Source organism: Heterodontus francisci, chromosome 7 (genome assembly GCF_036365525.1).
Source record: "Heterodontus francisci isolate sHetFra1 chromosome 7, sHetFra1.hap1, whole genome shotgun sequence".
NCBI classification, from domain to species: Eukaryota; Metazoa; Chordata; class Chondrichthyes; order Heterodontiformes; family Heterodontidae; genus Heterodontus; species Heterodontus francisci.
The window spans coordinates 23960230-24104408 of NC_090377.1; the positions used below are offsets into that span (position 1 = coordinate 23960230).

At 42.8% G+C, this 144179-nt stretch overlaps 1 protein-coding gene across 4 annotated transcripts; it reads left to right on the forward strand.

Moving 5' to 3' along the window:
• Nucleotides 1–32801: 32801 nt before the first annotated feature.
• Nucleotides 32802–106541, forward strand: ralba (v-ral simian leukemia viral oncogene homolog Ba (ras related)). Of its 4 annotated transcripts, none has more exons than XM_068034889.1 (5): nucleotides 32802–32887; nucleotides 75981–76141; nucleotides 82392–82600; nucleotides 103967–104144; nucleotides 104570–106541. In XM_068034889.1, the coding sequence occupies exons 2-5, from the start codon at nucleotides 76028–76030 to the stop codon at nucleotides 104687–104689; spliced, it is 621 nt and encodes a 206-aa protein (XP_067890990.1). In that variant the 5' UTR covers nucleotides 32802–32887; nucleotides 75981–76027; the 3' UTR covers nucleotides 104690–106541. The 4 variants fall into 4 exon arrangements, with proteins under 4 accessions (XP_067890990.1, XP_067890991.1, XP_067890993.1 ...); XM_068034890.1 differs by having other exon boundaries at nucleotides 32805–32887; nucleotides 75978–76141; XM_068034892.1 differs by lacking the exon at nucleotides 32802–32887 and adding an exon at nucleotides 43479–43819 and having other exon boundaries at nucleotides 75978–76141.
• Nucleotides 106542–144179: the final 37638 nt, after the last annotated feature.

A 144179-nucleotide genomic window follows, 5' to 3' on the forward strand; every position in this document is an offset into this window, starting at 1 on the left:
CTGGGGAAACGATGCGCAACACTGGTGGGAAAGGGGGAGGAGGTAAGTTTCTTAGTGCGGGAGGGCGGGGGATGGGGTCAAATGAACGTCATGGGTGTCGGGGATGGTGGGAAGGGTTATAGTTTAACATTTGTGCAATTTGTTACGGAGAGGGGGGAAGGTCAGATTGTGAAATTAAGTGTTTTGGGGGAAAGGACAAATCATTAATTTAATTGCTATGGGGGATAGGGGGTGGGAGAGGGGCAAAAGGAATGTATTTATTTATTTTAAATAAATTTCACTTTAAATATTTAAATGTCCCAGTAGGGCTAACAGCCCTTTAAAAATGACATCAGCGCCTGCGCACAGGCAGGTGATGCCATTGCCGGGGAGCCGCCGCACTCGGTATCAGGGCGGCTCTTTGGCGTGCAGGCTGCATGGGCGGGCCATCAGTTTTGATGGCGGGCTTATAGAATTCAGCCTATAGTGCAGACCAGAAGGTTAACTGTGTCGGCTGGTGTGGTCCAATGAGTTGGTACACCTCAGCAGTCCAGCAAACCAGCAGTACATACACTCAGGCTGTCAATTCAACAAAACAAACTCTGCTACTTTTAAACTTTGATGCCTCCTTTTTTTTTATTCATTCATTGGATGTGGGCATTGCTGGTTAGGACAATATTTATTGCCCATCCCTAATTGCCCTTGAGAAGTTGGTGGTAAGCCGCCTTCTTGAACTGCTGCAGTCCATGTGGGGTAGGTACACCCACAGTGCTGTTCGGAACTTAGGAACATAGGAACAGGTGTAGGCCATTCAGTCCATCGAGCCTATTCTGCCAGTCTGTACGATCATGGCTGATCATCCACTTCAATGCCTTTTTCCCACACTACCATCATATCCCCTTATGTCATTTGTATTTAGAAATCTGTTGATCTCTGCTTGAAACATACTCAATGACTGAGCTTGCACTGCTCTCTTGGGTAGAGAATTCCAAAGATTCACAACCCTCTGAGTAAAGAAATTTTTCCTCATCTCTGTCCTAAGTGGCTTCCCCCTTATTTTGAAATTGTGTCCCCTGGTTCTAGACTCCCCAACCAGGGGAAACATCTTAGCTGCATCTACCCTGTCTATCCCGTTAAGTATTAGGAAGTATTAAGTTAGGAAGGGAGTTCCAGAATTTTGACCCAGCGACAGTGGAGGAATGGAGATATATTTCTAAGTCAGGATGGTGTGTTGCCTTTCCAAACTGTTTTACAATTTATAGCAGGTATACCAGAGTAACTGTTCTGATGAAAGGTCAGCAACCTGAAAAGTTAATTTTGTTTCTCTCTCTTCACAGATGCTGCCTGACCTGTTGAGTATTTTCAGCATCTTCTGTTTTTATTTCAGATTTCCAGCATAACTTTCATCAGCTGTGCTTTATAAGAATGTATAAAGAATGGAATAAGAATAGTCCAATCTAGCACATCAAGCCCACTCCTTCCACTGACCATGTACAAACTACCCTGTGATAATTGCTACCCCATTCATTTAATCAATGGAAATCAATGGACTTCAATGGAAATTATCTGTATTGTATCAAATAGAATTGGATTTTCACCCACTATCATGCTTTCAACTGGTCTAATATCAGCTTTTATCAGGTATGACCTATGCTGAAAGTGAGGGCTAAGAAAGGTTGCACAATTTTATAACTCAGCTTTAATTGTCTTTATAAAGGACTTAAAAAGCTCAACACAAATTACCTGCATTAATTTTCATTTCGGCCTGGAACATTGCTGAGTAATTTTCTGGAAAACAGAGCAAGGGCACCACCAATATGCTAACTCACAAGCTATGTTACTTAACAGTATGTGAATATTAACTCATAATACACCAAGGAAATTTAGAACTCTAACAGTCTAAAAATAAAAATAATTTCCAGTTAATGTGATGATGGTAGAGAAGGGACAGTGTGGAATACATATCAACAAATTCACAATAAACTTAATTTCATTTTTTGAAAGGCATAGTTGGGGGTAAAATTGACTTGAAGGGATAGCATGACAGTTACACATCTCTTCGAATTTTCATTCCTATTGATTTCAATGGAAATCAATGGACTTCAATGGAAATTATCCCTATTGTATCAATTAGAATTGGATACATGGTTGATTAACAGGAAGATTAATGGTTATGGAGAGCAAACATGAGTGGGATCAGATAAGGTGTCTCATGTGCTAGAAAATACCGAAGCAGATTTGACCCTTTTCTAGGCCTTACCATTATATGGTGTTATGAATTACAATTTAAGTACATCTTTGGAAAAGACATAAGACGTTGCATCAGATAGATGCAGTTTTTCAAACTGTTTTACAATTTATAGTAGGCATACTAGAATAACTGTTCTGATGAAAGGTCAGCAACCTGAAAAGTTAGTTCTGTTTCCCTTTCTTCACCAATGCTGCTTGACCTCTTGAGTGTTTTCAGCATATTCTGTTTTTATTTCAGATTTCCAGTGTAACTGTTTCTTCAGCTGTGCTTTATAAGAACGTAAAAACAATGGACTGAGAATCTAGCGCATCAAGCCCACTCCTTCCACTGACCATGTACAAACTACCCTGTGGTAATTGCTACCCCATTCATTTAATTGCCCAACAGAATATTCTGCATACATATTCCCTAATTTCAAATGGTAATCAAGCAAAACACCAGCATATTTATCTATCCCAACATCTCCATCCTGGCTCACTGAAATCCACAGAGGACATCTTCTGTTAACTAGCAGCGCAGGGTCTATTGTGTCCTGTCGACCTTTTGTTGATGATTTATGAAATACTCTATTGAAGAGAATGTCCCGGGTGTTTGGTGGACTACTTAACAGCATTTTCCAGAGCTCCACCAGTGAGGAAGAGAGCTTATGTTTTGTGCATGAATTTTATATTATTGTGACAAAGTCATACTTTGGAAAGGCAGAGACAAATCTGCTTTAAGCTGCAGGATAACTGGGGAATTCCTAGACAAACTCCAAAATTTCAGGGCCAGTTCAAATGATTTGTACTTGGAAATCTCCAAAATTAGTTTATTTTAATATAGCAACAGATGTTTCTTCCTAGTTTTCAATGATTAAATATCTGTGTCCCATACTGTGGATTGCTCTGTCAGGTCTTTGCATATTTTCTAAACGCAAACTGGAAAATAACTGTCCAAAAGTGATAAAGGAAAGTACAGCAACTACCTCATAAATCATACAAAAAAGGAGCTGGAATATTGTATGGTTATGAAATGGATTAAAAGTTAAAAGGATTAGAATGGATACTGAGGATTAGACACTCAACTGAACATGGGAGCCCTGAATTCATCTGGAGGTTTTTTGGGACAGATCTGAGATGTGGCAGAATTTCTGCCTGCCCATTGAAGGCTGCCTGACTCTGTTACAAATCCCAGGATTAGGGATATTAGCATATTTTAGATGTGGGTGCTCATGCTATTTTACAGCACAACTGAGAGAAGGGAGAGGGATATTGATGTACAACTCTGCTGCAGCTGTACTGGCCAAAGATCTTAAAAAAACATTTTTTTGAATCTCTGTAATTTCGGATCTGATTGCCATAGGGAGATCAGCCTTCATGAGTTTTATTGGATCCACTTCCATCAGGATCAGGTCCTGGTAAACAAATTAATTCCTCATACAAGCATTCATTGAACTGAGGGCAATGGAGATGGACCAGGTGGGAATTCAGATGAATTATATCATCCTATATGGATTATATCATCAGAGGGTTGTGAATCTTTGGAATTCTCTACTCCAGTGGGCTGTGGATGCGCATTTGCTGAGTATATTCATGACTAAGATCAATAGATTTTTTTTTGGCCACTAAGGGAACTAAGGAATATGGAAATCGGACGGGAAGGTGAAGTTGATGTAAAAGTTCAGCCATGATCTTATTGAATAGTGGAGCAGTATAGATGGGCTGTATGGCCTACTCCTGTCCTATTTTTTATGTTCTTACATTCTGCCAATCCTGGGTCTTTTGCTAACGTTTGCATGGATGGGAGCTGGGGTTGTGAACTCGAATTGGACGTACTCCAGGAGGTTTGATCCTGTTACGTCCAATCTGATCTTTTGATCATGCATGTGCCAAATGATCATCTGACGTTTGACCACAATTTACAAATGTTATTGGATTTACCTTACAAAAGTTGGGTCCCCTATAGTTGAGTGCCTTTGCTTACAGGTTCTATCTTCTTAAACCTGTGCGTAAGTTGGCTTCCTGTTAGCCACAGCCACGCTGATAGCTTCAATTCCAAATCCATTTCCTCTCTCTACATACTTTAATTACCAAGGAAGTGTTAACTTCCACCAGTTCTCACTCTGTGCCTTCCAGGGTCACTGAGAACCAATGATGAAATAATCTTGAGGGAGGGAGACATGTAGTTGAATTCACCTTTAACCAGGAAGCTCCAATTATATTCCCCTATTCTGTCTCAGGTCACTTTTCAGTACCTAACCCAAAGTACCCCAATCTCCATCTATGAGAAAGAAGAAAGAAGGACTTGCATTTATAGAGCACCTTTCACGACCATAGGACATCCCAAAGTGCTTTACAGCCAATGAGGAATGCGACAGCCAATTTGCGCACAGCAAGCTCCCACAAATAGTAATGTGATAATGACCAGACAATCTGTTTTTGTGATGTTGATTGACGGGTAAACCTTGTCCTCGCCTAGCACCCACAAGCTTTCCAGCAGGAGTCACTGGATAGTGTTCAGGAGCAGGAACCCTGCCTGATTCATCCTTTCCTTATCCAAAGGGCACTGAGACCAATTGCAGTCACTACCATTTCCAAAACTGGGTCCTTCCTGATGTGTGTTGCTCAGTATCACACCAGTGCAGGTGCGGCATTCCCATGGTGAACCAGTCATCTTGGTCCTTTGAAAGCCTGGCTGCCAAAGTCTTGTGTGAACTGGTCGAAAAGCATTTGTGGCTCTTCAAAGTTCTCTGCCACTTCCTGGTTTCATCAACAATGCTTGAAGATTACAAGCTGCTGTAGGATTATCTAGACACTTAAACTCTTCCCAATGACTCTTTCCTTTGCCAAATCACTCGCTGATTCCCCTGACACTTTGAGTGGAATCTCCCTGAGGCAGTCTCTTTCCTCTGGACCCTCACCCTTTGTTTTGTTGACCCTCCATTAGATTATTTTCCTGGACACTGTTGCAAGCAACATAGGAGAAAAATCACTGGGGCATTAAAAAAGTTGTTCTTTTTTCTTTTCCCTTGGACACTTTTGTTGTTAAAATATTGGAGATGGGTGTTTGACTGACAGTCAAGAATCATTCAGTTGCGTAATGAACAGTCTTTTCAGTTGGCATGGGAAGTGGTGTGCCATGAGAATGGAGATGTTATCTGACCAAGAGTGGGATAGTGAATGACAGGGCAGTTGCAGTTGGAAGGTCATGCAATGAAACCTCCAGGAGTATGTCCAACCAGAATTGAAAATCCTGAAAAGTTGGAGTTCTGCAATTTATGCTGCATCTATCCCCTCTCTGAACTCAATTATCTGAGCACTGTCTCACTGGAGGCGCTTGCTCAGTCTGTGCCCAACTGCTCAATTACTGGTGCCCTGTGCCATTTGCACAAGAATCAGCCTGGGAGGCTGATAGTGTATAAGGTACACGGTCCCAAGGTTCTTTCTGTGGCTACAAACTTGTTTGCAACTATAATACAAATTAAAATTTAAATTTGCAAGCCCCTGACTGGAAAGACATTTGCATAGTAACTAGCAGAGTTGGAACAAGGGACAAAGGACCATGCCCTGACCCATTTAACCAACAATCGACTTTTGACTACCAGACGTTGAAGATGGGGGGAGCTAGCATTCCAGGTTGACTGCTAAGATAGCAGAATCCACAAACACAGAAGAAGTGGTCAGCAGTTTTAGTCACATGAATAGCTGGCTATTGAGATTTGAACTTCCAACAAGGGACTTGAACTCAGAACGCCGTGTGCTCCTGAAACTAAAGCAGAAATCTCTCCTATCTGCCTACTCCCATCCCCTTCCCACAGAACCGAATCTTGTGAAAACACATGAACCTCAAAGAGAGAAAAATCTCCTACGTGAACAAGGTTTAAGAAAAAAACTGGGCCCCGACGAACAGTAAAACTACCTACAATCAAGTGAGCTCAAAGCACAGTAAACAAGAAACTCTTCTGATATTGCCTCAAATCCCTCTCTACTATATTTTCCTCTCCTCTTTTCTGTCCCTATTTACATGTGTGTATCGCGTGTGCATGCTAGCATGGGTGCGTTGTATATCTGTAGGTGTGAACCGTATTAGAGTCTAAGTTTAAGTAAGTTTAATAAATTTCACTTTTCTCCTTTAAACCTGAGAAAACTTGGTGCATTGGTTTCTTTGCCTTATACTTGGAAAGCTGTGAACAAGGATTCACAAAGGGGAAGCTCAAAACAGTGTGTTTAAAATTAAACCCTGTTACAATAAGACAAGGTAAGGACAGCAAAAGACCCCTAGACCCCTTTCACACTTGGTCGCAACACATAATAATAACTACATTACTGGCAATTCTAGTAGCATTTATAAATGACCCAAGCTGTCTAGGATTAGAGCATTTGCTGCTGGCTTGCTTCAACATCCTCCTGAAAACTCAAGTTGACACCAATTGGATTGTACAATTGAAACCAACTGGAATCAATTTGAATATATCAGTTATCAGCCAACTGAACTGAAAATCAATGGTTCACATACTGTTTGAAATACAAAGTCAACAGACCATTAATTAATGGTGTTTTTTTTTCTAAAATCACAGATTTGCATAGTAGAGGTAACATTTCCCAGGACTTTTCATCAGAACTTGTTAAAATGTTACACCTAACACGTCTTTCTCTTTGATTCACTGATCAAGCTGCTGAATATTTATTGCATTTTCTATTTTTATTTCACTTTCTTTTCACTGTCAATGAAAATAATTCATAATCTATCAGTCATTTTAAAATATTTTTGTGGCCAGTTGAAGTATCATGCAAGAAATCTTGACTTGTGTGTTTTTTTGGTAAACATTGGAATTAATGCTGCAAGTGCTGTACAGTTGATCAAGTTATTGGAATTAAATTTACTATTTTGCATAGGACAAAACTGATCCTGAATCTTGAAATTCCTCTGTGGTCTTATCCCACCATGATCGCTGAAATCTCGTTTCTTTCTACTCTCTTCCTCCTGTTACGTGAGCACTTCTGTTTTTCTGTGTAAAATATGATTAAAGAAATTATAGTTGACTTTTCGACATTGAATCATCTGGAGATTGTTGAAATTTGTGAGTGTTTTTCTGAAAAGGAAGATCAGCAGAAGGTTGACCACAAACATGTTTTTACTGGAAGGCACATGTTTGTAAAGAACCCAGCAGGGGGTTTGTCATGAAGAGTTATTTGCTTATTGACATGTCAGGATTTATGGCTGTTATAGGACTTGCCTCTGGAAAATTTGGTTTCACTTTGAACTGTTAAAAAAGCCAGTTGGTTTGGATAAAAACAGGCAGTTGGAGTTTGCTTACTGACCTGCCAGGAGAAGAAGACCCTGCTTATCTTGCTCTTGAAAAGCAAATCCTTGTATCAAGTTGTACTATGGCCTCCTGTATTTGAAGAAATCCTGAATGTTTGTGGAAACCATGCATCTTTAAAAGAATAAAAGCAAAATACTGCGGATGCTGGAAATCTGAAATAAAAACAAGAAATGCTGGAAATACTCAGCAGGTCTGGCAGCATCTGTGGAGAGAGAGGCAGAGTTAACATTTCAGGTCAGTGACCCTTCTTCAGAACTAGCAAATATTAGAAACGTAAAAGGTTATAAGCAAGTAAAGCGGGGATGGGGCAAGAGATAACAAAGGAGAAGGTGTAAATAGGACAAGGTCACAGAATAGCTGACCAGAAGGTCATGGAGCAAAGGCAAATAGTATGTTAATGTTGTGTTGAAAGACAAAGCATTAGTACAGATAGGGTGTTAATGGACTGAAAATTGAACAGCCACAAATGCAAACATGAAAAAAGTGGGTAAGCAAACTGAACAAACTAAGATGGAATAAAATAAAATAAACACAAAAAAATTTTTAAAAAAGGAAAAAGAAAAAATAACTAAAAATAAAAGTAAAAGTAAAACTTTATGCTCTGAAGTTATTGAACTCAATGTTCACTCCGGCAGGCTGTAGTGTGCCTAATCGGTAAATGAGATGCTGTTCCTCGAGCTTGCGTTGATGTTCACTGCAACACTGCAGCAATCCCAGGACAGAGATGTGAGCATGAGAGCGGGGTGGGGGGGGGGGTGGGGGCAGGGGTGTTGAAATGGCAAGCAACCGGAAGCTCGGTGTCCTGCTTGCGGACTGAGCGGAGGTGTTCCGCAAAGCGGTCACGCAGGCTGCGTTTGGTCTCCCCTACATTGGGGAGACCACATTGTGAGCAGCGAGGAAGGGAAGGGAAGTGTCGGAGATGGACCATGTAAAGGTGAGAGAAGGGTGGAAATTAGAAGCAAATTTGATAAAGTTTTCCAGTTCGGGGCGGGAGCAGGAAACGGCACCGATACAGCCATCAATGTACCGGAAAAAGAGTTGGGGGAGGGGGCCTGAGTAGGACTGGAACAAGGAATGTTCGACATATCCCACAAAAAGACAGGCATAACTAGGACCCATGCGGGTACCCATTGCAACACTTTTTACTTGAAGGAAGTGAGTGGAGTTGAAGGAGAAGTTGTTCAATGTTTAAAAGAACATCTTTAAAAGAACTTTGCATCAAATGTGTGTAAGAACTGAAACTCTGTTGCTGCACACCTGGTGTAAGACCTAAGTGAGGCCTTCTGCAGTTGAATTTCTTTGAACACCTACCAAAACAGACTGTTCATCAACCTTGCCTGGAAAAAGTCCTAGTGACAGCCAATATTCGACTTTGGGATACCTCGCCAAAACAAAGGACTTCCATATTCAGTACAATGTTTTTTATTCCTTCTATTTCTTATTAACAGCTGTGAACAGAAATCCCTTTTTTCTGGTTAACTGGTTTTTGGATGTATGTGAGTGTGTGTAAGGGCTAGGATATAATTATACAGGGCTTTAATATTTTTAAATTCGCCTATATATTTACTTCATTATTGGTTAAGACTTGATTTATAATAAACAGTTAATTTTGTTGTTTGTTAAAGATACCTGGTTGGTGCGCTTTATCCTGGGGACAAATAGAGTATCTAACTGGCTGTTTCGTTAAGTGGGAAAATTTATTGCTATGTTGTGAACTGTGGAGAAGTGGGACTGAATTAACAGTGCACTCCTCCCGCTTCAGTCCTAACACCCCTTCAACTTGAAATATCTTCTTAAAACCTATTCTTCTATGTAATTTCCCTTAACTTCCCTCCCACTTCCTGCATGATGTCATTTCCCCTCCATTCCTCCTATAGTGAGACATTTTCTTATATGAAATGAACTTTTGGCATTTATGCTGTCTCGAGCTTCCTCCCGTCCTTCCTCGTAGGAACATAGTGTAACAAAAGTGCTTCCTTTTTAAAAATATTTTATTTTTTGAGGGCATGTGTTAAAACTGAAAAGATTCCATGGATTTTATTTTTACTAAGTTCACCGAAAGAACACTTGAGATATTGTTTTAAAAACCACCTATGCTGGAAGTCATGTGCTTTGTGCTCAGTAATCAACAGAACCCTTGGTAACCTGGGGAGAAATGGTTACATGGAAGCCACATGTCAAGGTTTATGGAGGTCAGGCGGTCGACCCTCTGTTTGGGGTTTGGACATTGTTTTCAGTTTTGTTGGGGTATGAGCTGTTTGAAGACAGTTGGTGTTTTCCTGCCAAGGAAAAGATAAACCACCCAACTCATTTCCTTCTGTACTTCTTTGAAAAAATCCTGCTAAGATCCAATGCGGAAGAGCTAAAATCCCTGGTGCTGTTCAGCTCCTGAGAAGTTGGAAAAAAAATCCTGCGATTGAATTGTGTGCTGGCAGAAAACCCTGATGCCACATTTCTCCTGGAAAGCCACCCAGAATAATTCTTCACATCTCCAGAACGGACTGCTTCTGAAATGATCCCAGTGACCTGTCTCCGTATACACGGATGCCAGACCAAAAATGGACAACTGACGTCCTTCCATACCTTCTCATTTTTAACAAGCATTTGGCCAAAGTAGTCTTTTTAGTCATTTATTTGTAACAGAGCTCTGTAGAGAGAATTTCTGTATTTTTCCAGTGTGTGATTGTAATTGGGGAACTTAAAAAGGGAACTTTCATATTTCAATCTGTGTGTTAATGCTTTGCTTCATTACTGGTTAAATTTTGTTTCATAATAAACTGATAACTTGGTTTTTATTGAAGAAACCTGGTTGGTGTATTTTACTCTGGGATAAAAAATAGTGTATATGATTGACTGTATTGGTAACCGGGTAAACATTTAAGTATATGTTGTGACCTATGGAGGAGTGGAATTTCTCCCATCTCAGTTGTGAAAATAGAAACATTAGAAATAGGAACAGGAGTAGGCCATTTGGCCCCTCGAGCCTGCTCCGCCATTCAATTAGATCATGGCTGATCTTCCACCTCAACGCCATTTTCCATAGCCCTTGATATCTTTAATATCTAGAAATCTATCGATCCCTGTCTTGAATATACTCAGTGACTGAGCCTCTACAGCTCCACTCTCTGGGGTAGAGAATTCCAGAGATTCACCACCCTCTGAGTGAAGAAATTCCTCTTCATCTTAGTCCTAATTGGCCTACCTCTCATTCGAGATTGTGTACCCTGGTTCCAGACCCCTCAGCTAGGGGAAACATGCTTCCTGCATCTACTCTGTTAAGCACTGTAAGAATTTTGTATGCTTCAAAGAGATCGCATCACATTCTTTGAAACTTGAGAATATAGGCCCATTCTCTTCAATCTCTGCTCATAGGACAATCCCACCATCCTAGGTATCAGTGTGATGAACCTTCATTGCACTCCCTCTATGGCAAGTATATCCTTCCTTAGGTAAGGAGACCAAAACTGTATACAATACTCCAGGTACGGTCTCATCAATGCTCTATACAATTGCAGCAAGTCTTCTTTACTTCTGCACTCAAATCCTCTTGCAATAAAGGCCAACATACTATTTGCCTTTCTAATTGCTTGCTGTACCTGCATGTTAGCTTTCAGTGACCCAGGTCCCTTTGGACATCATAGAACCACAGAACCATAGAAAAGTTATGGCACAGAAAGAGGCCATTCAGTCCATCATATCTGCACCGGCTGAAAAACTAGCCACCTAATCTAATCCCACCTTCCAGCACCTGGTCCATAACCTTGCAGGTTACAACACTTCAGGTGCAGGTCCAGGTACTTTTTAAATGAGTTGAGGGTTTCTGTCTCCACCACCCATCTGGACAGCAAATTACAGACACCCACCACCCTCTGAGTGAAAAAGTTTTTCCTCAAGTCCCCTCTAATCCTTCTACCAATCACCTTAAATCTGTGTCCCCTGGCAATTGACCTCTCCGCTAGGGGAAACAGCTCCTTCCTGTCTACTCTATCTCTGCCCCTCATAATTTTGTACGCCTCAATTAAGTCACCCCTCAGCTTCCTCTGTTCTAAGGAAAACAACCCTAGCCTATCCAATCTTTCCTCATAGGTGCAATTTTCAAGTCCTGGCAACTTTCTTGTAAATCTTCTCTGTACTCTCTCCTGAGCAATTATATCCTTCCTGTAACGTGGTGACCAGAATTGTACACAGTGCTCCAGCTGTGGTCTCACCAGCGTCATCAACACTTCCTAATCTCTCACCATTTAAGAAATAGTCTGCATTTCTGTTTTTCCTATGAAAGTGGATAACTTTAAATTTTTCCACATTATATTCCATTTTTCATGTTCTTGCTCCCTCACTTAGCCTGTCTAAATCTCCTTGAAGGCTCTTTGCATCCTCTTCACATTTCCACCTAGTTTTGTGTTATCAACAAACTTGTAAATATTACATCTGGTTACCACACCCAAATCATTGATATAGATTGTGAATAGCTAGGGGCCAAGCACAGATCGCTGTGGTACCCCACGAGTCAAAACCTGCCAGTCTGAGAATGACCCCTTTATTCCTACTCTCTGTTTTCTGTCCATTAACCAATTCTCAATCTATACCAGTATATTACCCCCAATCCTACGTGCTCTAATTTTGTTTACTAGCCTCCTATGTTGGAAATTATCGAAAGACTTCTGAAAATCCAATTGCACCACATCCACTGGTTCCTCCTTCTCTATTCTAGTTACATCCTCAAAAAACTCTAACAGGTTTGTCAAACATGATTTCCTTTTCATAAATTCATGTTGACTCTGCCCAATCCTACCATAATTTTCCAAGCGTCCAGTTATCATATCCTTTATAATAGATTCTAGCATTTTCCCTACTACTGATGTCATCTAACTCTATCAGTGTAACCCTCCATTCCCTTCTCTCTCACATGCTTATCGAGCCTCCCCTTAAAGGAATCCATACTGTTCGCTTGAACTATTCCCTCTGGTAGTGAGTTCCACATTCTCACCACTCTCTAAATATAAAAGTTTCTTCTGAATTCCCTATTTGATTTCTTGGTCTCTAGGTTTGCTCTTCTCTACAAGTGGAAACATTCCCTTTGTGTCTACTCTATCAAAATCTTTCATAATTTTAAAGATCTCTATTAGCTCAACCTTCAGCCATCTCTTTTCAAGAGGAAAAGCGACCCAGCCTGTTCCAGGTATAAACTAGCACTTTGGGTATCATCCTGCGAAATCTTTTTATGCTCTCTCCAGTGTCTATATATTTTTTATAATATGGCAACCAGAATTGCACACAGCATTCCATGTATGGTATAACCAAGCGTCGATATAAGTTTAGCATAACGGGCTGAATTTTACCAGCCCTTTGACGTCGGGGGTCATGGCAGGTGGCCCCGTAAAATACTTGCGGCAGCGGCCCGTCACGACCCCCGACGCCGAGTAGGCCCCTCCGCATTTTACCGATGGCGGCGAGGCCTCGGTGCGGCCCCCCTCCCCCGCCACTCGGTGGCGAGGCCGCCATTTAAATATTAAAATCAATGAAAAAACATGCAAATCAACTTACCTTGTCCCAGCGGCCGTCCCACGCCGATATTACAGCTGCTGGCCGCAACTCGCACGCCTTCGGAACTCCATTCGGGCAAAGTTGATGATTAGGAAGAAGAGATTTTCCGGTGTGTAAATAACATGAAATGGCCATTGTGGCCGAGTTGGGGGGGGGGGGGGGGGAGGGCGGGAAGGGAGGGGCCTTGATCTGTTAATAAAGTTTTCCATCTTACTTTGTCCACAATGTGACTTTAAAAGTTTAAAGTACCAGTAAGGGCTTGAAGCCCTTTAAAAATGGCACTGGCCCCTGCGCGGTGGCACTGGATGCTGTTGCAGGGACGGAGCAGCCGCCCCCTTTATGCCATCGGGGGTGGCTGCTCCGCCTCCTCCATTTAAATGAGGCCCTGCATGAAATATTGCAGGGGCTCAATGACGGCGCATCTGCGCCTGAAGGCTACCGAGTTAAAAGCGCACCACTGTGATGTGCGGCGCACTAAATAAATTAAGCCCAAATTCTCTACTTTTCAATGTTATCCCTCTAGAAATAAACCATAATACTTGGTTTTCTTTCTATATGGCCTTACTAACCTGTGTCACTACTTTTAGTTTAGTGTGCATTTGTACTTCCAGATCCCTTTGCTTCTCTCCTCCATTTAGATTCTTATTTTCCAAATAATATGTGGCCTCCTTATAATACCTCACATTTATTGGTCTTGAAATTCAGTTGCCAATTGTCTACCCATTCTGCATGTTTTCAATGTCTTCTTGTAATTTTTTGCAGCCCTCCTCAATATTGACTATCCCCTCCACCCCACGCTCGAATTTTGTGTCATCCGCAAATTTAGAAATTGTTATATGGTTGAATTTTATGCAGCTGCTGGGGTCCTGACGCAAGGACAACGCGGAGAGGGAAAACCTGCTTCACCTGTTTGGGGGATGCCCAGTTGCATTTTACGGAATTTAACAGCCCGGTGCTGGGGTCCCTGTCCCTTTAAGGAAGGAGCGGTGGCCACTGATGGAACTGCAGTAAGCCCAGGACCAGGAGCAGCCATGGAGCCTCCGAGCCGAGGTAAGTGGGGGCAGGCTCACCAGGGCCAGTCAGGCAAGCCTCGGTGATGGGTAGGGGTGGGAGGGATGTTGAGGGCAGTGGTGGCACACAGGCAGCCTTTGCCAGGGGCCCTGTGTTGGTCACAGATTGCCCAAGCAGGAGGGACCACCACCACCCTCCCACCCTCCACCAGCCCATACAGAGGCTGCCTGTAGTTACTGGGTGGCCTCCTCACGTGGCAGTGGAATGAGGCCCTTAAGTGATGTCCTCGACCTTCCCAGCCCGTGACTAAATTGAATGTTGTCGGGAATGCGATGGGCATTCCAGCCCCCACCTTCCCTCACAACTTTATGGGCCCCCACACTAATCTGCCCATGTCTAAAGGGCTGATAATATTCAGCCCTATGTTTTTGATTCCTAAGTTTAAATCACTAATATAAATTGTAAATGACAGTGGTCTTAAGACTGATCCTTGTGAGTCCCCACTTTCCACCTTCTGCCTCATTGTATAGCCACCCTTTACCCCAACTCTCCGTTTTCTGTCTTGCAGCCAGCTAAATGGCCTGTTTCTTTCTTGTAAAATCTATGTAATCAAAACCGATTCAGGTTTAGGAAGCAGAGATCTGTTTCAGAAATATATGACTGTGCACTCACACATACTGATCTTTGCACCTTCTTTTGGGTCTTCACCTCCACAGGTCAAGGGAACTGAGTGCATATGAATCTATACATGAAAAGTTAACTTGTTTGTTCTCTATTCAGACTATGATGGGTCTGCTATGTATTCTTAGCATTTACTGTTTTTATTTCAGATTTCTATCTTGTGCACTTTTGTCCCTTTTTATGAATCATCACAACTGAAGCTTTAAAAGAAAATCCAGAGAAGAGAAAATGTGTACTGCGCATGGCACAGAAAGGATCGAACATTGCATTTCTGCTTGTTCTTACCTGCAGCTATTTTTTCAAGACCATACCTTTCAGGTTTGCTGTGCAGAGGCCCAGCTAATGCCTGCCTGGAAGCCTTATTTATTTGGCACTTCTGCAAAAACAGAGACAAATAAAAAGGTGGGGAGGGGGGTGAGGAAATCGATCAGAGGGTTCTCAGGGTCTGTAAGTCATTGCCTATCAAGTGTAACTTAGGCTAAGTATTCACTGACAAGCCAAATAGTCCTAGCGTATGGTAGGGTCACAGGTTAATGGGCTGTTCATTACACATAATTTTTTTTAAATGCTGCATGGGCTTCCTGTTCTACTTTGACTTCTTTTAGTAGAAGGGCCCTACCTAAATGAGCACAGAGCTGTTCATTAGCATGGGAACATGGCTGCACCATTCAATTATCTCAGTCAAGGACTGACTTATGGGGTTAGGAAATGCTCCAAGCTAGCCTCTCTCGATAAATTTAAACTGGATGCTGCTTTAACAAACACTTCATCGAAGGGGCTGTGAGAGGGAGATAGTGCAAGATTATAGAGAGGTAAGGACAATAAGTGACGATTATAGAGGTTCCTCACTTTAGCTGGCCAATGCATTTCAAGTTATGCCCTGCTATCCATTCACCCATACCGGTTTCACTGTGGTTATAAAATTCCAGGTACATCTCATTTTGCCAGGGTGATATTGTGAACTGAAGATCAATTACCTTCTTGGCATGCCAATTTCAATGACTGGATGTTTTTCCATCCTATCACTTTCTTCAAAATTGAAACATCAACTTTCTTTTTCAAAAAAGAATATGCTTCAAATGACTTCCAGATTCTGTAAGAACATAGGAAGACAGATAATGAGGAAATACATAGAGCCCAATCATACCTGTTCTTTTTGCTGACCAGGAGCAAATTACCCTCTCATGAATTTCACACCATGTTATTTAATCACTTGAAGAGTAATTTGACAATCAGTCTCCCTGCCCCTGAGGCAAGAAAATGAAATTCCAGGATATATATTCAACCTTGAAACTTGCATTATTCATTCTTGACTCCTTGCTTTTCACACAATGACAGCGCAGGAACCATTGTGTTCAATAGAGTATTTTATTATCTTAGTCTATCCTTTCCCTTGTAGCTTTCAGTGCTTTGCAAAGATGTTAATGAATACTGCATTAATTGTGTTTACTGGGAATATAATTATACAATATAGACTATCAAGCCTTGCTTGATCTTATAACTTCTGTATTTATAAATCCTAAAGTTTATAATGACACACCAAATTAACCAACCTGTCTGAAATAACACTATCTATGTCTCCTAACAGTTTAGGTGTGAGGAAGGTGGTGTCACAGTGGTAATGTCACTGGACTAGTAATCCAGAGGCCTAGACTAATGCAGGTTCAAATCCCACCACAGCAGATGGTGAAAATTTGAATTCAGTTAATAAATCTGGAATTAAAAGCTAGTCTAATGGTGACCATGAAACAATTATCAATTGTTGTAAAAACATAGGCAAGGATTTTACCCTAGGCAGACGGGAGCTTCCACCTCACCTGGGGATCTGACCTGTGTTTTGTGGGTTGCCGGGCTTTCATTGCTCTGAGGCAGGACTTACACCCGCTTGAGGTAGGAAGAACCACCTAATAGAGCTGCTGGCCAATCAGCAGGCCGGCAGCTAGCTGTCCCGGCAGCGACAAAGGGAGCGGTGGCCACTGCTGGGACTACAGCCCGGCTCGAAGAAAAGATGTCGGGGAGCCTGGAGCATAGATAAGTTTTGGTTACCTTGCCGGGGGTAATTGGTTGAGCCCCGGCGAGGCAAGGGTGGTCGACTGGGGGGACTGGTGGGGCGTGTGTTGGGTATTTGGGGTGGTTGGGGTAGTGGGGGCGGCCCTCCATCGGGCACAGGGTGCCCAATCATGAGGGCGCCCCCCACCCCGGGCCGTTAAAGAACCACCTGCTTTTGTCAGGCGTCTTCTCTCGGGTCTTAGCCACCTGACTAGCCACAGGTAAAATCCCTGTGGAGGCGGGGAAAGGCCCTTAAGTGGCGACTTAAGGGCCTTGATTGGCCTGGGGCGGGCGGGCCATTTTTGCCGCCGCCCTGTGTTAAGTGACAGTGGAGATGGGAGCGGGTCGGGAAGGGCTCCTGGAGCCTCCTGCTCCATTTTACGCCATCCCCCCGCCACCATCCCACTCTTTGGGGGGGGGCGTAAAATTCAGTCCATAATGTCCTTTAGGGAAGGAAATCTGCCATCCTTATCTGGACTGGCTGACATGTGATTCCAGACCCACAGCAATGTGGTTGACTCTTAACTGCCCTCTGAAATGGCCTAGCAAGCCACTCAGTTCAAGGGCAATTAGGGATGGGCAACAAATGCTGACCTTGCCAGCGACGCCCACATCCCATGAAAGAATTAAAACAAAGTATCTGAATCGTATTGCCTTCTCTCCAGTGACATCACGTTCAGTCCTCTAAGTCTCTCTTTCTGACTTAGTTCTCTAGTCATTTTCCACTAAACCTAATCCAAGGTATCAATGGCCTTTCTGAGGTTGATCCCATACTTTGCATTTTTCAAATTTTCTCCAACAATGATCTGTATCAGACTAGAATAGCTTGTTTTTATTTACAATCAAATGGTATTGTGTGAGTAAGAGCTTTACATGATTTCAACGAATGATCATTATTCATACCCAAATCCCTTTTATACATAATTGCTCAAGGATATCCTTTCATTGTGACCACATGTTTCATGTCCCAGTGTACTTTTACCTTACATTTATATCATTATCATATCATATATCACATTAACATCCATCTGCCATGCCTTAGCTCATCTGTCTAATTGGTCCAGATCAATTGAAGTCAATGGAAACAAAAGTCATGAGATGTAAGATGGGCTGTTGATTTTCTATCATTCATTTTACACTATCGTACAAAGCCAAAGTTATCCCCAGCGTGTGCAATGTTATGGGAGATTGACTAGTTATAAATTAATAACCTCACTTCAGTGCATATCCTTCCTGTCCACTTCTCCCATCCTAAATTTCTATGTCTACATTTATAATGGTCAGTTCAACAAGCAAAGTTGTTAATGTTGCATGATCTTATTAATCTTTTACTAAAGCTCTTTGGTCAGACAATGGGATAATTAGTTTTGACAGTATATTTGAGCACTCGTAAAGTGTGCAAAAGACATTGAGAGGCAACATTTTTAAAAACTGGATCTTCTTGTAAATAGGTTATTGATGATTATGTCTAACACCTTCCGTTAAGGGAGATTCTGAAGTCAATGATGAATATTTGGCACTTCAAGAATAACTGATAAGGTGTGTGCAAGATTTGGTTTGCAACCTTGGATCTTTATGAATTTCAATTTTAAGCAGGATCTGATCTACCACATAAAACCTTCACGGTAACACATGCAATAACAGTGAATGGAAATCATTGTGCACATTTACAAAATAAACCACTCCTTTTGGGCCTCCTTATCTCGAGAGACAATGGATATGCGCCTGGAGGTGATCAGTGGTTTGTGAAGCAGCGCCTGGAGTGTCTATAAAGACCAATTCTGGAGTGACAGGCTCTTCCACAGGTGCTGCAGAGAAATTTGTTTGTCGGGGCTGTTGCACAGTTGGCTCTCCCCTTGCGCCTCTGTCTTTTTTCCTGCCAACTACTAAGTCTCTTCGACTCGCCACAATTTAGCCCTGTCTTTATGGCTGCCCGCCAGCTCTGGCGAATGCTGGCAACTGACTCCCACGACTTGTGATCAATGTCACACGGTTTCATGTCGCGTTTGCAGACGTCTTTATAGCGGAGACATGGACGGCCGGTGGGTCTGATACCAGTGGCGAGCTCGCTGTACAATGTGTCTTTGGGGATCCTGCCATCTTCCATGCGGCTCACATGGCCAAGCCATCTCAAGCGCCACTGACTCAGTAGTGTGTATAAGCTGGGGGTGTTGGCCGCTTCAAGGACTTCTGTGTTGGAGATATAGTCCTGCCACCTGATGCCAAGTATTCTCCGAAGGCAGCAAAGATGGAATGAATTGAGACGTCGCTCTTGGCTGGCATACGTTGTCCAGGCCTCGCTGCCGTAGAGCAAGGTACTGAGGACACAGGCCTGATACACTCGGACATTTGTGTTCCGTGTCAGTGCGCCATTTTCCCACACTCTCTTGGCCAGTCTGGACATAGCAGTGGAAGCCTTACCCATGCGCTTGTTGATTTCTGCATCTAGAGACAGGTTACTGGTGATAGTTGAGCCTAGGTAGGTGAACTCTTGAACCACTTCCAGAGCGTGGTCGCCAATATTGATGGATGGAGCATTTCTGACGTCCTGCCCCATGATGTTCGTTTTCTTGAGGCTGATGGTTAGGCCAAATTCATTGCAGGCAGACGCAAACCTGTCGATGAGACTCTGCAGGCACTCTTCAGTGTGAGATGTTAAAGCAGCATCGTCAGCAAAGAGGAGTTCTCTGATGAGGACTTTCCGTACTTTGGACTTCGCTCTTAGACGGGCAAGGTTGAACAACCTGCCCCCTGATCTTGTGTGGAGGAAAATTCCTTCTTCAGAGGATTTGAACGCATGTGAAAGCAGCAGGGAGAAGAAAATCCCAAAAAGTGTGGGTGCGAGAACACAGCCCTGTTTCACACCACTCAGGATAGGAAAGGGCTCTGATGAGGAGCCACCATGTTGAATTGTGCCTTTCATATTGTCATGGAATGAGGTGATGATACTTAGTAGCTTTGGTGGACATCCGATCTTTTCTAGTAGTCTGAAGAGACCACGTCTGCTGACGAGGTCAAAGGCTTTGGTGAGATCAATGAAAGCAATGTAGAGGGGCATCTGTTGTTCACGGTATTTCTCCTGTATCTGACGAAGGGAGAACAGCATGTCAATGGTCGATCTCTCTGCACGAAAGCCACACTGTGCCTCAGGGTAGACGCGCTCGGCCAGCTTCTGGAGCCTGTTCAGAGCGACTCGAGCAAAGACTTTCCCCACTATGCTGAGCAGGGAGATTCCACGGTAGTTGTTGCAGTCACCGCGGTCACCTTTGTTTTTATAGAGGGTGATTAAGAAATCATAAATAGTCACTTTAATTGATTTTGCTGGTCTATATATATATAAATCTGAAATTAAATCAGAAAAGGCTAGAAATGTACAACACGTCAGTCAGAATCCATAAAAAGGTTATTCTATTTCAAACTGTATAACCCTTTAATCGAACCAATTCTGATGAAAGATTCTCACCCAAAATGTCAATAGTTAGTCTTTTCTCTTGACAGATGCTGATTGGGCTGCTGTGCAGTTCCAGATTTTTTTGTTTTTATTCAGCTGAATAAATGTTTTTAAGATCTTTCTTACAGGCACAACATCACACCCTGAACTTCAGTTGATGCAGAGAATAGTAAAATATCTACCAGCTTAGGTATACCCATTCACTGTAGGTTACTGTAGCTTTCTAATTTGAGCCATGTTTTTAATTTGCAACAAAGACATTTTGTGGGATCCAATTGTCTTTATAAACACCAAGTCACTTTTTTGTAGTCCTCTTTGAGCTTCAGAATGATGATGCCAGAAAAAAAGATGAATAGGTACAACTTTACACTCATAGGACAAGCTGGAATTTAAAGGCTAAAAGAGACAATCTTACAGCATGCCACTTACCCAGAAAGCTAATTAACAGGGAAATAAACTGGCAGATTGACCTTGCACTGACTGCATCTGTTTCCTTTTCCCCTGCACATTATTACTTAAGTACGTCTTTCCTTCACAACCTGAAGAAAGTCACCACCAAAAAAAACGCCATTTTCTTTTTAGCAAACGTGTTTTTTTGCACATTTTACTACATTCCAAAGCCTGTTGGCATCCAATGGTGTCTAAAGGACAGCAGATCAGTAAACTAAGAAAAAGAGGAAGTTCGCGAAAGGTTGATAGAGCAGTGCAAGAGGAAACAGAAACAGAGCTGTTTCATGACCATCTACAGTTAGCTTCCTGTGCAGTGCGTAGCGTTAACAGCTATAATTCAGCAGTATATTGCCAGGCTAACTTAAATGTATCAACATTTTCTCGGGCATAAGATTGTTTTAAAATTATAAAGAACTCACTGTTTTATTTAAAATGTCGCACATGTTTTCCCACTTCAGGCAAATTTATGTCGCAATTTAGAACTATTCAATAAGATATATTCTAATGTATGGCATATATCCTCACACCAATTTTTGGAGATGAAAGTGTTTGACCCTCCATCACTGCACAGATGAATAATTTCTAATATCTTATCAAAAATACTAGTCATCTGTGTGTTGCATTTATCCTCTAGCAAAGTCAAAGTAGGTACATGATTTTTCTCAATAGAATAAAGGGACATATTGGATGATTATGTACTTTTTCCTTTCCATATACTTCTGGTTTCTGTTTTCCAGACTACTCTGTATGTCCTTTTTTGTAAGCATTGACATTTATCTTTCAAGACTGAGATAGATGGATTTTTGTTGGAAAAGGGTTTCAAGGGATATGGAGCAAAGGTGGGCAAATGGAGTTGGGGTACAGATCAGTCATGATCTAATTGAATGGTGGGATGGAACAGCCTCAGAAGGCTGAATTGCCTAATCCTGTTCCTATGTTGATATCTGGGGAAATTTGATAACATGCCCAGAGTAGTAAACAGAAAACTCTTCTTTAGACTGCTTTAGCTACTGGTTCTATTCTGTGTCTTTCCAAAATCCTCCTCAGCTTTGGAAAGTGACAAAATAACATCACACCAGATGTAGTTTTTAAGCTGGATGACGGGACCACAATTTCAATATTCAAATTGATAAAATTAATAAATTTAAATATACTTACCTGACATCTTGAGGGCCTGCCACGATTTCGGCGCAGCGGTTGGCATTCCCGCACCTTCAGATCCCTGTTCAGGGAAATGTGGCACCACACTGGTGGGGAGGGGGGAAGGAGGTAAGTTTGTCAGTGCGGGAGGTGTGGGGGGGGGGGGTGGTTGCTGAAACGGGGTCAAATGGGTGTAGGGGATGGTGGGAAGGGTTGAACCTTAAACTTTGTGCAGTTTGGGTGGGGGAGGAAAGTCAGATGTAAAAGATAAGTGTCTTGTGGAGGGAAAGGGAAAATAGTTATTGTAATTGTTTTTGGGTGGGTGGGAAAGGGGCATAAGAAATTTATTTATTTAATTTTGGGGGATATTTCTTTAAATATTTAAATATGCTGGCAGGGCCGGCTGCCCTTTAAAAATGGCGCCAGCGCCTGTATACGTGATTTGGGGGGGGGGGGGGGGGGGTGGAGGGGAGGGGAGGGGTGGCAGGACATCCCGGCTATAGCAGCGGTGAGTGGGGCCCCCATTTTTTGAGATTGCTGCCGAGATTGGCAAAGTGCTTTTAAAATCCAGCCTGTGGTATCAGCTACTTACAAAGTACTATGAAAACAAGAAATGCTGGAAATACTCTGCAGGTCTGGCAGCGTCTGTGGAGAGAGAAGCAGAGTTAACGTTTCAGGTCATTGAGCTGGAGCAACAAATTGGCAAGGAAATTACAGAGAGGTGCAAAAATTATAGGGTAGTTTTAATGGGGGACTTTAATTATCCAAACATAGATTGCGATAATAGTGGTGTAAAGGGCAGTGAAGGGCAAGAGTTCCTAGATTGTGTTCAGAAACATTTTCTACAGCAGTATGTTGCTAGTCCAACAAGAAAGGAGGCACTGCTAGACCTGGTTCTTGGGAATGAGGTGGACCAAGTGGATCAAGTATCAATAGGAGAGCATTTAGGGGATAATAATTATTGTATCATAAGGTTTAGGCTGACTATGGAAAAGGACAATGAGCAATCCAGGGTAAGAATAATTAACTGAGGGAAGGCCAACTTCAATGGGGTAAGAATGGAGCTGGGGCGAATAAATTGGAGTCAAAAGCTGGCAGGAAAACCGGTAGATGAACAACGGGCTACCTTCAAAGAAGACATAGTTCGGGCGCAGTCATGGTATGTTCCCTCAATGGGAAAAAGCAGAGCAAACAAATCCAGAGCTCCCTGGATGACAAAAGAGGTAGAAATTAAGATAAAGAAGAAAAAGTGTGTTTATGACAGATGCCAGGTAGAAAATACTATTGAGAACCAGGCTGAATATAGAAGGTCCAGAGGGGAAGTGAAAAAGCAAATAAGAGAAGCAAAGAGAGAGCATGAGAAGAGATTGGCAGCTAGCATTAAAGGAAATCCCAAAGTTTTCTATAGGCATATAAATAGTAAAAGGATGGTAAAAGAAGGAGTGGGGCTGGAGAGAGACCAGGGGCTAAATTTTATTCGGCGGCGCCCTTTAAACTTAGCGTGGTGCCCGCATTCAGCGGCCGCTGAGGAGCCCCTGTGATATTTCGCGTGTGGCTCATTTAAATAGAGGGGGCAGAGCCCCGATGACGTAAGGGGGCAGCTGCCACGTCCCCAGCAACGACGTCCGGCGACACCGCACAGGTGTCGGTGCCATTTTTAAAGGGCTTCAAGCCCTCCAGTAACATTTTAAAATTTAAAGGTCCTGATCTCCGGGAAATGAAAATAAATTGACATTTCAGCTCTAAATCCCATCTCCACCCCCCCCCCCCATGAGTAATTTATATATTAATTGCCCTCTCCTCCCATAATAAACTTTTATTCGTATCCAGAACTTCCCCTCCCTGAAATTAGTTCCCTTTGTCCCTCAACCCCTTCCCACCATCCCCACATCCAATCAAAATTGATTTCCCCGCTCCTCTACCCCTCCTGCCCTGAAACTTCTATTGCTACCCCCTCCCCACCAGGTTCTTGCCCTGAACTTCATGTGGAGTTCCGAAGGCACGTGGAGCACCAATGGTGGCCGTAATACCAGAGTGGGGCGGCGGCCGCCTGCAGGTAGGTTAATTTGAATTTCATTAGGCCTCATTTTAATATGGAGATGAAGGGGGAACCGCACCGAGGTCCCGCCACTGCCTGTAATATGTGGTGGGCCCTTCTCGACGTCGCGGGTCGAGGCAAGCTCTCCCGCAGCATTTTACCGGCCCCTACACTGCAACCCGCGGCGTCAAGTGACTGGTAAAATTCAGCCCCAGAAAGGGATTAAAACGTGGAGGTAGAGGGCATAGCTGAGGTATTAAATGAATACTTTGCATCTGTCTTTACCAAGGAAGAAGATGCAACCCAGGCAATGTTGAAAGAGGAGGTAAGTCAGACACTAGAGGGGTTTAAAATTGATAAAGAAGGAGTATTAGATAGGCTGTCTGAACCTAAAGTGGATAAAGCACTAGGGCTGGATGATATGCATCCAAGGATACCAAGGGAAGTGAGGGTGGAAATCGTAGAGGCACTAGCCATAATTTGTCAGTCTTCCTTAGACTCAGGGGTGGTGTCAGAGGACTGGAGAATTGCAAACATTACAACCGTGTTCAAAAAAGGTGTAAAGATAAGCCCAGCAACTACAGGACAGTCAGTTTAACATCGGTGGTGCGAAAACTTCTAGAAAAAATAATTTGGGACAAAATCAACAGTCACATGGACAAATGTGAGTTAATTAAAGAAAGCCAGCATGGATTCCTTAAGGGAAAATCATGTTTAACTAACTTGCTGGAGTTTTTTGAGGAGGTAACAGAGAGGGTTGATGACGGCAATGCCGTAGATGTGGTGTACATGGAATTTCAAAAGGCATTTGGTACAGTGCCACACAACAGACTTGTGAGCAAACTTGTAGCTCATGGAATAAACGGGATGGTAGCAACATGGATACGAAAATGGCTGAGTGACAGGAAACAAAGTGCAGTTGTTATTGGATGTTTTTCGGGCTGGAGGAAGGTTTGTAGTGGAGTTCCCCAGGGATCAGTGTTGGGACCCTGGCTTTTCCTGATATATATTAATGACCTAGACCTTAGTGTACAGGGCACAACAGATGATGTGAAACTTGGAAGCATTGTGAACTGTGAGGAGGATAGATAGAACTTCAAAAGGACATAGACAAGTTGGTGGAATGGGCAGACAGGTGGCAGATGAAGTTCAATGCAGAGAAATGTGAGGTGATCCATTTTGGTAGGAGGAACACGGAGAGACAATATAGAATAAAGAGTACAATTCTAAAGGGGATGCAGGAGCAGAGGGACCTAGGTGCATATGTGCATAAGTCATTGAAGGTGGCAGGAAAGGTTGAGAGAGCAGTTAATAAAGCATACAGTCTCCTGGGATTTATTAATAGGGGCATAGAGTACAACAGCAAGGAAGTTATGTTGAACTTGTACAAGACACTAGTTCAGCCACAGCTGGAGTATTGCGTCCAATTCTGGGCGCCACAGTTGAGGAAAGAGGTGAGAGCATTGGAGAGTGTACAGAAGAGATTCACGAGAATGGTTCCAGGGATGAGGAATTTCAGTTATGAAGATAGATTGGAGAGGTTAGGACTGTTTTCCTTGGAGAAGAGAAGACTAAGAGGTGATTTGTTAGAGGTATTCAAAATCATGAGGGATCTGGACAGAGCAGATAGAAACTGTTCCCACCTGTGAAAGGATCGAGAAAGAGAGGGCACAGATTTAAAGTATTTGGTAAGAGAAGCAAAAGCGACATAGGGAAAAACTTTTTCACACAGTGAGTGGCTAAGGTCTGGAATGCGCTGCCTGACAATGTGGTGGAGGCAGGTTTAATTAAAGCATTCAAAAGGGAATTCGACAGTTATATGAAAAGGAAGAATGTCCAGGGTTATGGAGAGAAGGCAGGGGAATGGGACTGAGGGAGTTGCTCTTTCAGAGAGCCAACGCAGACACGATGGGACGAATGGCCTCCTTTTGCACTGTAACGATTCTGTGATTCTGTGATACAGGCAACTCTGGATGTCTGTTTCGACAATAATTCCAAATTTGTGGAAAATCTGCATATAATGAGCCATCTTAAAAAAGTAATCTAATTTCTTGTTAAATACTGGAGGTGGCAACGAATAAAAAAGCATCTGAGATCCAATATTCTATAAAAGGCGTATTGAGTATAAAATCAATGAGGTAATGCCAGCCCTGTACAAATCACTGGATAGGCAAATATTAGAATATTGGCCTAGAAACAGGACCTTGTTGCAGCTGTTTTCCAGGCTAAGAGGAGATCTAATTATGGTGTGCAAATTATGAGGGGTTTTGATAAGGTAAATAGGGAAAATGATATTTCCATTAGCCTGGGAATTTGTAACTAAAGGACATAAAGATCCATCCCCCACCAGGACGGTTTGAGGGCTCTCCGCTTCTTCCTTGAATAGAGGCCCAACCAGTCCCCATCCACCACCACCCTCCTCCGCCTGGCTGAACTTGTTCTCACATTGAACAACTTCTCCTTCAACTCCACTCACTTCCTTCAAGTAAAAGGTGTTGCTATGGGTACCCGCATGGGTCCTAGTTATGCCTGTCTTTTTGTGGGATATGTCAAACATTCCTTATTCCAGTCCTACTCAGACCCCCTCCCCCAACTCTTTTTCCGGTACATTGATGACTGTATCGGTGCCGTTTCCTGCTCCCACCCCGAACTGGAAAACGTTATCAACTTTGCTTCTAATTTCCACCCTGCTCTCACCTTTACATGGTCCATCTCTGACATTTCCCTTCCCTTCCTCAACTTCTCTGTCTCCATCTCTGGGGATAGGTTGTCTACTAATATCCATTATAAGCCCACTGACTCCCACAGCTACCTCGACTACACTTCTTCACACCCTGCCTCCTGTAAGAACTCCATTCCATTCTCCAAGTTTCTCTGTCTTCGACGCATCTGCTCTGATGATGCTACCTTCCATGACAGCGCTTCTGATATGTCTTCCTTTTTCCTCAACTGAGGATTCCCCCCCACTGTGGTTGACAGGGCCCTCAACCGTGTCCGGCCCATTTCCCGCACCTCTACCCTCATCCCTTCCCCTCCCTCCCAGAACCATGACAGGGTTCCCCTTGTCCTCACTTTCCACCCCATCAGCTTCTATATCCAAAGGATCATCCTCCGCTATTTCCGCCACCTCCAGCGTGATGCCACGACCAAATGCACCTTCCCCTCCCTTCCCCTGTCAGCATTCTGAAGGGATCGTTCCCTCCGTGACACCCTGGTCCACTCCTGCATTACCCCCACCACCTTGTCCCCTTCCCATGGCACCATCCCCTGCAATCGTAGGAGGTGTAATACCTGCCTATTTACCTCCTCTCTCCTCACTATCCCAGGCCCCAAACACTCCTTTCAGGTGAAGCAGCGATTTACTTCTACGTCTTTCAATGTAGTATACTGTATTCGCTGCTCACAATGTGGTCTCCTCTACATTGGGGAGACCAAACGCAGACTGGGTGACCACTTTCCGGAACACCTCCGCTCGGTCCGCAAGCAGGATCCTGAGCTTTCGGTTGTTTGCCATTTCAACACTCCCCCCTGCTCTCATGCTCACATCTCTGTCTTGGGGTTGCTGCAGTGTTCCAGTGAACATCAACGCAAGATCGAGGAACAGCATCTCATTTACCGATTAGGTACTCTACAGCCTGCCGGACTGAATATTGAGTTCAATAATTTCAGAGCATGACGGGCTCCATTTTCCTTTTATTTTTAGTTATTTTTTTCTTTTTCCTTAAAAAAAATTTTTTTTTGTGTTTATTTTATTTTATTCCATCTTAGTTTGTTCAGTTTGCTTACCCACTGTTTTTTTTTTCATGTTTGTACTTGCAGCTGTTCAATTTTCAGTCTGTTAACACCTTATCTGTACTAATGTTTTGTCTTTCAACACACCATTAACATATTGTTTGCCTTTGCTCCACGACCTTCTGGTCAGCTATTCTGTGACCTTGTCCTATTTACACCTTCTCCTTTGTTATCTCTTGCCCCAACCCCACTTTACTTGCTTATAACCTTTTACATTTCTACTATTTGCTTGTTCTGAAGAAGGGTCACTGACCTGAAACGTTAATTCTGCTTCTCTCTCCACAGATGCTGCCAGACCTGCTGAGTATTTCCAGCATTTCTTGTTTTTATTATTATGACATAAAGATGAGCTCATCATCAAAAAAGTGGAAGGAGAGTACAGGAGAATTGTTTACATTGTGGGTTGGTAGGATATGGATCACTTATCAGATTCAGTGGTAGAAACAGTGGTAGGATACATAATAGCTTTTAAAAGGAACGTGAATAAATATTTAAAAAAGAACATTTTGAATTGTATGAGGAATGGGAATTTCAGAGAGCCAGCAACGCCTTGATGGACTGAATGGCAATAGAGTTCTATGATTCTATCTCAATACGACTGCAGGTTTATGTTAAATTGTTTATAAAACTAATTTTTATTTGCCAAACCATGCATGTGTATGCCACTTCAACTCTTTAAGATTACACAATACTGTTCTTGCCTTTAAAAGGAAACTCAGTTCAGGGTTATAATGATTAATGCAGATAAGGATGGTAGTGGTTTCTGAGATCATGGAATTATCATGCCAAGCAAGATAGCCAGTCAGGAATTAAACAATGTAGTATTGCTGGATATTCTGCAGTTTGATTTATCTTTGGGGAGGAGCAAAGAAAACATTTGCAGAACATTTCCTCAGAAGTGTAACTAGGTTGCGTAGAATCTTTGATCAGAAAGTTTTATTGAAATAATTGCGTTTAAATAACCTTATCTCATTCTATTTCTCATTGTCATTTCTAAACGGTTGTTCAATTTTTGCACATCAGCAAGCCACCCATTGAGTCTTTTTCAGAGAGCTTTTCTATTTGCCGTGTAAAGTGAATTTGGTTTAGCAATGTTGATCGCTGTAATCAATGTTCCTTAGGCTACAATCACAGTCTCTTCTTTTTTGGCCTCCTTGTCTCGGGAGACAATGGGTTAGCGCCTGGAGGTGGTCAGTGGTTTGTGGAGCAGCGCCTGGAGTGGCTATAAAGGCCAATTCTGGAGTGACAGACTCTTCCACAGGTGCTGCAGGTAAAATTGGTTGTCAGGGCTGTTATGCAGTTGGCTCTCCCCTTGCGCTTCTGTCTTTTTTCCTGCCAACTGCTAAGTCTCTTCAACTCGCCACACTTTAGCCCCGCCTTTATGGCTGCCCACCAGCTCTGGCGATCGCTGGCAACTGACTCCCACGACTTGTGATCAATGTCACAGGAGGTCATGTCGCGTTTGCAGACGTCTTTAAAGCGGAGACATGGACGGCCGGTGGGTCTGATACCAGTGGCGAGCTCGCTGTACAATGTGTCCTTGGGGATCCTGCCATCTTCCATGCGGCTCACATGGCCAAGCCATCTCAAGCGCCGCTGACTCAGTAGGATGTGTAAGCTGGGGATGTTGGCCGCCTCGAGGACTTCTGTGTTGGAGATATGGTCCTGCCACCTGATGCCAAGGATTTTCCGGAGGCGGCGAAGATGGAATGAATTGAGACGTCGCTCTTGGCTGACATACATTGTCCAGGCCTCGCTGCCGTAGAGCAACGTACTGAGGACACAGGCTTGATACACTCGGATTTTTGTGTTCTGTGTCAGTGCGCCATTTTCCCACACTCTCTGGGCCAGTATGGACACAGCAGTGGAAGCCTTTCCCATGCGCTTGTTGATTTCTGCATTGAGAGACAGGTTACTGGTGATAGTTGAGCCTAGGTAGGTGAACTCTCAAACCACTTCCAGAGCGTGGTCGTCGATATTGATGGATGGAGCATTTCTGACGTCCTGTCCCATGATGTTCGTTTTCTTGAGGCTGGTGGTTAGGCCAAATTCGTTGCAGGCAGCCGCAAACCTGTCGATGAGATTCTGCAGACACTCTTCAGTGTGAGATGTTAATGCAGCATCGTCAGCAAAGAGAAGTTCTTTGATGAGGACTTTCTGTACTTTGGTCTTCGCTCTTAGACAGGCAAGGTTGAACAGCCTGCCACCTGATCTTGCGTGGAGGAAAATTCCTTCTTCTGAAGACTTGAACGCATGTGAGAGCAGCAGGGAGAAGAAAATCCCAAACAGTGTAGGTTTCACGCCACTCAAGATAGGAAAGGGGTCTGATGAGGCGCCGCTGTGCTGAATTGTGCCTTTCATAATGTCATGGAATGAGGTGATGATACTTGGTAGCTTTGGTGGACATCCGATCTTTTCTAGTAGTCTGAAGAGACCACGTCTGCTGACGAGGTCAAAGGCTTTGGTGAGATCAATGAAAGCAATGTAGAGGGGCATCTGTTGTTCGCATCATTTCTCCTGTAGCTGACGAAGGGAGAACAGCATGTCAATGGTCGATCTCTCTGCTCGAAAACCACACTGTGCCTCAGGGTAGACGCGCTCGGCCAGCTTCTGGAGCCTGTTTAAAGCGACTTGAGCGAAGACTTTCCCCACTATGCTGAGTAGGGAGATTCCACGGTAGTTGTTGCAGTCACCGCGGTCACCTTTGTTTTTATAGAGGGTGATGATATTGGCATCACGCATGTCCTGTGGTACTGCTCCCTCATCCCAGCACAGGCAAAGCAGTTCGTAAAGTGCTGAGAGTATAGCAGGCTTAGCACTCTTAATTATTTCAGGGGTAATGCTGTCCTTCCCAGGGGCTTTTCCGCTGGCTAGAGAATCAATGGCATTACTGAGTTCTGATTTTGTTGGCTGTACATCCAGCTCATCCATGATTGGCAGAGGCTGGGCTGCATTGAGGGTGGTCTCAGTGACAACATTCTCCCTGGAGTACAGTTCTAGGTGGTGCTCAACCCAGCGGTCCATTTGCTTGCGCTGGTCAGTGATTGTGTCCCCTGATTTAGATTTGAGGGGGCGATCTTTTTGATGGTTGGCACAAAAGCTCTCTTAATGCCATCATACATTCCTCTGATGTTTCCGGTATCTGAGGCCAGCTAAATATGACTGCATAGGTGTTGCCAGTAGTCATTTGCGCAGCGCCTGGCTGTTCTTTGTGCAGCGCTTCTGGCTGTTTTGAGTGCTATGGATGTTAACAATCACAGTACAACTGTGGTATCAATGCAAAGTAGTTCGACTTCACACCAACACTATACTTACAATATAAATACAGAATTATTTTGGTGTTCAGAACAAAGTGGAGGAGACCCTTGAGTAGGGACTTTTACTCTGCTTTGCATTGGAATCTGATAGCTTTCATACCTGCTTTACATTCCATGTTTAATATCAGTATGAAGCTTCTGACATGTCTTCCTTTTTCCTCAACCGAGGACTCCCCCCCACTGTGGTTGACAGGGCCCTTATGGGTCCGACCCATTTCCCTCACTTCTGCCCTCACCCCTTCCCCTCCCTCCCAGAACTGTGACAGGGTTCCCCTGGTCCTCACTTTCTACCCTGACAGCCTCCACATCCAAAGGATCATCCTCCGACATTTCCAGCATGATGCCACCACCAAACACATCTTCCCTTCCCCTCCCCTGTCAGCATTCCAAAGGGATCGATCCCTCTGCGACATCCTGGTCCACTTCTCCATCACCTCCGACACCTCGTTCCCTTCCCATGGAATCGCAGGAGGTGCAATACCTGCCCTTTTACCTCCTCTCTCTTCACCACCCAAGGCCCCAAACAGTCCTTCCAGGTGAAGCAGCAATTTACTTGTACTTCCTTCAATTTAGTATATTGTATTCGCTGCTCACAATGTGGACCCCTCTACACTGGGGAGACCAAACGCAGATTGGGTAACCGCTCTGCAGAACTCCTCCACTCTGTCCGAAAGCATGACCCCGAGCTTCCAGTTGCTGGCCATTTCAACATCCCCTGCTCTCATGCCAGCATTTCTATCTTTGGCCTGCTCCAGTGTTCCAGTGAACATCAATGCAAGCTCGAGGAGAAGCACCCTGATCTTTCGATTAGGCACTCTGCAGCCTTGCGGACTGAACATTGAGTTCAGTAACTTCAGAGCATGACTGGCTTTTTAAAATATTTTATTTTATAACCATGTTGTCAGATTTGCTCATTATTCTGTATTAACACTCTCTCTGGACTAATGCTTTGTCTTTCACCACAAGCATTAACACACTCTTTGCCTTTGTCCCAGGACTGCTTTGTTATTTAATCTCCCTCTGCCCTATCAAACACCTTTCCCTTTGTTCTCTTCCCTTCCCCCCCCCCTTCACTTGCTTAAAACCTAATTATTTTCTAACCTTTGCCAGTTCTGATGAAAGGTCACAGACCTGAAACATTAACTCTGTTTCTCTCTTCACAGATGCTGCCTGATCTGCTGAGTAATTCCAGCACTTTCTGTTTTTATTTCATGTGCTTACACTGTTGTTCAAAGTGAAAGTGATGCTGCCCGCCCCATGGAAAGTGAATGCAATTTTAGTTTTGATTTCACCTGCACTGCCAATTTGAGTTTTACATACAACACACAAGAAAGTTAGTCTTTTTTTGTCTTTATTGACCAACAATGTGTGTCCTATTCCTTGTCACATCTTCACCAATGAATACTGTTTGTTTTGAAATTTCTATTGATATTCATTGTAAAAGAACAGCAATGGTAAATAAGAACAAATAACTCAGCTGTAGCTGAGTAGTCTGCATTTGTGGCCAAGTTGATTCTGAGGATACATATCCTTCAACAGAGCTGCAAACTGCTAAGGTAACCTAGTCTCTAACCCTGATGAAAGATTTGCACCTTAAAATTAACCTTGTCTCTTTCAACAGATGCTAACTGTTGTATATTTGCAGCATTTACAAACCCTTTTTATAACTTCACTGCAAACTCTTTAACGAGCTGCAATGTCGAGGACTCGGAACCTTTTCTCTCTACCACCAACTCACCTCCCTCTCACGAGTGGGCGGACGTTTATTTGACGCGGGATGCACGCCGTCATTTCCTGTCTGCTGCGGGCGCGGGTACAGCCCATGGAGTGACCGAGAGCCTGGGTGTATTCATGTTTACCCGCGGATAGCTTGCGCTCCGTAAGTAGCTGCACCACGTTTCGTTCGGTTTCTTAACGTTAAAGCTGCCGTTTTCCAGCCTGTCCGTCCATAAGTTCATTCAGAAATCTACTTTAAAGAGTGAAGAGAGAGGGGGGAAAAAATCGTGACCGCTCAACCTAACGTGGTAGCTCGAGCTTTGATTGACGGCTGGGTTTACCAATGTAATCGCTTTTTAACGGCCAGTTGGCCAACGGGCGCTACGGGAGGGCGGGACGAGGCAGTTGAGCAAGGTTGGTTGCGTTCTCTTGCAAGGGTTCTTTGGAGCGATGAGCAGCTTTTCCATTAGGAGCAGCTGGCTGGCATTTTGGGACTATGCGTTTTTCATTTAGTAGTTGTGTACATATTTTTATATTCCAATTGTCATGTTAAACAGCATATAAAAGGAACTAAAGAAACTGGGAAGTTGTAACTGACCTCTATCGCATCACTCCGATCAACTTTGACCTTTATTTCCAAACTAAAGAAGCAGCATTCAAATTAGGTCTTAAAAAAAAATGCTAGTTAGACCCATGTACTTATCCATGTCGATTTGTCACCACCACTTAGAACTCGAAAACGGGGTTTATTATTAAATGAGCCAGATAATTGTTTATGGTCTGGTGCCGACCAGTGATCAATATTTGCAAAATCCATGAAAACATGTGTAACATGTCATTTTGCTAAAAGCTTTTGATGCTGAAGCCACAATAATTCTTTTAAAATAAAAAAAAACTCTGTCTCTGGCAAGGCTGGCATTTATTGTCTATTGCTAGTTTCTCTCAAACAGTTGGTGAGCTGCTGCCTTGAACCACTGCATCTGTGTGGTGCAGATACTGCCACGGTACTATTATGTAGGGAGTCTAAAGTAACCAAGTCAAAATTCTCAAAGGAATGCTGATGTGTGCCCCAAGTCAGGATGGTGTGACTTGGAGGGAAACTTGGAGATAGCAGTGTTCCCATGCGTCTGTTCCCGTTCTTCTCAGTATTGCAGGTTGTTGGTTTGGTAGGTGCTGTCAAAAAAACCTTAGAGTTACTGCAGTGAATCCTGTAGAGAGAACATATTGTAGCCACGGTGTGCCAGTGGTATAGGGAGTGGATGTTTAATGTGATGGATGGGCTTCCGATTGAGAGAACTGCTTTGTCCTGAATGGTGTCGAGCTTCTTGGTATTGTTGCAGTTAACGCTCTTGCCAATTTCCTATTAATATTTTCTGGCTCAGATACGCAATATATTATGCAATGCTATGATTTATTTGGCTGAAAGAAGGTATGTTTAGAATGTGGACCTCAAGCAATCATATGGAATGTATATTTTAATAGCATTCTGGTGTCCCTTTATTTTCTTAAGTTCTTGCTCCAGCAATTGAAATAGATTGTTCCTAAAATATAATATTTTGTAAACAAAATTTATGCAAGAATATAGATGTCTGTTTAATATTACCTGTAATACTGAAATGTCCTTTTTAGGGAAGGAAATCTGCTGTCCTTACCTGGTCTGGCCTACATGTGACTCCAGACCCACAGCAATGTGGTTAACTCTTACATGCCCTCTGAAATGGCCTAGCAAGCCACTCAGTTGTACCTAACCGCTACGAAGCCAATAAAAAGGAGTGAAACCGGATGGACCACCTGGCATCGAGCTAGGCACCGGAAACGACAACGGCAAACCCAGCCCTGTCGACCCTGCAAAGTCCTCCTTACTAACATCTGGGAGCTTGTGCAAAAGTTGGGAGAGTGTCCCACAGACTAGTCAAGCAACAGCCTGACATAGTCATACTTACGGAATCATACCTTGCAGACAATATCCCAGACACTGCAATCACTATCCCTGGGTATGTCCTGTCCCACCGGCAGGACAGACCCACCAGAGGTGGCGGGACAGTGGTCTACAGTAGGGAGGGAGTTGCCCTGGGAGTCCTCAACATCGACTCTGGACCCCATGAAGTCTCATGGCATCAGGTCAAACATGGACAAGGTAACCTCCTCCTGATTACCACCTACCGCCCTCCCTCAGCTGATGAGTCAGTACTCTTCTATGTTGAACACCACTTGGAGGAAGCACTGAGGGTGGCAAGGGCACAAAATGTACTCCGGGTGGGGGACTTCAATGTCCATCACCAAGAGTGGCTCGGTAGCACCACTACTGACCGAGCTGTCTGAGTCCTAAAGGACATAGCTGCTAGACTGGGTCTGCAGCAGGTGGTGGGGGAGCCAACACGAGGGAAAAACATACTTGATCTTGTCCTCACCAATCTGCCTGCTGCAGATGCTTCTGTCCATGACTATTGGTAGAAGTAACCACCGCACAGTACTTGTGGAGTCCCGCCTTCACATTGGGGATACAGTCCATTGTTTTGTGTGGCACTATCACTGTGCTAAATGGGATAGATTTCGAACAGATCTAGCAATGCAAAACTGGGCATCCATGAGGGACTGTGGGCCATCTGCAGCAGCAGAATTGTACTCAACCACAATCTGTAACCTCATGGCCTGGCATATCCTCCACTCTGCCATTACCATCAAGCCAGGAGACCAACCCTGGTTCAATGAAGAGTGCAGGACGGCATGCCAGGAGCAGCCCCAGGCATACCTCAAAATGAGGTGTCATCCTGGTGAAGCAACAACCCAGGACTACTTGCGTGCCAAACTGCATAAGCAGCATGCAATAGACAGAGCTAAGTGATCCCATAACCAACGGATCAGATCTAAGCTCTGCAGTCCTGCCACAACCAGCCATGAATGGTGGTAGACAATTAAACAACTAACTAGAGGAAGTTTTTTTTTTAGATTAGAGATATAGCACTGAAACAGGCCCTTCGGCCCACCGAGTCTGTGCCGAACATCAACCACCCATTTATACTAATCCTACACTAATCCCATATTCCTACCAAACATCCCCACCTATCCCTATATTTCCCTACCACCTACCTATACTAGTGACAATTTATAATGGCCAATTTACCTATCAACCTGCAAGTCTTTTGGCTTGTGGGAGGAAACCGGAGCACCCGGAGAAAACCCACACAGACACAGGGAGAACTTGCAAACTCCACACAGGCAGTACCCGGAATCGAACCCGGGTCCCTGGAGCTGTGAGGCGGCGGTGCTAACCACTGTGCCACTGTGGTTCCACAAATATCCCCATTCCTCAATGATGGGGGAGCCCAGCACATCAGTGCGAAAGATAAGGCAGAAGCATTTGCACCAATCTTCAGCCAAAAGTGCAGAGTTGATGATCCATCTCGGCCTCCTCCTGGAGTCCCCAGCATCACAGATGCCAGACTTCAGCCAATTTGATTCACTCCACGTGATATCCAGAAATGACTGAAGGCACTGGATACTGCAAAGGCTATGGGTCCTGACAATATTTTGGCAATATTACTGAAGACCTGGGCTCCAGAACTTGCCGCACCCCTAGCCAAGCTGCTCCAGTATAGCTACAACACTGGCAACTACCCAGCAATGTGGAAAATTGCCCAGGTATGTCCTGTACACAAAAAGCAGCACGAGTCCAACCCGGCCAATTACCGCCCCATCAGTCTACTCTCAATCATCAGTAAAGTGATGGAAAGTGCCATCAAGCAGCACTTGCTTAGCAATAACCTGCTCAGTTTGGGTTCCGCCAGGGCCACAGCTCCTGACCTCATTACAGCCTTGGTTCAAACATGGACAAAAGAGCTGAACTCAAGAGAAGAGGTGAGGTGAGAGTGACTGCCCTTGACATCAAGGCAGCATTTGACCAAGTATGGCATCAAGGAGCACTAGCAAAACCACGAGCAAGAGTCATTGGGAATCGGGGGGAAAATTCTCTGGTTGAAGTCATACCTAACGCAAAGGAAGATGGCTGTGGTTGTTGGAGGTCAATCATCTGAGCGACAGGACATCACTGCAGGAGTTCCTCAGGGTAGTGTCCTAGGCCCAACCATCTTCAGCTGTTTCATCAATGACCGTCCTTCAATCATAAGGTCCGAAGTGGGGATGTTTGCTGATTGCACACCATTCGGGACTCCTCAAATACTGAAGCGGTCCGTGTTGAAATGCAGCAAGACCTGGACAATATCCAGGCTTGGGCTGATAAGTGGCAAGTAACATTTCTGCCACACAAGTGCCAGGCAATGACCATCTCCAACAAGAGAGAATCTAACCATCTCCCTTTGATATTCAATGGCTTTACCATCGCTGAATCCCCTACTATCATCATCCTAGGGGCTACCATTGACCAGAAACTGAACTGGAGTGGCCATATAAATTCCGTGGCTACAAGAGCAGGTCAGGGGCTAGGAATCCTGCGGTGAGTAACTCACCTCCTGACTCCCCAAAGCCTCTCCCACATCTACAAGGCACAAGTCAGGAGTGTGATGGAATACTCTGCACTTGCCTGGATTGGTGCAGCTCCAACAACACTCAACTTCGATACCATCCAGAACAAAGCAGCCCGCTTGATTGGCACCCCATCGACAAACATTCACTTCCTCCACCACCGAAGCACAGTGGCAGCAGTGTGTACCATCTACAAGATGCACTGCAGCAACGCACCAAGGCTCCTTAGACAGCACCTTCCCAACATTACCTCTGCCACCTTGAAGGACAAGAGCTGCAAATACATGGGAATACCACCACCTGCAAGTTCCCGTCCAAGTCACTCACCATCCTGACTTGGAACGATATCACCGTACCTTCACTGTTGCTGGGTCAAAATCCTGGAACTCCCTTCCTAACAGCAGTGGGTGTCCCTACCTCACATGGACTGCAGCGGTTCAAGAAGGCAGCTCACCACCACCTTCTCGAGGGCAATTAGGGATGGGCAATAAATGCTGGCCTAGCCAGTGCCGCCCACATCCCATGAATGAATAAAGAAAAAGAAATTAATTGCATCAAGTACAGTAATTGCCATGTAACTGTAATATCACTTATTTTGTCCTTGAGTTATGCTTGCTTTTTAGTGATTTTATTTAAAATTGTTTGCTCCTATTTGCTGATTGATCTTGATTAGAGTGAGGAACTACATTTGGTGCCTCTGCTCCTGGAATGTGTCTGGTGCAAATTGAATATGGCTCCCACTCTTGATTGCTATGAACTTGAAACTGCTTACATGTGGTAGATGATCGATGAGGGGAAAATCACACTTCGATGTGATACTCTCTGTAGTTCATTAGCTAGCAAATGTTCACAGGCTCCTCAGAGGATGCTTGGTAAAACTGGAACTGTACCTCAGCAGAAAGTCAACACTGTTAGGAGGGAAGTAAATTTCCTGCAGGAATTTTGTTTTAAAGGCGAAATTGAAAGAGAATTGGGAATGTTGGTTGACTGGTTGTTCATCCTGTTCAGTGTGCGGGTGCATTAAAACAAACAGGATGTTGGCGTACAAAAAAAGTCAAAATGCTCCAAATGCCTGAAATCTGAAAGTCTAAAATAAAAACAAAGGTTTTTCGCACTCAGCAGTCAAGTAGCATCTGTAGAGAAATGTTTCAAGTCTGTGTCAGAACTGGATGCTGGACTATTATTACAAAATCATTTGACTTCAAATCCTGACAAATCTGTCAGTGTTACAGTGCTTGGGTATGGTTGAATAAGAGTTTTTCAAACCGCAGGAGGACAGAGGAGAGCAATGAGGCTGAAGTTAGAGTAATGCACTGAGAAACAACAAGGGTTCATCAGCCCCATTTTCATCAGAGAATCTTATCAAAGATTTAGGATGTGTAGGATGGGGAAGGAAACTGCAGGGGATGGGCACAAACGAAATGTGGAGCTTATTCAAGGAGCAGCTAATGCATGTCCTTGATAAGTATGTACCTGTCAGGCAGGGAGGAAGTTGTCGAGCGAGGGAGCCGTGGTTTACTAAAGAAGTTGAAGCGCTTGTCAAGAGGAAGGCGGCGGCTTATGTTAGGATGAGACGTGAAGGCTCAGTTAGGGCGCTTGAGAGTTACAAGCTAGCCAGGAAGGATCTAAAGGGAGGGCTAAGAAGAGCAAGGAGAGGACACGAGAAGTCATTGGCGGATAGGATCAAAGAAAACCCTAAGGCTTTCTATAGGTATATCAGGAATAAAAGAATGATAAGAGTTAGAACAGGGCCAATCAAGGATAGTAGTGGGAAGTTGTGTGCGGAATCAGAGGAGATAGGGGAAGCGTTAAATGAATATTTTGCGTCAGTATTTACAGTAGAGAAAGAAAATGTTGTCGAGGAGATTACTGAGATACAGCCTACTAGGCTAGATGGGATTGAGATTCACAAGGAGGTGTTAGCAATTTTGGAAAGAGTGAAAATAGATAAGTCCCCTGGGCCAGATGGGATTTATCCTAGGATTCTCTGGGAAGCCAGGGAGGAGATTGCAGAGCCGTCGTTGTTGATCTTTATGTCGTCATTGTCGACAGTAGTGCCGGAAGACTGGAGGATAGCAAATGTTGTCCCCTTGTTCAAGAAGGGGAGTAGAGACAGCCCTGGTAATTATAGACCTGTGAGCCTTACTTCGGTTGTGGGTAAAATGTTGGAAAAGGTTATAAGAGATAGGATTTATAATCATCTTGAAAAGAATAAGTTCATTTGCGATAGTCAGCACGGTTTTGTGAAAGGTAGGTCGTGCCTCACAAACCTTATTGAGTTTTTCGAGAAGGTGACCAAACAGGTGGATGAGGGTAAAGCCGTGGATGTGGTGTATATGGATTTCAGTAAGGCGATGATAAGGTTCCCCACGGTAGGCTATTGCAGAAAATACGGAAGTATGGGATTGAAGGTGATTTAGAGCTTTGGATCAGAAATTGGCTAGCTGAAAGAAGACAGAGGGTGGTGGTTGATGGCAAATGTTCATCCTGGAGTTTAGTTACTAGTGGTGTACCGCAAGGTTCTGTTTTGGGGCCACTGCTGTTTGTCATTTTTATAAATGACCTGGAAGAGGGTGTAGAAGGGTGGGTTAGTAAATTTGCGGATGACACGAAGGTCGGTGGAGTTGTGGATAGTGTCGAAGGGTGTTGTAGGGTACAGAGGGACATAGATAGGCTGCAGAGCTGGGCTGAGAGATGGCAAATGGAGTTTAATGCGGAAAAGTGTGAGGTTATTCACTTTGGAAGGAGTAACAGCAATGCAGAGTACTGGGCTAATGGGAAGATTCTTGGTAGTGTAGATGAGCAGAGAGATCTTGGTGTCCAGGTACATAAATCCCTGAAAGTTGCTACCTAGGTTAATAGGGCTGTTAAGAAGGCATATGGTGTGTTAGCTTTTATTAGTAGGGGGATCGAGTTTCGGAGCCACGAGGTCATGATGCAGCTGTACAAAACTCTGGTGATGCCGCGCCTTGAGTATTGCGTGCAGTTCTGGTCACCGCATTATAGGAAGGATGTGGAAGCTTTGGAAAGGGTGCAGAGGAGATTTACTAGGATGTTGCCTGGTATGGAGGGAAGGTCTTACGAGGAAAGGCTGAAGGACTTGGGGTTGTTTTCGTTAGAGAGAAGGAGGAGGAGAGGTGACTTAATAGAGACATACAAGATAATCAGAGGGTTAGATAGGGTGGATAGTGAGAGTCTTTTTCCTCGGATGGTGATGGCAAACACGAGGGGACATAGCTTTAAGTTGAGGGGTGAAAGATATAGGACAGATGTCAGAGGTAGTTTCTTTACGCAGAGAGTAGTAGGGGCGTGGAACGCCCTGCCTGCAACAGTAGTAGACTCGCCAACTTTAAGGGCATTTAAGTGGTCATTGGATAGACATATGGATGAAAATGGAATAGTGTAGGTCAGATGGTCGGCGCAACATCGAGGGCCGAAGGGCCTGTACTGCGCTGTAATGTTCTAATTCTAATTCTAAAATAAAATATATTAATTGGGATAGCGAGGATAAACCTGAAAGGTTCACTTCATATATGTCCAAGCAGCGGGATAAGATGATGCAGGATCAGATTTGTGAAGGTAATGTTCAGAAAATATTTTGTTTATATGGTATGGGAGAGGAGTTGAGGCAAGAACATTGGACTCATTTAAGAAAAAACTAGCTGCTATAATGATGGATCTTATCTTTCAAAATATTAACCCCCTTTTTGGACTGACTGTCTGGAAAAAGATACATGGGATGTAGGGTTTTTCTGAAGTGGTCATGTCTCTTTCACTATCTCTTGATTTTCTATAACTGCGTTTAGTATTGAACCATAGTTTTTCTAATATGCAATCTAAAATTTGACCTAAGTTTTCTTGGAAATGTCTTTGGCAGATTGTTCCAAGTGACTGGTAGTTGATTACCAATTACTAATGGTAAATTATGTAGGTAGTTTCTGTGATCTACTGACACAAACTGATCACCAGACACCATTCAATTTGCACCCTGGTTTCTAAGTATATAGGGATAAACTGGAGCTGTTGCTTGTAACACAAAAACAAAATGCTGTGGATGCTGGAAATCAGAAATAAAATCAGAAAATATTGGACATACTCAGCAGGTCTGGCAGCATCTGTGGAGAGAGAAACAGTGAATGTTTCAGGTCGGTGATTGTTCATCAGAACTAATCTCTGTTTCTCTCCAGATGCCACCAGACCTGACGTGTATTTCCAGCATTTTCTGTGTTTTATTTCTGTTGCTTGTAATGCTAGTTTAATTTCTACCATTGTAGACTTTGTGGATTTGAATTCAAGGTTTTGGCAGTGTTTAGTGTTGGCCAGTGTAGTAAATGTTATTTATCACCTGTAAAGACCTGTGGTATTACTGAAGCTTTGTTTGCACCTGTTTATAAATTGGAAAGGTCATGCTTGAACAGAGTGAAACTTCTATTTTAAAATTCAGATTCTGGATTACAAATCATTTTAAGGTTTCAAATTTTAAGTATCAAATTATGGACAAAAGTTGTGTAAATTTTGAGTTATGAACTAATTGACTGTATCTTACTCTGGAAACAGATCAAGCTCTGACTCTACATTAACATAATACATTTTTAGGGTTTGTAATTAGTAAAACAGCTTTGTTCTGTTTTCCACTCCTGCCCTCCCTCTGCGCACAGGATATAACCAGGTGACTTGGTCATAGAGTTCCATGAATGCAGTGGAATAATTAGCTTCTTGGAACTGTGTGGGAGCAGTGCAGCTGTGACTGGCCTCCGGCATCGTGAGGGGTCATTTTCACCTTCGCTGCTTGGGCAGTAAACCAGAGGAGCGGATCACCAGGTGCTTGTAGAATTTGCCCGTTTTTAAAATTTGAAAGCAATGGAAATGAAACTGTATCAGGTTGGGTACCACAGCCACACTTTGAGCAGTGTTGCTGGATGACAGTCAGGATCAGGAATTGTTGGCTTTTTATCGTGTCTGCCCTTGGGATCCTGAGACCATTGCCGCTCCAGCTGAGATCAGCTAACTCTGGGTAGATGAGGGATCAAAACTGGACCTTCCTGACTACAAAACTCCGATTTGAGCTGAATTTGCCTCAGATGGCTTTAATCACCCTTACTTGAGGCCAATTTTTTTAACAAGTTAATTGCACTATTAAAGCTTTCAGCATGTGCACATCTTTTCAGGGTTTCTGTCAGCATGTCAGAGATGTTGCTTTGAAATATACCTAAATGTCTTAAGAAAATGTTTATTTTGAAGGTCTTCCATTCATGAAATTCTACATCAAAACTTGTATTTATAAAGTGCCATTGTGTAGAAAAATACGCCTTCTGTGTTTCTTTAGAAAAGTTCTTCATATTTCTCATTTCCTATTTATTTTCTAATAAAAATTAGACATGCCCAGAATGGCAACACTTTTTACTTAACATTCCTCTTTTTTTATTCTGATTTTGGTGTTAAATTGCTTGTGTAGCTCATCGAGGTGTGTTCTTTCTGATTGACGTGATTAATATTTGCATTATTTTAGACTTGAACTGAGGCAAGAGGCCTGTTCTGTCAATAACTTTGTTCCTGAAATAGTGATATTGCTTTTCCAGTAATAATCCTACTAGAACACTTCTGAGAATGAATTAAAGATTGATTTATTTGCCACATCTGTAGAGCTTCATACTGGTACACCACTTTTACTAGCTATGTACACACATCTGATGGGGTACAGTACCATAGTGGTTACGCTGTTGGATTAGTAATCCAGAGGACTGGGTGAATGATCCAGAGACATGAGTTCAAATCCCATCGTGGCATTTGGGGAATTTGAATTAATTTGATCTTTATTCCAGATTTATTTAATTATCAGTAATGGTGACCATGAAACTACCTGATTGTCATTTAAAAAAACAACTGGTTCACTAACATCCCTGAGGGAAAGAAATCTGCTATCCTTAATCTATGGTTACTCCTAACTATCCTCTGAAATGGCCTAGCAAGCCCCTCAGTGGCATTCAAGAAGACAGCTCACCATCATCTTCTGAAGGACAGTTAGGGAGGGCAATTAATGCTGGCCTTGCCAATGACGCCCACATCTCATGAATGGAAAAAAAACACATTACTTTTTTTTTGTTAACTTTTATGCTCAAGTAGAGATGTTGCTGCTGAGAATAGAGCATTTTTCACACTATTTGCATATACTGTAGCATGTGTGGATTGGGTTAAATTCAGGGCGAAGCACTCTGAACTCTGCCCCAGTGATTAGCTTTAATTTCAACCTTTGAGCACCCTTGTATGCCATGTTTGCTGCTGTTCCCTGCGACACAATGAACCTTCAGTTTCAAACAGTTGGCAGTTTGTTCGATAAACTCATACCTGCAAGAAGCTGAGTTGAAATGACCCAAAAGTGATTTCACTAGGTTTCTTAATGCATTTCATCACAACGGCCTGGGCTAGATTCAAGTTTGAAGTTGAAGGGCGAGCTTGCTGCACCAGCCCTTTGGGAGCTAAATTGACAGGCTTTTGTGGTTTGCATTTTATATAATCTGCAGAATCGCAAGTTCTTTCGGACAGTCAGTCTCTGAATCCTGGTTCAGCATTGTTGCTTTGTTTCATACAGCTCGTGTGGACAGCTGTGTAATAGGTAAGCTGTTGTGCTTTGGTATGTGTCGAGATTTGGCAAATAAGAATTAATTTAGTGTGAACACAGTCTAGTAATTAAAACAAAATGTTGGAATCAATCTAGTTTACAAGATATTATATGATATGCACTTGCTTTTATTTGATGACCTGTATACAATATACTGTTTTATGGAAGGCTAGCTTTTACATTTCTTAATGATAAGCATTTTGCCTAGAAATCTTTCAGATATGCTACCCAGTAGTAAAATGACATTTTATCCTAATGTATATTTTTGTAGGAGTTTTACCCATTCATGGTGCTCATTTAGTGACAGTAGCTCAGTCTATCTTGTTTCTTTATTGCATGTGCCTGTCATAATTGACTTTGTCTCACTGTGCAATATTGCTGTACAGGCATTCATTTTATAACTATTGCAGTGAAGTTAACCCAGGAATTAATGTTGCATCAAAGAATAATGACTGTACCTTCTTAAATTTTGGTATCTGTTTTTGTTGCGTCAAAAATATACACAACAAAGGAATGGATTAAGCATTGATTTTTTTTCTGGGAATTGTTTCCTATCCTAAATTAGAAATCTGTTTATAAGTAGGCTTTTTGTACCTAAGCCAAGAGTTTTGGTTAAACCATTGCTGGAACTAACTCTCTTTAAGGGGTGTTAGAGGCAGCAACCCTCATTGCATTTAAAACATTCTTGAATATGCGCTTGAGATGCCGTAACCTGTGAGGCTACGAACCAAGAACTGGAAAGTGGGATTAGGCTGGATAACTTTTTAGGCTCGCACAGACATGATGAGCTGAATAGCCTCTTGCTGTGCAGTAAATTTCTATGATTTTATGTTCAAGGTTGCCCCAGCCAAGGTGTACCAAATACCAAGTATTTGCCATTTTCCCTTCATGCTTTCTTCCATTCTTTTTCTTCCACACCTCCCTGACAGTTTGCTCCCCAACCTGGCTACACTGGGTCAAATTGCTGGTGCTTATTAACAGTACCTACTGACAACACTTGAAATCCATGGAACTTGCTCCATTTGAGGTCTGTAGTTCAAATGTTAGGTACGTTAGCCATGAATTTAGCTGATTACAATTGCACACAATTAAAGTTGCATTACCTGACACTCCGTTTTTCTACTTCCCAACAATGAGATCAGAGACCATTGTAACCTACCTGCTGGGTGTTCTGTGGCTTAGTTCACTTCTTTTCCCCTCTCTTGCCTTTCTTTTGCTTAATTGTGCCTTCTAATGGCTCAGCTGCAACTGGAAGCTTTCAGTGTAGGAAATTGCAGGTCATACCATCTTACCAGCCTGTAGTACAGCTCCTGCCACTTCTAGCATGTTACAACATTTATCTGTAGAACTCAATTAGATTACTGCCTTGTAATTCTCCTTGTGGTTTCATATGTGCAGTTTAATATATTAATGCCAGCAGCTTAAATTTTTCAGTTGCTGGATGATGAAGCTTGCTGATAGTCAATGTAGTCAAAAATTATGTTGGGTGTGAAATTTTGTTGTGTAACATGACTACTGTATTATCACTTAGGTTATGATAAAATGCACCAACTCAGTCTTACATGATCCTCTTCAGTAACATCTGTTTGTTTTTACTATACTTGCACAAATCATAGTTGACCCAACACAAAATTATGCCCCAAATTGGGTTTGCTGTATTTAAGATCTATTTTTTTTTCAATTTTAAGAACATTTTAAAAGCATGTTTCTTTTTGAATAAAAGGTACTATGGGAATTAAAATTTAGGCTATTCAAAATCTGCTTCTGATCCTGAAGTGTCATTTAATATGTTGAGCCTTGTGCCTGTAATGCATCCACTGGGAACCACTGTCTTGTCTTAAAGCATCTTTTGAGACAATTTACAATTGATGTGTATTGCAGGCTTCACTTAAATTAAGACTACTGCTATGAAAGTTGTGGAGAAGAGACCTATGAAGCAGATCGAGCAGACTGCCGTCCTCACTTTGTAGTTTCAAGTGTCGCTGAAGGGTCTTTCCTGATTTGTGCAATTAATGTTTTTTCAGGACAAGACTGATGTGTTTCTTTTGTTAGAGAATGAAATAAGTACTTTGCTTTAAACAACATCCTTTGCCCCCTCACTGCTATCATGCCAACAACCCCCCAACCAGAAACACCACCTTCCAGACAACTCTGCACTTTGTTAGAGCCATATTTGCACTAGAGACCCAGAGAAGCTCATAACCTATTTCATCTGCTTTCCCAACTTTTGATGTTTGTAGGACACATTTAGAAGGGAGGAATAGCAGTTGGTGTGAAAGGATTATGGTGTTTAGCACTAAAGTATCCTTGCTGCTCTCCTTATACTGTCTTCTGAAGATGACTTGCATTATGAGGAATGGAGATTCATTTGCTTGTCAGTTGAAGACAACAGGAACAATGTGTTCTCAAGTGCCAAAGTTAACATTTTTAGTTTGATTTGAGAAGTCTGCCGAAAAAGGGCTGCATTTGTACTACAATGCTTTAAGAATCAGGAAACCTAATGCTGCCCAGCTATTGCCTTACTTGCACCATCTGACCAGGAATGTGTGCAAAGAGCTGCAGTTATACTGTTGTCTTGCATTTCTGAGGAATGGGGGAAAGTATTGGTCTTTGGCACTATTTGGTTTTTAAAAATAAAAATTGGGACAGTCAACTGCTTTATTCATAAAATAGATGGTCTCCATGTACCAGCAGTCTTTTTAAAAAAAAAAGTGAAAGGTGGGCCTTGCATAATAAGCATTTTGTTGCTTTTTTTTGCCCTGGGAATGACAAATCTTGGTGCAAGATCATTTCCACAGCCCAGCATGTTAATGTAGAGCTCCTAGATTTGAGGATGGAGCACCAAGCAGTGCTATATGGATCCAGAACTGATTCCCCACAGTATTGAGCTGTATTTTGGTCATATCACTGAGGGAAGTTCAGGGCAGAAGCCTGAGGTTTCTGAAGGAGGAGAGAGAATTGGGAGCTCGTCATCAGTAAAGCTGATTTGGAGGAAGTTCGACATCCCACTTCTGGCTACGTTTGGACCATGTTCGATGGTAGTCCAGGGAACTAGAGCAATACTTGGACAGAAAATGGTTTGCTTCACTCTTTTATCTACCTTATTAATTGCAACTTTAAAACCCCTGAGGCGCAACAATTATTCTGCGTATTGAACACACTTTTTATATCTCCCATTTTTAAGTCTGTTGTGTACAGTACAGCTGAAGACTGGAAATACCCTGGTGCTGCATGAAACAGTTGGTCTCATGGATAAATAATGCAATTCTAGATGCTAACTTGAACTTTCCTAATAATCGCACAGTAGATGTGAAGCAATGGGTTGAAACTTGCTCTAAATCAGCCTCACTGACTTTCCTCCCATATCTTTCTCTTGTGTTCGCTTGTTCAGTGCGGGGGTGGGAAAGGATTCCACCTAAAGGTCAACCTGCCTTTTCTATTCCTTTTTTTTAATAGAAGCTAAATAACTTGTAATAGAGAAAATCCTGCCAATACACATTTCATTAGAATCATGTGAGACATCTCATGGCAACTGTTCATAAATTGAGAAATAGTTTTTCCTTTTGGTGTTTTTCAAAAACTAAAATGTACATTAAAGACTTGTCTTTAATTATTAGTCATATAGTCCTGTGCACATTGTTAAATTACCCACATCCTATGAGCAATATTTTCGTTCCACAACATCTGGAATGTAACTTGGAAGTTTTTAACTGGGGGGAGTTGGTGAGTATATCAGTAAATATTACTGAGTGATGGGATTTAAAGCTCAGCAAACTTTTTTAATTTGGAACAAAGTGTGGAAAGGAAAATGATTCAACATATATTGCCTGTGTAATCCTCAAGAATTTGAAATCAGCAAGGGGATGTAGAGGTAGAATGTTACAAAGTAACTGTACCAATGCAGTTGGTCCCAGTTTTCGGGTAATATCATGGTTGTAAATGGGTGTAGAACAGAACTTTAGATTTGTAGGCTATAAAAAAAAATCTAGAGAGGTTAAAAGTGTACACTGAATTTTATGATGTGTGCCAGGATTTTATTTTCCATCCTTGTATTTACGGATATGATGTCATGGTATCAACCAGATGGTAGCTTGGCTTTTTTTGGCAGCATCTCTAATTAAAGAAAAAAAAGAGATTAACCTTCTCCTTTTGTTCTGCTTGTTAATGATTTGAAATCCGCACCAGTTACTAGAGATTAATGTTAATAAGCTTCACATCATTTCCTCACTAGTTTTTGAGTGAGTAAGTGATGCAGTAAGTTAGCACTTGCATTTTTTTAAACAGGCTTTTCAGACAGATAGAATAAACCTGTTCCTTCATGCAACCCTATATGAGTAGAAAGTGCTCAAACTAGCCTCCACAACATTTAATATAATTGTCCCAGGGTGCTTCACAGGGCCATCATAAATCAAATTGACATCAAGCCATGTAAGGAGATATTAGGTTAGATGACCCAAAGCTTGGTCAGAGCTAGGTTTTGAGGAGTGTCTTAAAGGAGAAAAGTGAGGCGGAGAGTTGTAGGGAGGGAATTTAAGAGCTTAGAGTCTGGGCAACTGAAGTCGTGTCCACCAATGGTGGCGCGATTTGTACAACCCTGATTTTAAGAGGCCAGAGTTGGAGATGCTCAGATATCTCGGCGAGTTGTGGGGCTGGAGGAGATTAGAGATAGGGAGAGGCAAGGCCATGGAGGGGTTTGAAAGCAAGGATGAAAATTTTAAATCAAGGCGTTGCTTGGATAGGAGCCAATGTAGGTCAATGAGCACAGGGCTGATATGGCAACAGGACTTTGTACGAGTTAAGGCACGGGCAGGAGAGTTTTGGATGACCTCCAGTTTACAGAGGGTAGTATGTGGGAGACCAGCCAGGAGCACGTTGGAATAGTCAAGTTTCGAGGTAATGAAGGCATGAATGAGGGTTTCAGCAGCAGATGAGCTGAGACAGCAGTTTTTGTAGTTTCTACATTTGTTTTAATAATCAACAATCCACCTCCCAGATTTTTGGTGAAAAGTCTGTGGTGTTTGGGGCAGTCAAGAAACTTTATATGCAAATTAATGCATATTTAAAATGATTTAAGAAGTAAAACTGCTCTCTCTTCATTGAAATGAGTTGTCATTTGTAGAATGTTAGCATGAGAACACTAAATTCTAAGTGCTGCTTATGCAGATGCATAGGATTCCCGAGCACCATTATAGTGTAAAAACCATTTAAAATTTCAGTTTAAATGAAATTGAACTTAATTTTTGTAGAGTTGCTGTCCTGGATTTGTATAGATCATTTTTGTGATTTGTTTATCAGTCTTGAAGTGTAGCCTATGGTACAGACTTTTTTAAAAGCAGTGCAATGGAAACTACAACTGATTTTAATTAGTTTAAGAAAGCAAAATACTGCAGATGTTGGAAGTCTGAACTGCTGATTTCTCATGCCTTTCATCCTGTCGGAGACCTACCCCCACCCCTCGCCCTTTCCCTGTTCCATACTTGCTTAAAATCTATTGCATTTCTAACTTTTTTCAGTTCTGATCGTCCATTGACCTGAGCTGTTAACTCTTTCTCTCCACAGATGCTGATTGACCTGATGAGTATTTCTAACAGTTTCTGTTTTTAGTTAATGGATTTAAATTTTGTTTGAGCCAAGACCCAGTGCAGGATATCACCAAGGTATGAAAATAGTAGGCAAAAAGTTGAGGTTAATCAAGAAATTCTCTTGCAGCAGGGTGTAACCAGAAGACACAAGATTTAAGATAACCGATTAAAGAACTGGGGAGACGAGAGTTTTTTAACGCAGCAAGTTATAATCTGAAATGCACTGCCTAAAAGGGTAGTGGAAGTGATTCAGTAGTCCCTTTCAAAAGGGAATTGGATTATACATAAATGAAAATTTGCAGGGCTGTGAGGAAAGAGCAGAGGAGTGGGACTAATTAGTCAGCTCTTTCAAAGAGCTCAGACATGATGGGTCAAATGGCCTCCACCTGCACTGTATGATTAAAGAAGTGGCAATTGCATAATGCTAAGCCTGTAAATTGTAGGAAAGCGGTTCTGGCAAATAAAAGGTGAATTGTTTTTAAACATCATGACTGCACATAGATGGCAGAAGACCATACCTGTGATGCATGCATTTAGTGTTTGCGAGACAGTGTATTTTTATGCTTGGGTGCCAAAGTAAACCAGGCAACCTACACCAAGTATAAATAATTAAATTTACATTTGATGCTATGTGAATATCAGGTTGACAAACAGCAGCTCTGTCCACAAAGGTTTTGTCTAAAAGGTATTGTGCAGCTGAATTCCGGTTCATTCTCCCCACTTTCTTCCCTCCCCCCACCTATCGAGTTTCTGCTAAATACCCATGAGCTTCCGACCCCCACAATCCTCTCCATCCTCATATCACCTATTTCTATCTCTGTAACCTCATCCACCTCTGCCCCTGCTCTTATCTGAAATGCCCATCCATGCCGTAGTTATTTCTAGACCTCGGCTACTTCACTGCTGTCCGGCTTGCCTTCTGTCTTTCACCTTCTGTAAACTTGAGCTCATCCAGAACTCTGCTGTCCGTATCTGAATTTGTACCAAGTCCTGTTCATCAGTCACCTTCGTGCTTGCTGACCTACATTGGCTCAATTTTCGTACTAGTTTTCAAATCCCTCCATGGCTTCACCCCTCCCTATCACCAATCTCTTCCAGCTGTACAACCCTTAGATCTTTGTGCTCCTCCAATTCTGGCCTCTTCAGTAACTCTGATTTTCATCGCTCCACTAGTGACTGCTGTGCTTTCAGCTGCCAAGGCCCTTAGCTCTGGAATTCCCTCCCTAAACCACTCTACCTCTCTCTCTCTCTTTCCTCCTTAATGGCACTCCTTAAAACTTAACTCTTGATCAAACCCCTATCCTAATATGGCTGGGTGTCAAATTTTGCTAGATGATCCCTCCTATGAAGCACCTTGGGACTTTCTACTGCGTTAAAAGCACTTTGTAAATGAATGTTGCTCTACAAAGCTGTATAAAATTTACTTGAAAAATTATAGAGGAAATCACAAACTAATGAAACAACATGTGCAGATGTACTTGGATTAATGGTGTGATGGTTTATGGTGGGGTGTGATATTGCAAGCAGCAATGTAGCATGACTGCCTCATCACCAATTTGTGGTGAACTTGCTTCATCCAGCTTGAAATGTGGGAGAGCATGACTGATTTTTAAAAAAAATGTAGACTTCAGTATTCTGCTTGACCCAGTGAGGAGTTTTCACACCCTGTTCATGAACAAGAATGTTTTCTTTCACCCTTATTGTTCATCTGCACTCCTTACTCCACTACAGGCAAAACCTTATCCACACTTTCATCTTTAAAGAGAATGATCTTGCGTTTATATCATGTTTAATCACATTTTCAGGGCAATCCAAATGCACTGAACCCATGAATTACTTTTTGAAGTGAGGTCACTTATGTGCGCAAGAATGACAGCTAACTTGCACACAGCAAATCCTACAAAAAGAGCAAGTGGGGGAATGAGAAAAATATCAGCCTTTTGGGTGCTAGTTGAGAGGGGAATGTTTACAAAGACACTGGCAAAAGTTCCTGCTCAAATGGTGCCATTTCTTTTATGTTCACCTGAGCAGGCCTTGTTTTAAAATCTCATCTGGAGGATGGTGTCTCTGACAGTGCAGCACTCCTTAGTAATGCACTGAAGTGACAAATCCATAATGGGTGTAGAACTCATAATCTGCTGCACAGACCCCACATTCTGGAATTTGCTCTCTTTAATCCATCTGTTTTCTCCTCCCTTAAATCTACCTTGCTGGCCAAGCTCGTGTCCTTCTTTCGGGTGAGACATTAAACTGCGACCCCGTTTGCTCTGTTACGTGGGTGTAAAAGATCCCATGACACTATTTCGTAGAAGAGTATGTTAATGGTTAAGTGTGTTGTTAAAGATACAAGGGTGAAGGGCATTGTTTAAGGTCTTCGAGCAGGGACACGGGGTTGAACAGGAGGCAGTGATATGTAAAGTTGTGTTCTGTGAATAAACCGAATATCAAGAAAAGGATCTATGTCTACTTCATTCTTCACCATTTGGGTTGGATCCATTTAACAGAACAGGGGAATTCTACCTGGTGTTCTGACCAACATTTATCCGTCAGTCAACATCATTAAACAAAATGATCTGGTCCTTATTACATTGGTGTTTGTGGGACTTTGCTGCCCACAAATTGTTTGCTGCATTTTTCCCACACTAAATTAATGCACTTCAAAAGTATTTCAGGGCTATAAAACACTTTGGGACATCCTGAAGTTGTGAAGGTGCTATATAAATACAACACTTGCTTTCTGTCATCTCTAAGATATTTTCTGGTGTGCATATTTGCTTGATTATGCTTCTGTGAAGCACCTTAGAAGTTTCTCTATGGTGGAAGTACAATGTAAACGGAAGTATCACTTTAAATGTGCTATGGCTGTGGTGAAGTAACCAGTGGTTCGCAAAATTATGTTGTTTGGATGATCAGGTTTTGTTTTACTCATATTGGCAAACTTCCATCAGTTGCCTTGTATCATGCAGCATGCAAAGAATTTTCCATCTTCAGTCATTAGACCTGGATTGCCGTTTTATTTTGAGCTGTTTGGAGGGTGTGGCTGAAACTTCATGTGCTGTATATCAGGAAAGGAGTAACTTGTGGCAATTTAGTCTGAAGATTGGGAAATTCAGATTTTGTTGCAGGTGATATTCTCTGCCTTTGCCTGCAAATTTCACTGTAACGCCAATTAAATAACGGATTCTCAATATTATAGCATCCATAACTGACTGAGTTTTGCCATTTACACTTACACAATTTCAGTGGAAGTGCTGAGGATAAATGATTTTAATACTGCAATAAAATCTTACCTTTTCTAATAAATTCACTAGGTAAATTTGTTCTTGTGGATCCCTAATATGTTAGCTCCAAGTATGAGTTGCTTACAAGTAAAGCTGCTTTAACAGTGGTGTTTGCAGTATGTTGCGACAATATTACTTGTGTGTCTTGCAAGGTATGTTCTGAGGTGAAATTGTGTGAGAATGTTTTGTGAGCTTTTTTTTGAATGTTTGCTTTGTGAAGGGGCCAAAATCTGTGTGCATAGTATTTTGCCGCTGATTGGGGCCTCTCAGCTGTGTTGATCACTTTTACACCCAAATATCTTGCAACCAAGTATTTATGCTCAACCTTTGAGTGATTTTATGCTATAAAAAATATTTAGTATATTTAAGATTTACACTGGATGGAGGGCCAACCATACTTTACTGGGTACCACTCACCTGAGTCAGAAGATTGCAGGTTCAAGTCCCATTCCGGAGACTTGAGCACAAAATCCAGGCTGACACTTCACTGCAGTACTCTCACAGGTGCCGTCTTTTGAATAAAATGTTAATCTGCTTTTTCATATCGACATAAACGATCCCTTGGCACTACTTTGAAGTAGAGCAGGGGAGTTCTCCCCAGTGTTTTATCCCCCAATCAACATCACTTTTTAAAAAAAAAATCATCTGGTCGTTATCACATTGCTGTTTGTGAGAGCTTGCTGTACGCAAATTGGCTGACGGCTTTCCTACATTGCAACAGTGACTACGCTTTAGAAGTACCTAATTAACTGTGAAGTGCTTTGGGTCATCTTGAGGTCATGAAAGCCATTCTTTTCCTCTTGGAAAGTTTCACCATCTTTGCTTTGCTTCCAATTTCCAGCCTTCCCTCGCCTTCGCATAGTCCATCTTCGACTCTGCCCTCCTTTGATTTTTCTTATTTCTGCTTTTGGGGATCGACTAACATCTATTTTAAACCCACTGCCTCCCACCCTATTTCCTGTAAGGACTCTATTCTATTCTCCCAGTTTCTCTGTCTCTGTCACATTTGTTCTGATGATGCCACCTTCCATACCAGTGCCTTTGATTATGTCTTCCTTTTTTCTCCACCGAGCATTCCGTCCCACCATGGTTGGTGGGACCCTGAACACTGTCCATTGATCAGCCATGATCATAATGAATGGCGGAGCAGGCTCGAAGGGTTGAATGGCCTACTCCTGCTCCTATTTTCTATGTTTCTATCACATTTCTCACACTTCGGCTTTCACTCCTTCTTGGAACCATGTTAGGGTTCCCCTTTGCCTTCCTCCACATTTCATTGTCTCTCTCTCTCTCTCTCTCAGGCAATTAAGGGTGGGCAATAAATGCTGGCTTTGCCAGTGATGCTCAAACCCCAAGAACTAATAAATATGGTGGCTTTTTAAAAAAAATTTAACGCATCATTCTCTACCATTTCCAGCACTTAGTGCATTGCTGCCACCAAGCGCATAGTCCCATCCCCTTCCTTTTCAGCTTTCCCTAGGGACTATTCCCCACATAGCATCCTGGTCCACTCTTCAATCACCCCTAACCTCCTTCCCATGCAAGTGTGGGAGATGCAACACCTGCCCTTTTACCTTCTCCCTATCCACCATCCAGGGCCCTAAACTTTCCTAAACAGCAATTTATTTCTTTCGATTTTAGTATTTTGTGTTCACTGCTGATGATTTGGTGTCCTGTACATTGGGGAGACAAAACACAGATTGAGTGATCACTTTACAGGATACCTCTGTTAAGTCAGCAAGCCTGACTTTAAGCTTCCATTCACCTGCCATTTTAATTCATGCCCCACTCCTGCTCTGGCCTCCCACACAGTTCCAATGAAGCTCAACATAAGCTTGAAGAATAGCACTGCATCTTTTGATTTGGCACTTTACAACCTTCCAGACTCAACAAGGAGTTCAGCAATTTCAGATCATAACCACTGCTCCCACTTTCTTTGAATTGCAGTTGTTGGTAATGACTCCACTGTTGCCATTTACATTTCCTCTAGATCCATCTTTTGATCCTTTCACTTGTTTCATTACCATTTCCTTTTGCCTTGTATCATCATCATCCCTTTGGTCATTTAATTTCTTCTGCCTTTCACCCTATCAAAGATCTTTCCTTTTATTCTCCTGCCTCTGCATTTGCTTAAAACATGTTCAATTTTCTATTTCTGATAGGTTATCAACCTGAAATGTTAACTTTGTTTTTCTCTCCAGATATTGTCTGACTTAGTTAATTTCCAGCGTTTTCTGTTTTTATTTCAAGTTTCTTTAGATTGGTATAAGTAGTTTAATTTAAAATTTTGATTTTGTGTTAGAGAAATCCATAGATCCAGGACAGTAAACCAGTTCAACTAATTCCTAAAACTGGAAGTGGCCCTGAGATTTACATCCCCTTCTCTCTCAGTTAGTGTGGAATAATCTGACTTGATTTCTCAATATAGCAGTTTGGGAGGAGCAAGCATAGTATCCCAGCAGTAACATGACAAACCTATGAACCAGGCAGTTCTTTAGCTCCTTTTTCTGTGTAATGCAGCTGTTTAGTTACAGGAACGTGATGGAATATTTGCCGCTCGTCTGGCCAAGTACAGCCGCTACAGCACTGAAAGCTGGACAACTATCCAGGACACAACAGTTTGCTTGATCTGTCACTTGACTCATTGGTGGGAAATTTTCGTTGGGCGGGAGGCCCCGCTCACTGGCTGAAAAGTCGGTAGTGAGCCTGCGTCCGCCGGGCCTGGGGAGCCAGGCCAGGATTTTTCACTGCCCAGGCCCTTAATTTGTCTTGGGCGGAACTTGCACCTACTTGAGCCAGGAAGTCCTGCCTAATAGAGATGCTGGCCAATCAGTGGGCCAGCAGCTCTTCGTCCCAGCAGTTCCACCGGGAGCAGTGGCAACTGCTGGAACTACACCTAACCATCACAAACAAGGTAAAGGGTGGCCCGGAAGACAGTTAAGTGTCCCCGGCGAGGTCCTAAAAAATTAACGGGGCCCTGGCGAGGCTATGGGGGAGTGTTGTTCTTTGGGGGCAGTTGGCGCTTCGGGGGTGACCCCTCCGTGGGGCACGAGGTGTCTGATCAGGATAGCACCCCGCCCCACCCGCCCACAACCCCCAGCCTGCAAGAAGGCCACCCAGTTAAATGGCTAGTTAAGGGCCTTGATCGGCTTGGGGTGGGTGGGCTGTTTGTCGCCAGCTCTCTTTTTTTTTTCTCCCCCACCCACGTAAAATTGGAGGGGGGCTGGTGGGAGGAGTTCAGAATGATTGGGACCAGCCTGCTCATTGGGGGGTGGGGGGGGGGTCGTAAAATTTCAGCAATTATGTGCCCTCTCTATCACCACTGTGGTTTAGGGTGTGCCAACCACAGGATGTATTATTATAACTCACCATGGTTACTCAGATAACGCCTCACTCCCGCAACCTCTATCATGAGGACATAGGGCAGTAGTATTGTAAATGCTTATTAGTGCAAAGTCGCACATCGACCTAATGTTGATATATGTTGCCATTTTTTTCATTAAATATCCTGGAATTCCCTACCTAATCGCACCACCGACAAGAATTTATATAGTGCCTTTAACGTAGTAATATGTCCTAAAGTGCTTCACAGGAACATTATCAAACAAAATTTGAGATTGAGCCACATAAGGAGATATTAGGGCTGATGACCAAAAGCTTGGTAAAAGAAGTTGGTTTCAGGAACGTCTTGAGGAAGGAAAGAAAGGTCAGGGCGCGGAGTGGTTTAGATAGGGAATTCCAAACATTAGGGCTTTGGCAGCTGAAGGCATGGTCGCCAGTGATGGAGTGATTTTAAAATTGGGAATGCTCAAGTGGCCAGAGTTGAAGGAGCGCAGATATGTTGGAGGGTTGTAGGGCTGGAGGAGGTTATGCCATTGTGGAATCACCATCACCACAAGACCTGCAGTGGTTCAAGTTGAAGACCAGTAAACTTGTGATGGGCAATAAATGTGGCTTTCTCAAAAATGTCATACCCTGGCAAAACAAAAACCCAAAGATTAGTAATTTATCTCACTCACTGTTTGCATTTGCCTGCACTAGAGTACCTGTGCTTCAAAAGTAATTCATTGGATATGAAACACTTCACCGCCTTTCATATCCTCAGGATGTAGTCTACAAATAGAATTTCATTTTTTTTGCAAAAAGGTTTAATTTTTTAAAGGACTGCTAGTAGGCATAAGAAAATTCCAGTCTTGGACTGGCCATTAAATTTTCAGCTCATGCACTCATGTTGAAACATTTGGTTTGAAGTTATTGAAGTGTCAGAAGCAGCTCTTTTATGATGATATAGAATTAAAACACTTTTTTGTGTAAAAACTTAATTCCACCACAGTCTCTTCATCCCTATGATTCTGCTTTTAATTAGTTTGTAACTGATGTACTTGTTTTTAAAATCCTGTATTCCTATTTTCTAAATTGAAATTAAAACATGCCTTGCTTTGTCACAACCCATCCCACCCACCTGAGTTTACTGTGATCTACAGTGGAGGTGGAAACCACATTGCAGATTATTGGTCTGTGATTGAGTTTTGATTTAGCCAATTATGCCAATTGACTGTCAGGAAATTTATTCCCATGTTTAATTTTGTCTGGAGCTTGCTGTCACTGAGATGCTTTAGTACTTTTATGTGGCTGGCAAGTTAATCAGTGTGTGAATTTCATTGCGTTTGTTGGTTCTTGTGTCTTAATTAGCTGTTGCCTTCTTACACTAAAACAGCGACCACACTTGAAAGATATTTGCCAGCACTGACATGTTGGGCCGAATGGCTGTATCATTCTATGATTCTGAGCATTATAAACAGAATAGACTCTGGCTCTAAAAGCACAATGTTGTCACTTCACACATCTTGCCATCTTTCCCAGTGATGAGATGAAGGGGGAGGATACACAATGGCACAGTCAGAGAGAGGGCTCTAAGATTCCAGAGATGGGGAGGGGAGAGGCTATGAAAGACTTGACACGTGGGAATTTTAAATTTGCGTGTTATGGGACTGGTAGCCAGTGTAATTTAGCAAAGGCGGTACTGCTGGGTGAACAGAAGTTGGAATGGGAAATGATGTAGGCAGCTGAGTTTTGATCGAGTTAGTCATAGAGTTATACAGCACAGAAACAGGCTTTTCGGCCCATCGTGTCTGTGCCAACCATCAAGCACCTAACAATTCTGATCCAATTTTCCAGCACTTGGCCTGTAGCCTTGTATGCTATGGCGTTTCAAGTGGTCATCTAAATATTTAAATGTTGTGAGGGTTCCTGCCTCTACCACCTCTTCAGGCAGTGCATTCCAGATTCCAACCAGCCTCTGGGTGAAAAGATTTTTCCTCAAATGCACTCTAAACCTCCTGCACCTTAGCTTAAATCTATGCCCCTGGTTATTGACTCCTTCCCTAAGGGAAAACGTTTCTTACTATTGAACCTATCAATGCCCCTCATAATTTTGTGTATCTCAATCATGTCTCCCCTCAGCCTTCTCTGCTCTAAGGAAAACGACCCTAGCCTTTTCAGTCTCTCTTCGTAGCTGAAATGCTCCAGCCCAGGCAACACCCTGGTGAATCTCCTCTGCACCCTCTCCAGTGCAATCACATCCTTCCTATAGTGTGGTGCCCAGAACTGTACACAGTGCTCCAGCTGTGGCCTAACTAACGTTTTATACAGCTCCATCATAACCTCCCTGCTCTCATATTCTATATATCGGCTAATAAAGGCAAGTATCCCATATGCTTTCCTAACCACCTTATCTACCTGTGCTGCTGCCTTCAGTGATCTATGGACAAGTACACCAAGGTCCCTCTGTACTTCCTAGGGTCCGACCATCCATTGTATATTCCCTTGCCGGTCCTCCCAAAATGCATCACCTCGCACTTCTCAGGATTAAATTCCATTTGCCGCAGCTCCGCCCATCTTACCAGCCCATCTATATCGCCCTGTAATCCAAGGCCTTCTTCCTTACTATTTACGACATCACCATTTTCGTGTCATCTGCGAACTTACTGATCATACCTCCTATATTCATGTCTAAATCATTAATGTACACGACAAACAGCAAGGGTCCCAGCACCGATCTCTGCGGTACATCACTGGTCACAGGCTTCCACTTGCAAAAACAGCCCTCTACCATTACCCTCTGCCTCCTGCCGCCAAGCCAATTTTGGGTCCAATTTACCAAATTGCCTTGGATCCAGGGGCTCTTACCACCTTAACCAATCTCCCATGCGGGACCTGATCAAAAGCTTACTGATGTCCATGTATACTACATCAACTGCTTTACCCTCATGTACACATCTAGTCACCGCCTCAAAAAATTCAATCAAGTTAGTCAGACATGATCTCCCCCTGACACAGCCATGCTGACTATCCCTGATTCATCCCTGCCCCTCCAAGTGAAATTAATCCTATCCCTGAGAATTTTTTCCAATAGTTTCCCAACCACTGATGTTAGACTCACCGGCCTGTAATTACCTGGTTTATCCCTGCTACCCTTCTTGAATAATGGTATCACATTTGCTGTCCTCCAATCCTCTGGAACCTCTTCTGTGGCCAGAGAGGATTTGAAAATTTGTGTCAGAGCCCCTGCAATCTCCTCCCTTGCCTCACATAACAGCCTGGGATATATCTCATCTGGGCCTGGGGATTTATCCACTTTTAAGCCCGCTAAAACAGCTAATACTGCTTCCCTTTCAATGTTAATATGTTCAAGTTCACGGAGGATGGGAGGTTGCCCAGAGAGCATTCGAAACGGAAGGCTGGAAATGACTAAGAACTTTTATTTGTAAAGCATTTTTCATGTTTTCTGGATGCCACTACAGACTCACTTACTATTTTCATTTAGTGTACCTTTATCGGTTTAAAAGGTGCCTATTAATACCTGTGACAAAAGAAGCTTAATTTTAAGAACCTCCCTTGACAACCTTCAAATGGATGCAATTAGCACAGTGGTGCAGTGGTTAGCACTGCAGCCTCACATCTCCAGTGACCCGGGTTCAATTCTGGGTACTGCCTGTGCGGAGTTTGCAAGTTCTCCCTGTGACCGTGTGGGTTTTCGCCGGGTGCTCCGGTTTCCTCCCACAGCCAAAGACTTGCAGGTTGATAGGTAAATTGGCTATTATAAATTGCCCCTGGTATAGGTAGGCGGTAGGGGAATTGAGGGAAGGTGGGGATGGGGTAGGAAAATGGGAAGAATGTAGGATTCGTATAAATGGGTGGTTGATGGTCAGCACAGACTTGGTGGGCCGAAGGGCCTGTTTCAGTGCTGTATCTCTAAATAAATAAATAAACACGCTGTGATGAAACTTGATCTGGGAGCGTGTTCAATTTTGGGGTGGTGGTGGTGCGGTGTGGCTTCCATTGCAAAGCTTTTTAAACCAGCATTTAAGATGTAAGAAGCTGGACAAGTGGGTGACCATTTTAGAGATAGTGATCATAATACAATAAGTTTTAGCATAATCATGGAAAAGGGCAAAGATACAATAGGAGTAAAAGTTCTAAATTGGGGGAAGGCAAATTTTAGGAAGCTGAGAGATGATCTGATGAAAGTGGACTGGATACAGCTACTTGAAAGAAAATCAGTGGCATAACAGTGGGAGGCATTCAAAAGCGAGATTCTACAGGCACAGTGTAGGCATGTCCCCTCAAAGATAAAGGGTGGTACTGCCAAATCTAGAGCTCTTGGTTATCTAGAAGCTTACAGAGTAAGTTGAAGCAGAAAAAGAAAGCTTATGGCGATCACAAAAATCTTAATACTTTAGAATGCGTAGAGGAGTATACAAAGTGCAGCGATGAAGTAAAAAAGGAAATTAGAAAAGCAAAGAAAAATTATTGGCAGGTAAAATCAAGGAAAACCCAAATATGTTTAATTAGTACATTAAGAGCAAGGGGATAACAAAGGAAAGGGTAGGGCCTATCAGATGTACAAGGTAACTTATGCGTTGATGCAGAAGATGTGGGCAGGGTTCTTAATGATTTTATTTGTCTCTGTCTTCAGAAAGGAGAAGGTTGATACAGACATTGTAGTTAAAGAGGAGGAGTGTGAAATATTAGATACGGTAAGCATAATGAGAGAGAACAGACCAGAGAATCTGACATCCTTGAAAGTGGATACATCGCCAGGGCTGAATGGATTGCATCCCAGGTTGTTAGAGGAAGCTATGGAGGAAATAGCAGATGTACTGAGGATCATCTTCAAATCCTCACTAGATACAGGAGAGGTACCAGACGATTGAAGGTCTGCGAACGTTGTACCATTGTTTAAAAAGGGTGCGAGGCCGAATAATTATAGGCCGGTCAGTCTGACCTCGGTGGTGGGTAAATTGTTAGAATCCATTCTGAGAGACAGAATAAACTGCCACTTAGAAAGGCACGGATTAATCAGAAATAGTGAGCATAGATTTGTTAAGGGAAGGTCATGTCTTACCAACTTAATTGAGTTTTTTGAGGAAGTAAGAAGAAGGATTGATGAGGGAAGTGCAGTGGATGTGGTCTACATGGATTTTAGTAAGGCATTTGACAAGGTCCCATATGGCAGACTGGTCAGTAAAATGAAAGCCCATGTGATACAGGGGAATGTGGCAGGTTGGATCCAAAATTGGCTCAGGACCAGGAAACAAAGGATAGTCGTCGACGGATGTTTTTGCGAATAGAAAGCTGTTTTCAGTGGCATTCCACAGGGCTCAGTGTTGGGTCCCTTGTTGCTTGTGGTATATATTAATGATTTGGACTTAAGTGCGGGAGGCATGATTGGGAAATTTGCTGATGACACAAAATTTGACCATGTAGTTGATAGTAAAGAGGATAGCTGTAGACTCCAGAATGATGTCAATGGTTTGGTTGAGTGGGTGGAAAAGTGGCAAATGGAATTCAATCCAGATAAGTGTGAGGTAATGCATTTGGGGAGGGCAAATAAAGCGAGGAAATACACAATAAACGCGAGGATATTGAGAGGGGTAGAAGATTTGAGACACCTTGGAGTGCATGTCCACAGGTTCTTGAAGGTGGCATGACAAGTAGATAGTGGTGAAGAAGGCACATGCAATGCTGTCCTTTATTGGCCGAGGTATAGAATTCAAAAGCAGGGATGTAATGCTGGAACTATATAAACTGGTTAGGCCACAATTGGAGTATTGCGTACAGTTCTGGTCACCACATTACAGAAAGGACATAATTGCTCTGGTGAGAGCTCAGAGGAGATTTACAAGAATGTTGCAGCTGTGAGGAAATATTGGATAGGCTTGGGTTGTTTTCCTTAGAACAGAGAAGGCTGAGGTAGAGGCCTGCTACCCGACCCGAACCCGACGGGACCCGACGACATGTGTCTGGTTCGGGTCGGGCTGGACCCATCTTCCGGGGCCAGCTTTCGGGCTCTGGTCGGGCCAGGTCGAGTCGGGCCAGGCTGGACACATGCTGTAAGTCCTCTGCTGGAATTAAAAAAGACTTAACTGATCTGGGAGTCTGGGATGAAACTGAGCCTGCGCAGAGTGACTGGCGTCACTATGATGTCATCGTGCATGCCTGCAGCTTCTTGTAGGTTCGGTGTCAGGAAGGTAAGTAAAGGGATGGTTGGATCGGGCTCGGGGCAAAATCGGAGGGACTCTGACTCAGGCCGGGTTGGACTCGGGTCCGCTGTAGTTCGGTTGGGTTCGGGTCCGGGTTAGGTTCTTCTTCCCGACCTAAAGCAGGCCTCTGGGCTGAGGGGTGACTTAATAGAGGTGTACAAAATTATGATTGGCCTAAATAGAGTAGACAGGAAGGACCTGTTTCTCCTAGCGGCGAGGTCAATTACCAAGGGGCACAGATTTAAGGCGGCGCAGTGGTTAGCACCGCAGCCTCACAGCTCCAGTGACCCGGGTTCAGTTCTGGGTACTGCCTGTGCGGAGTTTGCAAGTTCTCCCTGTGACCGTGTGGGTTTCCGCCGGGTGCTCTGGTTTCCTCCCACAGCCAAAGACTTGCAGGTTGATGGGTAAATTGGCCATTGTAAATTGCCACTAATGTAGGTGGGTGGTAGGAGAACTGAGGGAAGGTGGGGATATGGTAGGGAATATGGGATTAATGTAGGATTAGTATAAATGGGTGCTTGATGGTCGGTACAGACTCGGTGGGCCAAAGGGCCTGTTTCAGTGCTGTATCTCTCTGTGACTCTATGATTGGTAGAAGGATTAGAGGGGACATGAAAACTTTTTTCACCCGGAGAGTGTCTGGAATTCACTGCCAGGAACCGTGGTGGAGGCAGAAACCCTCAATTCTTTTAAAAGATACCTGGACATGCACCTGAAGTGCTGTAACTGGCAAGGCTATGAACCAGGTGCTGGAAAGTGAGATTAGCTTGAGCGGCTAGTTTTTTCGGCCGGCACAGACACGACTGGTTGAATGGCCTCAACTGTGCCGTAATTTTTCTATGGTTCTGTTGTGGAAACTCTATGCCGAACGTAACTTGCGCTTGAAATTCTGCGATCTTTTGCGCTGGTTTGGCCAATTTTGCTGCATTGTAATCTGTGGAATTGGTATTGAGATGTTTTTACATTATAAAAGCAAATCCAGTAGCAATCATGCAGTTCCAGCTGTGCTTAAAGTCGAAATATTCTACTGGCAATAGAGGCTCATTTTTCCCATGAGTCTGTGGACTGTTTTTGGATGGTAAAACATCAGATACAAACATAAGTGGGCAAGATTAGCAGCAGAAAGCTACTCTTCTGAAAACATTTGAATGCACTGAATTGTTTAATCGTGCTTGGCTTTTTGTTCGACTCATGTGGAAAAGTGAAATGTCATAATCCTTCTAGGGTATAAATTCTAAATTGAAGTGTACAAAATTGAACTTTCACTGGAGAATAGGTGTTTGAGGGGAAGTAGGATCCCATTTTCAGAATGCTATATTGGCATTGGTAGCAAATACCACGTTCTAGAAGAATTCTTCCCCTCTCAGATGTTGGATATGTTTATTTTATTTTAGTTTGTTTAGTTTGCTTCTACTGTGCCTACCCAATTTTTTTTTTTCATGTTTGTGCTTGGGGCCAGGGCTGTTCATTTTTCCGTCACTTAACACCCTATCTGTACTAGCGCTTTGTCTTTCATCACACCATTAACATACTGTTTGCCTGTGCTCTATGACCTTCTGGTCAGTTATTCTCTGTGACCTTGTCCTCTCCACATCCCTTTTGTTACCTCTTGCCCCACCTCCGCTTTGCTGGCTTAAAACCTCTTACATTTCTAATGTTTGACAGTTCTGATGAAGGGTCACTGACCTGAAATGTTAACTCTGCTTCTCTCTCCACAGATGCTGCCAGACCTGCTGAGTATTTCCAGCATTTCTTGTTATAAGGATGAATCTGGGTACTAATGGTCAAGCAGTATAGTGAGGGGGATTGACACTGTTCTGTGCAGCCGGGAGTGTGAGTCCAGAAGGCTGTGTTGGCTGCCTGGTGCCAGGGTTTGGGACATCTGCTCAGGGCTGGACTTGGAGGGGGAGGATCCAGTTGTTGTGGTCCATATAGCTACCAATGACATAAGTAGGACTAGGAAAGAGGTTCTGCTTAGACAGTATGAGGAGCTGGGCACCAAATTGAAGAGCAGAGCCTCAAGGGTAATAATCTCTGAATTATTACCTGAGCCATGTGCCAATTGACAGAGGGCACCTAAGATTAGTGAAATGAATACGTGGCTCAAAGACTGATGTGGGAGTAGTGGGTTTCAGTTTGTGGAGCATTGGCACCAGTACTGGGGAAAGTGGGGGCTGTAATGTTGGGACTGTCTGCACCTGAACCGTGCTGGAACCAGTCTTCCAGCAAACCGTATAACTAGGGAAGTAGAGAGGGCTTTAAACTAAACAAGGGGGTTGAGGGATCAAGCCTTGGTAGATGTTCTCTTACCTTCCGGGAGCGGAGAGCAGTCGAACCTCTTCCAGTGCGCCGGAGTTTTGAAAAAAAAGGCAAACAGTGATGTCAGGAGAGCTGTAAAGTGATTGGTTGTAGCAGCTGTTAGAATATCTTTAAAAAAAATAAGGGGTAAGTTCAATTTGGCAGGAAGAATAAAAAAGCAGAGTATTTCTTAAACGGGGAACGACTGCAGGATTCCGAGGTGCAGAGGGATCCCGGTGTTGTGCATGAGTCACAAAAAGTTAGTATGTAGGTACAGCAAGTAATAAAGAAGGCTTCAGTTATACAGGGCATTGGTGAGACCACATCGAATACTGTATGCAGTTTTGGTCTCCTTATTTAAGGAAGGATGTGAATGTGTTGGAGGCAGTTCAGAGGAGGTTTTCTATATTCATACCTGGAATGAGCGGGTTGTCTTGTGAGGAAAGGTTGGACAGCCTGGGCTTGTTTTCTCTGGAGTTTAGAAGCGTGGGGGGAGACTTGATTGAAGTCTAAAAGATCCTGAACAGTCTTGACAAGGTGGATGTGGAAAGGATGTTTCCTCTTGTGGGTGAGTCCAGAACTAGGGGGCATTGTTTTAAAATGAGGGGTCGCCCTTTTAGGACAGAGACGAGGAGAAATTTTTTCTGAGGGTTGTGCGACTTTAGAATTCTCTGCCTCAGAAGGTGGTGGAGGCAGGGTCATTGAATATTTTTAGGCTGCATTTGCTGACAATGTGACCACTAGGTGGCGCAGTGCTTGCACATGTGCAAATGCAGGCTCTTCAACTGGAAAGTCAGTGTCTGCGACGATCAGGCAGCTGCCAGGATTGAAGATGGAGCTGCTCAATTTATCACAGCAAATGCCTATGGCTAGATCGTTCTAGCAAACTAACCTTACATTAAGTTGGATGGAAGCCCAGTAATATGCTACTGTGTAGTTCCTGGATACTAACTAATCCTCAAATCCATTTAATATTCCAGTAATCCTATTAAATCCAAAAGGAATTTTGATTGAATTTCCATTAGAAGACAGTGGATTGGCACCCCGATCGATGGAAAAGAAAATCGGGCAGAGTATAAAATGTGATGTCAATTCATTATCGTGATTCGTTTATATGACTGACCAGGACTGATTTCAGCTGAACGTAGCTATTTACTCCCGCCCCCACTGGCCGCTCTCCTGCCTCGGTAACTCGCTTTCTCCCCCTCACTCCCCTGCCCGATTGTTCCCTGCTCCTTGGCACTCTCCGGCCGCTCGCTCCCCACTTTCTCTCCACCCCCCCACCACCCCCCCCCCTCCAGCCACTAGTTATAGGCTGCGTCGCTTATCACCTCTCGGCCACTTGCTCTCACGTTTGATTGGTCTCCACGCACTGCCTGAAGAAGCAAGGGGTGACTGGGCGATGTAGCAGGGAAGTGGTGTCGCCTAGAGCTAGCGGATGGATGAAGGTCAGGGAAGCGGGGAGCGAGCAGCCAGAGAGTGGGTTGGCGAGGAGCGGGGAATACTCGGCCAGGGGAGTTGGGCGAGCAGCGAGGCCTGGAGCGAGCAGTGGTGGGGGTGGGGGGTGGGTGTTGGGGTGAGCAACCAGTGGGGTGGGAGCGAATAGCTGAGTTAGGGGGAGTGAGTGGTAGGGATCGAGCTCCAGCCGCAAAGTCTCCCATTCATTCACACCCTCCAGCCGAGTAGGGGGGTGCTGGATACCCGATGACGCTTTATCGCGCATGCACGAAGATGGACCAGGCGTGGATATGTGATGATGTTGGCTCTGCATGGTGACGTCATCCCGTGCATGCGCCACTTAGTCCTGGCAAGATGTAGCTGCGCATGTGCGCAGCTTGGCGCACTCTGACGTCAGCAGGCTGCTGCCTTGTCAGGAATCATTTTGATATTTTTAAGGCGGAGGTAGATGATTTTCCCTTGGCAGGCAAGGGAATTAAAGATTATCGGGGGTAAATGGAAGTGTGTAATTTGAGACAAAAACAGATCGGCCAAATATTGAAAACAATTTATTACCCTTCATTTGGAAGCAGTCTATAAATGTTACGAATGAATCATCAGATTACATGGTAGGATAAGATATTCCTTCAGTTAAACAGTCAAGTGGACTGAAACTGAGTGTGACCAGCACAGTTTAAAAGGGGAGCGAGACTGAGTGAGACCGGCAGAGTTTAAAAATGCAGCGGCACTGCGTCGGATTTTGAAAAAAAAAGCCAACAGTGACGTCACAGGAGAGCTGCAAGGTGATTGGTTGGTGAGTCACTGCTGTTAGGGAATAGCTCTAAATAGCTGGGTAAGTATCTCGGGTAAGAAAAGTTGAAAGTTTATTTCAAATCTAGTAAGTAGTGTTTTTTTTTTTTAGGGGGTTCTGTAGTAACGAGGACCAGGGAAGAAGGGCCCTAGAGTAACTGGTATTATTGGACATTTAAGATCTTCCAGAAGCTTTAATTTAATTTAAAGGATTAAGTCATGGCAGGAGAGCTCAAAGCCGTGGTGTGCTCCTCGTGCTCCATGTCGGAAGCCGGGAACAATTCCAGTGCCCAGGACCAGCATGTGTGCAGGAAGTGTCTCCAGCTGCAGCTCCTGGAAACTCGGGTTTCGGAACTGGAGCGGCAGCTGGGGACACTGGAGCATCCACGAGGTGGAGAGTATCGTGGATAGCAGGTATAGAGAGGTGGTCACATTGCAGGCTCAGACTCCACAGGCAGGAAGGGAATGGGTGACCACCAGGCAGAGCAAGAGGACTAGGCAGGCAGTTCAGGAATCTCCTGTGGCTATTCCCCTGCAAAATAGGTATACTGCTTTGAATACTGTTGGAGGGAATGGCCCCTCGGGAAAGCAGCAACAGCCCAATTTGTTGCACCACGGTTAGCTCTGCTGCACAAGGGAGGAGTAAAAAGTGTGGGAATGCAATAGTTATAGGGGATTCAATTGTAAGGGCAATAGAGAGGCAATTCTGTGGCCGCAAAAGAGACTCCAGGATGGTATGTTGCCTCCCTGGTGCTGGGGTCAGGGATGTCTCAGAGCGGTTACAGGACATTCTGAAGGGGGAGGGTGAACAGCCAGTGGTCGTGGTACACATTGGTACAAACGACATAGGTTAAAAAAAAAGGATGAGGTCCTAAAAGCAGAATATAGGGAGCTAGGAAGTAAGTTGAAAAGTAGGACGTCAAAGGTAGTGATCTCAAGATTACTACCAGTGCCACATGCTAGTCAGAGTAGAAATAGCAGGATTTATCAGATGAATACGTGGCTGAAGAGATGTGTGAGGGGGAGGGTTTTAGATTCCTGGGGCATTGGGACCGGTTCTGGGGGAGGTGGGATCAGTACAAATTGGACGGGTTACACCTGGGCAGGACAGGGACTGTTGTCCTAGGGGGAGTATTTGCTGGAGTGGTTGGGGAGGATTTAAACTAAAATGGCAGGGGGATGGGAACCTTTGCAAGGAGTAAGAGGAGGGGGGAATCAAAGACAAGAACAAAAGACAGTAAGGGGAATAAGAAAAGTGATAGGCAGAGAAATCAAGGGCCAGAATCAAACAGGGCCACAGTGAAAATAGTGGGAAGTGGACAAGTAATATTAAAAATACAAGCCTTAAGGCTTTGTGCCTTAACGCGCAGAGCATTCGCAATAAAGTGGATGAATTAATCGTGCAAATAGATGTGAACAGGTATGATATAGTCGGGATTGCGGAGACATGGCTGCAAGGTGGCCAGGAATGGGAAATGAACATCCAGGGACATTCCATATTTCGGGAGGACAGACAAAAAGCAAAAGGCGGTGGAGATGCATTGCTGGTTAAAGAGGAAATTAACGCAATAGTGAGGAAAGATATTAGCTCTGATGATGTGGAATCTGTATGGGTCGAGCTGAGAAACACTAAGGCGCAAAAAACGTTAGTGGGGGTTGTATATAGACCCCCAAGCTGTAGTGGTGATGTTGGGAATGACATTAAACAGGAAATTAGAGATGCATGCGATAAAGAAACATCTGTAATTATGGGTGACTTTAATCTGCATATAGATTGGGCAAATCAAATTAGTCACAATATTGTAGAGGAGGAATTCATGGAGTATATACGGGATGGTTTTCTGGACCAATACGTTGAGGAACCAATGAGAGAACAGGCCATCCTAGACTGGTATTCTGTAATGAGAGATGAATAATTGACAATCTAGTGGTGTGAGACCCCTTGGGAATGAGCGACCATAATATGATAGAATTCTTCATCAAGATGGAGAGTGATGTAGTTGACTCTGAGGCAAGGGTTGTGAATCTTAGTAAAGGAAACTACGAAGGTATGAGGTGCGAGTTGCCATGACGGATTGGGAAAAGTTACTCAAGGGATGACGGTGGATAGGCAATGGCAAACATTTAAAGAGCGCATGGATGAACTGCAACAATTGTTTATCCCTGTCTGGCGCAAAAGTAAAACGGGAAAGGTAGCCAAACCATGGCTTACAAGGAAAATTAGAGATAGCATTAGATCCAAGGAAGAGGCATATAAATTTGCCAGGAAAAAAACCAGGCCTGAGGATTGGGAGCAGTTTCGAATTCAGCAAAGGAGGACCAAGGGATTGATTAAGAAGGGGAAAATAGAGTATGAGAGCAAGCTTGCAGGGAACGTAAAAACTGACTGTAAAAGTTTCTATAGGTATGTGAAGAGAAGAAGATTGGTGAAGAAAGACAAATCAGGGGAATTTATTATGGGGAATAAAGAAATGGCTGACCAACTAAATGCATACTTTGGTTCTGTCTTCACAAAGGAGGACACAAATATCATACCAGAAATGTTGGGGAACACAGGGCTTAGTGAGAGAGAGGAACTGAAGGAAATCAGTATTGGTAGAGAAATGGTGTTGGGGAAATTGATGGGATTGAAGGCCGATAAATCCCCAAGGCCTGATGGTATGCATCCCAGAGTACATAAGGAAGTGGCCCTAGAAATAGTGGATGCATTGGTGGTCATCTTCCAAGATTCTATAGACTCTGGAACAGTTCCTACAGATTGGAGGGTAGCTTACGTAACCCCACTATTTAAAAAGGGAGGTAGAGAGATAGCAGGGAATTATAGACCGTCAGCCTGACGGTAGTGAGTCCATTATCAAAGATATTATAGCAGAGCACTTGGAGAACAGTGATAGAATCGGGCAGAGTCAGCATGGATTTACGAAAGGGAAATCATGCTTGACAAATTTACTAGAATTCTACGAGGATGTAACTAGTAGAGTTGATGAGGGGGAGCCAATGGATGTGGTTTATTTGGACTTTCTGAAGGCTTTCAACAAAGTCCCACATTAGAGATTAGTGTGTAAAATTAAAGCGCATGGGATTGGGGGTAGTGTATTGCGATGGATAGAAAATTGGTTGGCGGACAAGAAACAAGGAGTAGGGATAAATGGGTCTTTTTCCGAATGGCAGGCAGTGACTAGTGGGGTACCGCAGGGATCGGTGCTGGGACCCCAGCTATTCACAATATACGTTAATGATTTAGATGAGGGAACTAAATGTAATATCTCCAAATTTGCAGATGACACAAAACTAGGTAGGAAGGTGAGTTGTGAGGAGGATGCAGAGAGGCTTCAGGGTGATTTGGACAAGTTGAGTGAGTGGGCTAATGCATGGCAGATGCAGTATAATGTGGATAAATGTGAGGTTATCCACTTTGGTAGCAAAAACAGGAAGGCAGATTATTATCTGAATGGCTATAAACTGAGAGAGGGGAATATGCAGCGAGACCTGGGTGTTCTCGTACACCAGTTGCTGAAGGTTAGCATGCAGGTGCAACAGGCGGTAAAAAAGGCAAATGGTATGTTGGCCTTCATAGCGAGAGGATTCAAGTACAGGAGCAGGGATGTCTTGCTGCAATTATACAGGGCCTTGGTGAGGCCACACCTGGAATATTATGTGCAGTTTTGGGCTCCTTATCTGAGGAAGGATGTTCTTGCTATAGAGGGAGTGCAGCGAATGTTTACTAGACTGATTCCTGGGATGGCAGGACTGGTTTATGAGGAGAGATTGAGTCGGTTAGGATTATATTCGCTGGGGTTCAGAAGAGTGAGGGGGGGGGATCTCATAGAAACCTATAAAATTCTAACAGGACTTGACAGGGTGGATGCAGGAAGGATGTTCCTGATGGTGGGGGATTCCAGAACCAGGGGTCATAGTCTAAGGAAACGGGGTAAACCTTTCAGGACTGAGATGAGAAGAAATTTCTTCACCCAGAGAGTGGTGAGCCTGTGGAATTCGCTACCACAGAAAGCAGTTGAGGCCAAAACATTGTATGTTTTCAAGAAGGAGTGGGGCGGCACAGTGGTGCAGTGGTTAGCACTGCAGCTCCAGGGACCCGGGTTCGATTCCGGGTACTGCCTGTGTGGAGTTTGCAAGTTCTCCCTGTGTCTGCGTGGGTTTTCTCCGGGTGCTCCGGTTTCCTCCCACAAGCCAAAAGACTTGCAGGTTGGTAGGTAAATTGGCCATTATAAATTGTCACTAGTATAGGTAGGTGGTAGGGAAATATAGGGACAGATAGGGACAGATGGGGATGTTTGGTAGGAATATGGGATTAGTGTAGGATTAGTATAAATGGGTGGTTGCTGGTCGGCACAGACTCGGTGGGCCGAAGGGCCTGTTTCAGTGCTGTATCTCTAATCTAATATAGCTCTTGGGGCGAAAGGGATCAAAGGGTATGGGGCGAAAGCAGGAACATGTTACTGAGTTGGATGATCAGCCATGATGATAATGAATGGCGGAGCAGGCTCAAAGGGCTGAATGGCCTATTCCTGCTCCTATTTTCTATGTTTTTATGAAACATGTAAATTCTTAAGGTGTGATTGAACAGCAATAAGGCTTGAGTGTACATGGTCTTGTGAAATGGAGCATGCAATATTCCCAGATCAGAGTGAGACCTTGTTATACTTTTCCAGTAAAGACTAGACTGAGAATGGATTGTGACAGGGCCCTGAACAATTAACCTGTTAGGATATTTTGACCAGTTATGTGCTGATCTTATTGAATGGCAGAGCAGGCTCGATGGGCCGAATGGCCTACTTCTCCTAATTCGTATGGTCTTATTCTGGTTTCTATGTTGCTGAGGCTGTGGAAATGTCATCTGCAGAATATAGACAATCGGCTTTGGATAATGTAATAGTTTAATATCTTTGGTGTTTTGCTTGATTACCTCCTGAAAGTCATGGAATAACTTTCACACACTCCTGAATGAGCTGCAGTTTCCTCCAGTCAAGCATTGGGAAGATCAAAGCCATCAGCTTTGGCCCTTGCTGCAAGCTCCATAACCTTGCCACCGATTCTGTTCCCTCTCTGGTTAAGCCAGATTGTTGGCAACCTTGTCATCTTATTTGATTCTGAACAGAGTTTCCAACCCTATAGCATCTCCATCATAAAAACTGCGTACTTGCACGTCCATAAGATAGCCCTTCTCTGTCCCTGGCTTAGCTGATCAACTCATCCAAACCTCTGCTACCTGTATCCTATGCAGCTCCAAGTCTGATGCCCATACCCCTGTGCTTGCTGACCTATGTTGTTCCCTGGTTCTCCGATACCTCATTTAAACATCTACTCCTTGAATTCAATCCCTGATGGCCTCTCCCTCTTCCCCCCCCTCTCTCTAACACTCTCCAACCATACAATCCTCTGAGAATTCTGTTCCTTCTACTGCCATCTCTTGTGCATCCCAAAATCCCTTTCCTCCATCATTTGTGGCCCTGCTGTCGGGCATCTAGACCCTAGATTCTGGACTTTCCTTTTTGTCTCCCCATTGCCATCCGTTCCTCCTTAAAACCCACCTCTTGGGACCAAACTTTTAGTCCCTCCACCTAATATCTCCTTTAGCTCATTGTCAGTTTTAATCTGATATACTTCTGTGATGCTCCTCGGATCATTTTACTACATTAAAGATATTTGAATGCAAGTTGTCACTCGTTGCATTAAGGTGTATATGATAGATGCCACGTTTTTGTTGGAAGAAGCGCAGAAAGGTCTCCCTAACTGACATTCATCTCGACCAATACTACCAGAACACATTAACTGACCGGGTTACCTGATTTGCTAATTATGAGACCTTTCTGTGTGCAAAAACTGGATATTGTATTTGCATACAGCCCAATAGTGATTACACTTCAAAAGTAATTAATTATCGGTGAACTACTTAGGTGTCATGAAATCTTGAAGGTGCTATTTTAATGCAAGTTCTTTATTATTTATGGCTGTTCAAGTTGTGAAATGCATTGTGGCTGTACTGTATCAAAATTGCTTGTGTTCTGTTATTGAATAGTGCACACTTTAGAATAATTTTTGTGTGCATCTTGTGATATTATCTGCAGAGAACATTCTTGCTGTTGGAGCTATATGTGCTCATCGTTCCCAAAACAATCCAAGTGCCCTATCTAGGGGCAAGTTGAAGCAATAGCAAGATGAATTTATACTATTTATGATGGAAAGCTATAGGAATTATTTATTTCAAGAAAATTCTGTAGCCTGTGTTAATTGTGAAAGTGGCTAAATATGTTTAGAATTAAATGACTTCCTATTTAAATTTAAAAATTGGGAGTAAAGTCAAATTTGAGTTGATAAAACTATTAGATTTAAGACCAATAAAACTATGAAATTCAAATTTCTTTGCTGTAGTATTTGGTTATATGTTGAAACCTGAGTCTCTAAGATTAAAAAAAAAAATTGTTTAGACATTCAGAAAAGTTAAAATTTTGGAAAATGTACTAATTTTCAGTGTTTTGTGAAGTACTTCCTTCAGTTCACTTCTACTTTGACAATGAACCAGCCAATCATCTTGCACCCAATTGAGTGGGGGTATGGTGCTGGAAATTGTTCAGATTTATATTTAGAATTTTAGTTTTTCTATCGTTCAAACCATTTTCTGCTCACACTATGACAAGGTGAGGTGGTGGCGTAGTGGTATTGACACTGGACTTGTAACCCAGAGACCCAGGATATTGCTGTGGGGACATGGGTTCAAATCGCACCATGGCAGAAGGTGGAATTTAAATTCACTTAATAAATCTGGAATTAAAAAAGATAATCTAATGATGGCCATGAAACCATTTTCAATTGTTGTAAAAATCCATCTGTTTCACTAATGTCCTGTAGGGAAGGGAATCTGCTGTCCTAACCTGGTCTGGATGACATGTGACTCTAGACCCACAGCAGTGGTTGAATGCCCTCTGTAATGGCCTAACAAGCCACTCAGTAAAATCTAACTGCTATAAAGTCTATGAAGAATGAAACTGGATGGACCACCTGGCATCGACCTTGGCACTGGAAACCACCACGGCAAACTCAACCCTGTTGACCCTGCTTACTAACATATGGGAGGCTTGTGCCAAAGTTGGGAGAGCTGTCCCACAGACCTGTCAAGCAACAGCCTTACAAAGTCATACCCACGGACTCATACTTTATAGACAATGTCCCAGGCACTGCGCTTCGCCATCCCTGGGTATGTCCTGTCCCATTGGCAGAGGTGACGGCACAGTGGTATACAGTTGGGAGGGAGTTGCCCTGGGAGTCCTCAACATCGACCCTGGACCCCATGACATCTCATGGCATCAGGTCAAACATGGGCAAGGAAACCTCCTGCTGATTACCACCTACTGGCCCCCCTCAGCTGATGAATCAGTACTCCTCCATGTTGAACAGCATTTGGAGGAAGCACCTAGGGTGGGAAGCATGCAGAATGTACTCTGGGTGGGGGACTTCAATGTCCATCACCAAGAGTGGCTTGGTAGCACCACTACTAACTGAGCTGGCCAAGTCCTAAAGGACATAGCTGCTATATTGGGTTTGCGGCAGGTGATGAGGGAACCAACAAGAGGAAAAAATAGACCTTGTCCTCACCAATCTGCCTGTTGCAGATGCATCTGTCCATGACAGTATTGGTAGAAGTGACCACCGCACAGTCCTTGTGGAGACAAAGTCCCATCTTCACATTGAGGAAACCCTTCTTGTGTTTAAAATCTGAAGAGTTGAGTTAGAGTGAAGAGAAACTTTCTAATGGCTGATGGGTTGATAACTAGATTTAATGTGATTGGCCAAAGAACTAGCGGTGACATGAGAAATGTTGTTTTTATACAAAGAGTGGTTATGATTTTGAATGCAGGTAGGGTGGTGGATATAGATTCAGTAGGAATTGGATGACTACTTAAAAGGGAAAAATGTTACAAGGCGGGGGTGGGGGGGGGGGAGGTGGGGGTGCGGCGGGGAGGTGGAAAACGAGTGAGTGGGACTAACTGGATTGCTCTTCAAAAGAGCTGGTGCAAACTTGATGGGCCAGATGGCCTCCTTCTGTGCTGCACTATTCATTGATGTAGTATTCCTCGCATTTGAAAGACTTAACTCTTCACAATGCAGAAAAGAAACCAGAGTTCCAAATGTGAACTCGAATCTAACTTTACGTTTTTTCTAATATAGATTTGATATTCAATTGGAAGGAGAGGATTTCTGATTGGGTGGTCTATGTGATTTTATTTTTATCTCCAGAAATTATCTTGTCTTTTTAGATGTTTTAAGCATTGCATGTCTTTCCCCGTTTACTCCTCATGCAATTTGATGCATGTTGACACGAAAGCACAATCCTTTACCATTCACATTCGCAGCAAGAATGTTAATTATATTGTGATTAGCATAAACATTTCAATTAACTAACTGTTCTGAATAACTTGTGTTTCAAATAGTGTATATTTTGTACTATATAACCACCTTTGTACTACACCCAATTGGTGTTGATTAATTGTGGGAAAAAAAATGCACAGATGTCCTATTGTTTAGTGTTATGCCAGGGTTCAAAGCTTGCCTGCTTACACAGTGGAAGTGTTTATAGTGTCTGTTTGATAAATGACTAGAGCGCGCACAGCCCCAAACTTGATCTTTAGATTGTTTGGCTGTGATCCTAAGAGCATACTAAATATCTTGGAGTACTTTCACAGCTGAATCAAGTGGGGAATTCAGGATCCGTTCTTTTATATGTGTGGAAAGAAGTTAAATTTGCAGCCTCACTTAAATTTCATCATATTTTATGCGTTGAAAAATTCATATTTTTTTAAAAACATAACTCATCTGATTTTTTTTTTTTCCTTTGACTCAAGTGGCTGTGACTAGCAGGGTGAGCGGATTTCCTCAGTTTCCTAAAATGCATCACTTGGATGATTAGTTCCAAGTTAACTGGAACAAAGAGCATGCCAGCGTGTTTCTATTCTATAGCAATGCAATATTTAGCTAAATTTATAAAAAAAAAAGTCCTGAGGAAATGAGAAAGTGAGTTTCATTTTAAGAAAGAAAATTTAATCTGTGCTGCTTCAGTAACTTGAGTGTTCGTAGATCCACCATGTTGTCACTGCTTCCAGTGTTGTTTTAAAAGAAAATCCTGATTTGATGCAGCTGGAGTTCTATAGTTAACTGATCAAAATGTTTGTTTCGTGCACAGCAGAACTTGCAGATCAAGTACGACTTATCCATTTGACAATCCAGTCTAAAATGGCAGCTAACAAGAACAAGAATCAGAGCTCGTTGGCTCTGCACAAAGTGATTATGGTGGGCAGTGGAGGTGTAGGCAAGTCAGCACTCACATTGCAGTTCATGTATGATGAGGTAAGAGATGATTTTATTTACATAATTTTTTTTAAAGGGCAGTATCTTTTGTGTTCTGTTGGGGCTGATGAGGAAGAAGAGGGGTTTTATATTGGTTCTTGAATTGTTGCACTAGTTATTGTAGATAGACACCTCATGTACTGTGCAAACCCAATCTTTACATATTTCTTTTGGGCCTCCTTATCTCGAGAGACAATGGATACGCGCCTGGAGGTGGTCAGTGGTTTGTGAAGCAGCGCCTGGAGTGGCTATAAAGGCCAATTCTGGAGTGACAGGCTCTTCCACAGGTGCTGCAGAGAAATTTGTTTGTTGGGGCTGTTGCACAGTTGGCTCTCCCCTTGCGCCTCTTTACATATTAAGCTCTTTTTAAAGGGACAGTTGCCTTTTAGTTTCAATTTACAAGTTAGAAAACCTAATACAGGAAAGCAGGGAAATGGGATCTTCAATATGTATGTATATCGTTTAGTTCCTCAAACTTTTGAGGCTAATCTTACTTTTTTTTTGAAGTTTTATAAAGGGAACTGGTTGGCATAATGGGTTGATATATTGTCCTTTAACCTTTTTTGGGCTTGGGTTCAAATCCTGCCTTATGTCTACAGTCTCTGAAGCTTGCAGGGCTAAGCATGGTGTGCATGTGAAATGCTGCTCTAATTCAGGAGAAGTTGGCTTGCTGTCTAAAGTGACTATAATTGGGTGACCTGAATGAGATTAAGAACTCTTTTCCTGTATGCCATCACATATGCGATACTTTGAAGGTGGGGACTGCTCAGGTTAATTGTGTCTGACCACATAACTCAAGGGACATTGTTGCATCAGGACTAGTCTGTTTGGAATACTGTTTGGGTGGATTGGCATTTTCTCTTCATAAACCTATCATTGTTATTTCTTTGAAGCCAACAAACTTGGAGCAGAACTACCTTCCGCCTTTAAGAGCATATTGTGTTGTCCTTGAATGACTTCTTTCCCTGGTCCTCCACATGGTAGTCTTGGAACAACCTGTTGTGTTTTTTCCCCATTGTCTCATTTGATAGTGTCGACTGTTTATACAAGTGCCACCATGTCATCAGCCTCTGTCTTAAATTTTGATTTTTTTTTGTTTTAAAAAAATATATACTATTTGGAGTTAACACAGCCTGACCTTTTTCTTTACATTTTCTAATGTGAATATAACAAAGAACCTCATACATGGTGCAGTTCTTGCAGTAAAAACCATATTGGAAGGTTTCATAGCAAGTTACACTGTCATGTTAAACATATTCTGGTTGGCTTTAGAGAGGGACATTCATTTTTGTGAATTTTCTGCTCATGAAGGGCACTGGTGTTGACACATGGAACAATTCACCCACTGTCAGTATTGGACACTCCTAAGTGAAGTATAGCATATAAATGTAGAATAAGGCTGCCTTTGCTTTGCTGCAGTTTCAAAAGCTGTACCAGTGTAATAATTTTTATGTGCCATTTCCCACGTTATGGGTTGCCTGATCACTGATGCAAAATTAAAGAGACAATTTTGTATGCGTCCAGAAACAACTGGATTGTGACTACCCAGGCTCATTCATATACTCACCAAGGCTGCTTCGGCAGCACCTTCCAAATCCGCGACCTCTTCCACCTAGAAGGGCAAAGGCAGCAGATGCATGGGAACACCACCACCTGCAAGTTTCACTCCAAGCCACACACCATCCTGACTTGGAACTATATCGCCGTTCCTTCACTGTTGCTGGGTCAAAATCCTGGAACTCCCTTCCTAACAGCACTGTTGGTGTGCCTACATCCCAAGGAGCGGTTCACGAAGGCAGCTTACCACCACCTTCTCATGGGCAATTACGGATGGGCAATAAATGCTGGCCTAGCCAGTGATGCTCACATCCCCCTTTTGGGTATTTTTTGGTTTGAGCATGTATACTGACAATTCTTTGCATTAAAAGTTATGTTCATCCACAATTTGACATAGTGGTGTGTACAATTCATGTTTTTCCCCAAATGTTTCTCTTTGAGGTCAACAACTGCAGCTGTTGATTTTTTTTTATTAAGTCCAAAAATTCGCAATAATGAGGATGAGGAAAGGCCATTCACCAGGTCAAAAGTCATACCTTAACACTTCCACTAGAACATCTACTAAAAATGTCTTTGCTACTCTACACTCCCCACCCAGCCAATTATTCCAAACATTTACCATTCTCAAAGTTCTTCCTGATATCTCTTTAAATTTACTTTTTATATCTTAAAATCTGGTATCTGGTCCTAATTTTCTGGATCAGCTTGAAGGAAGATTCTGGTTTACTTTTTATATAAATCCATGGGATTGCTCCTTAATTGACATTGTAGAGCTTGAATATTTTTAGTCTTTATTCCTTTTCTCTAGTTGTGGGATGAGTCTCACCACCTTATCCTTTCCAAAATTGTACTTGGCTTTTGTAGCATGCTTACGAACTGAACTCTGCTCCAAGTTTAATCTAACAGGACTAAACAGGCTAGATGCAGGGAGGATGTTCCCGATGGTTGGGGAGTCCAGAACCAGGGGTTACAGTCTCAGGTTACAGGGTATGCTATTTAGAAGCGAGATGAGGAGAAATTTCTTCGCTCAGAGGGTGGTGAACCTGTGGAATTCTCTACCGCAGAAGGCAATGGAGGCCAAGCCAGTAAATATATTCAAGAAGTAGATATATTTCTTAATGTCAAAGGGATCAACGAATATGGGGAGAAAGCGAGAATTAGACGATCAGCCATGATCTTTTTGAATGGCGGAGCAGGCCGAAGGGCCAAATGGCCTACTCCTGCTCCTATTTTCTATGGGCCCCTTACCTTAGGAAAGATATTATTGCCATAGAGGGAGTGCAATGAAGGTTCATCAGATTTGTTCCCGGGATGGTGGGACTGTCCTATGAAGGGGGATTTTTCTGTTATTCTTTCCAGGGACGTGGGCGTCACTGGCTAGGTCAGCATTTACTGTCCATCCCTAATTGCTCTTGAGATGGTGGTGGTGAGATGCCTTCTTGAACTGCTGCAGTCCATGTGCGGTAGGTACACCTACAGTGCTGATGGGAAGGCATTGGGGAAACTGGGCCTGTATTCCCTAGAGTTTCGAAGAATGAGAGGTGATCTCATTGAAACCTACAAAATACTTAAAAGGGATAGACAGCATAGATGCAGGTAAGATGTTTCCCCTTGTTGCTGAGTCTAGAACCAATGGACACAATTTCAAAATAAGGGGGAAGTCCCTTCGGACAGAGATGAGGAGAAATTTCTTTGCTCAGAGAGTTGTGAATCTTTGGAACACTCTACCCCAGAGAGCTGTGACAGGTCAGTCACTGAGTATGTTTAAAGCAGAGATTGACAGATTTCTAAATACCAATGACATAAAAGGATATGGGGATAGTGTGGGAAAAAGGCATTGAAGTGGATGATCAGCCATGATTGTACTGTATGTACTAACAATGCCCCTGCTAGCCCTGTGCATACACTACCTTCTTTTACTAATTTGTCTGTATTAAATTTAACACAACAAACTTGAACTTATCTATTTATTTATTTCCTTTAATGTAGAAAAACTTTGAGGTGCTTCAGAGGTATGATCAGAAATAACCAGATGCTGAGCCAAAAGAAGAGATTTTAGGGGGTTTGAGCAAAAGCTTGGTCAAAGCTGTGTGTATTAAGGAGGGTCTTTAAAAGAGGGGAGGGAGGTAGAATTGAAGAGGAGTTTAGGCAGAGAATTTCAGAACATTTGAACCTAAATGGCTGAAGGAAAGCCATTGCATATGCTGTGGGTAAGAGTGTAACCAAATGAGGGCAGGTTCGCTGAGCTAGATTGTGGAGGAAAGGCGTGAAGGCTGATGGTGTAATCAAAGGCTGAAGAGGGATAGTGTGTCACAGTCATAGAAGGTGTCATTTGTGACTTTGGTTATGGCCAGTTTGGTGCTGTGACCAGAGTGGAAACCTGATTGGAGCAATTCAGACAGTTGTGGAAAAATGGGCATGGATTTGTGGGGAATGGATTTGGGAGGCAGAGGACTTTGGAGAGGAAATGGAGGTTGGAGATGGAGCAGTAGTTTACAAAGACAAAGGGTTCGAGGTTGGGATTTTTTTTCATATGGGGTGGCAATTTTGAAAGTGAGGCAGACCGTATATAAGGTGCAAACACCATTTTGGCAGGTTGGATGTGGAAAGGATGTTTCCCCTTGTGGGAAAATCTAGAACTAGGGGTCACTGTTTAAAAATAAGGGGTTGCCCATTTAAGACACAGATGAGGAGAAATTGTTTCTCTGAGGGTCATAAGTCTTTGGAATTCTCTTCCTCAAAAGGCAGTGGAAGCAGAGTCTTTGAATATTTTTAAGCAGAGTTAGCTAGACTCTTGATAAGCAAGGGGGTGGAAGGTTATCAGGGGTAGGTGGAAATGTGGAGTAATCAGTTCAACCATGCACTTATTGAATGGCGGAGCAGGCTCCAAGGACCGAGTGGCCGACTCCTCCTAATTCGTATGTCCGTATGTTTACAATGTCGGCTAATTTGGGGGCTAGGTAGGTCAAGTTGGGTAGACTGCAACTTATTTAGAATTGGGTCAAGTAAGCAGGTTGTGGATCTTAAAGGCAAGATGAGCTCACATAGAGTCATAGAGAGATACAGCACTCAAACAAGCCCTTCAGCCCACCGAGTCTGTGCCGACCATCAACCACCCATTTATACTAAGCCTACGTTAATCCCACGTCCCCTACCACATCCCCACCTTCCCTCAATTCTCCTACCACCTACTTACACTAGGGGCAATTTATGATGGCCAATTTACCTATCAACCTGCAAGTCTTTGGCTGTGGGAGGAAATCGGAGCACCCGGCGGAAACCCACGCGGTCACAGGGAGAACTTTCAAACTCCGCGCAGGCAGTACCCAGAGCCGAACCTGGGTCGCTGGAGCTGTGAGGCTGCGGTGCTAGCCACTGTGCCGCCATAGGGGATAAGGTGAGGTAGGAGAGAAACCGGAGTATGAAACTGGTTCAAGGCTAGGTCAATGGGAACCTTGAGAGAGGTTTGACAGGATAGGCAAGGGGAATGGGGGGGAAAGCAGCAGAGGCAGCTGAAAGTAGTCTCTGTCTTAGTGACACAGCAGTTCATTTCCGCCACCTCCAGCATGATGCCACCACCAAACTCATCTTCCCCTCCCTGCCCTATCCGCATTCTGAATGGATCGTTCCCTCCGTGACACCCTGGTCCACTCCTCCATTACCCCTGACACCTCGTCACCTTCCCATGCAATCGCAGGAGGTGTAATACCTGCCCTTTTACCCCCCTCCTCACTATCCAAGCCCCAAACACTCCTTTCAGGTGAAGCAGAGATTTACTTGTACTTCTTTCAAATTAGTATACTATATTCGCTGCTCACAATGCAGTCTCCTCTGCATTGGGGAGACCAAACGCGGATTGGGTGACCATTTTGCGGAACACCTCTGCTCTGTCACGAAAGCATCACCCTGAGCTTCCAGTTGCTTGCCATTTCAATGCTTCCCCCTGCTCTCATGCCAACATTTCTGTCTTTGGCCTGCTGCAGTGTCCCAGTGAACATCAATGCAAGCTCGAGGAGCAGCACTCGATCTTTCGATTAGGCACTCTACAGCCTTGCGGACTGAACATTGAGTTCAATAACTTCAGAGCATGACTGGCCTTTTTAAAAAAATATTTTATTTTATAACCATGTGCCTGTTTTTCATGTAGTCAGAGCTGCTCATTATTCTATTAACACTCTCTCTGGACTAAATGCTTGTGGTGAAACACAAAGCATAACACACTCTTTTTGCCTTTGTCCCAGGATAGCTTTGTTATTTAATCTCCCTCTGCCCTATGAAACACCTTCCCCTTTGTTCTCTCCCCCACCCAGTCCCCTTCACTTGCTTAAAACCTGATTCTTTTTTAACCTTTGCCAGTTCTGATGAAAGGTCACAGACCTGTAACATTAACTTTGCTTCTCTCTCCACAGATGCTGCCAGACCTGCTGAGTAATTCCAGCATTTTTTGTTTTAATTCAAAAATTCCACTCCTGATCACAAGATCTGTTCTGAAAGTACAAGGGTGAGAACAGGTTGGGCCTACTGCTAGTGCTCATGTGAAGGTTGCCACTGCAGTGAGGGTACCCATGAAACCGTTATCCAGCAACGATCGAGCTTCTTCAAGAAGGAATGGAGATTATATTAAACCTGGGAAAGGGAAAAAAATCCTTTTGGTACAAGCTTCACATTTATTGTACTTTTTTGAATCTTGCAGTTTGTTGAAGACTACGAGCCTACTAAAGCTGACAGTTACAGGAAAAAAGTTGTTCTGGACGGTGAGGAGGTCCAGATAGACATTTTGGATACTGCTGGACAGGAGGACTATGCAGCCATTCGGGACAATTACTTCCGTAGTGGGGAGGGTTTTCTCTGTGTCTTCTCAATAACTGAGCAGGAATCTTTTACAGCCACTGTAGAATTTAGGTAAGTAGTTGGTGACTTACTTTGGCTTCAATTTTGGCAACACTTTATTTAGTGCATTTGTGCAGTCTTTCATGCCATTTTGAAGCAATATTCTTAACTATGGTGTCCTAGTGAGTTGCAAGATAATACATTGTATGCTAATGTACTGTACCATGGAGCAGCATGAAATTGTTTTCCTGCTTTTTGAGGGTCGGGCCTGTCCTCCGAGAAGAATAAAAATGAAAGGCGAGTCGAACTTTGCTCGAAATGACTGAAGGCCCAAGCATATCAAACCTATTTTTATAGAGCTTATGTACCATCTTGTCAGCACATCCCTCGTTCACTTGTTTCTCCCGGAGCTCAACTAATTGTCTCTTGTAGCTACGTTTGCTGTCTTTTTCATTGTCCTTTCATAATTTATTCCACAACTGTATTGCACTTTTGGTTAAAAATTATCTGCCAATTGTTTCTTGTTTGAACTTGCCTGGTATTGGAACCCTTCCCAATGAATAATTGTTTTTTTTTGTCTGACGTGTGGAAACCTATCGCTGTGTTTCAGTTTCTGGCGGGTGGTGGTGGTTGGGGCTGGTGCTTTTGAGAAATATACTTGTAGAATTTGTTAGCCCTATATGAAGTGCACTGTTCCTATTTAGGATCACACCTCACTTAACCTGAATCCAGGGAGTTTAGAACAGATGGCATGGGGTTATTCCAAGTTTGCACAGCAGTAGAGTTTAACCAGCTAAATTCAAGTAACTTACCAGTACAGGGCATTTGTAATCTTCCTATAGGAAGGAAAACGTGTTACAAATGGTTTTCTGATGCATCGCCTACAAAGAGAAGTAAAATGGCAATGTTTTGTGTCATGCTCCTGCTGTGCAAATCTGGCCCTTTTGAGATGATTTGTAAATTTGATTCAGACTAAAAGGATAATAAATTGAGGATCCTTGATGACTGGAGGCAATGTTCCCTCTAAGCTGCATGGCCGTTCATCTATCTGGAATGTGCCAGGCTATGCACAAACAATGTTCCTTTTAAGATGTGCGCGTACGAGTCTGCGCGTCAGTCTTAAATGAACTGCACAGTGCAACAAGCTGACTGTGCACAGCAAACAGAAATTAGAAAGAGCATTTGGCAGGTGGTACTATGCCACCAACTTCATCCTGGTCTGTTTCCTCTACAAATTTACTGCTCATGAACGATCACCATCTCAAATTTATTACAGCTCCTTTAACATAGGCTACTGCCTGCCCTAATCTCTCTGGTTATGCGCTGGTAGGATCTGGAAGCATTTATAAATTATAAAGATATTAGAAAGTGCCTGAGCACTTCAATTGCTATCCAGTGTAAAGACAACCTCCTTTCCTGTGTGAGGCCATTACAAAGCAGCGGACATGCTGCTTGTCATGGGAGTACTCTTTGAGTACATTTTGGGTATTGCCTTTGTTGCGTTCAGACTCAACTATTGCAACAGTTTCCTGGCTGGCCTCCCACCTGTTGTAAACGTGATCTTATCCGAAACTACTGGGTGGATCCTAACTCTCCCCAAGTTTTTTCTATCCCCCATCCCTGTGATCGCTGACCTACATTGGCTCCTGGTCCAGCAATGCTTTGATTTAAAAACTATACTCGTTGTGTTGTTTCTCCCTATCTTTAGCTAGAAAATTTAGATGCACTTGAAGGTCCAAAGACAAAATCTATTTGGTTAGAATTAAGGAACAATACAGGAGCTATTGTGCTGGGTGTATATGATGGGTTACCAGATATTGGAGGAATCAGAGAAGCAAATTTTCAGGCAAATTGCAGAAAGATGCAAAAAAAACCTTGGTGATATTAGGGGGCTTCAATTGTCCTAATATAAACTGGGAAAATAAATATAAAGAGCAAAGAGGTGGAGGAATTCATGAAATGGGTAAAAGAGGACTTTCTTGGTCAATATGTTTTTAGCCCCATGAGCAAGGAAACAGTGCTGAATCTAGTTCTGGGGAATGAAGTGGGGAAAGTGGAGCATGTTTCAGTAGGAGAACATAGTGAAACAGTGATCACAATCATTAGGTTTAGAGTAGTTATGGAAAAGGACAAGAAAATTCAAAAGTGAAAATATTCAACTGCAGGAGGGCTAATTTCAAGGAGTTGAAAAGTGATCTGGTCCAGGTGGATTGGAATCTGAGATTGGCAGGTAAGACCATAAATGAACAAAGTGGAGATGGTTAGTGTACCCAATATACACATTCTCATGATGGGGAAAAGAAGGGCGTTCAAAGTTTGAGCGCTCTGGTTGACTAAAGACATAAAGATTAAAATGAAACTGAAATAGGAGGTTTGATAAATGTGGGGTTCATAATTCAGTAGCGACCCAAGCCAAATGCAAGGACTACAGGGGAGCCTGATGAAGGAAATGAGTGGCAAAGTGAGTTATATGGGAATAGCTTGCTGGATGACATGCAAGGAATCTCAAAGGTTTTAGTAATAGTAAAAGTAAATAGCAAGATGGCGTCTGTGGAGGGTTGGGGCTGATTTGGGACCAGGAAGGAGATTTTTTTTTTTGGTAAAGGCAAAGGGCGTGGCTGTCATACTAAATGAGCACTTTGTATCTGCCTTCCCTAAAGAAGATGATGCTTACAATATTGTAGTAGAGACATTGGCTAGGATAAAAATAGGGGAGCTAATTAAAGGTTGGCAGTTCTTGAGCAGACAAATCAGCAGGCCTGGGTGGGATGCATCCTAGGTTGCTGAGGGAAGTAAGAGTGGCGAAGGTTCTGGGCACAGTCTTACAATCCTTCTTGAATATGGGAGAGTTACCAGAGGACTGGATGATTTGCAAATGTTAAACCCCTGTTCAAATAGGGAAGAGGGATAAACCTGACAAAGACAGGCCAGTGAGTCTAATGTTGGTGATGGGGAAACTTTTGAAAAATGTTAATCCAGGATAAATTTAATTGGCACTTGGAAACATATGGGTTAATAAATGAAAGCCAACATGGATTTGTTAAAGATTAATTGTGTTTGACTAACTTGATTGAGTTCTTTGATGTAATGGAGAGGGCAGGTGAGGGTAATGCAGTTGATGTGTATCTGGACTATCAAAATGTGTTTGATAAAGTACCACAGAGGCTTGTTAGCAAAATTGAAGCTCATGGGATTAAAGGGGCAGTGTCTGTTTGGGTATGAAATTGATTAAGGGTAAGAAAGCAATGAGTCGTGATGAACTCTGGTATTTCAGATTGGAGGAAGGTGTGAAGCGGTGTTTCCCTGGGGAATCAGTGTTGGGACCACTGTTCTTTTTGAATATGTTAATTACCTGGACTTGGGTATACAGGGCATACTATCAAAGTTTACAGAACACAAAACTTAGAAACAAAACAAAAAGTGCTGTAAATACTCAGCAGGTCTGGCAGCATCTGTGGAGAGAGGAGAAAGTTAACATTTCAGGTCTGTAACCTTTCATCAGAACTGGCAAAGGTTAGGCCTGCTGAATATTTCCAGCACTTTTTGTTTTGTTTCAGATTTGCAGCATCTGCAGTATTTTGCTGTTACAAAACTTAGAAATGTAGTAAACAGTGAGGAGGATAGTAACAGACTTCAGGAGGGCATAGACCAGTGAAATGGCACGATACATGGCAGATGAAATTTAATGCTGTCAAGTGTGTAGTAATTCATGTTGGTAGGAAGAATGTGGAGGCATAAACTAATTTGACAATTTTGAAGGGGTGCAGGAACAGAGGTCTTTGAAGGTAACAGGCAAGTTGAGAAAGCTGTGAAGACATATGGGATCCTTGGCTTTATAAACAGATGCATAGTGTACAAAACAAGGAAGTTGCACTAAACCTTTATAACCGCTAATCTGTTTAGGCCACAGCAAGAGTATTATGGCTAATTCTGGGCGCCACACTTTACGAAGGATGTCCAGGCCTTTGGGAGGGTGCAGAGGAGATTTACTATAATGGGACCAGGTATGAAAGACTTCAGTTACAGAAGCTGGGGTTGTTTAGAGCAGAGAAGGTTATGGTGAGATTTGATAGAGGTGTTCAAACACATGGGTTTTGGTGAAGTAAACCAGGAGAAACTGTTCCCAGTGGCAGAAGGGTTGGCAGCCAGAGGACACAGACTTAAGGTAATTGGCAAAAGAACCACAGGTGTTTTGAGGGACAATAATGTATGTAGTGGGTTGTTAGAATCTGGAATGTACTGTCTAAAAGGGGGGAAAAATTCAAACCCTTTCAAAAGGGAATTGGATGGATACATGAAGTCAAATTTACAGAGCAATGGGGGAAGAGCAATGGGGAGTGGGAGTAATTGGATAGCTGTCTGAAAGAGCCAGCACAAGCATGATGGGCTGAGAGGTCTCCTGTGCTATATCGTTCTCTGATTCTATCTCTGTACCCTCTTCCAGGATCTCTCTGGTTTAGCCTCTTGAGCATCCATGATTTTCATCACTCCACCATTGGCGGCACAGTGGCGCAGTGGTTAGCACCGCAGCCTCAGCTCCAGCAACCCGGGTTCAATTCTGGGTGCTGCCTGTGTGGAGTTTGCAAGTTCTCCCTGTGTCTGCGTGGGTTTCCTCCGGGTGCTCCGGTTTCCTCCCACACGCCAAAGACTTGCAGGTTGATAGGTAAATTGGCCATTATAAATTGCCCCAAGCGTAGGTAGGTGGTAGGGAAATATAGGGACAGGTGGGGATGTGGTAGGAACATGGAATTAGTGTAGGATTAGTATAAATGGGTGGTTGATGTTCGGCACAGACTCGGTGGGCCGAAGGGCCTGTTTCAGTGCTGTATCTCTAAAAACTAAAAAAAAAAATCTGCACCCTAAGTTCCGATATTCCCTCCCCAAGCTTCTCTACCTTACATCTCTCTTTTTAAAACCTACCTTTTTTTGACCATGCTTTTGATCACCTGCACTAATATCTTTGTGGTTCATTGTCAAATTCTGTCTGGTAATGCTCATGTTAGTCGTCTTGGGACATTTTAAAATCTATGTTAAAGGCGATATGTAAATGCAAGTGGTTGTGGGGCATATCACAAGCCTTGCAACTTTTGTACGTTAACAGATTGAGGGAAAATATTCTTTGTATGCTTTATGTGCTAGGTCCGAGGCTGCAATTACTCAACTGTGACATTTCTGCCATACTTTCATGCCCCAGTAGGAATCGTGTGTGTGAAGGTGGCTCAGCTTGGTGTTTTTCTTGATGTCACAGAAATTTAGGATTTTCTCCCATTTCTGATTTACTTAAGCTCAATTAACTTGCTCTGCTAGCTCCACCCATTCTACTTGTACTTTTGCAAGAGGGTGATGACTTGCTCCAAAGATACACACCCTTCTTTGCACCTCCTATAACAAGAACTGAATGACAGATGAGCTGTGAAACCTACTTTCCCCACTGACCTTATAGCACAATTTTTCATGTCAAAAAATTGACGCACTAATGTTAAGGTACTAACCAGTTGCCTTCCCTTTGCAGCAGCACTTCTTTGAGAGCTGCTACTTCACTGGATTTTGCACTACTCTGCAGCTCCAGGTGCATGATTTGCATATGCAGGAAGTATTTAGAAATTAAGGGAAGGGTTGGCTCTGTAGTGTTTTAGACCAGCTCTCCATGATATTGGTGCAGCTAAACCTGTGCCCCAAGAGAGCTTGGCAATGATTTTGCTGCCCTTGCAACATTGATGCTATTATGTATTCTGTCAAAACAGAGCTGCAGTTCTTATTTAAATGTCAAGAAAACCAAGTTGTCTGTAAATTATTTCACTTGCGAATTGCCATATTTGTGGGTAAATAAGAGTTTACCTAATAGAACACCTAGCTGATGCAAATATTAGTACAATTTTTAGGGAAAAATTCAGCAGGTTCTTAAAACCACATCTGAAAGATGGTTTGCATACGGAATGATATCTGTCTCTGGATTCTTTTTGCAGTTTTCTTTTCTACTTAGACACTTTGTTATTTCTCTTTTTTCCCCCTTTTTCTTTGACATCATTCACACTTTCTACTGTCAGGGCTATCCAATTCTCTGCCCCTTCAACATGCAACATTAGAAGCACTTTTCTCTTTACCTACTAAGACACATTTGTACAGTGCAAGATCCTTCTGTCCAGGAAGCCAAGCTTGGCAAATTGCCCACTGAAAATACCCCTGAATGGAAATAAACTGAATCGACTCAGGTTTTCCGAAAGTTGTAATTACTTGCTTTGATTTACTGTGTTCTCGCATTTGAACTTCAGAAAGTTTGTTAAAGATTGGACCCCAGGCTAAAGATAGCAGATGTGTGAAAAAAATTAAGTAGACCAAGATCAAATACTGTCCTTCCCACCAGTCCACTTCAAGCTGCAACTCTTGTTGCTGCCTGTGTTGTGTGTAGCAGCTCTATATAATTGTCTATTTGTGTATCAGAATGCACCCTTTATGATGCATTGGATCTTTTATAGAGTATAGCTACTTTTATATTGGGTTTGTACCATAAGAATGTCACCAACTCCTAATAGTCTTGGTAAGCTTGTGGTAATTGCAAAGTAATCTTGTAGTCTAAACTGTGAAGTTGTATTTATTTGTTATAGCTTTTGTGTTCGATGGAAATTTGTTTACAACAAAGCCCCACAAACAGTTATGAGGTAAATGATCAGTTAATTATTAGCCCCCCCCTCCCCCAATTCTGAATGTCATAGACTCTTTCACATCCACCTAAACATCTGAAAGTTGACACTTAACTATGTAGCACTCGAGAGTATACGCTGAAGTTTCAGCATAGATTGTGTGTTCAAGTCCCTGGAGTGTGGCTTGACCCCACAAGCATTTGACTCGAGCAAGAGTACTACTAATGAGTCAACTGAATCTTATGAAACTCTGATTGTGTTTTATGGTAATAACAACTTGGGCTATTCATTCTGTTAGTAAATTCCAGAGCAGAATCATAAGCACACAGGGGAAGAGCAGTACTTGGTCTGAACTTATGACTGTCTGGGTATGTGTTCTGTCACTAGATGATTGCAACAGCATATGATTGTCTTCCATTTACTAAACTCTGGCATCCTTCCATCAATTTTTAAACCCTTCTGGTATCTGAATTCCCTCCTCTTTCACCATTGCCTAGGTTGCACCTTCTTTCTTGGTATATACAGATGCAAAGTATTCATCTTAATACCTCAGCTATGCCCTTTGCTTCCATGCATAAATTGCCTTTTTAGTCCCTAATCAGCCCCACTCCTCCTTTTACTGTTTTTATGTCTAAAGAAGACGTTGGGATTCCCTTTTATGGTAGTTGCCAGTCTCTTTCCATACCGTCTCTTTCCTCTTATTTGCTTTTTCACTTTCCCTCTGAACCTTCTGTATTCAGCCTAGTTCTCAATTGTATTTTCTACCTGATATCTGTCATATGTACACTATTTCTTCATCTTCATTTCAATCTGTTGTAATCCAGGGAGCTCTGGCTTTGTTTACCCTACCTTTTCACTTTCAAGGGAACATACTTTGACTGTGCCCGAACTATCAGTTCTTTGAAGGTAGCCCATTGTACAACTACCATTTTTCCTGCCAACCTTGACTCCAATTTATTCGTCCCATATCCGTTATTACCCCATTAAAGTTGGCTTTCTCCCAGTTAATTATTCTTACTCTGATTGTTCTGTTGCCCTTTTCCATAGTTAGCCAAACCTTAAGATACAATGATCACTGTTCCCTAAATGTTGTCCTACTGACACGTAATCTACTTGGCTACCTCATTCCCAAGAACCAGGTCTAACAGGGCCTTATTTCTCACTGGGCTGGAAACATACTGCTGTAGAAAATTTTCCTGAACACACACTAGTAATTCTTACCCTTGCTGCCCTTTGCACTATTACTAACCCAGTCTATATTAGGGTAATTAAAGTCCCCCATTATAACTACCTTATAATTTTTGCACCTCCTGTAAATTTCTTCCCCCCCCTCCTCCTCCTCTTCCTCCGCCTGCTTGCCCCTCCGCCTCCTGCTCACGCTCACCACCCGCCCTCTCCCCCTCTCCTCCTCTCCTCCTCTTCCAGAGCTCTTGCGCTGTTTGCATAATAAACAAGACTCTGGAGCTATAAATTTGAAGTTTTAATTGTTTCTCTTCAAATCTTCAAAATTGAAACGGCAGTTCAGTTCCATTTACTACAGCATTTGCTATTTTATTAACTGAGGCTTCCTCCTTGGAGTTGATACATATCAGGAATGTGTCATTGACATGTAGGTGGGGAAAAAACTATAATAAACGCATTTATGTATGACCTTACAATACCCATAATATGATATAAACTGATATGTTAGTGCCATGAACATAAATGGACTTGTTTTCAAATGGATAGAGTTATGAACGGATGTCCTTAGGGTCTGGATAATAAACCTCCAGTTTTGATCTTTGCTCCAACTATCTGTTCTAAATGAAAAGTATAACACAAGTTTTGATTTGAGTTAATTGTTGACTCCATTCCCCTCCTTGACCATATTTCAGGCTAAACTAGACTGTTTGCAACCTCAGCATCCTTTTTCTTTTGACAGAGTTTAGCTTTTGACCCCATATCCTGCCCATCACCAAGGCAGTCTGCTCCTACCTTTGTGGCATTGCCCGCATCTTCCCCCACCTCGGCTCATCTACGGCTGAAACCTTCATCCATGCTTTTGTCACCTCTTGGCTGTTCCCATGCTCTCCTACCCAGCCTCTTGTCCTGCATGCTCTAAACTTCAGCTCATTCAAAACTGTGATGCCCATTTCCTGGCCTGCATTAGGTCCTGTTCACCTGTCGCCCTGTTCTTCATGACCTACCTTGGCTTCTGGTCGCACAATGGTTTCCAATTAATGCTTCTCCTTGTATTTAAATCCCCATCACTGTAACCTCCTTCAACCCCCAAAATCCTGGGGCAATATTTCTGAACACAGGATTGGCCTGGGTATTGCCAGGGATGTATATTTGAGCTGTCTCATCATTGGCTGCAAACTTTGTATTTTTTTCATAATTTATTTATATATTTCCTCTCTATATAAATGCAGTAGTTTTCTATGGAAACCCAGTGAGAGCCAGTTTTACAACATAATCTGGCTTGCACTGATCTTGTTCTGTTGGTGCCACACAGTCTGTCTTTCTCTGTCCTACCCAGACTGAAATGTGTTTACCAGTTTGGAATAGTTCTGTATTGTATTGAAGTTCTACTTTGTATTCATTGTTTTTTTTTAAGAATAAATATTTATCATGTGCTGTGCATTTTCTGAAAGCTGCCCCCTTAGGCAATTAAGTGTGGATGTCTTTTTAATGCCCTTTTTGAATCTTGTGTGCATTCAACCTTTTCTGTATTTGGAACAGTGTTGTCTGTACAAATAACTGGACAACTTCCCTTTTTTCCTCACATCCCAAAACCTAAGGATACAAAATTTAGTCAGTTGAAACTACTGAGCGTTTGAACATGTTACTGGGCAATATGTGCATTGTTATTCACCTTTGAGCAGTTCTGAGCAATAGTCAGACTTACTATAACTGTGACCTCATGAGCAAACTGATTTGTGTTGAGGTATAACTAACATGGTTCATTTTGTATCAAGGGACTCAAGTTAGATGCTCATTGACGGATCATCAACGTTGCAACTACAAATCATTTGTGATTGAGATTCAGATGTCCACTCTGCACAGATGTTGCCTACTAAACAAGTTAGAGCTAGTGTTTACTTATGAGCCGCTTTTAAACAAATTGTCCGTCTTGTAATCCTGGTTTCTGTAATGACTTGTTCGTGACTAGATTTTAGTTATTTTAAGGTGTCAGCTGCAGAAATGGAAAAGATAACTCAGTTTTTGGGAACTCCCTGTTTACGTTTACTTTTATCCCCATGGTAACTGTAAATCAAATGAAAGTTTTTAATCCCACTAAAGACATCCTGTCTTCCTATTTTAAAAGCTGGATGGTTATAAAACTCCTGGAAGATTCTGCTTTATGCACTAAAAAAGCATGAAAAAAATGTTTTAATGCTATTAATCAAGGCTGTTTTCAGTAATTAGTTGGGCTGAGTGATTAACTTCCTTTCATTATGACCTTTCTCTAGAAAGCGTATTTTTGCTGCTGATATCATCAAACTGAATATACACAATGCAGATATTGACTTGGTTTAAAAACAAATGAAATTACTAAACTTCAAGCCTGAATTATAGGATAAATGATGGAACATAGTGTTTACTGTGTTGAAGGCAACAGGCAAGGAGGGAAGGTGCTGAATCACATCTTGAGTTAGGTCAATCAGTCACACAAAGATGTTTGGCCGGTAATAGAATGGATAAGCAACGGCAGCATGATTGTATTTGTTTTTGAATGTGCTAAAAGGGGAAGGGGAATCTGACTGGGGGAAGATAACTTTTTATTTGAATGAAGCACTTGTTATTCCCACTCTTTCTCTCCCACAGCCCCCGTTGCCCCCCCCCCCCCCCCCCCCCACCTCCACCAGCTGTTGCTTTGAAAACTTTATCTTTTATTTTAAAAACAAAAGCATTAAGTATTTACCCTAGTGGAGCCGGACAATACACGTGCACTTCCATATACAGCTCCAACAGGATTGTTTGCATGCAAATTGGAGCAGCTCCATTGTCTTTTTAATAGGAGCCAAGGTTTTCACTCTGGATGCTGATCCAGATTTGCCTGATACTGGTAAGCCATCTGCTGGCTAATGTGCAGCAGTACTCAATTAGTAAGGTCAAAAGAACCATAGGAATGTTACAACACAGAAAGAGGCCATTCAGCCCATCGTGTCTGCACCAGCTGAAAAAACTAGCTGCCCAATCTAATCCCACCTCCCAGCACCTGGTCCGTAGATTTCCAGGCTACAGCACTTTAGGTGCAGGTCCAGGTACCTTTAAAATGAGTTCTGCCTCCACCACCGATCCGGGCAGTGACTTTGAGACACCCACCACCCTCTGGGTGAAAAAGTTTTTCCTCATGTCCCATCTAATCCTTCTACCTTAAATCTGTGCTCCCTGGTAATTGACCTCTCCGCTAGAGGAAACAGGTCCTTCCTGTCTATCTAGGCCCCTCATAATTTTGTACACCTCAATTAAGTCACTCCTCAGTCTCCTCTGTTCTAAGGAAAACAACCCTAGCCTGTCCAATATTTCCTCATAGCTGTCAATTTCAAGCCCTGGCAACATTCTTGTAAATCTCCTCTGTAATCTCTCCAGAGCAATTATGTTCTTCCTGTAATGTGGTGACCAGAACTGTATGCAATACTCCAGCTGTGGCCTAAGCAGCGTTTTATACAGTTCCAACATTACGTCCCTGCTTTAGTATTCTATACCTTAACCAGTAAATGAAAGCATTCCATATGCCGCCTTCACTTTATCTACCTGTCCTGCCGCCTTCAGGGACCTGTGGACATGCATTCCAAGCTCTCTCTCTTTCTCTACACCTCTCAATATCCTCCTGTTTATTGTGTATTCCCTTGCTTTGTCTGCCCTCCCCAAATGCATTAATTCACAGTTCTCTGGATTGAATTCCATTTGCTGCTTCTCTGTTCACTCAACCAAACCATCGATATCATTCTGTAGTCTACAGCTATCCTCTTCACTATCAACTACACGGCCAATTTTTGTGTCATTCAGCAAATTTCCCAATCATGCCTCCCACTTTATGTCCAAATCATTAATATATACCACAAACAGCAAGGGACCCAATACTGAACCCTGTGGAACACCACTGGAAACTGCCTTCCATTCGCAAAAACATCCATTGACCATTACCCTTTGTTTCCTGTCACTGAGCCAATTTTGGATCCAACTTCCCACATTCCCCTGTATCCCATGGGCTTTTACATCTCTGACCAGTCTGCCATGTGCGACCTTGTTACATACCTTATTAAAATCCATGTAGATAACATCCATTGCACTACCCTCATCAATCCCCCTTGTTACTTCCTCAAAAAATTCAATTAAGATAGTAAGACACGACCTTCCCTTAACAAATCCATGCTGATTATCCCTGATTAATCTGTGCCTTTCTAAGTGACAGTTTATCCTATCTCTCAGAATTGATTCAAATAATTTGTCCACCACCGAGGTCAGACTGACCAGCCTATAATTACTTAGTCTATCCCTCCCACCCTTTTTAAACAATGGTACAATGTTCGCAGACTTCCAATCCTCTGGCACCTCGCATATATCTAGTGAGGATTTGAAGATGATCCTCAGAGCATCACTATTTTTTCCCTGGATTCCTTTAACAGCCTGAGATACAATCCATCCAGCTCTGGTGATTTATCCACTTTCAAGGATGTCATACCCTCCAGTACGTCCTCTCTCAATATGCTAATCATATTGAATATTTCACACTCCTCCTCTTTAACTACATTGTCTGCATCATCCCTCTCCTTTGTGAAGACAGAGACAAAGTACTCGTTAAGAACCCTGCCTACATCTTCTGCGTAAGTTCCCTTGTACATCTCTGATAGGCCCTACCCTTTCCTTAGTTATCTTCTTGTTCTTAATTTACTGATAAAACTTCTTTGGGTTTTCCTTGATTTTGCCTGCCAATATTTTTTCATGTCCCCTCTTTGTTTTCCTAATTTCCTTTTTTACTTTCCCCTGCACTTCTACTCCTAGGCATTTTAAAGTATTAAGTTTTTTGTGACTGTCATAAAGTTTCTTTTTCTGCTTTAGATTTGGCAGTACCACCCTTTTTCTTTGTGGGGACATGTCTACACTGTGTCTGTCGAATCTCGCTTTTGAATGCCTCCCACTGGTTTGCCACTGGTTTTCCTTCAAGTAGCTGTATCCAGTCTACTTTCGCCAGATCACCTCTCAGCTTCGTAAAATTTGCCTTCCACTAATTTAGAACTTTTACTCCAGTTCTGTCCTCGTCCCTTTCCATAACAATGCTAAATGTAACTGTCTTATGGTCTATCTCCAAAATCCCTACTCCCATAAGGTAAACCGAGCTGTCTGGGATGAGTAACGTCCCTTTGTGGACACTAGCAACTCTGAAGGGAGGTTGAGATCTAATATGATTGTCTCCAGTGGCAAAAATGAAAAACCAAATCAAGGGTGCATTATTTCTAAAAGTTAATATCTTCCAAAATGAGGGAAATACGGAAAATGCTTCTCTCTTGTTTTCTTGTTAATCAGTAAAGTACATACTAAAAGATATAATTCTGCTGCTGTTGCTTTTTATTTTAGGAAGTTCTTCCTAAGTGTTATAGGCTATAAACTGCTGGATTGTGTTTTTATAACAGCCAGGTTGTAGGGTGTAAGCTGTTTGAGTATATCTATTGTTACGAAAGTACTTCAAAATTTAACAAATAATGGAGGACTTTTTTTAAAACTGAAAAAGAATTCCATAGATGCTGGACTTTGTGTTTTTTTTTAAAAAGAGGTCATCGTAAGGTCTTTTGGACTTGGTTTGTAAACAGCCCTTACTGGAAGTTACCTGTCTTCAGATAATTACCCAGCAGGGGCTTTTTGACTTGGAGATGTTTACAGAGAAGTGACAGGTCAAGATTTATAGGGGTCAGGAGGATTGACTCTTGAGATATTGTTTTTGGTTTCGTTTTGGACGGTCAATTGGAGTTTTAAAAAACAGCCAAGAAAGCAGTCACCCCAGCTCAGCCTTTTCCATCACTTTGCAAAGCCTGCCAGCTTTTCCATCTCTTTGAAGCGAGTGTAAGAAATAGAGAAATTGATGCTGCATTCCTCCTGAAAGGCCTGTTTGAAACCCCGATGCCGCATTTCACCTGGAAACCCTGCCAAACTGATTTTCAACATCGCCTGAAAAGAACTGTTCTAGAAAGATCCCAGTGAAGGCCGTCTCTGCGTATTTGGGATGCCAACCCAAAAAAAGGGACAACTGACGTCTTTCCATATTTTTTTTTCATCAAGAATTAGTAAGTATTTGGCCAAAGTATTTTTTTGTTACAAAGATCTAAAAAGCAAATCTTTTTTTGGTTAAGCTGTATGTCTATGTATGTCTATGTTGTGAGGGGACTAAGGTAAAAAGAGAACTTCCATAGTTCACTCTGTTAATGCTTTGCTTCATTACTAGTTATGTCATGTTTTTATAATAAACTGATTTTGTTGTTTGTTAAAGCTGGTTGATGTATCTTATTCTGGAATAAAGAGTCGAGTCTATCATTGACTATATTGGTAACTGGGTAAACATTTAAATATATTGTGACCTGTGCAGAAGTGGAACTAGAAAAAGCAGTGCACTCCTCTCACCTCAGTTGTAACACTACAAATACCAATTAAATAGTGGTCCTTGATACTTGAAACTGACTTCATTTCCAACAGATGAACTTCTCTATTGAAGAGGAGCAGGCCTACCTTGAGCTGCTTTAGTAAAATGAGCTTTTGTTCCCATTTTCTCAAGTATCCTTTCACTTTCCACTGCTGATGTATGCCTTTCTGAGTGCTGTTCCATACTGATTTCAATTACAGCTTTCATCACTGTTTCTGACCACTAATATCAGCTACTTCATGTTCTTGACAGCTAAGTTACTGTATTTTGATTGTACAGTGTAGTAAATTTGAGTTTTCTCTGTCTGCAACCTGAAAAGAATTAAGAATTAACTTGCATTTATGTAGTGCCCAATATCCAAAGGGTATTCCATAGTGCTTTATGAACATTGGATTCAATTTGAAGTGCAGTCACCATTAATTATGTAGGCAAATGTGGAAGTCAACTCCTATTCAGCCAGGTCCCATTAATAACAAATGAAAAGTGACAAGTTGATCTGGTTTTTGGTGGTGTTGATTTAGAGGACACTGGGAGAATTCCCTGCTTCTCTTCAAATACTGTCTTGGGATCTTTTGCATCTACCTAAACATCCTTGTATTAAGTTCCTTCATGTCCTCACCCTTTGCTATTCCCTCCAACAATAAAAACTTATCATGCCTTTAATGTAATAAAACTTCAAGGTCACAGGAGCACTATAAAACACTGGCACCAAGCCACATAAGGAGATATTGGGTCAGATGACCAAAACCTTTGTTGAAGAGGTAGGTTTTGAGGAGAGTCTAAAAGCAAGGTGGAGAGATATAAGCAGGGCATTCTAGAGCTTCGGGTCTAGTCAGCTGAAGGCACAACCACGAATGGTGGAGCGATTAAAATTTGAGGATGCTCAAGAGGCCAGAATTAGAGGAGTGCAGATAGCTCAGAGGGTTGTGGGGCTGGAGGAGATGAGAAAGAGGACATGGCGAGGCGAAGCCATAGAGGGATTTGAAGAGGATGAGAATTTTAAAATCAAGACATTGCTTGACTGGGAGCCAATGTAGATCAGTGTGCACAGGGGTGATGGGTGAATGGGACTTGGTGTGAGTTAACACATGGACAGCAGCGTTTTAGATTACCTCAAGTTTTCAGAGGGTAGAATGTGGGAGACCAGCCAGGAGTGCTTTGGAATAATCAAGTCAAGAGGTATCCCTCCATCCCATTGCAGCACTACTGGCAGCTGAGTCTTTGACCACCTTGGCCCCATGCAGTGGAATCCCTTCCTCAACTCTCAGCTTCTCCACCTCACTTAAATTCCTTAAAACACATCCGTGACCAAGTTTTTAGTCAAACATCCTTTGCCTTAGCTTTTGAATTTATTTTACCTCTAAAGCATTGTGGGATGTTTTGCCTAAACTTCTGGAATTCCCTCCCTAAACTTCTCCACCTCTCTTTTTACTTTTAGGTGCTTATTAAAACCTATCTCTTTAACCAAGTTTTTGGTCATCTGTTCTAATATTTCCTTATGTGGCTCAGTGCAAAATTTTGTTTGAGAACACTCTTGCAAGTACGTTTTATTACATTAGAGGTGCTATATAAATGCATGTTCTTAACATGCAGACAAGGCCTCTGTTTAATATCTTGCCTGAGACGCTACAACAATACTTTCACTAGTTAACTTTTGCAGGGTACTAATTCAGATCAAGTCTGGAGCCTAATGCACATGACCCTTAAGTTTGAGACTTACACTGATTTATGGAAAGTTAGGTTTTTAAAATTTTAGTGTTGGAACAGAATTTCCTGTGATAAATCTGCAGTGTTTGTGGCAGGTATTTTACTGTTTGAATTAGCAATGTAAAACTTATATCAAACTGGGCCTCCTATGGTTTGTAGCCAAAGCCCATGTATTCTTGTCGGGGCTGTTCTTGCACCACTGTGCAGAATATTCTAACATACTTCTGTTTCACTTGGAGACTCCCCCTTTGTGTCTTATATGGATCTAGATTTCATTTAACTGTTTCTCTTGTTCAGCAAATATAGTTTGTCCCTGTAAAGATGCATGACCCATGTACTTTGCAGCACCATGTAGTGTTTAATTGTGACCCAAGGCTGTATGATCTCTCAAAAGTCAGCAAGTGGAAAATAAGCCACACCCATAGTTAGAGAATGAATTGCCTGTTAGGCAAGTGGCTTACCACACTGTGACCCTCTGTTTACAATGGACTAAATTTTTAAGAACTAATGTGAGTTTGTGGACTGACTGACTGTGCCACAGAACAATAAGGTGCACATCTTGTGGTACCATGGCAAAGGCTTCAGAATGGGTTGACTGCCTGGTCCATTGCTTACGGGTAAAATGGATGCTTTTTGGGGGTCGTGGGGGGGGAGTTAGAATTGTTTAACTTTATCCAGTTGCATTCATTTCCCATGATTCAGATTTGACATCCAATGCTGGAAAATAAACTTACCACATCATCCAAACTGGAGTGAAACTCGCATTTTAAAAAAAATCTTACAATTGAGCACTCAGCCTCTCAAGAAATACATACTGAAACTTTTATGGAGTCAGGGATGTGAGCAACTTAGGATTTCTGACTTTAGAACGGTGTGCCAGTACGGAATTGTACAATATGAGCTTCAGTGTGGTGAGTGAGCAAAGAAATGGGATTCAGCTAGATAATTTTATGTGGAGAAACGCATGGTGGACCAAGTGGCTTGCTTATGTGCTGTAGATTCAATTATATATTTTGCTCTGTATAAATATAAGGGAAGTGTACCAAATACCAGTGAAGTGCTAATTAGTTTGAATGATTTAGTAACAAATATATAAAGGTCTCACTAAAGGTAAATAAATTGTTTTAATATAACTTTATATATCAATTAAAAATGTATTGCTTGATGCATTGCATATGTTTTGACTTGTGCCCAAAATGAGTTCACTGGAAAGGGTGATTAGGTGGAGGGAACCATGTAATAGGGGATAGTAGAAAAATTGTAACCTGTTAAGCACAGCAGAATTGGAAGAGGTTTTGGGTTCAGCTGGAAATTTTTGTGTATTTAAGGCTGTAAATCACCAAGGAACATGACCATCCCTAGTTTCTCCAATCATTACTCATGCTTCAGTCTTGAGCATCACTTGCTCTGACTTGTACTCTGTAGTTTTGTTGTAAAATTCAGCATTCTGTTTGATTTGTTGATTTGCTATCTGCACTACTTGGAAATATTTTGATGTCACTCTACATTTTTTTGATTTAAAAAAGAATTCCTATGTACAGTACATTTGCTGTTATGAAAGCAAAATACTGCGCATGCTGGAAATCTGAAATAAAAACAAGAAATGCTGGAAATAATCAGGTCTGGCAGCATCTGTGGTGAGCGAAGCAGAGTTAACGTTTCAGGTCAGTGACCCTTCTTCAGAACTAGCAGATATTAGAAATATGAAAGGTTTTAAGCATGTAAAGCAGGGGTGGGGCAAGAGATAACAAAGGAGAAGGTGTAGATAGGACAAGGTCACAGAGAATAACCGATCAGAAGGTCATGGAGCAAAGGCAAACAATATGTTAATGGTGTGTTGAAAGACAGAGCATTAGTACAGATAGGGTGTTAATGGACTGAAAACTGAACAACCACAAGCACAAACATGAAAAAAAACAGTGGGTAGACAAACTGAACAAACTAAGATAAAATAAAATAAACACACAAAAAAAGAAAAAATAATTAAAAATGAATGTAAAATGGGGGGCCCATCATGCTCTGAAATGATTGTACTCCGTGTTCAGTCCGGCAGGCTGTGGTGTGCCTAATCGGTAACTGAGATGCTGTTCCTCGAGCTTGCGTTGATGTTGACTGGGACACTGCAGTAATCCCAGGACACAGATGTGAGCATGAAAGGCAGGGGGGAGTGTTGAAATGGCAAACAACTGGAAGCTCGGGGTCCTGCTTTTGGACTGAGCGGAGGTGTTCCGCAAAGTGGTCACCCAGTCTGCGTTTGGTCTCCCCCACCACCTCGTCCCCTTCCCACGTCACCTTCCCCTGCAATTGCAGGAGGTGTAATACCTGCCCATTTACCTCCTCTCCTCACTATCCTAGGCCCTAAACACTCCTTTCAGGTGAAGTAGCAATTTACTTGTACTTCTTTCAATGTAGTGTACTGTATTTGCTGCTCACAATGTGGTCTCCTCTACATTGGGGAAACCAAACACAGACTGGGTGACCACTTTGCGGAACACCTCCGCTTAGTCCAAAAGCATGACCCTGTGCTTCCGGTTGCTTGCCATTTCAACACTTCCGACTGCTCTCATGCTCGCATCTCTGTCCTGGGATTGCTGCAGTGTTCCAGTGAACTTCAACACAAGCTCGAGGAACAGTGTCTCATTTACCGATTAGGCACACTACAGCCTGCCGGACTGAACATTGAGTTCAATAATTTCAGAGCATGACGGGCCCCCCATTTTACTTTTATTTTTAGTTATTTTTTCTCTTTTTTTAAAAATATTTTTTGTGTTTATTTTATCTTTGTTCAGTTTGCCTACCCACTGTTCTTTTCATGTTTGTGCTTCTGGCTGTTCAGTTTTCAGTCCACTAACACCCTATCTGTACTAATGCTTTGTCTTTCAACACACCATTAACATATTGTTTGCCTTTGCTCCATGACCTTCTGGTCGGTTATTCTGTGACCGTGTCCTATCTGCACCTTCTCCTTTTTGTTATCTCTTGCCCCACCCGTGCTTTACTTGCTGAAAACCTTTCACATTTCCAATATCTGCTAGTTCTGAAGAAGGGTCACTGACCTGAAACAGTAACTCTGCTTCTGTCTCCACATTTGCTGCTGTCCTATCCACTTATATATTTTATTTCCTGAGCTGCCTCCTTATTTAGTAATATCTACAAATATAACAAATTAGTATTTTCTGAATCCAAATTGTCTATGTAAATTAACAGCAATAATAGTTCCAATACCAATAATTGGTCATACCATGAAACTGCTTTTTCCTCCCCACCCCCGACAATATATCTAACTCTGGCTAGTTTTTCCCCCTTCTACCAATTTCTTTGTTCCCTGAACTAAGTCTTGGATTTTCCACTTAAGATGTTATTTCTTCAGAACAGTTAAGGAAGTTCAGGGCCTTCCCTGTTCTGAATCCATATTGACTGGTGTTTACTAGATTATTGTACCTCTTATCACATTTACTTATGGTCACTTCCATTATTTTACATATTAACTGAAGCAGCCTGTGTCCAGATGCAGCAAGACCTGGATAACATCCAGGCTTGGGCTGATAAGTGGCAAGTAACATTCGTGCCACACAAGTGCCAGGCAATGACCATTTCAAACGAGAGAATCTAACCATCTCCCCTTGATGTTCAATAGCATTACCATTGCTGAATCCCCCACTGTCAACGTCTTGGTGGGGTTGGATACCATTGACCAGAATCTGAACTGGACCAGCCACATAAATACTGTGGCTACGAGAGCAGGTCAGAGACTAGGAATTCTGCAGTGAGTAACTCACCACCTGACTCCCCAAAGCCTGTGCACCATTTACAAGGCACAAGTCAGGAGTGTGATGGAATACTCTTCACTTGCCTGGATGGGTGCAGCTCCAACAACACTCGAGAAACGTGACACCATCCAGGATAAAGCAACGCGCTTAATTGGCACCCCCATCTACCACCTTCAGCATTCATTCCCTTCACCGCCGATGCACAGTGGCAGCAGTGTGTTCCATCTACAAGATGCACTACAGCAATTCACCACTCCTCCTTCGACCGCATCTTCCATCCCCGTGACCTCTACCTAGAAGGACAAGGGCAGCAGACACATGGGAACACCACCACCTGCAAGTTCCCCTCCAAGCCCCACACGATCCTGACTTGGAACTATATTGCTGTTCCTTCACTGTCGCTGGATCTCCTAACAGCACTGTTGGTGTACTACACCCCAAGGACTGCAGTGGTTCAAGAAGGCAGCTCATCTCCACCTTCTCAAGTGCAATTGGGATGGGCAGTAAATTTCAGCGAGCAACACCCACAATCCATTATCGAATAAAAAGAAGTAAAGCTAATGGGTCTGCAACTCTTTTAGCTGAAGGAGTGGCAATATAGTTCCAAGTCGGGATCATGTGCAGTCTTTTTGAAAAAGGGCACCATTTTGTCTGTTTCTAGTCTGCTGATATCTGTCCAAGTTCTTCATTATGCGGTTAATGACATACAAATCTCCTCCCCCGTCTGCCTTTCTAAGTTTGTTCACTCTACTCAAGAGCTGGAGCTCTTTGATCAATAAACAATTTTTGCATCTCTGCCTGTCCATTATACCCAGCTTTCCTGCACGCAAACATCTCACCAGAAAGCACCTCTGCTTCCAGAACAAAAACTAACAGTGCTGCACACGTTCAGTAGGTCAGGCAGCAGCTGTGGAGAGAATAGAAAAAATGTTGCAAGTGTGGGCCCTTTATCAGTTGCGCCCATACCCGAAGGGTCCAACTCTGAAATTCTGAAACTACTTGTCTATTTGATTTCCAGCATCTAATTTTTTTGCTATTTTTATTAGCTTTTCTTTAGTGCTGCTTTTTTTCATTTTTCACTCCATCTAGCCCCCTTCCCTTTTTAACTTTTCTTCCCTTTTAAGCTAACCAGCCTGTGCTGCTACTTCATACAGCTCCAAGGGCTCGGGGGCTCTCCTACAATGAAGTCATGCACTTTACTGAAAAGAAAATGTTTGGGGTTATTAACTCTAAATATTGCAGCTCCTAATGGCATATGCTTCTCTCCTTGGCTCTTTTGCAGGTTTCCTATTCTCTGGCATCTGTAGGCGGTATTTTTCCAGATTGCTATGAAAGATTGTGGGAGCCCTCTTGAGCAGTGCTCGCCCCGGTGGATTGGAAGTCAAGGCTTTGTTGTCAAGTTACTTGTTTCTGCTCATGGGTACTAAATTCACATTCAGGCCTAGTTAATGCAGCTGCTGTGAATTGTTGCTCATAACTTCACCTATAGGTGATTTGTGACTTGCCTGTTGGTACTGGATTGTTTTCTCCAAATTTTCAGTGTTGGAGGTACCCACCATTGCAGGGCCATTTTATTAGACATTGTCTTTTGTTACGTTTGTTCTAGCTGTATACTTTTGTGTAGCTAATTTAGAAAAAAATTACAATTTCTTCAGCTTGGTATCAAGTCTTGATTGTAGGTAATTTTTTTTGTCTTTAGGGAACAAATACTTCGTGTGAAAGCAGAGGAAGATAAAATCCCATTACTTTTAGTGGGTAACAAGTCTGATTTGGAAGATCGGAGGCAAGTGTCTGTTGAAGAAGCGAGGAGCAAAGCAGAAGAGTGGGGCGTTCAGTATGTCGAGACTTCGGCTAAAACGAGAGCCAACGTAGATAAGGTAAGAACTCCTTTTGTTTGGATAATTTCTCACCATTATGTATACTTTATCTGTATAGGTAGATAGATTATTTCACTATTCTTGATATTTATCAACATGTGAAAGAGAAAGATGTGTTAACCTACTTCTGGTACTTTTTCCACAGGAATTCAAGCTGAACCTTCATTCATTCTGCTGAAGGATTATTCAGTATTATGAAATATTATAACCTATCTGTGTTTCCAGCATTAATTTTTATTTCAGAATGGACATAATTATTTGTACAAACTAGTCAGGTTTACTGTAGGTTTTGCTTGTCAAATTTGTCAAAATATAATCTTTTCCTTGAGATACATTTGGCATTTTGGAATTAAATTTAACTGATACTAATATTCTTTAATTGCTATTCGTCTTGTATAAAATGAAATTATTTCTAATTTCCTTAGGTATTTTTTGACCTGATGAGAGAGGTTCGAGCAAAAAAAATGTCAGAAAACAAGGACAAAAATGGGAAGAAAAGCAGCCGGAACAAAAAGAGCCTCCGAGAACGGTGCTGCATACTGTGATTTTTTTCCCCCGGATCAATTGGCAGCAATTTGAACTTGGGCACTTAAACATTCATTTAGCTACTCAGTTTGTTTATAATCAATCGCTGTTTATTTTATAGTGAAACGGTGTTTATTCAGAGTACTGAGTAATGTTGGGTTCATTGCCAATGCATTGCTCTTTGAACTATCAAATAAGTTGTATCCTTTGGACTTACTTGTAGGATTTGTATTTCTTTGCCTTTTATTACAGGCACATTTAGTTTTGAGCAACTGTTCGTATCAAGTAGTAACATGCTTCCACCTTCCATTTAGATCTCTGAATTCCCTTGTCCAGTGAACTGCTAATTATTCATAACCTCTCCTTTCAAAATCAATTTGGGAAGTAATTAAAGGGCAGATTTCTAATGCATCAAAAACAAACTGCAGATTTATAAAAGGCAGCATGTTGAAGCTGTCGTATTATAGTTTGTGTTCAAAGTTTAATTTGTCTTTTTAATGTGAAGACCTTGTGTTTAAAATGACATTTGATAAAGTAGTTTGAACACTTGGATCCTCTTTTATATAGCACCATATGTGGTCTTGCAGTACAGTTAAACTCTCAACTTGCCCCATTCATTGGAGGGAGAGGAGACTGATTTAAAAACCTAGCTTTCTGTTGGCTACTGTAGTCCAACTGTAATAAGTCAGACTTATTAAAGCAATTACTGGCTCATTTTCTGCTATTGCTTATTCAAGCTGTAATAGATTGGAGGTGCATTCTCCCCAAAATTCCTTCTCAAGTGTGTAATTACCTAACTAAAAGAAAAACTTCTGTGTAGGTTATTTTAAACCTAATCCTTTCACTAGCACAACACCCCACTCCCCTGCCCCCCACCGCCCCACTATCCAATCGCAATTTTGGTATTTTGCACCCGGTATATTGAGTAGCTCTGTCAGTGAAGGGACTTATTTCACTGTCTCTAAGCCCATCATGTTGCATTCTCTACCTCCATGTGGTGTATTAAAAGTGTTGGAGTTCAAGATTTGTCAAGGGTACACTGACACTGAGGAGTCTACTATTCACCACACCAGCACGTGCGCTAGTAAGGTGTTGGATTGTGCGCTTGTCTGTCTTTTTTTTGGTAAAGCATTGGCATAAAAGAATATTTGTAGGAACAAATGGTGTCTTGTAACGAATGAGCACATGTGAAACAGATCAGCAATCATAGGTTTAGAGTTCATAGTTTTTTTAAACTACATAGTCCTGTATGGTCTTGTGTTAAAAGAAAAAAATGAAAAAATTATCCAATTCTTTCAGATGTTTTTAAGAACACAAAGTTGACCTGTGTGAAATGGACCAATATCTCGCACTGATATTTTTAGACATTTGTAAAGAAACGAGATTGGATTGTGTTAGTTTTTATGTAATATCATGTGAATATGATTTGTACAAACCTTGGGCTATACTGACTTGTGTTTTTAAGAACGATTTCTGAGTGGAGGTAGATTGTTACTGTGGTTTAATGCATTAAAACACTAGTTTATTGGAACAGTACAGCAATTGATTTTTCTACATTTGCCTTAACATAAATTGCATGGAATATGATCTTCACCCTTTTTTTTGATTTGTAGGTAACATAACTAACTGAATCTTTGTGATTTAATGCAACAATTTTGTTGAGCTGAAGGGGTTGAGTTCTTTGCCAGTAATGAACTGTGGTATCGTATTTGCCAAAAACTAATAGTTACCCAGATTGTTTACATTGTTTAACAAAACTAATAATTTCAAGATGGAAGTTTCCTGATTGAGAGAGAAAACTAATGTCATCATGAAAATGTGAAATATTTCAACATGAATTATGAATAAAACCAGTAACATGACTTGACTGATCTCTTGTCTCCAGCATTCCTTGAAACAAATATTAAAACATTTTAGACAACGAGACGTCATCGTGTGTTTAAAACACTGTTCTCACCTCCTGGGATTGGTGTTAAAATCTGATGCAGACTGATATGTCAATCTCTCTCTTTTTTTTTTCCCCCAGCACCCCCCTCTTTCCCCCAGCACCCCCCTCTTTTCCCCCCCCCCCCTGCCGCAAACACAAACATACCTCTCTCCCCAGTCGATGGAAGGATTGTAAAGAAAGGCATCTGGCCAATGTCTATGTAAATTCTCAATATGTATGAGTGCACAGTTCAGTGCTCATTTTAAAGTCTCTGGTCAGAAGGATGGCTGAAGTGAGAAGTGGAAATGTTGCTCGGGTGTAATGCTGGTCTGAGCTGGTTAAGCCCGGTCTACAAAGGACTGAGGAGCTGAACTCTACTTAAAGTGTTATATGTGAACCTAAAATATTTGACACTGGGTGCAAAAGGAATGAGAAAATATTTGATTCTGGAGGACTTTAATCACTCAAATCATCAGTAAAATTCATGCTACCTTGTCTTCCCCGTGCCCACTTTATTTTGTATTTTTCTTGCTACTGCTGCTTTTACCTTAGGGAGGAGAGCTGCTGGTGAAGCCAAAGCTATGAGTGTTTTAATCCTACAGATATAACTTTTCTCAATCACAAAAAACACTCTGGCTTCTATGGTCAAGTAAAACCTTTTGAAATCTCTTATTTTGGCTGCGTTGCAACTTGTTTTAGTTAAAATAAAATTGAACTTGCCACTCTTTCTCCTAAATTTAGGGTAATACTACTTTCACTAGAAACTATTCATCTTGTGTACTGTTTCTTGAACCACTACCATGCAAGCTTTCATCATTTGCTTTTCCACCACATCCAGCTTTCATCAGTTGCCTAACTCAAAGCTTATGTTGAAACAAAATAGGAAGGTTAGGGCATTTTAGTCAATGCACTAACCACCAAAACCTTTCCTGTTTGTTTTGGGTGCCTTGGTATAAATCTTGCCTAATGAACAGATATGAAGCTTCCTTCTCAAGAAGGGGTCTTGAACACAAATGAAATGAATTTTGGTAATCTCATCATCTTTGAGGTTTAGAGTATGCCTATCAGGTAGGTATGCTGGGTCTATGCACGTGAAAGAATTAGAATATTGAGACTTTACTTGCAAAGTCCAACAGTTGTTGCTGTGTGAATGATCTGTGCTGGTCAAAAATCTCTCATCTGGACAAGTCTGTTGGACCTAAATAAAAAGAATTCTTTGGAGTACATTCCAGAAATATTTATCTATTGTAAACGTTTTTAAAGCTATTGACAATAATGCCTGATCAATATCCTACAAGATTCAGTAGAATCATTTCCAATTTTCATGTATATTCAAGAACAAAGTGTGTATGGCAAAATGATGAATTAAGTCTCTGAAATTAAAAAGCTAAATGTCAACTGGTAAAATATCATTTTAAGCAGGTTTATTGTAATAAAAACAAAGTGCTGGAAATACTCAGCAGGTCTGGCAGCATCCATGGAGACAGAAATAGAGTTAACATTTCAGGTCTGTGACCTTTCATCAGAACTGCACAGATTCTGCCAGACCTGCTGAGTATTTCCAGCACTTTGTTTTTATTTCAGATTTCCAGCTTCCGCAGTATTTTGCTTTTGTTGTAATTAAGTCCATCTAGCTTTGTAAGCCTAACATTTAGTGATACTCTGATCAGTATTTTAGTTGTACACATTTTAAACTGAAATGCTCATGACCATTCATTTGCATTAAAATATCCTTGATTTGAAATTGAATGCTTGTAGCTCCTAAGTACATAATCAAAATCATGGGTGCCAAATTCAGGGGGCCAACAGCAGGACATTGAAGATTGAGGAAAAACTGGCATTTGTTAAATAGGAAATTGTATTCAATAGCTGTAACTTTTGATCATGGATATGCCTCATTGTAATGTGAAATTTTACTTTTTAAAACTGTAAAGTACTGCTATGTTTAAAAAAAACAAGTGAATAGACCTTTAACAAATTGCAAGATGATCTTCCCAGTCTTATCCCTTAATGGAATATTTGCACTTTTATACTCAGATTTTTTAAATACTATATGTTTTTGCATTTTCAAATCCTTTGATTCATCTCTGCATAATTGTTACCTATGACCTCACCATGTTACTTGCCAAACTTATTCGTTTTATGAGCTATTAACATATACTAAATGTGAACTACACCTGTGATACAAAACGTTCGGTGGATGCTGAAGCATTATATTAAAACTGTATAAACTCCTGTATAACATCATTGTGTGAGTTGTAATATTTGCTCATCTGTATCCCAATGCACAATGAGTATTCTTTTGTGTAGTTTAAAAAAAAAAGTGTTTTGGTTAATTTGATTTCAATTACATTTCTAATGTAGCTCAACATGTACAATAAACTATAAAGAGTAAATGCAATAAATTGATTTTTCTTTTGAATTTAATGTCATGGAAATTCTCATTTACATAGCATCCCAATACTTTTATATTGCTATTAGATTCTGGCTTGCAAGCTAAAAATCACTTTGTAAACCACCCACTCACTTGCTCCTTATACAAGATGCCAGTTATATTTTTACAAGTTTTTTTCAGTAATGTTATTGAAGTGGTAAATTGAGACTACAGAAGAATTTTCATGTGCCTTAACCACTGTCTTGGGCTGTGACTATTCTTTATGCCCCATTTATTCACTCCTCCATACATCTTTCATCCATTCCTGCCATTAATTCATGTTTAGTTGTAGCCATGGAAAGGCTGGCAACCATCTGATAACTCACCCAAGTGATAATTCTTCATCCACGCCTTGACAGTGAGTGGCAAGGTAATTAAGTGGTTTAATCTTTGCTTTCCGGTCCATTATCAGCCAATTCAAGCTGATCAGTAGTAGTGAATCATAGAATAGTGCAGCACAGAAGATGACCGTTTGGCCTATTGAGTCTGTGGAGGCTTGTTCAAAGAGCAATTCAGTTAGTCCCACTCTTATGCTCTTCCCCTGTAACCCTGCAGGATTTCTTTCTCAAAGTATTTATCCAATTCTCTTTTGGCGACTATTGAATCTGTATCCACCACCCTATCATTCCACGTCTTAACCAGTTGTTACATAAAATAGTTTTACCTTATGTTGGCTCTGGTTCTTTTGCCAATCACCTTAAATCTGTGCCCTCTGGTTACTAACACTTCAGCTATTGGAAGCAGTTTCTCTTTGTTCTATCTGAACCTTTCATGATTTGAAACCCCTATCAAATCTCCTCTTAGTCACCTGTGCTCTAAGAACAACCTCAGCTTCTGCAGTCTATCCACATAATTAGAATATCTTATCCCTAGAACCATTCCAGTACCCTCTTCTGTACTCTCCCCAAAGCCTTCACATTTTTCCGAACGTGTGGTGCCCATAATTAGGCACGCTCTAGCTGGGATAAAACTGCTGTTTTATATAGGTTTGGCGTAACTTCCTGGCTTTTGTATTCTGATCTCTGCTTAAAACATATGGGTTCCTTTATAAATGGCTTTGTTAAAGTGTATTGCTACCTTCAAAGATTGTGCACAAGTGGCGCGCCTTTCAAGGAATAATGCTGAGCATGCAGCATAAATGCATACCTAGAATCCGCAAGGTTAGACTTAAGCAAGTGTGACCCTAAATGGATAAACTTTTGATTAAAAGTGAAATAAAAAGTAATTATGATATCTACAAATCTTGCAAGAGGAAAGGGATTCTTGTTCGGCAAGGGAATCAAAGGTTATCTGGGTAGAGGAGAGTGTGGAATTTGAGACACAAACAGATCAGCCATGATATTGAGTGGCAGAGCAGGCTCGAGGGCCAGAATGGCCTCCTGCTCCTAACTCATATGTTCATATGAGTTCTTGGATGATAGGAATGGACTTGATGGGTCGAATGGCCTCCTTCTGTGCTATAAATGACTGACATGTTAAGTCATTAAATAGTCCAAGAGACTGGGGAGGTCAGGTGAGGAAAGAAATATGAAAATGTTTTTTTGTAACACAGATCTGTTGCAAGCAGCCGGCCCATGTGGCAGGGGTAGCAATGAGGGTGGCCAGTGTTAAAAGGCCTTGCCTCATTTGCATGCTACTTGTTTACATTCTGATCAAAACAGGTAGTCAGTGTGGCTGTCTGACTATTCAGATCTAAGGGGTAACGGTCCCTGTCTCAGGCATTCAAGGGCTCAGATACGGGAAATCGCAGTCAAAGGGCATGGAAGCCTGGTCCAGAGGAAGTCCAAACCTTCCTTGTGGGGCCTAGAGAAAGACTTTTGGTCCTCCTGGCCCACAGTGAAACCACTAAAATATTTTATGTTTACTTGGGTCTCTTTTGTTCCAGCATCCAGATCTCAACAACTTTAGCCACCACAGCACCCCCACTCAGGTTAAAAATAGCAGTTGGGTCCCAATGACATTACCGGAAGCCCAAGTTGTGCATTTGAAGAAAAGCCCTGTTGGTTTTGGAAAGGTGTCCGTATCACCTGCAGTTTAATATTGCAGACAGCCAGATCAGGATGGGAACTGAGTAGGTAAATCCTGCACCAGACAGAAAGGGGGGATAAAGCGACCCCAAAGTATCACTTGGTACTGCATTTCTTGTGTTAATCCTATCTGGTTTGTCTAGTAAGGATTAATCTAGAAAGGAGAATATGCCGTTTAACATGCAAAATCTCTTTGCCAGGGTTGCACACTGAAGTGGATATAATGCATTTATTCTACAATGGAATTATAGAATATTATATCACAGCCGTGTGTTTTATTTTAGATAAAAGTTGAATCCTTAATCCTATATTACAGCTCAGACACCTCATTATAACACCTATTCTATATTCTCTGTATTGCCCTTCAACATTTATTCTGTGTCTATCTCAATCTTTCTTACTTTTTTTCTCCTTTCATTAATGCCAGTCTGGCCAGTGCTTTTTTGCACTTTCCTGTATTGTTTCTTCAGAATTCTAAGTGCATTGTCCTGGATGCTCTTCCTTATGTGTCTCACTGTTTAGTCGATTCTGTAACTAGGCTTGACTTTTTCTAATTCTTCCTTTCCCCAGGGAAAACCGTGAACGTCTCACTTCCCTCAGTCTTCCTCCAATCCTCAGGCTTTAAAAACCCAGGAAAATCTTCCCTTTACTGTTTTAAAAGAAAGATAACATTTGCCGTTACTACAGCTATCCACACCTGTTTGGTGGTGGCTGATTGCCAGCAAGATGAAACAAAATATTCTAATGGGTGCAAGTACCTGTCAAGCAGTATACTTTAATTTCAGCAATGAATTTTGCACTCATTGAACAGATGGAGAATCTCTGCTCACCCAGAGTATAATATGTGACTGGAAATGAAAATGACTACTTTGAATAAATTGTACCCATGTGGGAAGAAGCAAATTGTTACAAATTGTCTTTGTCATCTTGATAATGTAGGTTTCATATGACAGTTGTCCTAGGGCTGTTCGCTTTGTAGTTATACATAAAAGTCACACACAGCTCAAACTGAACATTCTGATAACTGATTGGTTTCACATTAAGCCGATCAGTAACAAAAAAAGTGAAATAAGATGTGCTGATATAAAAATAATCCTTTTATATACATCTGCCAGGCACAGTAACCTTCACTTGGCTATTAAACGTAAATTCCCACTGCACTAAGGCAGAATTTTTATTTAGCTTTGGATTCTCGCCCTGATCAATCATAGAAGAGAAATTACATAACTAGGAGCCATAAAACGTTGCTCCAACGAGTTGAGTTGTGTAGATTAGTGAAGGATGCAACAGGCAAAGTCCATTGATGTCCTAAACCTTAGATGGTGCTGAATTGTGTATTAATTGTTAATTTAAATTGTGGAGTCTGACAACTTATTGAACTTTTTTTTTTATCATATCCTCAGTATCAGCCAAATTCCTCTTGTTGAAGTTAAGAATAATTTATTAGATTATATAAAATGAAGAGCACATCATTTATCCTCCAAATTAGGGCATCAATGGCAATTTATTGCATGCCCTTAGTTGCCTCAAGATGGTGGTGGTGGGCTGTCTTCTTGAACCATTACACTGTAGCGGTTTGCTCCAACTTCAGTGGTTTGCTAGGCCAATTCAGAGGGTAGTCAAAAGTCAACCATGTTTGCACGGGTATGGGGTCACATCGGTCAGACCAAGCAGACAGAAAATTTCCTTCACTAAAGGACCTGGTGAACTAGTTGGGGATTTTTAAGACAACCCAATATTTTCATGGCCCCTTTTGCCAGTACCAGATTATTAATTTTCATATTTTTAAAACTAAATTTAAATTCTCAAACTGCCATAGTGGAATTTAAGTTCATGTTCGGCTGGTATAGCCGTGCAGGCCTCTAGGTTACTGGTCCAGTCGCATGACCACTACAGTATTGTACCCAATCACTGCCTAGAAGAGGGAGAATTTACTAACACTGCACAGAATAAATACAGGAGCTGAATGTGAGGACTGGAGGACAGCAAGAGTTATTCTGATAGCCAAAATAAAGTGACAAATGGACCTGGAAATGATCTACCAATTAGCTTGACATGCACACTGGAGAAAATGCTGGGGACCATTCCTCAGGGTACTATGAATGTATATCTAAAGAACACAGAGGGCATGCAGAATAATCAGCAAGAATTGAAAAGCGATAGTTTATACCTCACTATTCTGTTGATATTTTTTGGTGAGGGAATTAAACTGATGGATAGAATTTACTTGGATTTTTAGAAAGCATTTAATAAAATTCCAGACGTCAGACTATTAAAGGAGGTTATGGCCCATATTATCAACACCACTTTAGCTGGATAGATTAAAAACTAGCCTAGAAAAATGAAGCAGATAAAGTAATAAATGGAAAAAGCTGTCTGGGGACCTTGACTGTAGGAGTTATGCTGCTCCACCACTCATTCTGTTCACAAATGACTTGGAGGAGGGTAGTTCCTTGTAATTCTGTAACCTTTGCTGATGATGCCAAGGTGACAAATATAAGGGAGAAAATTAGCATTTAAAGAGATCAGAAACACTTAATGGATAGCAGATTGATTTTAATGTAGCTAAATGAAAGATAATTGTCTGGATGCTTCTCTAGCCAAAATAGGGCAGGATAGAGAATGAGGCAAAATCTGACAGTGAGGCCTACCATTGTGTCACTGCCTAAACCTGGATTTCTCTTCCTCCTCCCCTCCTGGGATAACGCTGACTGCCCTTTCTCTGCCGACTGCATGCAAAAGTGGCACAGTGGTTAGCACCGCAGCCTCACAGCTCCAGGGACCCGGGTTCGATTCTGGGTACTGCCTGTGCGGAGTTTGCAAGTTCTCCCTGTGTCTGCGTGGGTTTTCGCCGGGTGCTCCGGTTTCCTCCCACATCCAAAGACTTGCAGGTGATAGGTAAATTGGCTGTTGTAAAATTGCCCCTAGTGTAGGGAGGTGATAGGGAATATGGGATTACTGCAGGGTTAGTGTAAATGGGTGGTTGTTGGTCGGCACAGACTTGGTGGGCCGAAGGGCCTGTTTCAGTGCTGTATCTCTAAATAAATAAAATAAATAAAAAAGCCTAAAGGCAGGTGAAACCCTGGTTACCTGGATCCAATTTCCTCTTCCCTGCCCTAGTTACTGGCACTGTGTGGAAGTTGGTGGTGCACGGTGTAATACCAGTTATGGTTGTGATTTTCATTGCTGCATCTTTGCTACTTCTGCCTTTAGTTGCCGAGGCCCTCGGCTTTGACATTCTCTACCCAAACCTTTTTGGATCTCTATCTCTCCTTCTTTATGTCACTACTTGAAGTGTACCTTTCTAACTATGCTTTTGGCCACCTGTCCTAATGTCTCCTTATGTGGTGTTCAAATTTAGTCTCCTGTGATGCACCTTGAGACATTTTACTATGTTAAAGCCATTATATAAATGCAAGTTGTTTCTGGATGGAGAGGGGGTAATTCTGCTCCTACACGATTACCTGGGTAAGCCTCAGTCTCTGCTGAGGACTACCAGACTTTTCTTCTCCTTTAAAAGCTCGGCCACTGCCAGGCACCGGAATCTGCAGTGTATCTTCAATGACTGACTCAGGGAAATGGATCAGGGCAGAGTCAGAGGGGCGGAGGAAAATCCTACCTAATGTCTGCTGGAATGGGACAAGTCAAACACTAAGCAATGAAATAAAAACAAGAAACGCTGGAAAGGCTCTGCAGGTCTGGCAGCATCTGTGTAGAGAGAAGCAGAGTTAACGTTTCAGAATGTTCTGATGAAGGGTCACTGACCTGAAACGTTAACTCTGCTTCTCTCTCCACAGATGCTGCCAGACCTGCTGAGTATTTCCAGCGTTTCTTGTTTTTATTTCAGATTTCCAGCATCCACAGTATTTTGCTTTTATTAAACAATGAAAGTGTGCCGATTAGCAAAGTTGGGAAAGGAAAAAGATGTGGGTATGACTATTGATCAAGATTCCAGTTATTATTCTAAAAGGTACTGTAATTATAAACAAGACACCAGAGCATTAGTCAAAACAAGTTATTCCAACCTTTCATAAGTCACTGTTGAGGTCACTTTGGACGAAAGCATGTAATTCTGGGTAACCTATCTTCAAAGTATATTGATGCCTTGGAGAGATTGCACAGCAGAATGAAGGAGGTGATTTTGGGACACTGCTCTAAGATATGGGGCAATGCTTGCAGAGATGAGCTGTTTTTAATTGGAGAAATAGACATCTGGGGGCAGTGGAGGAGACAGAAGGCTGAAGGCACTGGAGATGTAGATGTAGGTGGGTTATTTGACTTCTGACGGTGGGCACAACCACATTGGAAGTGAAATGAAAGTCAAAAAGCAGGTGGTCTATTATAGAATAAGTTGGATAAAACGATTACAGCTGAGCAGGGTAAGGCGGAGATATAAATGGATTTTCCACATCAATTTCCACAAAGCACTGCAGACAAATTCCAGTCATAGTAAACAGGGCTAGGCAACTTACAGCATGCATAGAAGTTAGTAAAGAATGTTATAGGTGGAAACTGTGAGGATTAAATATCCACATAACTCCTGGCCAAAATGGGATACACCCAAGAATCTTCAGGGAATTAAAGGTGGAAAATAGTAATGCATTGGCTGATATTCTTCCGAACTCCATAAATACTGGAAAAGTACTGGCGAACTGGACGATGATAAATGTAGTTTCAATATGTTAAAAAGTAGTAAAGCACAAACTTGCTAATTATGGAGTATATCCAACTGGACTGCAATTTGTGCTTTACACATTTTTTTTTAATATTGAAATTATATTCACTTGAAAGACTTGACAAACTGAGGCTGTTTTCATTAGAACAAAGGAGATTATGGGATTGTTGATAGAGGTGTTTAAAATTAAGAAGGCATGGAACAGAGTACTTAGAAACAGACTTGTTTCCAGTCATTGAGTGATCTAAAACAAGGGGCTACAACTATAAGATAAAATGCAAAAGATTTAGAACAGAGAGCAGAAGAAACATTTTTACACAGAAAGTTGGTGAAATGCACCATCAGATTTAATGATTGTAGTCCATTTCAACATTTACGAATAGGCTAGATAGAGGGTTGAAAGAAATGAGTGATAAAGAGACTTGAGACGAGCGGGCTCATGGGATTAGGACTACTGCTTGCCTGGCGAATAAACACCAACACGGACTAATTTGGCTTGTTACAACCTGGTGAGAAAGAGGTCCAGGGTTCCCCTTCAGCCTTCACCTGGTCTTACCGTAACAGGGTTTCATTTTTAAACACACTGTTTTTAGCTGCCCCTTGGTGAATCCTTGTTTGCCGCTTTCCAATTATAAGGCAAAGAAACCAGCACAAACAGGCTTTCTTAGGTTTAAAGAAGAAAAGTTGAAATTTATTAAACTTAAACATAAACTCTAATTCAGTTAACGCCTACGGATATACAATGCGCCCACGCTGATCTATTTAACAAGACATTTCCTCACTCCAACAACAGTTAAAAATGAATGTTCATGACAAAATTGATGTGCCTCATACTTGGCAGGTGGGGGCTAAGCATGACACCTCCACAGCCAGCAGAATGAAATGCGATTTGAGAAAAGTGCAGTTCATTAAAAGGGTCGAGAAAAAATATAAGATACAGAAAAAAAAACATGCATTTCTCTCATTTATTCACAAATCCTAAAACTTATTAAAATTGCCCCTTTTTTGGCATCCCAATAAACATGGGGTTCTTTTTTGGGAAAGTTTATCTTCCGTTTGCCCATTTCCATGGCTGCCTAGGGTCTTTGTTCCTGCTGATGTAATTTTTTTTCAGGAGAGTCAGTATCCTGAACTCTTTCAGTGCTTTGACTCTAGGGGGATGGGTGGTTTTCTTTTTTCTGACTGTGGGGGAGGATTCTTTGCTAATCTCCCCTTTGTCCCAGAGGACACTCCTGCTTACAGGAATTTGTGCAAAACTCTACTGCACTCCCCTGTGGCACTTCGACTAGGCGAGGCATTGCCCCCACTGTTTCTCTGCCCCCTAGAGGTCTTTTTTTGTCTCTGCAGGTTCCTGTAAATGCTGTTAGCAACTCTGGTGGGGTGCTTCTAGGGTCTGCATTTACATAGGGGGATGTGGGGTCTAACTTTTCAAATTTTTCGGTGTTGGCTGATTGGACAGAAGGGGCTTTCATCCGGGATTCCTCCTGAACTTCCTTTAACCTGCCCTCTTGGCCAGTTTTTCCCTTCTCTTTCTAAACTTTTGCCAGCCTTGTGCCTGCATGTCCCCTAATGTTCTTGTCGGGGGTCCCTTACAGTTTATCAGACCGCTGCTGGAGGGTCCTCCTAACACAGGACTTAAGGGTGCAGGTTTCACTGGAGGTTGGGGTTCCCCCTCAACCTGGCACATGTGGCAACTCCTGCAGTACTCCACCACATCTTTGTGGAGTTTTGGCCAGTCAAACTGCTGTCTTATGTGGGCTTTGGTCTTTCGTATACTGGCATGTACAGCTGCTGTAGTCTCATGGGCCCTTCTTAAAATTTCTCTCCAGTACCTCTGCGGCACCACTAACTGGTGAACTACTGTCCACTCCTTGATCTCAGGTCTGTGAGGAGAATTCCATTCCCTCATCAGTACCCCATTCATTAAATAGTAGCAATCAGGGACTCCCTCTGCTTCACTTTCAGACTGGGCAGCCTGTGCTAACACTCACAATACTCGCTGAGCCTCACCTAGGGAAAATCCTTTTAATTCATTCCCTGGGTCTCCTAACTTGCCAAAGAAAGCCTCAGATGGACTGACCTGGTCATCTGCCTGCAGTGCCAATTCAGTATCCTCTGGGGGAGTTGGTTTGATCATGGCCTGATCCACTACACATTCAGGGGTCTGTCTCCTGCCACTGCCCTGTCTCTCTAACCTCCTGTTGTCTTTCTTTCACTACTGGGACGGGGGTGGGGGGGGGGGGGAGGTGGTGGGGGGAACTACCACCTTCACCCCCGCCAGATCATTACCTAGGAACAGGTCAACCCCGTCCACAGGCAAACTAGGGACAATCCCTATGGTCACCAATCCCGAAACTAGGTCGCACTCCAGGTGCACCCGGTGTACAGGTACAGGCATGCACTGCCCTCCAGTACCATTCACCACCATTCTGGTGTTCACTGCACTCTTTGGGGGAAAGGTCAGGCCTTTTCCCAGTAAAAGGGATCTAGTGGCCCCTGTGTCCCTGAGAATCACTATGGGCTGCTTACCCTACTTGAGGGGTTACTCTTCCTTCAGACACAAAACCCCGATAACCCTCAGGAACCCTATTAAATTTTCCTGCACTTGTAGCGGTAGACTTCCTGGGTCTCACTCTTACTGCAGTTAAAGCCACAGCTTTTCCCTTTAGTTTCCAGCAGTCAGCTCTTAAATGCCATGCTTTATTACAATGGAAGCACATAGATCTCTGGGTCTCACTCTTGCTCACAGCACCTTCCTTTTTGGCCCCCTGTGTCTCCTGCTTTCCTTTTTCTCCCATGACTGCTTGGATTCCTATCACCTTCCCACCCTTTGTCCCTTTTGAATTTGTTGGGGTGACAAGGAAAGGTTCTCCCCTGGAAAGCCAACTTACAAATTAAAGCAACTCATCGGCCAGGATGGCTGCTTGCCGGGCTCTCCGGACCCACTGCTCCTCTACATGGGTCTTGATGGAGAGTGGGAGAGAGTGTTTAAATTCCTCTAACAGAATTACTTCTCTGAGCTTCTCATAGCTGAGCTGTACTTTAAGAGCCCTCAGCCACTGGTCAAAAGCCAGCTGCTTACTTCTTTCAAACTCCAGATAAGTTTGATTAGTTTGCTTCTTGAGGGTTCTAAACTTTTGGCGATAGGCTTCAGGTGCTAATTCACATGCCCTGAGGACAGCGTTTTGGGTCAGTTCATAATTTGATGAACTCTCATCTGGCAACAGGGAATAAACCTCATGCGCTTTTCCAGTTAGCTTCCTTTGTAGTAAAAGAGGCCAGGTCTCAGTTGGCCATTTTAGCTGCCTTGCCAGTTTCTCAAAGGACACAAAAATCTTCTACAGCCTCCTGATGGAATTTTGGAATTAGTTGATCTAGTTTTAACAATTTTGTACCCAGCCCTCAATTATGCTCCTCCATAATGGCCATGCTTTCACTGGGGTTACTCTGTCACCCCCGAGTTAACTCAAGCTGCTTCAACTCTCTCTCTTTGCGTTCCTTCCGGAATATTCTTTCTCACTCCCTCTCCTCAAATTCAAGTTTCCTCTGTTCCAATTGTATCTTTGCTAACAATACCCTGTCAGAGTCTGCTTCTAACCCTGTTTCTGCTTCTTCAGATTCAAGGCAAAAATGGTTGGGCATTAGCCTTATGAGTTCAGACTTCCTAGCCTTGCCACACACAGTGATCCCACACTGCTCAGCCATTTTCCTCACCTCCTCCATAGACACTGCTTTTAACTTATCCCAAGTTACTTCACCCTGGCTTGGAGAGCGACTAGCTTCAGTTGCAGACATGTTAGTATTCAATAGAACACACAACCACAAGAAAACCTGTATTGAAATCTTGCCCTTTTTTTGATTGGGAACAATTTGGCTTCCCACTTCCAATTTCTCTCGTTTGTCTGTGGGTAAAATCCCAGACGAGCCCCCAAATTTCTGTTACGATCAGGTGAGAAAGGTGTCTAGGGTTCCCTTTCAGCCTTCATCTTGTCTTACTGTAACAGGGTTTTATTTTTAAACACACTGTTATTAGCTCCCCTTAGTGAATCCTTGTCCACCGCTTTTCAGTTATAAGGCAAAGAAACCAACACAAATAGGCTTTCTTAGGATTAAAGAAAGAAAGTTGAAATTTATTTAACTTAAGCTCTAATGCAGTTAACGCCTACGGATACACGATGTGCCCACACTGGCATAGTGGCCTGCTTTAGGTCGGGAAAAAGAACCCAACCCGAACCCGACCTAACTAAACTGGTCCCAAGCCTGACCCAGCCCGAGTCCCTCCGATCTTGCCCCGAGACCGACCCGACCCGAACTCGCCACTACTCGACCCGACCCGAGCCCGACCCGACCAATCCCTTTACTTACCTTCCTGACACCAAACCTGCCAGAAGCTGCAGCGCATGCACGATGATGTCATAGTGACGTCACTCGCCCACTGCACAGACTCAGTTTCATACCAGACTCCCAGCTCAGGTAAGTTTTTTAATTGCAATACTTACCTGCAGAGCATTTAGCGTGTGTGTATGGCCTGACCCGACCTGGACTCAGCCCGAGCCCAAAAGCCGGCCCTGGAAGATGGGCCCGACCCGACCCGAACCTGACACATGTTGTCGGGTTCGGGTCAGATACAGGCCTCTACGCTGGCATGCATACACGATACACACATGCAAATAGAGACAGAAAAGAGCAGAAGAAAAATAAAGTGGAAAAGTTTGAGGCAATATCTGAAGAGCTTTTGTTATGGTTCTTCGAGCTCACTGTAGAGTCCTTGACTGTAGGTAGATCTTGCTTTTCGTTGGGGCCCAGTATTCTTCTCAAACCTTGTTCACCATAGGAGACTTTTCTTTCTTGGGGTTCATGTGTCTTCAGTGGATTCAGAGGCTTGTGAGAAAGAGATGGGAGCAGACAGAAGAGAGATCTTCTCAGTCCAGGACCAAACAGATTTTCTGCCCAAACTGTACAAATTCAAAAAAACTCAGATTGCCCAGCAGGTTAGTCATATGACTAGCTGGTTTGACCATGTCCGTTTGTGTATTCAGCCATCTTAGCAGTCAACCTGGAATGTGAGCTCCCCCACCTTTGATGTCTGTTCATATGTAAATGTTTTTCCTGCCACAGCTGATCTGTTTAACAAGTCATTTCCTCGCTCCAACAACAATTAAAAATCAATATTCATGACAAAATTGATGTGCCTCATTCTTGGCAAGTGGAGGCCAAGCATGACAGGCTGAATAGTCTGTTTCTATGTTGTAATTCGATGTAATACATAGTAGGGAAAACATGAAGCGTTCCACAGGATGCTATAAATGAGCATTTAAAAAACACATATCAAACAGCGCAGTCAGCATAGCTTTACAAGTAACAGGTCATGCCTAACTGGAATTCTTTGAATGGTAATTAAGCTAGTGGATGACGATAATCCAGTACATATTGTTCACTAGGAATTTCAAAAGTTGTTGTGTAGAAGTTCGTCATATGAGGCTGGTAAAGAGGCTTAAGGCTCCTGAGATAATTGATGTACTATTTAGATGGTTTGAGGACTAGCCGAACAAGAAAATGCAGGACAATGACAAGTGGATAATGCTCTACCTAAGGAAAAGTAATATGTGGATTTTGGCAGGAATTTATTCTGGGACCCCTGGCTATTTAAGATATTTGTGAATTACATGGACCAGGGCATCTGCAGTATTAAATTAACTGATGACATGGAGATTTGTGGGCAAGCAGAGAGGAGACCGACTATCTTCAGAGAGACTTGGTCCAATTACTTAGATGGGAGTGAGATATGGCAGATAGAATTTAATATGGATAAATGTAGCATAATGCATTCAGGATCAAGTAACAGCAAACGTGTACAACTTGAAAGGGTCTCCATTAGAATGGTAGAGGTCTTTGAAATAGAAGAAAAAGAATTTGGGAGTCATTGTGCTCTGAAAGCATCTGGTTGGTGTCAGGCAGTTATTAAAAAGGTAATTGCGTGTACTGGGGTGCATCTGGAGGTCAGGAAAAGTTATACTGACATAGTACAGATCAACGGTGAGACCAATCCTAGAGCATAGGTGCAGTTTTGTGTCACCCATCTTCCATATATAGATAGAGTAAAAAGGATTTGTAGAAGACTTACCAAGATAATTCCTGGCCTTAGGGAATGACAGTCGAATGACAAAATTTAGTTGAAAAGACTTGAAGGGATATGATACATTTCTTCAAAATAATGAAAAGTATAGAATTTAGTACTTAACGGAGAGTAGATATAGGCAGGAAAACCTCATTAATCTTTGAGATTTATCACTGGCATTTTAATAAAGTTAATAATGTTTCTCTGTGACAATTCTTAGCAGATGGCATATTATTTGGGAATTTTTGGAGATTCTTAAGCCATTCTTAAATAAGTAATCACAAAGTTTTTCCAGAACTAACTCCATCCATTGATAATGCTAACATGGAAGGCCCCTTCATTCTGTCTCCATTTTCTGAGCCTGTCAAATCAAGATATGGTAATAAAACCAAAGACAGAAAGACGCAAATAGAGAGAAAACAAATCAGCTAAGGGAATCAAAAAGAAAGAATATGAAAGGAAACTAATAAAGTGCAAAATCAGAGAGAGTGCCTTGTGTTCTGTACATCCTTAGTATGCTTAGTTTAATTGTGCCCGTACTTTTTTCTTACTTTATTCCTCGTGTATGACGATAATTAACAAACGAAATTTAAGAAACTTAATGTGAAGAAAATCCACCTGAAACAGTAAATATCTGATCACGATCTGCAAGTACTGTCACAAACATTCCTCAGCAACAGCATCACCCTAACTCTCCAGTAAGAAAAATAACGACAATAAATGACCGAATAACATGCGCAAGATTTACCAAACAAGATAAAATACAGTGGGATCTAAGTTAAAGACCATACTTTAGTCAAGATTCAAATGATGTTTAAAAAATGTTCACGCTTCCCACCTGAACAACCAAATTGAATTATTGTCTTGTAGTTGCTCCACATTTATTATTGTTCTATGTTACAAGTGGTAGAATTAAGTTCTGGACTTATATAAAACAATGGCTTTAACCAACGTAATTATACAGAGATAAAAGCAGAAAATGCCAGAAATACGCAGTAGGTCAGGCAACATCTATGGTGAGAGAAACATTGTGAACATTTCAGGTCGATGACCTTTTATCAGAACTGGAAAAAGTTAGAAATGTAATAGGTTTTAAGTAGGTCAAATTGAGGAGGGTGGAAAGAGAACAAAAAGGAAGGTCTGTGATAGGGCAGAAGACAGCAGCCATTAAATGACAAAAGTGTTGGGGGTGCTGAGCCAAAGGGAGTAGTAATGGGATAAACAAAGAAAGAGATGTGTCCAGAGGAGGGGTCAATGGCAGAACAATGAACAGCTGCCATCCAAAAGCAAAAACAAGAGAGAAAAAGAGAAAAACAAGATTAAGGCCGAAACATGCAAAGAAAAGGAATCAAAATGGGGACAGAGATTATGGTCTGAAATTGTTGAACTCAATGTTGACTCCAGAAAGCTGTAAAGTGCCTAATCAAAAGACAAGGTCTTGTTCCTCAAGTTTGCATTGAGCTTCATTGGTGTAATGTCTTGCAGTAGTGACTTCACCTTTAAGAAATCGTACCTTTAAGAGATCAGGCCGCTGATGCAACTGACATATATAAGGAGGAGACACCATTTTGAGATACTCACTCAGCACATGGCTTTACAGAGAACAGATAAACACTAGTGAGGGCAAGACCTGAGCCTAAAATCATGCAATCTAGATAAGTAAGACAATAAGTAGTGTTTGTGTTTAATCTGAATATAAATCCTGCATCTATAATATAATGAAGACTTAAGAACAGAGCACAGCACTACAATTGGGACGCTGCAGTAGGCCAAGGACAGAGATGTCCGTGTGAGAGCAAGGTGGAGAATTTAAATGGCAGGCCACTGGAAACTCAGGGTCATGCTTGCGGACTGACTGGAGGTTTCCCAATTTGCTTTTGTAAAAATCTATAGAGATTTATGACAACCAGTGTACAATTGTAGTTCCATAAATTGATTGTAGACTGTAGTAGTTTAAGAAAAGAGAATATTGGGATTGCTGTACGATTGATATACAATTAATTGAGTACTTAAGGAAGGCTGTAAGGAGATGCAGCATAAGAGTCTTTTCTGGATCCATTATCCAATTCTTAACCAGAAATGGGTTGCGATTTGGAAATGGCAGTTCATTTCTTTTCTTAGCTTGAATAAAATCTAGATTTAACTTAGAGTAAAAGCGAAAAGAAATAAGGTTGAAGTGCTATGGAAGTGGAAGAGGTTATGGACTTAAATTATAAGGAAAAGTTGTTAGAAGATTTTCTTTATAAATGTCAAGACAAAGATACATTTACTTAAAGTTTGAGTTCTGAATTGCTGAGGTGGTAATAGAAAAAAGAATCTTCATCCATCTCAGATTCTCCCCAGAGGTTTTTAGGTAGGTGGGGGGGGGGGGGGGGGGGGGGGGGGTGGCGCGAAAGGCATTAAAAAGGAAATGGTTAATTCCCGATGAATATAGTAGTCTTCCTGCAGAGAAAGCATTTCTTGGCACATCACAAGAGAAAAAAGATGGACACCTGGCGGGCAGCCATAAAGACGGGGCTAAATTGTGGCGAGTCGAAGAGACTTAGTAGTTAGCAGGAAAAAAGACAGAGGCGCAAGGGGAGAGCCAACTGTGCAACAGCCCCGACAAACAAATTTCTCTGCAGCACCTGTGGAAGAGCCTGTCACTCCAGAATTGGCCTTTATAGCCACTCCAGGCGCTGCTTCACAAACCACTGACCACCTCCAGGCGCGTATCCATTGTCTCTCGAGATAAGGAGGCCCAAAGAAAGATAGTAGTCTTCCTGCAGAGAAAGCATTTCTTGGCACATCACAAGAGAAAAAAGATGAACACCAAGGAGGAAAACATTTTTCCAGGGGTCAGTGTCACGCAAGCAGGGGATGGGTGAGGGAGTTTGTAGGTAATGTGAAAGAGAACGGGATTTTGGGAAACCTCTGAAAATAGGAAGTAAGATAACAAGTCAACATTAATTTTGAAGAGAAATCCAGAGGGCAGTGTTATTTATTTATTTTATTTTAAGATACAGCACTGAAACAGGCCCTTCGGCCCATCGTGTCTGTGCTGACCATCAACCACCCATTAATACTAATCCTACACTAATCCCATATTCCTACCATATCCCCACCTGTCCCTATATTTTCCCTACCACCTACCTATACTAGGGGCAATTTATAATGGCCAATTTGCCTATCAACCTCCAAGTCTTTGGTGGGAGGAAACCGGAGCACCCGGCGAAAACCCACGCAGACACAGGGAGAACTTGCAAACTCCACACAGGCAGTACCCAGAATTGAACCCAGGTCACTGGAGCTGTGAGGCTGCGGTGCTAACCACTGCGCCACTGTGCCGCCCATTAACATTTATACCTTGTCTAAAAAAGCAAGTGCACAGAGATAAAGGGTAAGGCCCACAAGATCCCCTATTTGATGTTACTGACACCTATCTGACTCATTTTCACGCAGATTACAATTTTGTCTGATGGACGAACCCTTCAATATATAAATACTCTGCAAGGTAAGGAGATTATTAAAAGCTGACAGTGCGGGACACATAAGAGGGTAGTATCTCTTTCTGCTACCTTTTAATTAAAACAAATCAAAATAATTTAAATGGTGTGCAAAAAACCCACATAAAATGTTAATTACAGCAGCTGTCTTCTTTGCATGATGGTCTGTAATAACGCAGCAGCAGTTTTGTGATCTCTGACACGCATAGGATCTCTCATTGATCTGATCTGATCTCATGCTATTTTATCCTGTTATACTATACCCCGGAATGTGGGCCACTAATACTCTGAAGCCCATTTGATTCTAATGCAGGTCACAACATTATCTAGTCCACTCCTTCACAGGACTGAAAATATGTATCAGTGCTCCATGTAAAAAAATAAATTCACAAGCAAACACAAGACGAATCTCTTTTCTATGCACCTGGGTAATAACAAAAACATAGAGAGATACAACACCAAAACAGGCCCTTCGGCCCAACAAGTCCATGCCAACCATCAACCACCCATTTATACTAACCCTACATTAATCCCATTTTCCCTCTCACATCCCCACCTTCCCTCAATTCTCATACCACCTACCTACACTAGGGACAATTTACAACAGCCAATTTACCTATCAACCCCCAAGCCTTTAGGAGGAAACTGGAGCACCCAGAGAAAACCCACACAGTCACAGGGAGAACTTGCAAACTCCACACAGGCAGTACCCAGAACTGAACCTGAGTCACTGGAGCTGTGGTGCTAACCACTGCACCACTCTCAGACATGTGTTTGAGTTGAGTATTATGATGAGCCAAAAGCTTATGGCACCACGGGAATTTAATTAAATGCTACTATATTATGTTTACAGCTGAAAAAATAAGATCTGCATCATATTGAAAACTTGGAAACTTATTCTGATCTCAAGATGAGCAGAGCAGTCATCTTAGTACAACACCATACAGTAACTCTACCATCAAGAGTTTGTTAACTCTATCGTGAAGGCAGCTATACCAATGTCTTTTAATAATACAGCATGCAATGCAAATTCCTGGGTACAGGACTTCTCCAGAATGCATTTTTGATGTAGAATTTATTAAAATAATGGGATAACCCTGAAGGTTCCCTGAAGGTGGCAACGCAGGTCAATAGAGTGGTCAAGAAGGCATACGGCATGCTTTCCTTCATCGGACGGGGTATTGAGTACAAGAGTTGGCAGGTCATGTTACAGTTGTATAGGACTTTGGTTCGGCCACATATGGAATACTGCGTGCAGTTCTGGTCGCCACATTACCAAAAGGATGTGGATGCTTTGGAGAGGGTGCAGAGGAGGTTCACCAGGATGTTGCCTGGTATGGAGGGCGCTAGCTATGAAGAGAGGTTGAGTAGATTAGGATTATTTTCATTAGAAAGACGGAGGTTGAGGGGGGACCTGATTGAGGTGTACAAAATCATGAGAGGTATAGACAGGTTGGATAGCAAGAAGCTTTTTCCCAGAGTGGGGGATTCAATTACAAGGGGTCACGAGTTCAAAGTGAAAGGGGAAAAGTTTAGGGGGGATATGCGTGGAAAGTTCTTTACGCAGAGGGTGGTGGGTGCCTGGAACGCGTTGCCAGCGGAGGTGGTAGACGCGGGCACGATAGAGTCTTTTAAGATGTATCTAGACAGATACATGAATGGGCAGGAAGTAAAGAGATACAGACCCTTAGAAAATAGGCGTCATGTTTAGATAGAGGATCTGGACCGGCGCAGGCTTGGAGGGCCGAAGGGCCTGTTCCTGTGCTGTAATTTTCTTTGTTCTTTGTAACCACTCCTCGAAATTTCCAGGACCCAAATATCTAAAGTGATGTCAACTGCTCCTTGGTAAATAAAGCAGCAACCTCTGAGTAATCCTTGATTGAAAGGAAGGATGAACACATCAAATTGTACTCACCTTGACAGGTCAGTCAATACCGATATATTTTTCCATTTGGTCGTTAAAGTAAGATCTGGACCTGATATGTCCATGGTGCCGAAAATTGGACTGTTAAACATGTTAAGGGAGGAATGTACTGATTCATCTGAAATTTCCTTTAGCTTGAACGAACTTTCACCTCTTAAACAGTTGACCATTATCTACAATAATCTAAAAGTCTTCCAGCTCTTCTTGATTGAAGGAAAGTGTTTCACCCAATTTCAGGTGCCATGCTTCAAGATGTTTACAATTTGTTCAGATATAATAGCTTACAGTGAGCATTGCCAGCTCAATACCCATTTCATCACTGTCTGCCCATAACTAATACTGCTAGATCTCCAGAATGTCTCTACATACATGCTGGGTCTGGGATTGTAACTCTTGGGGAAGCTTGGAAGCTTTGAACCATCTCCTGCATGTGATAGTGGCATTTAGCCACATAAGCCTGATCAATTACAATCGTCATCTGCAGCACTCCAGAAATAGGTCCCAAACTCCTGGCTTCGCAATCTCAAGGCTGTAGATTGGCAGAGCAGTAATACACAGAATTATCAGTAGAAATTATAAATGGTTTGACTGCTAGCTTAGCAGATTATCTCAGAGCCAATACCAGTAACAGGAGCTTCCTTGGCAGGCACATTAAACTATGTGGCACATCCTTTTCAGTTGCAGTTTGGAATACAATAATTAAACAGGATAATCCTTTTTAATTTAGTTATCATTCTTAAGGGAGGGGTCCAAGGACATTCTGGTGACAGATACTCAACAATATGACTTATTTGGATCGATGTCTAGAGCACTGGGAATGAGGAATAAACACGACTTGTCCCTAAGTGACAGCAAATTTCAACCATCCTGAGGTTGTAGTGTATCCATATAGAATTTTTCTTATTCTATGGATTGGACCACTTGTATAATGAATGAAAAGATCCTGGTCCTGAAACAAGGAACTTTATTTGCTAATTTAGGCAAACTAGTTTACACCAAGAACTCAGCAATTATTTTGGCACTTAACGTGTGGCAGTTCACGAAGCAATGGGACTCAGCAGTGAGTATTTATGTGCCAACATCATGGTAATGTTCGATGCAATTTATCTCCGTGGTGAATTTTGGAGCAGAGTTCAGAATGGTGCTGGGGAACTTCTATGAAGTCAGAGACCCAACTGCAGAATCAATCTTAGTGCTAAGTATTTCAGTGCCCTCTGTGAATCAGAACCCATGGCCTGAATTTTACTACGGCCATCAGGACCCCGATATCGGGGTGGAAATTGGGTCCCGACCGCACTTGCCGGCAGCAGGACCTGCTCAGCAATTTTACCACAGGCAGCCTCCTAATTGGCCTCCTGTGGGGCTGCCATCCAATTAAAAATAACAGGTGGCCCAATCAGAGAGCTGGCAGCACTGAAGCCACAGAAGCGCCATTGGGAGAGGTGGTCACTGCTGAGGCAGGCAGGAGACCTCGGGAACTGGGCCAAGTAAGTTTGAAAAAACATAAAATGTCAGAGGGGTTTGAAGGTTTGATGGGAATTCCCTCCAGGGAGATCGTTGGGGCTGCAGGGGATGCCTTCACTGCACACGGCACCCTCTTTGGGCCATTGAGCCTCTGGTTCTGATGACTCCCCAGTCTGCCGTGGGGAGGCTGGTGGCCTCCCCATCAGGCGGGGGTGGCCCTGCTGTTGGCAAAAAGTCAATGGCCCTGTAAAATGGCCACTAACCGGGCCTTTATTTATGCTAATCAGCTGCCCGTCTCCTTGGAGTGGGCGGCCTCTCCGCATCCGGTCCCGCCGCTGGAAAAATGCCCCGCGGCTCCCTGCAATTTTAACGACCCCTTCCTTTTCCAGGCTACCACCTGGGAGCCAGTAAAATCCTGGCCCTTGTGTCTGAAGAATTTTCTTACAGGGTGCACATCTGATGTCATCCTGGAAAAGGTCCTTGATTTAGACAGAGTTGTGAAGTATTTTTTAATCCTCTTGAGGCTGCCGATGCCTTAAGTTAGGACGAAATCTTGAAGAATTTTTGATAAACCCTACATACTTGATGAACTCTTCCACTTTATAACCAAAGTGCAATCCTGCAGTACTGGGACTTTTCCTGTGCCTGTGGTGTGAAGAACCTTCGAAGGGAGCCATTGACAGAGTTCTCTTGGCAGAGGTTTCAAACCCAAGGCTGGCATTGCAAAAATTCAATATTGAGGCTTAGAATATAAAGATTGGTGGATATTGCAACAGACCATTTACCTAACAGACTTCCAGGAAAATGATATGTCACTTGTTGGCACCCCGAAGAGGTTTCTTCATTCAGAATACCTCACAGTGGTGCATGCCCAACATCTGTTTTTTTTACTGAGAATATGTTTTGGCCAATGTATTGAATGCCAATGGGCTAAGATTGTGTTCGCATGAAATGTTTGACATGCTTAAATGAAATTCATTTGACCCCTATTTTAACAAAGGTATTACGACATTACAGAGGCATTTAATTCACTTGAAATAAACAGTCATTAAAGATACAACTAAAGAATTTACAAAGGCCACAAGCACTCAACAATAACTTGCATTTACATAAGGCCTTTAATGTAGAAAAACAGCCAAGGGGCTTCATGAAGGCATAAAAAACAATGATCACCAAGTCAAGGAAGCAGATATTAGGAGGGGTGACCAAAAGCTTGGTCAGAGAGGTAGATTTTAAGAAGGGTCTTGAGTGAGATGGAGGGGTTTATGGAGGGAATTCCAGATCATGGGGCACCCTGGCAGCTAAAGGCGCAGTTACCAATGGTGTGGGTCAGGGAGTGAGTGCATCCCCAAGCAAACCGGCACAAGGAACCAAAGTGTCTCGGTCTGGGCGTTGGGAAGTCGTTTCACTGGGGTGGTGGTGGAACCACAGCCATTCCTGATTCTATGTTCACCAGCTATCCAGCAGTAGGCATTGGATAATTCTTCTTTGGCCTCCTTGTCTCGAGAGACAATGGGTAAGCGCCTAGAGGTGGTCAGTGGTTTGTGAAGCAGCGCCTCGAGTGGCTATAAAGGCCAATTCTAGAGTGACAGACTTTTCCACAGGCGCTGCAGATAAAATTGGTTGTCGGGGCTGTTACACAGTTGGCTCTCTCCTTGCGCCTCTGTCTTTTTTCCTGCCAACAGCTAAGTCTCTTCGACTCGCCACGCTTTAGCCCCGCCTTTATGGCTGTCCGCCAGCTCTGGCGATCACTGGCAATTGACTCCCACGACTTCTGGTCAATGTCGCAGGACATCATGTCGCGTTTGCAGACGTCTTTAAAGCAGAGACATGGACGGCCGGTGGGTCTGATACCAGTGATGAGCTCACTGTACTGTGCGTTCTTGGGGATCCTACCATCTTCCATGCAGCTCACATGGCCAAGCCATCTCAAGCGCCGCTGGCTCAGTAGGGTGTATATGCTGGGGATGTTGGCCGCCTCGAGGACTTCTGTGTTGGAGATACGGTCCTGCCAAGGATTCTCCGGAGGCAGCGAAGATGGAATGAAGATGAGTTGAGACGTCGCTCTTGGCTGACATACGTTGTCCAGGCCTTGCTGCCGTAGAGCAAGGTACTGAAGACACAGGCTTGATACACTCAGACTTTTGTGTTCCGTGTCAGAGCGCCATTTTCCTCTTGGCCAGTCTGGACATAGCAGCGGACGCCTTTCCCATGCACTTGTTGATTTCTGCATCGATAGACAGGTTATTGGTGATAGTTGAGCCTAGGTAGGTGAACTCTTGAACCACTTCCAGAGCGTGGTCGCCGATATTGATGGATGGAGTATTTCTGATGTCCTGTTCCATGATGTTCGTTTTCTTGAGGCTGATGGTTAGGCCAAATTGATTGCAGGCAGCCACAATCCTGTCGATGAGTTTCTGCAGACACTCTTCTGTGTGGGATGTTAATGCAGCATCGTCAGCAAAGAGGAGTTCCCTAATGAGGACCTTCCGTACTTTGGTCTTCGCTCTAAGATGGGCAAGGTTGAACAACCTGCCATCTGATTTTGTGTGGAGGAAAATTCCTTCTTCTGAAGACTTGAACGCATGTGAGAGCAGCAGTGAGAAAAAGACTTGCAGGTTGATAGGTAAATTGGCCATTATAAATTGCCCCTAGTATAGGTAGGTGGTAGGGGAATATAGGGAAGGTGGGGATGTGGTAGAAATATGGAATTAGTGTATGGTTAGTATAAATGGGTGGTTGATGGTAGGCACAGACTCGGTGGGCCGAAGGGCCTGTTTCATTGCTGTATCTCTAAATAAAAATAAAATAATAAATAAGATCGCAAACAATGTAGGTGCAAGAACACAACCCTTTTTCACGCCACTCAGGATAGTAAAGGGGTCTGATGAATTGTGCCTTTCATATTGTCATGGAATGAGGTGATGATACTTAGTAGCTTTGGTGGACATCTGATCTTTGCTAGTAGTCTGAAGAGACCACGTCTGCTCACAAGGTCAGAGGCTTTGGTGAGATCTGTGAAAGCAACGTAGAGGGGCATCTGTCGTTTGCAGCATTTCTCCTGTAGCTGGCGAAGGGAGAACAGCATGTCAATGGTGGATCCCTCTGCTCGAAAGCCACACTGTGCCTCAGGATAGACACGCTAAGCCAACTTCTGGAGTCTGTTTAAAATGACTCGAGTGAAGACTTTCCCCACTATGCTGAGCAGGGAGAGTCCATGGTAGGTGTTGCAGTCACCGCGGTCACCCTTGTTCTTATAGAGGGTGATGATATTGGCATCGCGCATGTCCTGTGGTACTGCACCCTCATCCCAGCACAAGCAAAGCAGTTCATGGAGTGCTGAGAGTATAGCAGGCTTGGCACTCTTGATTATTTCAGGGGTAATGCCGTCCTTTCCAGGTGCTTTTCCACTGGCTAGAGAATCAATGGCATCACTGAGTTCCGATTTTGTTGGCTGTTCATCCAGCTCATCCACGACTAGCAGAGACTGGGCTGCATTGAGGGCGGTATCAGTGACAACATTTTCCCTGGAGTACAATTCTAGGTAGTGCTCCACCCAGCAGTCCATTTGCTTGCGTTGGTCAGTGATCGTTTCCCCTGATTTAGATTTGAGGGGGGGGGGCGATCTTCTTGATGGTTGGCCCAAAAGCTCTCTTAATGCCATCATACATTCCTCTGATATTTCCGGTGTCAGAGGCCAGCTGAATACGACTGCATAGGTGTTGCCAGTAGTCATTTGCACAGCACCTGGCTGTTCTTTGTGCAGCGCTTCTGGCTACTTTAAGTGCTACGGATGTTAACTCGCTGGGGGCTTTCTTGTAGTTCAGCAGTGCAATGTGCTTAGCGGCTATGACAGGTTCCAGCCCTTCAAAGTGAGATTGAAACCAGTCTGCATTCTGCTTCTCACGTTTGCCAAAGGTGGTCATTGCTGAGTCATAGATGTCGTCTCTGCTGTGGGCCCACTTGGTCTCTGCATCCCCTGTGGGAGTGTTTTGAAGGGCTTTTTCAAGTGAATTTAGAAACTTATGTAACAGTTGTGGATGAGAAATTCTGTTAGTGTTGATGTGCGGGCGGCCCTTCTGCTTGGAGTGATGTAGCTTCTTTGGTTTGAGTCTAACTTTGCTGCACACCAGGGAGTGGTCGGTGACACAGTCCGCACTGTGGAAGCTGCGTGTGATTTGGACACTGTTTATAGAGGCTCGCCTTGTGACGATGAGGTCCAGCTGGTGCCAATGATGTGATCTTGGGTGCCTCCATGAAACCTGGTGACAGGGTTTAGTATGAAAGAACGAGTTGGTGATGCAGAGGTTGTGATAGGTACACAACTCCAGCAGTCTCTGTCCATTCTCATTCATCCTTCCAATGCCATAGCGCCCAAGGCTGGAGGGCCATGAGTCATGCTCAGCCCCAACCTTGGCATTAAAGTCCCCCGGCAGGAACAAATGTTCAGTATCAGGAATGCTACTAATGATATTATGGAGTTCCTCGTAGAACTGGTCTTTAACTTCAGGTGGGGAGCAGAGTGTTGAAGCATAGATGCTGAGTAGGTGTACTGACCAGAGGCGGTGAGCAGTCGGATGGACTGTATGCGTTCTGAGCTATTTGAATGTGGCTCTATCATGCTGAGTAAAGAGTTTCTGATGGCAAAGCCCACTCCATGCTGTCTTGGTTCTTCAGGATCCCTACCCTGCCAGTAGAAGGTGTAGTCTTGCTCTCTTAGAGATCCGCTCGCAGGGAGGCTTGTCTCCTGAAGTGCTGCAATGTCCACACTGAGTCTACTGAGCTCGTTGTTAATGATGGCGGTCTTCCAAGAGTTGTTGATTTGTGTAAGGTCTTCCGACAGGCCAGTTCTGACGTTCCAGTTTGCAAAACAAAGGGCTGGTACCTTCTTTCCTTTTTTTGACGTGCTATTTGGTGCGGTGTTACAGTCCACTTGTCGGGCAATGACCCTAAGCTCCAAGCACCCATTGAAGCAGGTGGACTGTGGCAGGACAGAACCTTTCTGACTGGGGGCTGCCTGGTTTGAGGCGGGCAGCAGCTGTCTAATGAGATGTGATGACCTCTGCCACCGACAAAGGCAACCCATCTCTATGCCAATTGATCTGACTTATAAACTGTAACTGCTGCCTTCCGTGTTTTTAAAATTTTTTTATTATTTAGAGATACAGCACTGAAACAGGCCCTTCAGCCCACCAAGTCTGTGCTGACCAACAACCACCCATTTATACTAATCCTACATCAATCCCATATTTCTACCACATCCCCACCATTCTCCTACCACCTACCTACACAAGGGGCAATTTACAATTGCCAATTTACCTATCAACCTGCAAGTCTTTGGCTGTGGGAGGAAACCAGAGCATCTGGTGGAAACCCACATGGTCACAGGGAGAACTTGCAAACTCCGCACAGGCAGTACCCAGAACTAAACCAAGGTCGCTGGAGCTGTGAGGCTGCGGTGCTAACCACTGCGCCACTGTGCTGTGAGGCGACTATGGAGTGACCTCTCCATGGCGCTTGCCTGGGCGGATGTATGGAGGTTGTGAGTTGCCCAAGCGTCAAAACCCCCTTCTCGGCCTTTCTAGTGGGGTTCAAAGGAGTGCAGAGCATGACATTTGGCACCGCTATGGCTGCAGGAGCTGCCGGAACCATGCCAAAGGTGATACATGACCGCCTTAGGGGTTCCGTTCCGGATTTTCTGTTTGGGTTTATTCCCTTAGCCTTGGTCACTCCCGAGATGCCCACAAGGCGGTGGGGTTGTTAGCTCGTATCCCTGAGCAAGGGCCCTAATAAGTAAACTGTGAGATTACATGGAGGGAGAGGGAAGGGGGGAGGGGGTGCGAGGCGGGAGGCGTCCAGCGGGGATCACGACCCTGGCGAGCGGGCCAGCCCACAACCTGCATGGCCTCCTCAATGTCGGTGTCCTCCAGGCTGACGCTGCACTCGTGTCGCCATCTAGCTCACAGTGGAGCTTCTTTCCCGGTTCCCAGCTGTGACGACGGGAGGGCGACCGAGGCTGCATTGAGGCCCTGAGCCTCGACAACTGCCTCATGGGCACCGCATTGGATAATGAGCAGCAATAAACGCCTTGGCTTATTTTTACCCTTCCTAGCCCAGAGATCTTTACCAGTTTTCACCCTCCTCACCCACAGTAGCTGAGAACAATCATGCAACTTTGATGTTAAAGCAATAGGAACTTCATTTAGATAGGTTAAGAAAAGAATGACAACTGGTAAATTAACTGCAGGTTTTTAATTTGCATTTTCAACGCTTTCATAACTTTCAAACCATTTCTGTAACGTGGAACTTAGTTAACAGTATCATAAATCAAGTTATACAGAGACAGATGGTGCAGAATCCATTCAAGTTTTGTTTAACATAGAATTACATAGAATTTCCAGCAGAGAACCAGGCCATTCGACTCAACTGGCCTATGTCGGTGTTTATGCTCCACACGAGCCTCCTCCCACCCTAATTCATCTAACCATATCTGCAGTTTCTTCTATTCCTTTCTCCCTCATGTACTTATCTAGCTTCCCCTTAAGGGCGTTTATGCTATTCTTGAATCTTGTAATTGTCCTTTGTTTTGTGGTTTGAGCTACAGCAGTTTGAAAACTGGTAACTCCTCATCTTAGACAGTGTAACGACAGCCAAGTTATTTCTAAGCATTTCCTGATGAGCCTAAGGTTTAGAGACAAGGAGAAATCAAATTAATGTTATTACCTGTAACTGTGGTACGCAGAAGCCTGAAGGGGCACCCTTATATCTTTTAGATCTTTTATATGGGGTTATTGGTAAGCCTGAGCACTGCAAAAATGGTTGACAGGCTATAACTACTGAGGTACTGCAAGGATCAGTGCTTGGGCCTGGGGTATTTAAAATCTACACCAATGACTTAGGTGAGGGGAGAGTAACATATCCAATTTGCCAATGCTACAAAATGGGAACGTAAGCTGTGAGGAGGACATAAAAGGATTTAGACATGTTAAGTGATTGGACAAGATTGTGGCAGATGGAATACAATGTGGGAAAGTGAAGTTATTCACTTAGGTAGGAAAAAATAGAGAGACAGAATATTTGTTAAATGAGAGCGACTGAGAGATGTTGACCTTCAGAGAGACCTGGATGTACCTGCACACGAATCATAGAAAGCTAACATGCAGGTACAGCAAGCAATTAGGAAGGCAAATGATATGTTAGGCTTTATTACAAGGGGATTAGAGTATAAGAGTAAAGAAGTTTTACTGCAATTATATAGGGCCTTGGTGAGACCACACCTGGAGTACTGTGTACAGTTTTTCTCTTCTTACCTAAAAAAAGATATATTTGCCTTAGAGGGAGTGCAATGTCGATTTACTGAACTAATTCATGGGATGACGTGATTGTCTTATGAGGAGAGATTGATATGCTAGGCCTATAGATTGGATTTTATGGGATTGGAGGTAGAAAGGCTGGCAAAATGTTGTGTGAAGGCATTGGATGGCATGCCCAATGCCTCCCCACCACCATGCCTTTTTGCCAGCAGTGGGAAAGTTGGCAAATGACCTGACCGCCCAGAGACAAATTGAGCCATGTAAGTGGCCAATTAAGGGCCTGTGCCCGCCTCTGCTGACATATTACTAGTAGCAAGGGGCGGGGACCTCCACCATGCGGCGAGACCTCTGGGGTGGGAGCGCCCTCCTTTTTGGCCACTCTTCAGCCCACATAGGGGCCTCCCAGTGGCAATGGCCACCCCACAGCATCGGCACTGCTGGCCCTGCAGCAAGCACTCCCCACCCCTTGCCAGGACCTGGATGACTGAACCCGACACCCCCAGATCCCATTGTGCCCTCATTCTACAGGTGCAGTCCCAACAGTGGCCACTGCTCTGGGTGGCGCTGCTGAGATTGCTGAGCTATTGGTTTTCTGATTGGGCCGGCAGCTCTTGGGGGCAGGCCGCAATCCTTAGTTGGACTGCAGCCGAGGTGGCAGCCCTTAACTGCCACCCGGAAAATGCAGCCCAGGTTCTGCCGAAGCATGGTCTCACCCCGATTTTGGCCCTGGCAGCGGGACCCTGAATAATCCTGGCCATATTCTCTGGAATTTAGAAGAATGAAAGGTGACCTCATTAAAACATATAAAATTCTTACGGGGCTTGACAGGGTAGATGGGGAGTCTAGAACTAGGGGTGGTCACACTCTCAAAATAGGGAACGGCCATTTAGGAATGAGATGAGGAGGAATTTCTTTACTCAAACAGTCGCAAATCTTTGGAATTCCCTGTACCAGAGAGCTATTGATTCACAGTCATTAAGTATATTCAAGACAGAGATTGATAGGTATTTGGATACTAAGAGAATCAATGGATATGGGGATAGTGTGGAAAGGGAGAATTGAGATCGAAGATTATCCATGTTCTTATTTAATGGTGGAGCAGGCTCGAAGGGCAGTTGGGTCTACTCCTGCTCCTATTTACTATTTTCGTAAACCCTCTCATTATGTCCTAACTTTATATTAAATATAAATTATACTATGCTGTGTACAGCAATATTTCCTGGCACAAACTCAACTCAGTACACAAAAGAATCAGGGAAAAAGAAGTCTGGTGGAGAGGAAACAAGTCGGCATATTATGTCTTGAAAGCTAAGGCTAACAATGAAATATTATGATTTAGTGCCTAGCCCAGCAAAGAGAGCACACTAATCAGGTGGCCATTTCATGCTCTGTTAAACATTTTACAGAGCAATTGCCAGGTAATACCAAAGGATCAAGTCATTTTAGGCTTAAGTGTTTGCCTGGTTCAATGTCCTCACCTCTGAGACAGAAGGTTGTGGATTCAAGCCCCACTCCAGGATGTGTCTATGTAATCTAAGCTGACATTTTAGTGCAGTGCAGACCGTTACTTTTTGGAAGCTGCCTTCCTTTGGATGAGATAGTAAACTGAGAGCCCACCCACCTGCTTTAGACACATGCCAATATTTAAGGAAGAGCAGGGAATTCTCCTGGTGTCTTGGTGAACATCCCTTTCTCAACTCACACCACCAAAACTGATTAGCCAGTATTTTAAGCCATTGCTGTTTGTAGAATCTTGTTATATGCAAAGTGATTTCTGTCTACCTACATGATAGGTCACTGCATTTGAAGGTAAATTGGAGAGACATGATAGGTGGTACATAAGTGTAACTTTTTCTTATCCTTTAAAGGACCTGGATTGCTATATTCAAATTAAATTTTATTTAATCCTCATCGTTTCCGACTTCTTTTTAGCAAAGTTTATTTAATACATTTTGAAAGGGCGAAAGATCAAGCCCTTTTAGTGTTTCATCTCTCTCCACCCTGTCTTCAGGGCATGACAGGTATGGAAGCAAGCCTGCATTGTACCACCCACTGGTATACAGGATTGAGTTGCAGAGGATAATGAACATGCTACTACATCTGCTTGACAAGTGGTAATGGTAAGGTCTCAGGAAGGAGTGGTTCTCCGATATCTCGGCAATACCACAATTCATGGGAGGGTTTTCACTTGTTTCCCTTGAAGTGATAGATTTTTGTTAAGCAAAGATATTGAGGGATATGGGCCAAAGGCAGGTGTATGGAGTTAGGCCGCGGATCAGCCACGATCTCATTGAATGGCGGGACAGTCTCGAGGGGCTGAATGGCCTACTCCTGTTCCTATCTTCTTATGTTCCTATAAGTGCATCACCACTGAATATTCCACATCTCCATCAGGCATTGTTTCCAAGTTTATTTTTAATGGTGACCTCAGACTATAGTTTCAGTTAAAACTTTATCAGTTTACATATAAACTAACTAAATGTGTTTTGTAAACTCCCCTTTACCAGAAAGCATGCCCTCACTTTTTCTTTTTGTCATCGTTTAAAGTGCTGCATAAAGATTTATCCCCAAATATTAACCTAACTTTAAATCTGAGTGGTGTGTGCCAGAAAAAGTTAGGCGCCATTCATTTTGGTTACATGCTATGATATGTGACTGCACTTCACAAAGTACTTCATTGGTTGTAAAGCACTTTGGAACATCCTGAGGTTGAGAAAGGTGCTATACTAATAGAATATCTTTCTTTTTTTCTTTAATTATTCTCTCTGTTGGGCCATTAAACATTTGATAGCATGGTCACCCTGACATAATTAATGAGAACCAAATTACTATTGGCAGCAGCATCTCGATGTCAGTTTTATCATTGACGGTGCAGGCATGTTCCTCTTGGCACCACATGAATACTGCAGCCCACGAATAACAGATGCTCAAACCCCTCTGTAATCAGCTCGGCTTCTCTGGGATCAGCTCCTCTCCCTCTCACCTATTACCCAGCTCAGTGTGGGAGACAGCCAAATTTCTGCCCCACCACAAGCGGTGAACTGCAGTGGGATGCTCAATAACTCACCAGTAGCTTTTCAAAGATGCCTGAACTGGAAAGTGGCATGGACCTCCCGGCTTTAGGTGGGCAGCATGGCCACTGCATCGACCTTGCACTTATTCTGTGCGGAAGTCTAAAATCCCCCTCATACTGTCTTGGCGGTCATTGGTCTGCCTTCAGGGTGTAATGCAGAGTGTACTGAGGAACTGACCAACGCAAGCAAATGGACCCTGGGTGGAACACCACCTAGAACTGTACTCCAGGGAGAATGTTGTCACTGAGACTGCCCTCAATGCAGCCCTGTCTCTGCCAGTCTCGGATGAGCTGGACTTACAGCCAACAAAATCGGAACTCAGTGATGCCATTGATTCTCTAGCCAGCGGAAAAGCCCCTGGGAAGGACGGCATTACCCCTGAAATTATCAAGAGTGCCAAGCCTGCTATACTTTCAGCACTCCATGAACTGCTATGCCTGTGCTGGGACGAGGGTGCAGTACCACAGGACATGCGCGATGCCAATATCATCACCCTCTATAAGAACAAGGGTGACCGCGGTGACTGCAACTACCGTGGAATCTCCCTGCTCAGCATAGTGGGGAATGTCTTTGCTCGAGTCATTTTAAACAGGCTCCAGAAGCTGGCTGAGCGTGTCTATCCTGAGGCACAGTGTGGCTTTCAAGCAAAGAGATCCACCATTGACATGCTGCTCTCCCTTCGCCAGCTACAGGAGAAATGCCGTGAACAGATGCCCCTCTAAGTTGCTTTCATTGATCTCACCAAAGCCTTTGACCTCAAAGAACAAAGGACAAAGAACAAAGAAATTTGCAGCACAGGAACAGGCCCTTCGGCCCTCCAAGCCTGCGCCGATCCTGATCCTCTATCTAAACATGACGGCTATTTTCTAAGGGTCTGTATCTCTTTACTTCCTGCCCATTCATGTATCTGTCTAGATACATCTTAAAAGACGCTATCGTGCCCGCGTCGACCACCTCCGCTGGCAACGCATTCCAGGCACCCACCACCCTCTGCGTAAAGAACTTTCCACGCATATCCCCCCTAAATGTTTCCCCTTTCACTTTGAACTCGTGACCCCTAGTAATTGAATCCCCCACTCTGGGAAAAGGCTTCTTGCTATCCAACCTGTCTATACCTCTCATGATTTTGTACACCTCAATCAAGTCCCCCCTCAACCTCCGTCTTTCTAATGAAAATAATCCTAATCTACTCAATCTCTCTTCATAGCTAGCGCCCTCCATACCAGGCAACATCCTGGTGAACCTCCTCTGCACCCTCTCCAAAGCATCCACATCCTTTTGGTAATGTGGCGACCAGAACTGCACGCAGTATTCCAAATGTGGCCGAAGCAAAGTCCTATACAACTGTAACATGACCTGCCAACTCTTGTACTCAATACCCCGTCTGATGAAGGAAAGCATGCTGTATGCCTTCTTGACCACGCCAGCAGACGTGGTCTCTTCAGACTACTAGAAAAGATTGGATTCCCACCAAAGCTACGAAGTATCATCACCTCATTCCATGACAATATGAAAGGCACAATTCAGCATAGCGGCGCCTCATCAGACCCCTTTCCTATCCTGAGTGGCGTGAAACAGGGCTGTGTTCGTGCACCTACACTGTTGGAATCTTTTTCTCCCTGCTGTTCTCACATGCGTTCAAGTCTTCAGAAGAAGGAATTTTCCTCCACACAAGATCAGGTGGCAGGTTGTTCAACCTTGCCCGTCTAAAAGCGAAGACCAAAGTACGGAAAGTCCTCATCAGGGAACTCCTCTTTGCTGATGATGCTGCATTAACATCTCACACTGAAGAGTGCCTGCAGAGACTCATCAACAGGTTTGCGACTGCCTGCAATGAATTTGGCCTAACCATCAGCCTCAAGAAAATGAACATCATAGGACAGGACGTCAGAAATGCTCCATCCATCAATATCGGTGACCACACTCTGGAGGTGGTTCGAGAGTTCACCTACCTAGGCTCAACTATCACCAGTAACCTGTCTCTCGATGCAAAATTAAACACGCTCATGGGAAAGGCTTCGTCTGCTATATTCAGACTGGCCAAGAGAGTGTGGGAAAATGGCGCACTGACACAGAACACAAACGTCCAAGTGTATCAAGCCTGTGTCCTCAGTACCTTGCTCTACGGCAGCGAGGCCTGGACAACGTACGTCAGCCAAGAGGAACGTCTCAATTCATTCCATCTTCGCTGCCTCTGGAGAATCCTTGGCATCAGGTGGCAGGACCGTATCTCCAACACAGAAGTCCTTGAGGCAGCCAACATCCCCAGCACATACACCCTACTTAGCCAGCGGCGCTTGAGATGGCTTGGCCATGTGAGCCGCGTGTAAGATGGCAGGATCCCCAAGGACACATTGTACAGCGAGCTCGTCACTGGTATCAGACCCACCGGCTGTCCATGTCTCCACTTTAAAGACGTCTGCAAATGCAACATGAAGTCCTGTGATATTGATCACAAGTCGTGGGAGTCAGTTGCCAGCGATCGCCAGAGCAGGCGGGCAACCATAAAGGTGGGGCGAAAGCATGGCGAGTCGAAGAGACTTAACAGTTGACAGAAAAAAAGACAGAAGCGCAAGGAGAGAGCCAACTGTGTAACAGCCCCAACAACCAATTTTATCTGCAGCACCTGTGGAAGAGCCTGTCACTCTAGAATTGGCCTTTATAGCCACTCCAGGCGCTGCTTCACAAACCACTGACCACCCACAGGCGCTTACCCATTGTCTCTCGAGACAAGGAGGTCAAAGACTGAGGATATATAAAGCCCTGGCTAGACCCCATCTGGAGTACTGCATTCAATTCTGGGCGTTGCACATTAGGAATGATATATTGTCCTTGGAGGGGGCAGCGCAGAGTCACTAGAATGATATCAGCACTAGAAGCCTTAAGTTATGAGAACAGGTTGCACGGACTAGGTTTGTACCCTTCTGCGTATAGGAGATTAAATAGTGGTCTAACTGAGGTGTTTAAGATGATTAAAGGATTTGATAAGGTAGATAGAAAGAAACTATTTCCTCTCGTGGGTAAGTCCAGAACATGGGGACATGACCTTAAAATTAAAGGTAGGCCGTTCAGCGTTGATGTCAGGAAACACTTCTTCATACAAATGGTGGTGGAAATCTGGAACTTCCTCCGCCGAAAAGGCTGATGAGGCTGGGCTCAGTTGAAAACTTCAAAACTGAGATTGATAGATCTTTGTTAGGCAAGGGTATTAAGGGTTACAGAAACAAGTCAAGTATATGGAGTTAAGATATGGATCAGCCATGATCTAAATCAGGGTTGTGCAACATTCGCCCCGTGGGCCAGGATGCAGCCGCGGATTTATTTCAGAGATGAGAAATTTCCCATTGTCGTCTTCTTGCATCCTGGCTTTTTAAAAACATCACAAGTCAGTTTCACAGCTGACAGGTGCTGACATCAGCAACAGTGATTTCCCAACTTTGGACAGATTCAGGATTTCCGACAGGCTTTTTAAAATAACATCAGAACCCACCGGAAAACCAGAATCTGCCCGAAGTTGGGAAACCACTGTTGCCGATGTCAGCACCTGTCAGCTGTGGAACTGACTTGAGATGTTTTTAAGAAGAACTGACCAACCACAAGGTTGCTGTGCTGAGCGCTTCCACTCCCTGCAGCTGTCAGAGAGACAGCGAGAGATGGGGGACAGAGTGAGAAAGGGGGGGGGGGACACAAAGCATGGATGACACGGGGGGGGGGACACAGAAGGGGGGTACACAGAGAGGGGGAAAGAGTCATCAAGGTCACTCCTGACAGATGGACATCTATCCGAAATACTCTGTATCACTACAACAAATGTGTGGGCAAACACTGACTACATGTGCAAGCAAAAAATTGCCAGGTATCTCACTAAATCAGTGTAGAACATAGTGACAAGAATGTAAGTCAATAAATAAATCTTCTCATTTCGAGTTTCTTCACAAAAATGCACATTTGTTGTTTTGATTAATAGGAAAACAAATTTTTAATGCCTTTATCTGTCTGAAATTGTCTCACTGGCCCCCTATGTAAGACAAAAATTGTAATGTGGCCCCCACATGTGAAAAGTTTGGACAACCCTGATCTAAAAGAAAGGTGGAACTGGCTTGAGATGCTAATTGGCCTACTTCTGTTTCTATGATATCACTTTTTATTTTGGGGGTAAAGTGTGAATAAGGATTAAACATAATGGCTCCTAAAATCCTCACTGGAGTTATTGGGAGGGCACCTAATTTTCACAGGACAAGCAGGTGCAAACGCCACAATGGGTGCAATCTCAATGCCTACCTGGCCCATGCAGTTGGAAAATCCAGCACCCAACCTTCCTGTGTAAGAATGTTTCTCCGTTATTTTATTAGGGGTGTTTGGGGAGGATGGAGGGGTGGGGGGTGGGGAGCTGTCCAGTCCACCTCTTTGGTCACTGGTGGGACTCACTTTCACACATCTGGAATTGGGTATACCATAACACACCTGGCATACTAGGCTCTGGAGATACGCCAGATCCTAAATGAACCAGGATAGTGGGAACTCTCATAGGGAAAAGCATAGGAAGCCCATGCCCCTCGCAGACATGTCATAAATCTAATGTAACTGGGTCTCTGCCATTTTCTGGGGGAATGCCAGTGGCCTTGTGCTGGAGCAATATGGATTTTCAGACATCAATGCATTAATTTAAGCCTTCATCAGCTTATTTTCCACAAATAATTACGCCATTTTAATGCTTATTTATTCCTGATCCTCATTATTATAATTTAATGCAAATGAAAATCAGGAGAGATGTAAAATGGTCTGCTGACTTCTTGCAACCCATTTTGCTCCATCACAGAGTCGAGATCTACTCCTACCCAAAAGCAAAATATTGCAGATGCTGGAAATCTGAAATAAATGCAGAAAATGCTGCAAAATACTTAGAAAGTCAGATAGCATCTGTGGGGAGAGAAGCAAAGTTAACGTTTCAGGTCGATGACTTTCATTCAAAATGTTCTGATGAAAGGTCATCGATCTGAAACGTTAACTTTGTTTCTCTCTCCACAAATGCTGCCAGACTTGCTGGCATATTTCCAGTATTTTATGTT

What these genes read in the sequence shown, in the direction of transcription:
- ralba (XM_068034889.1), top strand. Translation starts at nt 76,028, where the DNA reads ATGGCAGCTAACAAGAACAAGAATCAGAGCTCGTTGGCTCTGCACAAA. An exon ending in TGCAGTTCATGTATGATGAG is followed by an intron (nt 76,142 to 82,391) that starts GTAAGAGATGAT and finishes TGAATCTTGCAG; the next exon opens with TTTGTTGAAGACTACGAGCC. An exon ending in ACAGCCACTGTAGAATTTAG is followed by an intron (nt 82,601 to 103,966) that starts GTAAGTAGTTGG and finishes TTTTGTCTTTAG; the next exon opens with GGAACAAATACTTCGTGTGA.